Genomic DNA, 127,860 nt, shown 5'->3' with positions numbered 1-127,860 from the left:
TGCAAATAGCTATTCCAAATGTCAAGTAGTAGAGAATCAAGTCTGCCATCATAGCAAAATATGGTGTGGTCCATTATGTCTTGCACAATTCTCAACTGTTGCTTCAATCCACTGCTTACATCCTCCCTGGAATCAGAAAATACACCAAGTGCTCAGAGCAGGATTTGTCCCTTAGATTATTAACATATGCTGGAGTAGGCTCTCTCTGCAGGCATCTTTCTCATAATTCTATTTGCAACCAGTAATTAAAAATAAGAACACGTGATCAAATCAGATTCATCAGATGATTGGATAGAATAGACTGGATCCTCTGATGTACATTTTCTTTTTTGTATGATTTGCTTCTTAACATCTGGGAAATTTGGGTTGGGTGGGGGAAGGGTTTTATTCCCTGTTTTCTTGCTCAGCTCAAAGCACTGGGTACTATTCTCAGACACACGCATGAAGCCTGTACTCAAAGACAGCTTTGAAGGCAGTACCATCTATGCACTTGTGCCTTTCAGTGACTTTTTATGCCTGGGACTTCTTCTAGGTGACCTCATGAATGCACACACACTTTTCTGTTGACTGCCTGACAGGTCAGTGACGTCGCATTTGACTTAATTGCAAAGATACTTATTGATGGGTAAGTTTATGTCTCTTGATCATCCAGGCCCTGATTAGTGCACACTATAAAACAGTGCTGGCAGTTCCTGCCAGAGCACCACATGGTCAGTGCAGCTTTGAGGGAAAAAGCTGTGTGCATTTTGATTCAGCAGGCTGGAATTGATACAAGCTCGTATGGCATCACTGCTATCTGACAAATCAATATCAGGTAGGTTTTAGTTTGCTAAACAAGAAATCTTTGGTTTTTGAAATGATTCAAAATGTTTTCTGTCCTTATCTTTAGTTAGAGAGCTATTGTTCTTGCAGTGGTATAACCTTAATTTGTTTGACAAGAAAACCACTTTTATGCTAGTATTTTTTGGAGAGTGTTTATGAGAGGAAACCAGAGAAATACAAGAAACAACTTGGGCCAGAAGCTAGAGAACATGAGGTAATTGGTCCTCTAGTCTTTGCCTAGATGTTGCAGGAGTTAAATGACTACTCTATAACTGTTATTGCTGTGTATTCATTACAGATGCTGTAATGGTACACAAGTAGTGTACTTGTGCATAAGTACATTCTGAAGTACATAAAAAATTGCTTTGTCTTAAATGACAATCAAGAGAGCAATTTGTCTAACTACAAATACTTGGAGTGAAAGTAATGACAAACATCATACTCCTGCATTGGCAGGTCTGACTCTATTTTCTCATTAATAATGAGAAAATTAATAAACTTCAGAACTTCTGAGTAGCTTCTTGCAGTAACACAAAGCCCTCCAAAGCTGAAAATTGCTGTATAACTGCTAAAAACCCTATTTTTGCAGAGCTTCTGTTACTGCTTTTTTTCTTTTTTGTACATATATCTTCAGGTCAGGTGGTTGATTACTAAATTATTCCAGAGTGGGATGTATGTCACAGAAAGATCTTGTAGTAGCTGCAAGTCAGTAAAATGTTAAAATGAACTTCAGGGTGTTTTATAGTCAAGGGTTTCAAGTCCATGGCATCATTTGTTACACTGGCTTCACCTCAAATGCTGTTCTTGGGCACAGGGTACAGCAGTCTGGGTCTACCCAGCCTGATAGGAGTTTTTTTACTGAACAACAGATTCTCACCTGGAAATTGGTGTCTGACACATTTGGTTTTGGCACACTTGGCAGATGGCACAGAAGCAGTCCCTTGGCCAAGGAGGAATGGGGGGTTTTTTGTAGTTCTACCTATTCTCAAAACACCAAACTTGGCAGGGGGTATTGGAACATTTTCTGCTGATAGTGTGAGGTACAGAGTTTGAAGAAAATGTGTCCCTGGATTCAGTACTTGTAGAGAGCCTAGCATGCTTTTCAGTTCTTAGTTGCTTGACATAAACCAAATATGCTGGAAATGCTCCAATTAAATAGGAAAAAACCCCACCACATTCTTAGGATTTACTCAGAAAATGATATTTTAGGTAGTAGCTAGTTTTTTACTGGAAAATTCCCCTCTTTGGCCTCTTCAATCACTATGCATGCCTTTCTGCTCTGCTAGAGTGGCTCCTTGGATGAAGACTGGGATGTGTGTTCAGGGAACAGTTTACTGCTGTGATTTGTCACGGGGGCATGTGGAGTGGCTTTTCTTGCAGTCTGAAATGCCAAATAGCAGCCGCAGAGTCTGATCAGGTTGAGTTGTAACAACATTTTTCATTTAATGATCTCAAAACTGGGTCTTATGGATACAATAAACTAGAAGAAGGAATAGCTTTTATTAAATTTCATCTTCCTGCTTAACAAATACGGGGCTACAAAGGCAAACTCCAGTTTTGTATTCTATGATATGAAGGCACACTGTACATTCATAACCAGAGTTTTTGGTTGTGAGAGACAGAGAGTTTACTAGTGTGCTATAAAATCACTTTGTTAGAGATTTTATACTGAGTTCTTCTGTGATGAAAATTTAATAAAACCCACATTTTTATATAAATTTGTCTTTCAGGTATTCTTATTTTAAAGTCAGGTAACTTTTCTTGCACAGCTAAAATCCCTCATTGTGACTTCTGATGCTTTTTTGTATTCTCTAGGTGAAGTTTCACTTACTTCAGTGAGAATTGTCACTAAGGACAGTCCATGATGCTAACAGAATTTATATAAGTTTACTTACCATCTAGACCTCACATTGCACACTAAGAAATTTGGAGGATAATAGAAAAATAAGGACCATAAACTTTATTTTTTTTTCTATTTAGTTTTTTTTGAAGACTTCACAATGAAGGTATAATTACTTCAGTAAAATACTAGAATTGGCAATGTATTTTGAACTTACACGATGTTGGCTGTGGCAGAGTTCTTACTGAGAAAACCCTGCTTTGTGCTGCAGACCAGTGCATGGGCGATTTTTTTTCTTGCTTTATGGCACTTTATTAAATCTGCTTTTGATAAGGGATGAGATACAAGACTTGTATATGCAATGCTTGTAACTCCAACTCTCCTTAATGCCTCTGATTGCACCAGCACTATGGAATACACCTGTAGTACCATCTTGATATGCAGTTGGCATAAGTTGCCTGTCTCACAGGTCTATAAAATCTCTTGGCTCCAGAAGGTGTTGTCTGAAGCCTGTTGAAATCTACAGAGGTATTGATTTACTAAAATCCTTGAGCTGAACCATTAGAACAACAGTTTCAGTTCCTATTTAAGCAAGCCTGTTATTTTATTCATACTCAGACTCACAGGGTGCCTTTCAAAATATGTTCCAGCACATTTTTGGCAGTGAGCCAATGTCTCGTTCTTTCAACACCTTGAGTCTGACTTTGCCAGCCTCTGGTCCAGCCACTGGTACCAGGGAACAGCACTAGGCTCTCTGCAATTCATGGCAAGTATTAGAAGATGGCTGTTCAGCTCAGTAGGAGATGCACTAATCAGAAGGAATCCTTTTACTTTGTAATATGTTTTGTTAGGAATTTAAACTGACTGGGGAATAAGTGGGTATTTTAATCTGACCAAAATATTCTTGATATTTTCTTCACATTATCTCTTAATTTATGTTTTCATGGGAAGTAGGAACATGTGTAGGAACAAAGAGATGCACAAAGCATTAGTGGTTTGCTTGCTTTTGCATTGCAAGGATGCTCAAAATAACATGATGTTTTAGCCAGACAAAGTATTTAAGACTCTGTTCTCAATTTAATTTTTGGTGTAGCAATTTTGGCAGCATGACAACTTGAGGCAATGTAATTCTTTGTTTGTTAGAACAGCAGCAGAATGCTGTGCAGTGTCTCCTTCACTGAGCAAATTTCCCATTATAAGCATAATGCCAGACACCAAGATTAGTTCTCAACATCATTGTGACCTGGTGAGCAGTGCATTCTGTATCTAAATTACAAATTTAAAAGAATTCCATAATCTGACACAAAATCAATATAGTCAACAGCTTTTATTTTCAGCGCTGTGACTAGGCGAGGATATAGAGATTATTAGCTGCAAAAGCTATGTTTAAGAACTAGGAATTCATTAAAAAAAAACAAAAAAACAAAAAAAACAAACAAACAGGTTGTTTGGGTTCTATTTCTTGTGTAAATATGTTTAAAAAGTCATTGCATTCAATACAACTTTGTCATCTCTTTCTTCAGCTTTGAGGAATAAGGTAAAGAAAAATCCCTGAACTGTGCTCATTGAGGTTATTACTCACTGTTCTTTTTGTGCCCTCTGCTATTTCAGTAGCTAAAGCAATCAAATTAAGAAATGCCTGCATTTTTGCTTATTAATATTATTTATTTTAAGAAAATCAGTCTCGGGTTTTAAATCCCCAGCTGGAGCCTGTTTCTCTTTGTTACTTAGATAAAATAGCCATTTCAATTGTGAAGAATGCTTTAGAGAAGAGACTGATGATACACTCAATCAGAGGTGTATAACTGTATTTCTTGATTTCTTTTTTTCAGCTGTTATAATGCAATCTGAATTTTATGCCAGAATTTCAGGTCTTGAAACTGGAAATTCAGGAGCCAAAGGAGCATTTTATGTTAGCAAGGAGGAATTCATCCACACCCAGCGGGATGGCCTTGCTGCCCCATGAAAGTTGAAAGAATAAGAAATCATAGCAATACTTGGCCCTGACCCACTTTTAAAATGACAGCATGCTCATCACTGGTCAGTCCTATTTCTTGGAACTGGTTTACCTTTGAAGACTTAGGGGATTGACTGAGCTGCAATTTAAATATGTAAATAAATAAAAATAACAGACATTGAGTATCTGTTGCAGGTGATTTAGGGGGGAAAGTGAAAATTCCCATAGCTGGAAATTGCGTCCACTTGCAAAACATTTTCTAGGTGGCACTTGAATTTAGCAGGTTAGCACAACCTGCAAGCTGTTGCCAGATTGCAGGATGAAGGGATGGATACAGGTGAGTGGTGGTGAAGGCACAGACAGCTGGATGATGCATTACATTACAGTGTTTCTTTGGGAAAACTTGGAGCCCTTCCTAACTGCTGATGTTTTCTAAGAGCTAAATAACCTGGCATCAATAGGAAGGGCGTTTCTGCAGCTCCACCTCCGTGGCTTTAGAACTTTAACTGATGGGCAATCTTAAAATGGCTTTTCTGGCGTCTACCTACCACAAAATCAAAAGCTGCTCTTTCCAGAGCTCTTCAACGCTGGTAAAAGACCACTCTCAGTTCTTTAGCTTTGGGATATTTCTTACCTTACCAGGGAAAGTTGACCAAAAGAAGACTTATAGTTTACCTGGAATGGCTACTGTGCAAACTGTGAGAGTTTTGTATGTTTTCCAGTGGTTTACAGGCAAGGATGAGAGGACTAAACAAGTTTTGAGCAGACACCCTTTCTGCAGTGTGGTGTCATGCCTTAACAATAGTGTTATCCCTCCTGGCAGGGCTATAAAGTAAGGAGATTATTAATTCAACAGTAAAAAGCAGAGTAGGTAATTTGTGTTAGTCCTAGCTCTTTGTTAATATTTTTTTTCTGCGGGGAAAAAAAAAAAAGACATTTACAAACTGGTTGGAATACTTGGTAAACAACCAGAAACAAGACTTGCAAGGACTTGGGTAAGGATGACTCTCTCCTTTGATCCTGTTCCTTCTGCAGCGTGGCAGGCTAATACAGGGCTGGCGTTGCATCTGCAAGCTAAGTGCAGGATTTGTCACACTGAGGGGCTGGAAATGAGGTCCCGCAGCCACTGCTGCCTCCTGGGACATGGTGGTGTGGAGAAACACCGAGAACTGGCAGAGCTTTTGCTCTCCTGCCCACCCCCAGAGCACCCTGAATCTTCTCGAGCAATGAATATGCCGCAACGCGTGATTTGTACCGTCACGGCTTTTGCAGTTTCTGCTCTGGGATAAGAGACTGAATTAGTTTGCACAGCATTAAACAGGAATTGTGCTGAATGCTGAAATCAAATGCCAAATCCCAGTATCTTATTCATTAATAAGGTCTTTCTTAATTTGGGATGTAAGTAGCTTACACCATAAAAAAATTCTAAATAAGCATTTTCTAACAAACAGCTGAAAAGCAGTCACATGGAAATATTCCTAATTACAGGAAATAGAGCTAAAACCATTTTGCTTTAAAAGCTTCTAGCACAACAGTAGTTGTGTTAGCCAGAAAATTGGAAAGTGTTTATTTTTGCTATGTATGTCTAGATATACACATATGGACACCCATCTCCCCAGTCATGGTGCTGCACTTTTTACTTTTTCTACAGCTCTTGCAAAGTAAATTGTAAAATCTCCAGCATCTTTCTGGTGTTATGCATGAGCATTCCCAGTTTAGCTGCCTGTATGCAAGCCCTAAAGCCTTTGTCAGCTGCACAACAGCTCTTCCTTAGCTTTGACTGTCTCTGAGCCACAGAAGAGAGATTTTTATAACATCACAGAACTCCTCTGTCCTGAAACTCCAGAGCACATGGAGTAGTACAGTGCCAGTGATCAGCTGGTTTTATGAGGTGTTTATGTAAGTATTTTATCACCCTCTAATGAAGATTAATGAGGTAACTGTACCACAGCCAGCAACAAAAAATACTACATATAGAAGTGTTTTGAAAAGCCAGCAACAGCTCAGGGATAAGACTGGTGGCTCCCGCCAAAAAGGCTCATCACCACGTGGGGCCCAACCCCTCCACCTTGTCCAGAGGATGAGTGTCCCTACAGGGCTGGCAGTCACCTCTCCACTCCACCCATTCTCTGTGTTTCCTCATTCCCAGCCTAATCCTCAGTTCATGCCCATCACTTATGGAAAGGATCGACCCATCTGGCTCCTGCCGCAGAAGCGCTGGCTCAGGCAGGAAAACGTGCCAAAAACCTCACCAAGCAACAGGGAAACATGAGCAGGTTTGGTCTTGGTGTCGCCCAGGCCGCCTCTGAAGAGCACTGGCTGTGCAAGGCAGGCCTGCCCCTCGCCTGCTGACAGCCCTGTGTTATCTCCCCTGCCATCCTTCCCATCAGCTCATTCTGCTTGGCTCTACCGGTGACTCAGTCTATTAAATGGGCGTCATATTTTATTGCAAACCTGAGCTGATTAATTACATGCTGTTAGGCAAAAAAAATGCAGGGCAGCTGTAGAGGGGAGTGGTGATGTAATGGAGGTGCAAACAGAAAAGTTGTCACTTCTGGAAAGGGAGGGAAGAGGATTAAAGAGCTAAACGTAACCAGAAGAGCTGCTTTCCTAAGTGGACCAGTCACTGGAGGCATTGGGAAAGCGTGGCCTCACAGGTCTGCTGCCATGGGAAGCACTGCCACCCATCATGCCAGTGCCTTGCAGCTTCACTTGCAGGCCTGGAGAGATGGGGAGCACCTTGTGTCTTTTCAAAAGTAGTCATTGCCATCTGTGCTACTTAAAACAAAAAATGGTGATGCATTTTAGAACAGATTTTGAAAGTTCTTTAAATGGGGAGCATCTGAGCTGATATGGCAGGATTCAAAAGAAGGAGAGTTTGGAAACTTCCCTCCTCTGCCCAGCAGTAAAGCAGGGGGAGGAAGTGCCCACTCATCCTGGCTTTCTGTTTGGGTCAGCATCATTAACTATGCCATCTAATCAGGAAAGGGCAAGGCACCTCTTCCCGGGAAGAGATGGAGAGTTCCTGGCAGCTCTGTGTCTCAGCTGGTGCCTGTGGGAAGGGAGGACACACTCCACCCCTTCAAGGGGAAAAGCAAGCATGAGTGAGATGAGTAAGGCCAGGGAGGATGATGACTTTCCAGTGCCAGATCTGTCTCTTGGGGCACAGGCTGGGATTGCCTGTCTTTCAAAAGAAGGCTCACACATGCACACACACACACATAAAAGCACCCTTTAAAAACAATTTGGAAATTTTGGGTCCAAGGCAAAGGGTTAGTGGTGTGGTTTAAGAAGCCAGGAACATCAGTAGATGAGAGCATGAATCATTCAAGAGGCCTTTTGCAAAGGGGAAGTCGGCAGGTTTCACACTGAAATTACCATGGGTAGCAGCTCACACCCTTCAAAGCGCTGGCTAAGCCAATTTATTTTTTGCTATACATGTTTGTTGCTCACGCTTGAAATCACAGGGGATAAAACCACTTCTGCTTGCTCTGTAAAACAGCCTGTCTGCTTAGTGCTTGAGCTGGCACATCCCTGGGTGGTGGGTTCACCCTGGCTGGATGCATGGTGCCCACTCTCTTCCTAAGCTGGGACAAGGGAGAACAAATACAACAAACAGCTCATGGGCCAAGATAAGGGCAGGGAGAGGTCACTCACCAATTACTGTCATGGGCAAAGCAGACTCAGCTTGGGGAAATTAGTTTAATTTATTGCCAATTAACACCAGAGTAGGGTAATGCAAAATAAAAACAAATCTTAAAACACCTCTCCCCACCCCTCCCTTCTTCCCAGGTTGAACTTCACTCCCGATTTCCCTACCTCCTCCCTCCCAGTGGCACAGGGACACAGGAAATGAGGGCTGCAGTCAATTTATCACATGGTTTCTGTCTCTCCTTCCTCCTCAAAAGGGGGACTCCTTGCACTCTTCCCCTGCTCCAGAGGTCTTCCAGGGCTGCAGGTGGATATTGCTCCAGCCATGGCCCTCCATGAGCAGCAGGGACACAGCTGCCTCACCATGGTCTGCACCACAGGCTGCAGGGGAATCTCTGCTCTGGCACCTGGAGCACCTCCTCCCCTCTTTCTTCACTGCCTTTGGTGTCTTCAGAGTTGTTCCTCTCCCATATTCTCACTCTTCTCTGGCCAAAATTTGCTCCTGGGCAGTAAGTGTTCCCCCTTCTTAAATCTGTTATCCCAGCAGAGCTACCACCATCACCAATGGTCTCAGTTTGGCCAGTGGCAAGTCCATCTTGGAGCTGGCTGGCATTGGCTCTCTTGGGCATGGGGACGGTTTCTAGCAACTTCTCACAGAAGCCACCTCTGTAGACCCCTGCCACCAAAACCTTGCAGTGCAAACACAATACACCCTGTTTTCCAATGCCATATAAAAGTGGAGTAAATGAGAGGGAAAAACATCCTCCCTTACGCACCACAACACTCTCAAAGCCAAAGCCAAGGACTCGCTGACTCTGGAGAGGCAGCACAAGCCTCCTGTGTGGTAGATGTGTATTTGCAGAGCTCTCTGACAAGCCAGGGCTACGTGCACCTTGGGTCCAGTTCCTTAGAAAACCACCTTTCTCATTTGCTGATGCTGAATAACTTCCTCCTGTGGCCCCACCCTGTCTGGTAGGTGTCTCAGAGACCCGGCTAAAACACAGCCGGAAATGGCACAGATTTTGAATGTGTTATTGGCAAACACAGCTGACTCACTGCTTTCAAAAATGCCACACTATCTCTGTCTTTTACCAGAGAGCACAGGTTCTGTGTAACAAAGGAGCCCACAAAGAAATGTACACCATCGTGTGCTGGGTGCATCCCTGGGCACTAGCACTGTGGCCTGGCATCACTGGAAAACCTTCAAAGCCATTGAAAGTATCATTGGATTAGGGAATATAACATTTTTAAAATGGTTACACACTTCTTGTAAAGTTTTTACTTCAGGAAATAAAATTTAAAAGAAAAAAGCTTTTTCAGCAATGCCATTCTGTCATGTGTCTCATCCTGTACCCTGCCTTTGCCTCTTTAATACTTTCACCCAGTTTATTAAGTGATATACCATATGTTTGCATAGAATTATAGAACAATGTAGCCTAGGAGGTCTCTCTGGTGACCTTCTGACCCAATTTCCTGCTCAGGCTAGGACCAATTTCTAATGACCAAGAAGCTCCTCAGATAACCCCTTCCCATTACTGAAAACTTGCCTTACCAAACATTCACTCTTTGGACGCCTTGACTAACGCAGGGACAGGGCAGAAGGGGTCAGAGGTGTCCCAGGTGTTAGTAGAGAGGGTGAACCATGGCAAATCTGAAATAAGAGGTTAGGGAGAAGGTTTGAGGCTCAACTGGCCCATCTTTTACCTACCTGTACATAGAGACAGTCTGGTTTTCTTTTAGGTCATGACAAACAGAGAGCCGGCTACTTGCTGGAAATAATAGTGATACCCAGCAAAAAAAGCAAAACTTCACCCACCAGGATGGTTCAGAAATTGAAAATTCAGAATTTGGCATAAGAACAGGCCATATGAGGCCCAACTCCAGGAGCCATGGCAAAAAGCTCCACAAAAAAAGATGTTAAAAAAGAGATGAAGTTACAACATAGCAACAGGAGAGGCCTTTTAAGCTGTATATACAGAGGCCTGTATTTGTTATGAAATATCCAACAGACCAGCATAGAACTTGTGCTCCCGAAGAGAAATAGGACACACAAAGGTGAAAGCCTCATAGAAACCTGAGAAACAGCAGGCAGCAGCGACATCCTACTAAGGAGAAGGGTGAGAAGAGGTAGACAGATAAATAGAGATTTCTGTCATGCATTTAGAAAGAAGCAGGATGGTATTTTCAAGCATAATGAGAGAAGTGATATTTCTTGAGCTGCTAAGTTATAAGTGAGGACATAAAAAATCTGTATTAGACATAAACAGGTTTAAGTCTTGCTACATACTCAGAAGGCCTGGAAAATCTGCCAAGGATATAATTGACCTACCCATCTGCATTTTGAGAATATCCTGATGTACCAAGGAAATTCCTGAAGTCTTACAGAGCATTAGCATTAAGCCACTGATAAAAGGCATAAAGATGAGCAGGTTAATGGTACAACATTTAGTCTGACATCAGGTCAAGACAAACTGACAAGATTGATGACAGAGGGATTGGACTGACAGATGACGGGAACAGAAGCTAATACTGCTCAACACTTCAATGAAAATGTTACTGGGAAGTTGTATCAGAAAGAGCAGACAACTCTGGACGAGCAGGGCAGGAGGGAAAAAGTGAGAAACAGCAGAGGGGACACCAAGGGCAGAGGAGGAGAAGGACGTGGGCAGGGGAGGAGGTACTCCAGGAGCTGAAGCAGATACCCACCCCACTACTGATGATCCACACCAGAGCAGGTTCATCCTGAAGAACTGCAGCCCAGGGAAGACCCTGCTGGAGCAGGGGGAAAGCATGAGAAGGAAAGAGAAGCACTTATGGACTGACGCCAGCTTCCAATCCCACATCTCCCTGTGCAGCCTGGGGTAAAAGGAAGTAGAAGAGCTGGAGAAGAAGTGGGAAAAGAAAGGTATTATTTTAATGTTTATCTTTGTTTCTCACTACCTGAATCTATTTTAATTGGCAACAACTTAAAATATTTCCCCCCACGTCCATCAAGTGTAGTCTGCCTATGATGCTACCTGGCAAGTTACCAAGCTCCCTGTCCTTCCTGTGACATAAGACCTTTCTCACACATTTTCTGAGGGCTGGGGGGGTGTGAGTGAGTGAGCAGCTGGGAGGGATTTTGGCTCTTTGGGAAAGCTAACTCACCACATACAGATCATGGGAAGCAAAAAGCAAATGCATTAACTAATTTAGAAAAAAACCCCAGATGATTAATAAAGCTAATAAATAAAGGGTAAGGAGGCCAAGCATGGGGGAATATTCTTGCTTCTCCCAGGAGCCTGTCCTTGGATGCCGTAGGTCAGGGGCCCATTGCCATCTCAGGCTATTCCAAAAACTGAAACTGAATGTCATTGGCAGATTGATTTTCCTTACAGGTATTTTTGGCCTTGTACACATCTACTAGGTTAAAAAAAAATCAAGCCGTTTGTCTTGAAGTATTGATTTTTAATCTTGTTTGCCCTTTGTGTTTGATTTAACTAACGCGAAGGAGCTCTTTAGGGGTTTGCAACCGTTTGCATGCGCCGTGCTTACCGTAATCCATCCCCTGCGTACCTTAACTATAAACACCAGGCTTTCCAGAGAGCTGCCGCCAAGGCTCCAGGGGCCAATAAAGAGCTGAGATATGTTTTCCAAAATATCCACTAGAGGGTACTCAATGACCTCCTAGTGGAGACCGGTTTGCGGTCTAGCGGCTGGGAGAGGGAAGCCAAAAGAAAATGTCCCTGATCGATGCATTAACAATAGCAGAGCACAGTGCCGCGCCGGAAAGCACACTAAGTAGGATTTTCGGACCATCAGGACCGCATTTGTACCACAGCTCCAGTGGCCCCAAACTGCCAGATGGAAATGGGGCAATGGGAAACGGCGGTTTGTTGCCCTTTCCTGGGAAGTGTGAGCCTGTACTCAGTCCCACTGTTCGACTGGATGCGGGGCTGGCTGGAGCCCAATTCACATACCCGTGACAGCACAATGCTAGGATTCTTCCTTTCTTTCCTTCTTTTGCTGTCTGACCTGCATTTGGGGTGACCTCTGTGCAAGCTGTTTTGACATGGCTGAGGCTTCCTGGGAAAAATATGTGCATTTTTTCATACTGCTGGCCATTGAGAGAGTTGATGTGGGATACTGTGATATAACCACCCATCTCATAAAACAGCAGTGACTGTTTTTCAACAGCTATCTTTTTTTTTTTTTAATCAGTTGTGATCAGTTTAAATGGGTAGCCGATGACCAGGGTTTTTGCTAGAAAATGAGAAAATTTTACCATGCAAGTAAGACAAAACCAGAGGCTTTATAAACCCACCAAATCCCCTGGTCACACATTTCTGCTTGTTTTATTTCAGGCTTTTATTTCCCCATTAAATGCTACAAAGGATATGTAAAATGCTAGACATGGCCTCAGAATGCTGGCCCTGCAAGGATATGCCATTCATCTTTTGCCTTCTGCTTCCAACGAATCAATAATAAGCATCTTATTTCAGTGTTGAAAGAAGATTTTTACTATCCAGCAGGACATCTGAGTTATTGACCTTGAACACTAATCAGTATGTTTGAATGTTCTCACCAGGTTTAGAGCTGAGGCTAAAAAAAAAATCTAATTAAATCAGCAGGGGGCACGATTTCTTCAAAATATCACAGGATTATCCAGCCATGTGCTGGGTATTCTTTCTGTTTCACAGAGCAGAGCTGCCCACCAATGCTATTTCTAAAGATCTAACATGTTTTTTCTGAGTTAACCTGTTGGGGCCCTGAACTTTCCCACATGGAAACCTCAGTCCTTACTGACATAGTTTGTGCCTGCAAAGGGATCCTCTGCCCTAGCAATGGGTCAGTCCTCCAGGGCATTGCTTAAATCATCCTGGAGTCCTTTTTCTTCTTTTCCAGAATGTCCAGATTTCCTGGGGACCACCCAAGCCTTGGGTGCTTTACCATTAGCCTGCAGAATGCTGAGGAAGTGCTGATTCACTACCATGGGTCAAGTGGACCAAGCCCAAAGGTCCTGGTAGGATGCAGGAGTCTTGCCTGCACCCCTGAAATCCTTCTTAGCAATAAGCAAAGAGGAAACCCTTCCCCCCGATATTTAGCTTGCTCTGCAGTATGTCCCATTGCAAATACTTTATTGAAATACACCTTCAGACCGGATTCAAAACTCAGGGATAAAGCAAAGGTATGGTCAAAGGTAACTGTAGGTGAATAGATTTTATCTACTTTTAGTTCAGGACAATGAAATTTCCCCAATTCTCTAGCACGCTGGCTGTGTGTACTTGCCATTTCTTTACCAGTTACACTGCTGGATGATTTTCACCTGCAGAACAGGCAGGGAAAAAAAAGTGAACCTGCAGAAGGTGGTCAGCAGGATGGTGCTCTAAGGTGGAACACCGTCAGGTCTGATGCCCACAGCAGTATGGACAGATGACAAAAGAAGCTGTCTAATAAGGACGTATCCTAATTTTCTGTATGTCACCTTGGATACTTGATCCAAAGGCTCATGACATTTTCACTGAAAATTCTCATTCAGACTCTGTCTCAAGTTCTTGGAAATTCAAGTTCACCTTCAGTCTTTGATCAATAGAGAAGAGGATTTTCTCCTTGGCATCAATAATTGTACATATATTTGGAGGCTCAGATTGACTGAATTTGCTTTGTCTTGCTATAAAAACTGGCAATAAAGACACAACTATGGGAGTCAATCAAAGTTCAGAATACAGAATAACTCTAAATGAGTGGCTTGTCATGGTTTATAAAGCAACATATTAGTTATTTTAATAATTACATGGCGTCTTTTTGTTTCATGCAGATTCCCTGCCTTCACTCTAATCAGGTCCCTTTGCTACAGCATTGGTCGCCTTTCATGTGCATCTCCCCCCTTCCGGCTTTTCTACACCTCAGAAAATGAAATGGAGTTGGTAAGAGGTCTGTTTGGGCTTTGTTGCACAAGTTGGAATGACAATACAATGTTTTGGTTTCTGCTAAGGGGCTGTCAGGAGGAAATCTGCACACTCAAGCAGACTTCCCAAAAGACAAAGTACTTCATCTTTGCTGCTTCCCCAGTGAATACACAGGTGTGGATTAAGGGACACCCACCCTCTTGTGATCTCAGGCATAAATCAGGCACTCTGAAGTCGACACGTCTTATTGCCAGTTGCTAAAAAACCCTTAGTGATGCAATTTTAAAGAGCTATTAAATGCTGAGGAAAAAAAAAATATACAAACAACTATTTTCCACTTGGGAAATGTTTTCCAACCATGTTTAATAAAAAGGCAGAAGGGATAGAAGGCGGGCTGCAAAAATTTCTTTTTATTTTGTCCCCAGTGCCCTCAAAAAATGTACATGTACCTCCCCTCCTACACACATATGTGTCGACAACTTCCTTGGGACATGCATGTCTCTATCTCCTGATCAGGCAGAGGGATGCTTACGCCTGCCCACAGCCCCTCTGGCACTTCATCGTAGACATTTGTTCTAAATGGGTTGACTGGGCTGGATTGCTCAGTAATGTGGTGTGAGCCAACTGGAGAAGTAATGGCCACAGGAAGAGTCAATTGTTCCAACATTGGCAACTTACTGTCTGGGTATTCCCAAGAGGGGAATAAATTAAGACAACACACACAAACAAGAACCTAATTTTTTTAGCTTCAGGGTTAAGGAGAGGAACAGATATTTGGTATTTGCCCACCATAAAATCCCTGCATCTCAAGTAATGGATATAACATAAGGGCAGACACTGATGTCTTCTGTCTAGTGATCAGTGACAGGACCCAAGGGAATGGCCTGAAGCTGTGTCAGGGGAGGTTTAGGTTGGATATCAGGAAAAGGTTCTTCACTCAGAGGGTGGTTGGGAACAGGCTCCCCAGGGGAGTGGTCACAGCACCAGCCTGACAGAGTTCAAGAAGTATTGGGACAATACTCTTGGGCACATGGTGTGACTCCTGGGGGTGGTGCAGGGCCAGGGGCTGGACTCAGTGATCCTTGTAGGTCCGTTCCAGCTCAGCACATTCCATGATTCTGTGAATATTTAGGTGTTCTTGGCAGCTTTTGGATATTTCCTTATATGCAGAGCATTGCAGTTTCTTCTCTGAGATGGTTTCTACCAGTGCACAATCTTACCAAAGGCTGCACAAGTGTTTAAACCCCTTTTTGTCCCTGGCTGTGGCAGCTGGCTGGTCTGTGTTGGTGTCTCTCTTGGGAGGCTGCTCAGGGGAGGACATACTTCTGCAACGGCGGCTGAAAAGTCAATTTGTGCTCTGCAGTCTCCATGACATAGAACAAGTGTTGAAAGTTGGACTGTTCTTTCAAGATGAATGGAAAGCCTTCAGCTACTTCTATCTTGAGGTAGAAGTAAGAAGAGATTTTCCCTGTGTTCATTTTTTTGCTACCCTTCTCTGAAGACCACCAGTTTCAACCTCCTGTTTAAAGATTAGGTGACCAAAACTGTATAAAGCACTTGAATACAGGAGGACTACTGAATCATGAAGTGACATTTTCTCATTTCTCTATCCCAGTCCTTTCTGTGTTTTGCTGAAGATGCCTAGATCAGAGCCTGCTGTTGGATAATAGTCCCTAAGGTTTTCCACATTTTCTCAAAAAAGGGCAGATTCACAAAGAGATGAAAAAGGGGATAGGACAGCTCAACATATTTCTGTGAAGGCTCATTATCTCATACTGACAACAGCCAATTTTCTCTGTTATCTTGTTTCATAAGTGCCTTTCTTTTGCCAGTTTTTCCTGGCGTTTCCCTAGTTCAGGAAAGACAGATTTACCTAAAAAAAATGCTGTCCTCTGCAAATTTTTAACTCTGCGCTCTGTACTTTGGAGGTCTCTAAATGTGTTTTAAAATGGTTGACAGGTTTGCATTTTTCCAGTCTCTTACTTCAGTTTCTGCTTTTACCAGTATGTGTTTCACCTTTTTTTGTTTGCTTCAGTTTTGTTTTCCCCCTGTAAAAAGCTGAAGAAATCTCTTCTACATAGGCCCTGATCCTTAGCCAAAAATCATAGCTAGTATATGATGTATCGGTAGATATACAAACTCTTGAAAGTCTCTAACTTATATCATGTGAACCACTTCCCATTTTACTCTTTATTTAGCAAAATTTAATGGCATTGCTCGTTTTTCAGTGTTTCAATATGTTTCTCAGTAAATGTTATGTACAAGATGATCATCACATAAAATACTTAAGTCCAGATCTGTGCTTGAAACCTGTGTGGAAACCAGTCTTTGGCATAAATATTTACATGCATATTTACACACACAAACACACACACACTGTATATATACACACTCGTATGTCTCATGTATCTTCCAAAAGAGAGCCACTGCATCCAAGCTGTCCATGGGAGCAATGCCATTGGGAGCAGCAGACACTAGCCAAGATATTTCCTGGCGATGTCCTTACTTTTGGGGGAGAACAAGCATGTTGAGAAGGAGCAAACCCCAGACTTTACACCATGGTGCTCACACCTTTTTCACATCACTCTTAGGTGTCATCCACACCTGGGATTGCTACATCTTAGCCACTAATTTGGCAGTTCAGGGCAAGAGCTCCAGGATCTGGAAACCAAAAGGAGAAACAGAACAGTGGGGAGCGGAGTTGGGCAGGCTGAATCTCATGGGGACTCCTCTTGGTTTTGGAACCCTGCAGCAGAACTGCATTGCCTTAGATATATTTTTTCCCCAGTTTTGAAGCCTGAGGCTGTTAAGATGGCACTCATCATACGCAGCCGTTGCGCTAAATTTTTGAAGCAAAACGAGTGATATTACAGCAGAGATGGGTTTCTTGCTCTACTGGATTATGTCATCATATTGATGTATGGACACCCAGGAACGCATCTGTCTTGATTTACTCATTCCTAGTGGGCAATGCGCTCTCTGTTTTCCAACTTCTCAGCAATGCAGGCCATTAATTAAAATGTATGGCTCTCTCAAGTGCTATTTTAATTGCATTTCAAGTCCAACTTAAAGGGCTGGTAAATAATAAAACTGGGTATTATGTCCATTTTGAAATGCTGAGAGATATAGGGGGAACAGACAACTCCTGCAATTAATCTGTAGCCCCACACCGCTCAATTCCTGAGTGTGCCGTTTGTTTGATTAATGGATTCTTTTACTGTAAAAATCAACAATTTTAATATTGTTTTCCATCAGAAACTATTTGTGCCTTGCTTGCAGATTAAAGAGAAATTTCTTTAGCATGTCTCCCCCTTGCTGGTGAAATCATTAATCAGAGCAGCCTCTCCTGACCTGGAAGGACAAGTGCTGTTCCGGGCACATTGGATGCATGTGGCTCGGTTGCCTCCTCGTTTGTGACTGTATTACTCCTCTGCCTGCCCTGCACTTCCTCCACAAGGAATCTCTCCTGGTCCTTTCTTCTCATCTTCCTTCTCCCTTTCCTTTTCCTCCTCCCGCCCATTTTGATTGGATGGGCTGTGTGGAAAGCCCATGTGCCCCCCCAGGACAGCCTGCAGGGGAGCTCCGACAGACAGCAGATGGCAAAGGCTCACTGCCCCATTAGCCACAGTAACACGGCACAGGTTCACACCTCAAGCTCCCAAACCTGGTAGGAATATTAGTACCTTCACTTTCATATTCTGTGATCAAACTCCACATTTCCAATGGTCCTCCTGCCACCTCCTCCTGCCCAACAGATGCCAGGACCCACTGCAGAGGGGACATCTCTGCAGGGAGATAAGAAGCCCTCAGAGGTGTGTGGCAAGACCTGGATGTCACTGTCATCTGATGTGGCTTCTCCCATAGGGATCTCCAAGCACCTTGTCTCATTCCCTCTCAGCATTCGTCAGCAGAGCTCTAAACTTTCCCTCCTCGGTCAGTATTGTCTTATCAGGGTTTTCTCTTGATAGAGAGATTAAGTAATTATGTTCTGGTTGAGCAGCTGCATCCTACTTCTGATCAATACTGACTCCATGAGAAACACCTCCTATCCATATGTCACTTTTCTCTCATGGCAGGAAAATCAGAGGAAAGTTGTGGGATTGAAAGCTCTTCTTAGACCTCACAATACCTTTTCATACTACAGGTACCAAATATATACGTATACATTTAAAATAAGAGCTTTCCAACAAGAAACTCTACTTCTTGCTCTTTGTACCACTTACTTCTCTAGCCTCACTTCTTTTGGCTTGGCTGGTGCAAAGCAGTTGGAACCCACCCTCAGACTCAGCCCATCCATGCAGAGTTTTCCAGGACTGGGGCAAAGCTGTACAATCTGCTTGCAAATGCAGCAGAGGAAGGCTTGCCAAATAGTTTACTTTCTGCCAAGGAGGTGCTTCTGGCTTCAGGAAGTTCCTGATTTTTTCTGTAACCTGGGCATGACATGGGTGCTGCTGGCATGATCAGCAGTTGTGTTTCAGCTCCAGCTTGCCTCTGTGAACTCAGAAACCAGCCTTCCTCTTACCCATTTCCAAAAGGTCACTGACAGCATTTTTCAGTTTCACAAAGGGATGGTGATTTGCAAAGAGTTTCAAGTGGCTGAAGGTTGTAGAAGATGAAGAGGCACATCCTTTTATTTTAAAGTCAGCATATTGATATGTGTTTGTGGGAGCTGTAGATTCAACAGAAGTCACTGTATTCATTCCTTCCCTGCTTACATGTCCTGAGCATAGCAGACATACCTACCTATTGATTTCATATTAGTATATATAAATATTAGGGTTCCTAAATCATGGTTGTAGAGGAAATGTTTTTCTTTATTAACTATTAGCCTGAGAGTGGCCCATTTGGATGCAGATCACTCTACACCCGCATGAATTTTATAACACTCCTAGGAATAAATAGATTAGCCCTGTGTTTAGGAGTGCAGCTGGTATCAAAAAATGATGAGCAGATGAAGAGAGACCACTGATTTTGTCAAGAAGAATCTGTGTGATACACATACGAGCAGCTGAAATGGGGAGCGCCTGATGCCTGCCATGACATCCCACTACCAAGTGTCTGCCATGCTTATCACACACAAACAAGGTGGGATTAACAGGTTTCATGTCAAACCCTAGAATTCTCATACTGGGTCATCCCATTTTTCTTTTGAATCACAGACCTTTAGACCATTTTGGCAGACAAAATTACTAATTTTTTCTTTTAAAGTCCTGTTGCAACAGATACTTCTTTGGCTTACACTGTATAATAGCTTTGCTGCCAATTTCATTGCTTGTTACCTAACATTTGCTCTGACCTGACACCTACCTGTTACCTGGTAAAGCTTGACCCCTTCACTGGAGAAGAGCATTTCTGACTTAGACAGCAGAAGACTCCTGATTTATTGAGATTTCCTCACCATCTTTTATCAAGGTGAACAAGAGTCAGCTAATACAGAGAAGAGCATGACCAGTACTTAATAGAGAGTTTGAATTTGTCTAGTATTCCTTTAAATATTTTAATCAGATGAGTGCAAGGGGGAAGCTTGGTCTCATTAATCGGTACACTGAAAATGTTCATGTATAAGCTCCTGAGGGAAGAATTGCAGGATGTGGGTTATTTTAAGCAGCATTTGCCTGCCTATGCATAACTGAAAATGCTTGTGATCTACAACACTTGACAAATAAAAATTTGAGCAATTACATGAAGACAAGAAAACCTGTATATTCTGCGCTGAATTATAAATCACGTTGCATGGACAGCTGCAAGGGAGCAATTGCACTGGCTAACAAAAGGCCAAACAAGTCTAATGACATAACAATGGCCTCAAATCCAACTTTTAATCTCCTCTCAGACCCCTCATCACTATGAGGAAGGGAAAATCTTTGAATTTTTAATTCACCATCAAGCATTTAAAATGTATTAAATAAATTAAACACCCGGGAGCCTTAAGAACTTAAAACCTGTGCTATTTTGGACAAATTAAAGTTGGCTCTGAATAAATGTTAGTTTCCTTTTCATATATTGCCTCTTAATTTGGTAACACGTAATCCCAAATCCTTTCCTAGTGCAATGCACCTTGGCAGTTTTGGTTGCACCAGTCAGATGCTGATGTGGGGTACGGTCAACTTGCTTGAGCTTATACTAGATAGATGTGTAGGGTTACTGAAACTACATTTTAGGTCAATGATTATCCATAACTTATCAGCTGATTTACCTACTGACAACACCAGCTGCATTGCCTGCCAGGCTGCCATTTGACAAAAAGCTCTCTTTGATGGCTCCTGTTCTGCCCTGTCACTCAGCAATCCCAGCCCCATGTTCCTCCTCATTGCTGCCTCCCAGCTTTTGTGGGACCATAAAATAATGCTGATATAGATCTTAAGTGAACCTTCTTTAATGGATTCTCTTAGGCAGATCGATTCCTCAGTGTGGCTCACTGTATGGCCCCAGATGCAGAAGTACTGCTGTGATTTTCTCACTAGCTGTAAGATTTGGGCTGGACCTCACCACTTCAGCCTCCCCCACGTTGCCTGAGTGATACTGGACATTGGTTACAACCCACAAGAGTCCATGTTAGAGGTTTTCTCAGCTATAATTTCCAGCCCAATTCAGAGGCACTTGAAAGAGGCTCTTTGGGATGTGTCTATAGAAAGGAGCAGCTTTGGGACAGCTTCTTCTGACCAAAACCAGGACACCCTCCAATAATGAACTGGACAGTACCATGGGTCCCAGCTGGGACCCTGTAGCCTTCATCCCACAGAGCCAATGATAGGATGGGCTGACAGAGAAGAGCCACTGGATCTGGGAGTCCCTGGAAAATGCTCGCAATTTCCCACAAGAGTGGTGTGGGAACATACACACCTGCTCACTTACACCTGCATTTCCACAATGACAGCAGCAAGCCCGCATCAACTTCAAAGCCAAGGGAGGGAGACTGGGAGATCCTTTTTTAATGCTGTGGTGGTGATTTTACCTGTTTATTTCTTTTGAACACCCCCACACCTTCACTGCAGGCTGAAGAAAGGAACTTCTCCAGGAGAAATCTGGAATTAGTGTCAAGGAATGGCACTATTTCAGTTGATTGGCTCTTATGACAAGAGCTAGTATTACCTTTCTCTAAAGTCTTGAAGAACCTTAATTTTTAAGCTTCTAAAATTTGCTGTACATGCTGGGCAGTGATAAAATGCGCAACAAAACCACTGCTGAAATATTTGGACAGATGAGCCTCTATGATGTACAGCTTTAATGACAAATTATGGAGGTTGGCAATATGGTTAAAATTAACGGATTTAAGTAAAGTACTAGATTTCTATTTAAATACCAAGGATTTGTTATAAATAAATATTTGAAACCTCCAGTAGCCTCTTCAAAAATCTTTCATAGCCTGACTGCTTATGCATGGGTATTTTATTCACAACGGTGCAGGTACCTTAGTGTTTAGATTTGTGAGAGACATTGTACATATTACAGAAAAATTCATTCCCAGAGATTTTATATGAACTGTGAGCACAGAGGGAATGAAGGTAATTGTGAGACAGGGTAAAGTGGCACAAAAGCAAAAGCCATGTTCTGCAGCTGCAAAAAACATTTTAATTGTTGCTTTGGAGACATCTTGACACTGCAGTTGTGACCGTGAAATCAGCTGAGGTTTAGAACAGAATAACATAGTAGAAGGATAAGAGGATTTTGTGGGCTGCAATTTATTTATTTGAACATTTCATTGCTCAGAACTTACCCCCAGAGCAATCTAATATTGCCTGGAATAACGGTCCACATAGACTCAGCTCAGCTCCATTGTATACCATGATTTAAAGAACAAAGACAACATCTTAAAGGGTATTTGTTACTGCTGCTCTAACACAGCTAAAAAAATAACATTAGAGAGGTTAGAGATGCTGCTTGATAAAATGGTTTTAGGCTCAAAGAGGGCAGATTTAGATTTGATATACTGAAGAAATCCTTTACTGTGAGGGTGGTGAGGGCACTGGAACAGGTTGCACAAACCTTGTGGATTCCCCATTCCTAGAAGTGTTCAAGGTCAGGTCGGACAGAAATTTAAACAACCTGGTCTAGTGAAAGGCATCCCTGCCCACAGTAGGGGAGGTAGAACTAGGTGATCTTTAAGGTTCCTTATCAATCCAAATCATCAGGGTTGTTGTTTTCCATTTGCAGTGTCCTTCCCATTATTCCCCACATAAATTGCCTTTACAGAGAGATGGTGGTTCACACCATGTCTCTGATAATATGCCATAGTCAAGCCATCTGCTATGCCACAAAGGTCAAGTTTTCATATCTCCCACACCAGAAAGCACTGAGTTGATCAGACCTGCAAAAACCCAGGGGGAACACACCTTGATCTCTGCAGTTCAGGGACAAAGGGAACATGTCACACAGCTCTTGCCTGGGTGTCTAACCCAACTTGCCCTGCTCTCTCTGTAGGGTAGAATATGGCAACAGAGAGTCTACATCACCCATTGCTACGTTCTTCTATGGTCTGAACAGGCCCTTTTTTGACTACTGACTGCTTCATGTTTATTTCTCTACTAATTAATAAGGATAGATACTTGAAAAAAGAAAGTTAGGATCTTGGCTCTCTGTAGTTTTGCTTTTGCTCTTGTTGTTTGGGGGTCTCATTCCAGATGATGGAGATGCCTTCTCCTGCCATCAAAAATCTAGTTCATCGTGTTCATGCTTGTGAGCAGGCTGCAGGAGTCACAGGAGGATGGAGATGGCCCCTTTTGTTTCACTGGGATACTGAACCCGAAGTACCAGAAACCATGGTCCCAGTCCTGTGCATTCGATGCCAGAAAGGACAGGGAATAATATCCAGCTAGAGCATCTCCTTCTGACTTCAGGTAAGGCAGGACTTTGTCACTTCCTGAGGGGTTCAGGGGGGGCTCTTAAATACACACATGCTTGAGCAAGATTCCTCCTCTCTCTTGCCCTTGCAGCAAGCTCGCCCTCAGGCCAGCCCTCTGTAAGATGCTCAAACTCTCTGTGCCTCAGAAAGGCTGGAAGCAAGACCATCGGTGCCTCTCTGCTGCTGCAGGCATGTTGTGAAGATAAGTTAATTAATGTTTGTGAAGCAGGCACATTATGGGGTAATGAGTGCCACAGGAAAAAATGTATTAGGAAATTAGCATTTGAGAACAGGGCTTGGCTAGCATGCAGTAAATAAGTCCTGGAGCCACACATTCAACAGCAAGGAAAAACAAAATACTGAGCAGCTTGGTCCCAAAGCAGGGCTGGTACTTCCTCAGTTGAGAACCAGGCTGCAGCCCAGTGGGAAAACCAAGCAGGAGCATCGAGGGCCTGGCACAGGCAGCAGCACTGCCCAAGAGGGGCCACTGCTTCTCCTCGGAGTGCTTTTAATGCAGCTCCACCTGCATGTGGCTCTGCATGAGTGTGTGTGTGATGGTATTACCCAAGGAGAAGTAAAGCAAAGCACGCTGAGATGAAGCTGCAACCTCCTACTCCCCACGAGCCAGGGGACAGTGCCAGATGGTGCTGGAGGTCCACAGCAAGATCTGGCACTGGCATTCTCTGTGTTCCCATTCACATCAGGGCTGTCACACAGCCTTAAGCACTGTTGGAAACTTATACAAGAGAGGGTAATTTCAGCCTTCATCCTATAACTAGTGTTTTATTTGCTGAAGGGGCTGAGTGGGGAAATGAATTCCAGCATAGAAATGTATTTCTGTGATGACAAGAGCTCACGGTGAGTTAATCATGCCAGCAGCATACTTTGCACTATTACCCAGCAGCCTTTGTCTAACTACCACAGCATTTTATTAGACTTGGAGCTTTCCCTTGGAAATACTGTTTGTATGAAGAAGGGGGGCAAAGAAAAGTGTTGTTACTGCAGTGAGCCAGATGTCCTGATTTACCTCTCATGGAAATCTGGATATCTAAAATGGTCAAGGAAATACCATACAGGTGCCTCTGAGATTTATTTAGACGTTTAATGTGAAAACCACATTTAAAATCAGAGAGCTGAGGAAGGGAGAAATACTCTAATTTAAGTCATAAAAGAACACGGATTTGTTTCTGTGTCAATCTCACATGCAGGGGGACACACAGCTTCCCACTGGCACCTCAGTGCCAGCATGGAGTGGATGTTAAAGGCACACAAATACCTTCTCAGCAAAAGCTCCAGCTGGATTTAAATCCAATGAAGCCAGCTTTTGGGAGGAGTGCTGAGAGGGCAATAACAAATTATTCTATTAGCATTAATGCAGTCAGCTTGTGCTACTTATAATGTAAATATCATCTGACTATAAAAGTTGCCTTACTGGCAAAACAGAGGTAAAATTCCCATTCATCATGCTTTAAAATAGCCTAATCACACAATATATATTTGTGATTAGGCTATTTTAAAGCATGATGAATGGGAACGATGTTCTTAACATAAAGATGATTAACATTGGGCAGGTATCTGTTATGTGTTTTTCTGCTGATGGAAAACATAAATATTTTGGCCCAAACATAAAACCTCTGAGTGTATAAGGAGGTGTAATCCACCAAATAATTTCTTCTATTCCGGCAGGGATTAGAACCTTTAAAAGCACATAAAGGAAATATGATTTTATCTTATTTACTTGAAGATTGAAACATACTACAAAAGCCATACACACACTTATGTTTTCACACTGTTGCAACAAACAGCCTCAGGGGCTTGAACTACACCAGTCCAAGAATAAAGCCTGACCACTATCTCCAGTCCTCAAATACTGGCATTGTTTTGATTTGGGATACTCAGATGCTTTTATTATTCAGATTATATTCTTCCAATGTAGTCAGTGGAAGAGCAGCCAGAAGGTGAAGGAAAGAACTTTTTCTGGAGCAATTCCGGGAAATAATAAAAATATCTCCTTCCCAAAGGCTATTTGAATGTAGGACTGTGCAGCAGATGTAACCTCCAAAGAACAGCTGCCCAACCTCCTGTGCCTGTCCCCAGCACATGTGGCACAGGCACTGTCCCAGTCACCACTATCCCACCCTCCCCACAGTCAGTGCGTTTCCTCTGGGGACCTCATGTCCCATCTCATCAATGGGAGGATTTTCAAATCAGCTATTTCCTCACCTGCCTTGTCTTCAAGATTCTACTAACCCAAGAAACTGCCTCAGAACCTCTCTGCTGAGCCAAACAGAAGATACATGTGCTCACTGAACATACAGAAGCATGGTTTTAAAACCCTGGCTTCCCCAGCTCAACCTGAAACACTCATCCTTAAAAAAATACCTTATTCCCTGCTTATTGATGAGGGTGAACCTCCCCATCAGAGCACATGCTGCTCTGCCTTAGGGATCGCTGACACAGAACGTGTCTTCCAGGAAACTGTGTGATGTGTTCTTTGCATCATGACTCAGACTATTGCATGAAAAATCAATTCCAACACATTATGTCATTGCAAGTAGGGCAGATTATGTATCTACTTAGCTCATCTCATCCCATCCCTATATTTTTTAATTCCTCTTTGAAAGCAGCGGGCTTTCTGCATTCAGCTGGAAGTTATGCCAGAATTTATATCACACGTGGGTAGAAAGCAGTGTAAGTTTGTTCATGGCCAGTTTGCATCACTTGTCCTTGTGCCCATGTAGTCTGTACTGGAATAACTCCATTCAGGGAGTCCCAGGAGGGATGAGAGTCCCATCAGGGATTCTTTCTCTCCCATTTTAACTCATTATTCTCATAAGTAGGGAACAAAGTTTGACAGATACCATGAGTATCACACAAAACCAGATCATTCACACAAATCACTTGGAATTATTTAGATTTCAAATAATGCTCGGGAATAGTGGACTATTGTTCTGAAATTCATGTCAGAATAAAACAGCCCTTAACACCACTGTACTGCTCTAGACAGTGACACTTAGAGGCACTTGCTCTACAAACTACCATGCCTTGTAACTCTGCCTTCTGTGCCACTGAGTCTCCCCCTAACTCAAAGGACTCAGCACAACTCAGCAGGATAAGCAAGGCCAGCTGGTAATGATGTAAGTAAAAATAGCAGTGAGTGATGCCACTTCTCCATTTTGAGCACACCCTTATTCCCCTGCTCAGTTCACAGAAGAGGTTGAAAACCACCCACTACCAGGCCCCACACCTGCTTTTTAAAAATGCAGCATGTCACATTCCCCTTGAACCAACAGGGTTGGGCAGAGCCCAGACCCAGTGTCCCCTTCAGACAGCACACAGATGTGCCTGGTGAGGCTACCACATACCTGAAGAGAGGACAGGACCCCAGAGGCACCTGAGCCTCCCTTTGCTGCATCAGCCCCCCAGAGATCTTCCAGGGAACCATTGCCAGTACTGAAGTGGAGTTTGTTACGGATCTCCTGCAATTCCCAACCCAAAGATTTTCAAAATCTTCTTTATCATGTGGCTCACCATTATGGAAACAAAATGTTGTTTCAGACTAGTTGTTTTTTTCATGCAGCCATGTCATCCAGCACTTCAGATTTTCTGAAGGAAGGTTGGCTGTGCTTTCTTTGTTTTCATTCTCAGTTTACATCATATTTATTGTGTCAAAAATGTTCTTAATTAAGAGCTTTATATATAATGTCCATATGCAAAGGACTCTACCTCACCATGTTTGACAAAGCTGCTGACAGTAGGCAATAAAAGGAGATTACAGTGTTACAGAGGACAGAACTGTCACTGCTACCACTTTTCAGGAGTATGAGAATACATAGCCAAAGCCTTACTCTTCAATAATCTCTCTGAAACAGATTGTTCCCTCTAACCTATTACGTAGCCTAGAAAAAATTAACTACGTCGTTGATGTGGAGACACTAGAAGGATCACCCTCTGCTGCCCAGGGATTCCTCTGCACTTTACAGACATTTGTGCCAGTAATGCCTACTGCAGGGATGGAGAGGAAAAAGAAGGGTTTGAATATTAGGAGGCTCAGATAAACATATTCCTGGAGAGGCTTTTCTTATCACTATAGTCTGATAGAATAATTTTTTCAAATGAGAGAGAGAAGGGAGGGAGAAAGTCAGACCATGATCTCTACCACCGACACCCCTGCAACTACAGATATAACTGATACAATTTTCAAAAGAGCATTAATAAGTATGGTACAAAAAAATATATCTTTCAGTTTGGCTAAATTTGTTCTGTACAAGGGCTCTCATAAACACTGCCTAGCTTCCAATAGATACAGCCTTACTGTAAATTTTTTTGCTCCTAAGACACTTGTGCACATGCCTCTGCCACCTGATTTGAGACAGACACTCTGATGTCTGTACCTTTGATGATAACTCTCAGCAACACTTCAGGTGTTTTCCTGGCTGAGGCTGGAGAAGATCCTAAACACCCACTGCCTTGGCAGATGGGGAATTCATTTGCTATTTCATGTGCTAGGCCTGGCCCAGAGGCATTCTGGAGAACACCAGCTGCTTTGAGCCTCTGCGAAACCCCACCGCAGAAGTGTTGCAGAGGAGACCATCTTTCCCATGCTTGGTTCCCCTTATGAATGAAAAGGACCTGAAAACCTGTAGGTATATGCTTAGGTAAATGCTTGAACCAGGACATGTCCCAAATTATCTCCCTGGGTCAAAATTGTGTGGTGGCACACATATTACCTCCCATGGTTATTTAAGGGGTGAAACACACACATCCTCATTGCCTCAGCTCCATGCCTAAGGTATCATACCTTCTGTCTCCTCCTTAGCTAGATGGATAGCTGTCACTAGCAGACTTCCTACTCTTCACATAAGCAGCAAAGAAGCTAATATTTATCATGCAAACAAAATTGTATGTGCCACTGCCCTGCTTTCCAAAGGTGCTCCTGTATGTGCTATGATTAATTCCATTTATCTGTAATCTGAAAAATTAGAGTTGAGTAGTGAAATTTCTCCAAAAGAAAGAGAAAAAACTCTGGGCTTTGCACTGAGGCTATTGTATTATTGTAACTGAAGATGAAAAACTTATTGTAGTTGGGTTGGTAAGGATAGCCAGATACAGCTACAAGTCTTCCAGGCAAAAGAAGGCCAATGCTCCTCTAAAATTCTTGAATCTTTCCTTTGCTTCTTTCACTAGGAAAGCAAAAGAAAACTTGAGAATTCAAAAAGTGCATCTAAAGTCACAGTGAAATGAAATCCAGAATTGCCACACTTTATAGCTGATCACTGGAAAATAAGCTAAAATAACAGTATTTGGAATAAAAATAACTATTGAAATAGGCAGTATGGAGTAAACTTTCCCTTTTTTCTTACTATCTCAGAAATAAGATACTTTACAAGGTGGTTGTTGCCTTTCAAGGAAAATCAGGTTCCAGCATTGCCATTTCTTTGTGACTTACCAGAAAAAACCCTCACAGGAACATCCAGCAAAGCAATCTGACTGTTTTCCAGCAGAGATAACACATCTTAATGGGGCAGTGCTCTCAGAAATGCTGAGAGCAGGTTGTATGCCCTGCTTTTATGAAAGATACCTTTCAATCACACAGCTTCCTTTTATGCTGCTTTGGCCATGGCAGTCAACTGAAAATCGTGCCAAATGGATTAGAAGAATAGAGTGACATAGATCCAACCTGAGAAGTGACTTTTTGAGCTATTTGGCAAGAAATGGAAGGTAGGACTGCAAAGATAACTGAATTTAATATTTCAAAGTTGTAATTATAAATGATGAATGCACTCAGAAAATGGAAAATACTTTGAGGGAATCATCTGTCAGAGGAGGAAGAGAAGAGTGACCCAGCAAGAGCACAGGTGTCAGTGAGTTACCCAAAAATGAAAACAAGGGCAGGAGGATACAAAAACAAATATCTAAAAGACACTGACAAAGAGAAAGGGAATTACTCTTTCTCATTTGTCCTTGTTCCTTCCATCTAATTGCCTTTTTACACTGGCTTGCTTGCTGGGCTGTCTCCTTTCCTGGGCAATGTGCCCAGGTGGCCAAGAAGGCCAATGGCATCCTGGCCTGTATCAGCAATAGTGTGGGCAGCAGGACCAGGACAGTGATTGTCCCCCTTGGCACTGGTGAGGCCACACCTCGAGTCCTGCGTCCAGTTCTGGGCCCCTCAATTCAGAAAGGACATTGAGGGGCTGAAGTGTGTCCAGAGAAGGGCAACAGAGCTGGAGAAGAGTCTGGGGCACATGTCCTGTGAGGAGCAGTTGAGGGAGATGGGGTTGTTCAGCCTGGAGAAGAGGGATCTCAGGGATGACCTTATCACTCCCTACAACTTCCTGAAAGGAGGCTGTAGCCAGCTGGGGGTCAGTCTCTTCCCCATGTAACAAAGAACAGGACAAGAGGAAATGGACTCAAGTTGTGCCAGTGGAGGTTTAGATTGGATATTAGGAAAAAATTATTTGAAAGGGTTGTCAAGCACTGGAACATTGGCTGTCCAGGGAAGTGTTGGAGTCACCATCCCAGAAGGTATTTAGAAGCTGTGTATCTGTGGCAGCTGGGAACATGGTTTAGTAGTGGACTTGGCAGTGCTGGCTAAATGGTTGGACTGGATGATTATATAGGTATTTTCTAAACTAAATGACTGTATGATTCTAACTATCTGATTTTTTTTTTTTTTACTGTTGCTTTTCCTCTTGATGCCAGGAAAGTGAAACATAGAAATACAAGATACTAAAATCATGCCAGAAATACAAATCTGGTAAACAGTCTCATGGAATCTAGAAGAGAAGTGAAAACACAAACATATAAATAATGTTGTATATAATATAGATAACATTATGTAAATAATAGAAATTATATACAGTGTAAAAAATAGATATATATGTGTAATTTTGGTCTTTAAATTATAGATTAGAAATAGAAAATTATTGAAATGAAGCTATTATCAGAATTCAAATGAACCAGACTCACAGATGTATAAAGCTTTCTTTCCAATGGACATTTAAGAAGAATATCACTAAATAAATTAGAACTGTGAGGTGCCTGCAAGAAAAGGCCCATTTCTAAGTCCTGCCATGATAACCTCTGGAGACAGTTCAAAATAAATGAATAAATAGAACTAATCCATATGCTTTTGTTCAAATATGAATCTTGCATTGCTAAATAGCTCAGGGTCAGTAAAAATCAGTGGCTCCCATCTCAGTGTGTCTTCAGGGGAAATCTGTGCGAGGGGACCCTCAGGCGATTGGGGGAATACATGACAGCATGGCTTGGTCCATCATGCACACTGCTGAAGTGCTGGCAAGGGAGGAACAGTGACCCCTGAGGAAAAGACGTTGGAGGGGAGTAGGGATGGCATTGGGGACAAAATACTGGAAGGGCCAGAGGTCTGCTTAAGTATCAGAACTCGTATCAGACAGCTACTTGTGCCTACTGAGAAGGGGTGAACTGCCCTGGTAGATTGTGTACGGGTTTTCCCCAGGGGGATCTCTCAGCAGCTGTGCTCTGCAGTGATGCCTGGGTGAGTTGGCAGACAGGGAAGGGATGAAGTTTGCTACCAGCACAAACAATTCAGTCTCTTTATGAAGGTGAACAGGGTAAGACATGGTGGTACTTTTAAATTAGGAAAGGAGTTTTAACAGTAAAACTGTTACTCAATCTTTCACTAATCTTTACCAGATCCACCTTAAAAACAAACTCGGGCATTCCTCGGTTCCAACATAGGGAAATCTGTCCTTGTTCTCCACTACCCACACATGCTGGTTTCTCATTTCAGTGTAAAATGAGAAATAGAGTATGATTTCATTTCACAACAGCATTATTTTTTCTTAGGAAAAACCAAGAGATATCAGAAAAACCAAATAGGATAAAACCAACCAGGGACAATACCACTTCAAAGCCAGGAAAAAAAGTCACAGCACAGGTGGAAAGAGAGGTGGACAGTTAAAACTCTCCAAAGCTGAATCCAGTGAGAGACATTATGCAAGGGGCTTTTTCAACTGTATCATCAATAAAAGAAAAGCAGGATAAATATGGGCCTGCTGAGGAATTGTACAGGAGACCTGGTGACAGAGGAAATGGGAAAAGCCAAGCTTGATGCCTTCTTTCCTTGGTCTTTATGGGTAAAACCAGTCTTCAGGAATCCCAGGTTCCCAGGAGCAGTGGGAAGGTCTAGAGCAAGGAAGACTTACCCTCTGTGAAGGAGGACCAGGTCAGGTATCATTTCAAGGAATTGGACACACACAGGTCCATGGGACCTGATCTGATGCATCCATCAGCGCTGAGGGCATTGACCAATATCATTGTAAGGTCAAGCCTGACCACCTTTGGAAGGTCATGGCAACTGGGAGAGGATCCTGAGGACTAGAAGAAAACAAATGTGAGTCCTGTCTTCAAGCAGGGGAAGAAGGAGGATTCAGAAAATTACGGGCTGGGCAGACACATCTTCATCTCTGGGAAGGTGAAGAAAAGGACAGTGTCCTTAATATCTTCTTTGCCTTGATCTTTTCCAGTAAAACCAGACCTTAGAAATACCTGGGATTGGATGTGGCTTCCTCCTCAAAGGGAAGAGGAACTATAAAAGACCTAATATTACACCAAGTAAATGGTCATTATAGTGTCCATGTCTCAAGTATAAATAAATATTTAAATTGAGGAAACAAAAGGTTGTATAATGAATGTTTTTAAAGATAACTTGAACAAGTATGAAAATGCATCATATCACACTGACTTTTCAAGATAGAGGCATAATTCTATTCCACTCCACCCAGTCAGTCCCTTAGAATTTACACTCATATATATATTTCTTTTTTTAAAAATCTAAATAAAATATAATGTATAGGAAAATTTGTGCTTCAGGGCATTCAATGAGCACCATGGAAAAGAAATCCCTGGCCTTTACCTGAATTTAGTGTTATTAGTTCTGCTGAAAAATGCACATTTGTTTCCTCCTGCAACCACTATTTGCCTTTTGTCAATTTTGTCAAACTCTCCAAATTACAGCGGATTATCATCACTATTACACCCATATTTCTTCTAAATGCTCACACAGACAAGGCAACCACACAACTATGATGCAGTAACAATAATTTTGAGCAGGGCCAGCATGCTGCCTTTGCAGTCTGAGACCTCTGAAATTTGTGTGGTCTGAGATGACCCCTTGGGCAAGGTCAGCAGAATCTCAGCCACTTGCTTCCCAACCAGCTTAGCCAGTAAGCAGATTATGGATGCACTTGGAGAGTTTCTGAGTGCTTAACCCAATGAGAGCCCTGCCGTGTTTTGCACTGCCTGGCCCATGAAGATGTGCAAGGCTGCAGAGGCTATGCCATTTTTGATGACAGTGCTCAGTGCTGAACTATTATCTGCCAGAACAGCTGGTTAATAGGGAACCATCCAATAGTATTTGCTTATAAGCCAGCTCATAAATGATGAACACTACTCAGTCACTTTCTAAATCCATACATGTTTCGTCATCATTCATCATAAAGAGGAAAAGCCAAGTTAACTATGTATCTGTCAACAAATGTTTCACCTTACCTGCCCCTGCATTAAGAAACACCTATTGAATGCAAAGATGTTTTTTTCACAAACAAAAAGAATGTTCAAAGCCTCATGCAATACTTATTTTCTTTATTTTTAGCGTAGGCAATATGAATTTTATTATATTTATATTTAGGATGGATGATAACACTATGATTTTTTCCATTGAATGACTGCAGTTTTATCTACCTGTTTATAAAGCTGAAAAATGTAATGGGAAACTCTAACAGATTGACAGATTACACCTGGGTAATTTCCAAGGTGTTCCAGTTCTGCCACTCCTCCCTGTGCCCTCCCACTCTATGTGTCCCTGTAGTATGCTTCCACTCTGCTCTTCCCTCCCACACAAATCCTTTTGACTGATGGGAAGTCCAGTGGGTTATCCAAGGTGTTTCCTTCAGCATCCCGGTGGGCTTTGGATGTGCCCATCATCTTCAGCACTACCTGTAGGTGTCCATGCTCCTGCCAGTGAATTTCCCACCTCCTGATGTTCACAGAATGGTTTGTTGCTGCCTTTTCCTTGGTTTTTTTCCCCCCATTTCTGCTCTTCTTTTCACCACCCTTGCCTCCCTTTCTCCACCCAGTCTCCTCCCAAACAAATTACCTGGTTATCCCTGTTTTGCTACATTTATTTCCAAATGCCTGACACCACTACATGTGCAATCTCAGCATTAAATGTCATTAATGATATGGTTTCCTAGGCACAGCTGCCCTTACAAGGCTCAATTCCCCAGAAGATCTTGAATTCCCCTTGAATTGCCTGGTTCATACTAGTTTCAGTTGGCTTGTCTTGGATGCTTTCTGAGACATAGTATCTTGCCTGTGTCTCAATTCCCCCATTCTGCTTCAGGTAAGCTCAAGCACTGTCTTGTCCCATATAAAGTTTCTCCTGTAACATGTTTTTCTCACCTTGTTTTGTGTTCACGACACATCCTGCTCTCCCTTCCCTTCCCAGTCACAAGTCATTAGCTTGAACATGTCCTTGAGACACCATCCTGCTTCCTGCAGAGGCACCATCTCAACACCATCCTTGTCCTCTGCAACCCACAATGCTTTCCTGGTGTTGGAGGGACACCCAGTCTGAGCACTGTGCCAGTCCAGGCAGTGAGGCAGGGGCAGGGCACCGGGGCAGATACAACCTCCTATTGACTGGAGGCTACACAGAATGTCCCTGGGACTCAGGTCTGTCCAGATCTGTCACTGCTGGAGGTGGGTTTATCTGCATCAAGGTTTGTCCTTGAACAGATGTGCATGCTGCTGCTTTGTTTCAGGGAGGAAACAAATTTTCTGGGTGATAGAGCTTTATGGAATGAGGGCATTGGTGGACCAATGCCGCATTTTTTCCCCAGGGTCCCCCATGGAGGCACTTAGGCGGCACTCCAATAGCACCTATGCAGGCACTCGATCTCACCCTCGCAGGCAGTCGTGAACAGCCCCTCACACACACAGGCTGTGCACAAACCGGAGACAGAGGCGAGAGGGATTCTCTGCATGTAGTTCCAAGGCCTTTAATGCAACCAACACACTCGAAAGGGAACAGAGGCAAAGAACCAATAACAAACCCCACGTGTGTTTTTATCCCAAAGGGTCCCAGGGGCAGGCAGAGCATCAGAAGCCAATGGTCTGAGGGCCAGGGGGCAGAGGCAAGGGTGAGTGACATAACAGGGGCCAATGGGAGAAGGGATGGGAGGGGGGAGAGAGCCAGTGACCAGTGGAATCTCAGTAAAGGGAGAACTTTCTAGCACAGTAGTGTGGGGGGAGACCACTTTGAAGTAACATGGGGGTTATAAAGTGGACTTAGCCAGTGCAATACAGCTTTACTGAGAATTGACCAAACGTGGGTTGGCTAAAAAGGGGAGTAAGAAAAGCAAAGCATTGTGCCGCATTACTTGACACCTGATGGGGAAAATGCAGTTTTCCTTTGTAAGTATCTGGGAAAAGTATTTTCTATTGGCAGATATCTTGCTCAGAGGTGATAAATAATTTATTGTAGTAATTTTAGTAGGAACACAAGTTTTGGGAGACCTCTCTTATCCCTGCAGCTGGTCAATTCCCCTCTTAGGCACCTGCTGCAAATTCAAGACAAGCAATTTTGTAAACACGAAAATAGGATGTTATGATTGGGACACCTGATGGAAGGGTAGAGGAAAACACAGAAGAAACCTGGACTTCCTTAAGTGCAACAATTAAAAACAGGTGGTGATGTTTCACTACAAAAGCACAGGTGAACAGGACTTCATTTTTATTCCTATAATTTATAAAACATTTTATGAAGACAGCTGGCCACTGTGAAACAAATGACTTGCTCCATTGATTGATCTTCCTTCCTAACAGCTAAACTAGATGAAATGCCAGTTGAGCAGAAAAGCCTGAGTAAGCATTTTCCGTGTAAGAGGTTTCATTGTATTATCTGGTATCAAAAAAGACCTGATTATGTTCTTACCTAATATCAGTAAAGATCTGATTATATTCTTTCCTGATCTCTACTTCATAGGAAACATTTTTAAAGGTTATCATTGCTCGTGTCAGTGATATTTCTGCTAAGCTCCGTGCCTCTCCTGCTCCCTCCTTTGGTGCCATGGCTGCATTCCCTGTAATCTCATCTAAAAGGTCCTTCTGTGTTGTTTCTAGTTCCTTAATCTACTGTGGTAACAAACCATGGACAGTGGTAATATTTATAGAGGTAGTTGGAAGAAGGAGATTAATTAAAAGCCATTTTGAAAGGAAGATGGTCCCATTGCTTTAAAGACAAAGATATCAAGACCTTGGAGCTGTAACTGCTTTGGAAGGTTTACTTTCACTTTTAAAGCAGATGTCTCTGTTGTTATTTAATTAGGAATAAACTGGAATAGCTGGATGCTATGGGAAATCTGCTCAAAAGCAGATGTCATCCAAACTGTTTTAGTTCATGCAAAGCACTTGCAAACTCCGGAGGGTTATGGCCTCTTTTAGTTAAACCACAGAGCCTGTAACATGTAGTGCTTATTGTTTTATTTAATGCAATTCGTTAAAAACAATTTATCAGGGAACGTTGAGATTGTCCCATTCCCTGACTTGTCTTGTCCTTCCCTCAAGAACAATTCAAGGATGTTCTGCTCTTTTTTGATATGTAAAATCAGGCACAATCAGGTAGTACCTTATTAGCACTGAGCACATTTTCAGTCGAAAAGAAATGTAATGCAAATGCACAGGTTTGGAGAAAATCTTAAGCACAGCTGAGACCTTCAAAGTTCTTGTAATACCAAATTGCTTTGACTGGCCTTTCATTCTATGCTGAAATGAATTTTTTTCACTGACAGATGGAACTTCTAAAATTACTCTAAGCAGACTTTTTCTAATTTCCCTCCATCCCCAAACTCTTGCCTCACAATGACTACAGCAAAGTTTTGGGCCATTTTAGTAGAGTAGTGAATTGAAGCAGGAAGAAAGCGTGTCACTGGAGGTCTGGGAGCTGTGACACTGGTGCATTGGAGATGGACATGGAATAAAATATGAAGAACTGTTATCTTTTCTAGAGAATACAGGATTTGGGTCCAGGATTAGATAGCCTGCATTCAAGTAGCCTTCCCTAGATGTCCATTTGCAATAATGAGATGCCTTGTTCACATAAGAACATTCATTTACTTATCTTAAATTGAGCTAAGCTACATCCCACCATTAGTATATTTTCTAAATTGAATAAAAGGCTAAAGGATGAATTCAGGTTTTGGACTGTAATTAATGTCCACAGAATGATGACACATTTATTCAGTAGTAATGCGAACTGATGAGGTGGAGGCATCTATAGAGTTGCTATGATCATGATGGAATTGTTAATGTTGAAGGGTTGTAACCAATATTTAAACAATTGAGAACAGTGCTGTTTATGCCTTGTGGCTGCTCTGACCATGGTTTGCTTTAACAGAGCTTGTGCTTCAGCTGGTTTGGGTTGTGAGAAAGCACACTGCTATTTTCAAGATGTGCCTGTACATCTATTGGTCCCTCTGCCTACACGGCCAAGCAAGCTTGCAGGGGCACCATTTATGGAAAGCTTCTGCTTCCTGCAAGTGCATCTTTGAACCCAGCAATAAGGAGGGCTAACTTTACTCCAGGAATTTTGGTGAACTTGTGTCTTTCTACATAACTTCAGTCTGGCTGTTCAGTAATGTGTGTAGGGGAAGCAACAGAGATTCAGAGAGGCCTGTCTAATTGCAGCCTAATTTTCTGTCTTGACAGCAGCAGCACTGAAATTCTCTGAGGGGTTTTTCCCATTTCTGTGTGCCTGTGCAAGGAGAAGCATTTCACTCTGCCTCTCCCCCAGCAGCACAGAGCTCCTGTCAGCCTCAGCAAAACAGCTGCTTCCCTGGAGAAACCACTCCTAGACAAGCACATACTGCTGTGGAGCAATAAGGCAACTGGCTTAAAATTGCATTTTTTTACTTGAAAAATGTTTGGGGTAAATACTTCACTCTGCATATAATTATTAATCTGTATTTCAGCTTTTCTTTAATCTATTTCTAGGCAAAGTAGGGATGAAAACAGGACTTTATATAACCCTGATGAAAACATCTGTCAAGTAACAGGAAAGAAATAAGTACAAAAGATTTGTTAATAAAACAGTAAAACTATCTAGAGACATAGCATTACAACAAGGGAGCTTAGTGCTCTAATTAAACCATCTGCTTTTAGAATTGATTTCCTTTAGCAACTGGCTTGATTGCTGGGGCATCCCTGCCTAGCACTGAGCTGAGCCCCCAGACTTGCCTCAATCAGTCTTCCCTGGCTGTGCAGGCACTGTCCTTCACACCAGCTGGCTCAGATGGTGCAAAACGGCCCCCAGAGCCACCGTTCTCATGCAGGAACACTCCAACGAGGTGCCTCCTGTCCCAGGGGGTTGATGTCCCCTAAGCTGGGGCCATTTCTACCTTGTCCATATGCCTCCTTCACTAGGGTCTATGCTGAAACAGTAAATGACAGCCCCATCGTTTGGGAGAACAGGGAGGAGGAATAAAGTAACCTTCCTCCATCCACTGAAGAAATTTCCTTGGTTTAAAGATAGTGGCTACTGACTGGTTTATGACATGGAACAATAAATATTTTGGAGTTTTCATCCAGAGCTTAACTGGAAGAACTTTGCAATTTTAAAGCTTTGTGAAGAAGTCAATCCCTGTGCCATTCAGCTCTGCTGAAACATCATCAGGCGTCCACTGCCCAATTTCTTTTCCAAACATAACATGCTTTCACTGCAGATGAGCAGGTTTTCCTGCTTTCTTTTTTGTTGTGTTTGTCTGCTTTTCCTGGCATGGTGGGCAGGAGAAGCAGAAATGCCATTTCTATTACCACAGGCATGAGGATCATGCTCATAGTTGACTTCTTTTTACTGAAGATCTTTCACCATCTAATGAAATAAAGTAAGTCCCTGCAAATGTCAACCACTGGGATCCAATGCTTGCAAAACAAATGTGCAGGAGCCTCCCCAGCAGGAAAGTAGGCAGCAGTGGGGGTGGCTGGCCAGAGCCAGTATGCAGAGCTGCTGGGAAGCAGTGGCACAGGTTACACATACTGCCTTACCTGCACTCACTGAACTCAGCCTTGTAAATCCAGAGAGCAAAGCTGAAAGCATGGGAAAAGCTAATTAAATGCAGCACTCAATTAAAATCCCTCTAAAAATTTTTATTAGTTTTGTGCAAAACAGTTTACTCATCCTTTTACTATTCTTCTCAGTTTCTTTATGAGGACAGACTGTTTAGGTGAGCTGAAAAACCAATGTGTAGGGTAATCCCTGAGCCTGGGCAGTTAACCCTTTATGTGCCAATTTGATGTGGTCTAAGCAGAGTGCTGAGCTCTGCATGCATGCTCAGCTACCCAGAGAGGAATCATAGAACCATAGAATACCGGGTTGGAAGGGACCTCATGGACAGTCTGGTTTAACCTTTCTTGACAAAAACATCATCTAGGCGAGATGGCCAAGGACACTGTCCAGCCAAATCTTTAAAGTGTCTAATGCTGAGCAATCCACTATTTCCCTGGGGAGATTCTTCCAATGGCTGATTGTTCTGATTGTAAAAAACTTTCCTCATGTCTCTGGTCAGAATGTCCCCAGGAGTAACTTTTACTCCTTACCCTCAGTATTTTCAATGTGACTCCTTGTAAAAAGGGAGTCTCCATCCACTTTGTAGTCACCCTTTAAATACTGGAGCATGGAGCTTCTCAAGGTTGAACAAGCGCTCTCGGCTTTTCCTCATGTGGAGTCTTCCCAGTCCTTAAATTATCTTTGTGGCCTTTCTCTGGACCTTCTCCAGCCTGTCCACATCTCTTTTTGCCTAATGGGGACCAAAACTGAACACAGCATTCCAGGTGTGGTCTCACAAAGTGCTGAGTAGGATAATGACTCCTTTACTGCTGCTGGTGATGCCCTTGTTGATGCAGAAGCTTCTTGGCTTGAAGTGATTCCTGACCACTTCCTGGGGTGAAAGAATCCAGCCTAGCCCAAAGAGCTGCAAGCAGTTTAAAATAATCCCTCTAAAGCTTCCTGGAAAAGGGTATGAATTGCTGTTTGAGCCCTTTCTGTTGTTTTCTACACAGTGTTGGCAGAAAGACACACAGAAGGTGGTATGTCTGTAATAACTTTTATTTTCTTCCCCTTCAGCTGTGCCAAGAAGAGGAGCCTAGTGTGAAAATATGTCTCTAAAATTAAAGCTAATTTATCAGGAGCACCCCTAGTTATTTTCTTTAATTTTAAAAGCTGCCTTATGTTGCATTAACAGAGGCTTGAACAACATGTTCTTTATAGGCAGGCATAAAGTGCTTGTAACACAGATGGATGACAACAGGATCACACAATGCTCCTGGATGCTCCTCCAACCAGAGGGATCCCATCCAGCCCCCAGCCAGAGTCCAGTGGGGCAGGGGACACACCTTGTGGTGGGGCTTTTACCCTACAGCACCCAGCAGCACCCCACAGCCTCCTATCCACACTGCAGTAGCACAGGGTGCCAAGCAGTGCCCATGGACCCTGGCATTAGAGACAGAGGGCTCTGCTAACCCCTGACCTATCTCAACTGACTGAGTAAAGCCCATGGGCTTCACAGCCATAGTGGGTGATGGCTCTGCCAGCATGTTGCCCGTGAGGAAACTTCTGTTGCTGCGAGTTGGTTTGGTCAATCTCAAATTTTGTGTTTGCTGAGGAGAAGACGATAAGGCACGCACAGAAGACAGCAGTGCTGATGCCTCACAGACTACAAAAGATGCCATGTCAGTGTTCACACTGGGTAAAATGCTTAAAGGTGGCATGAGTTTGGAAAACCAGCAAGTTCCAGGTGCAAGTATCTCTGTGCCTGTGAGTGGTGCTGGGCCAGGGGAGGCTCACCATACTCAGGGTTTGGTTACCTCATGTTTCACAATGTACAGACTGTCTGTGCTGTCCTCTAGATGTCAGTGACAGCACATCCCAGCTCCCTGCTTCCATCCACACCCCATCATGGCTGGGCCAGGCTCTTCCCTCCTTCCCTTTCCCTAGCTTCATTGTCTCTGATACAGGACTGACACTCTGTGGCAGCACCAAAGGAGATCATCCTCCAAAGCACACCGAGATGGAAATCTGTGACTTCCATTTTTTGAAAAAGCTGGTTTCCAGTTTTCCTGTGGGTTGCCACTCCTTGGTAACACAGTGTCTCACTATGCACCAGTGGACCATCCAGATGTCCATGATAAGATGGCTGTGCTTTCCCAAAGCAGGTATGCTCTCCTCAGAGGTGATCAGGTGATCCCTGACCAAGATGGGGAATGCCACACCAGTGTGTGCTGATGGTGTTACAGCAGGACCTTCCAACAACGGATAGCTAAGGAGGTGCAGGAGAAACAGAAGGCTATTGAACAACTTCCTGTGCTAATTTATATGAGGCAAACTTATTATTAATGGAACTGCTGGTAAAATAATTTTCCATCAAAGCCTTTCTCAATGAAAAATGAGGTGAGTGAAAGTACACATAACCAAAGTCTCTCTTTGGGGCTTCTATCTTTCAAGAAAAATGTGAAAAATAATGATTGCATTGGCTTGTTTTCCATCTCTTTATTCTACAAGGAAAGTGGGTGATGTTTTTCTAAACATCTCTAATGTGAAGATCTTCAGTCAGCACAGCGTGAAGACCATATTCACTAGAGATCTCATTCTCTAACTTCAGCCTTTCTTCAGCCCTCCACCTCCCTTTTTATTCCCCAGGATGTGAAAAAGGTCTTCAGAAAGGTACAACAATTACATAGTTTGCCTTTATTGATCCCCTATAGTGCTAAGTCTCTAAGAGCATCTTTTATAAGGACTGCTGCTGATTGGTTGAAGATATTGCTAAGATACTGGAATGCAGTTGGGTGGGATAGAGGAAGCTAAGAAAACCTGAAATGTTTTTCTAGTTTCAACTATCACCATCCCTAGAGATGTATAAATTTTAGGTCATCCTAACCCTGAGAGGATGTTGAGCAAGTCTTCATGGTAAAGTAGATCCTGTAAAGTTACAATGATCAAAACTCTCCCCAGTCTTTATCTGGGAAAAGCTGCTGAAGCAGTCACCATTTCATATTTTATTTAGGACATATGCAACAACGTTTTTCTTCCTATTATTATTGTTAAACATAAGAGCACACATCCCATTGGGGTTTGGAGAGCATGAACTCCACAGCACCCCTTGGAGCAGTGATGCATCTACTCTGGGGGCTTTTGGCTGCCACAGTGAGAGGTGTTTTCTCATGAGCAGTGCATTGCAATGGCAATTGATTACCCTGGGAAGAAGATCATCAGTATGTTTGTTACATTTCCCTTATAAAATATCCCAAAACTTCTCATTCATCTTCATAACCTCTCAGCTGGTGACACAAGGCAGGGAGACTGATGTGAAGCTGGGGGTGGTGGCAAAGAGAAGACACAACAGCACAGAGATTGCATTTAAAGGTACAAAAAGGTGTAAAGCAAGGAGAAAAGACAGGAAAATACTCTGATGAATGTGTTGGAATTCCAGGTAGGACAGTACAACAAGGGGTGGGGGATTGAGCTGTGGGAGCCTGCTGAGAGATGCATGCAGGGAGCAGGTCAGAGCAAACACCACAAGAGTGATTTTGCTGGGACAAACCCAGTGATTTTGTGTTGACATTAGGAAATCTAGGCAGCAGCACTGTGCTGGGGATGAATGAGAAGCAGCAGCAAAATCTGCCAGAGAAGGGGAAAAGGGGAGAGCCTGAGCCCTGTGCAGAAACAGAAGGCAGCATTCGGCTGCTGAAAGGAAGGAGACAGACTGTGTATGTGCTTGGGGAAAAGTGGCCATTGCCCTTGTCTTGCTCACCACAGCCCACAAAGAGAGCCATGACCACAACAGATCCCAGGCCCCTCACATACAGGGTTTTATGTTGGAGTAGCTGCTGTCTGCCAAGGGTAGTCATGTTCCTTGTTCAAACTAGTGGGGAATAGGGATTTGCCTTTACAAACATTTTTTAATATATATGTCTATTAAACTGAAATAAAATTTTTAAAGTTTTTTAAAAGCTAGCTGGCTAGCCATGGTCTTTCCAGATCTGTATTTCACTCCTGCGGCTGTTGTAAGTTCAAGGAGCGCATCCCTGGCTATCGATTTTTCTGACACCTTTGAATTAACTGAAGGTTAAAGTCTGTCAAGAGAATGTTTAATTCATGTATTTAGCAGGCACAGTTCTTTCATCTGCCAACACAATATGCCAGGAAATATGCTAAATTGGAGCAATAGCTCAATCAGGGCTAAAACAAGAAACTGTTAAACAGCAATGCTTCTGCCAAGACACTGAGAGCTAGTATCAGGATCATCTCTAATTATGAATTCTGCTAGCTGCAGTAATTAAAGTGCTCATTCTGGACTTGCTTCATGGAGCTTCTCCATGCTATTGACTAGTGGGAATCTCCTCATCCTGGCAATCTCAACTGGCCCTGGATGTCAGTGGTGCCATCAGGAGAACTGGACTCTGCACCAACTCAGCCACTTCTTCTACCTGACAAAAGCACAGCTAAGGCAGAAGAAACCAGCTCATATGATAGGTAATTCCTGCAAGGGAGACTTATTCAAATGAAAGAACAACCAGGACAATGAAGACAAGCTGGCCACGAATAAAGTTCAGCTGGAATTTGGAAGAAAGTTTATTTTTTGCTGCAAGAGAAGCAGGATTTTGAGACAACCTTCCAACTAGCACAGCAGAGCCAAAAAAAACACAGGAAAAAATATCAACCCAGACCCAATGTTGTGCTTTTAGCTGGAGTTGGGTAGTTTTATGAAATAGACTCTGTGGCAACATAGGAAACAGCATAGGTCTTGTCTCTGTAACCCAAGAATCTCCTCTAGGCTGATTATTTAATGCAGACCATGAAAATTGTTGCACTAAAATGCCATCCCCTGTGTAGGTTTCAGTAGGTTTCAGTGGGTGTGATGGATAACCACACTTTGCTCAGAGCAAGAATGTTCCAAAGGACATGAAATGGCCACTTAGGGCTTAAGTATTATAGTCCAGCTGGAGCAGCACTGATGCTACAGCAATTTACCTTAATGATTCAAGAGCATATTTCACAGCAATGCTGTATAGCTCTTTCAACCTAAAAGCCCTTTCATGGCTTAAACTCAAATTTATGCCACTCACAGAATACATCTAAAAGAAAAAAAAAAAAAAAAAAAAAGCATATCCACCAAAACCAGGAAGAAAAACAGAGGATTTAGAGCTGTGAAAACCCAGAGGTTAAAATGTGCTGAAGGAAAATTATACAAAGAGTGCCAATGATTATAGAAGTCTCATAGTAGGAAGACGATTACCTCAGGGGTCAGCAGTGAAAGCCATTAAACAGACATTACGGGGTACAGTGTGGTAGGGCAGCAGCAGGATGCCCAGACTCTGCAGCACCAGTCAGAGGCAGTGCTTGTGGGACTTCAGCCAGCTCAGCAAGCAGCTTTGCTGTCCTTTGGAGACGGCACATGGCTGTGTCACTGCTGCAGGCAGGTGATATCACCAAAGGACTCTTCGAGGGCCATTCCCAGCAGACAGCCATTAGGCAATAGCTGAAAGAGGACAATATGGGTGGGTGGGCAAAGGAAGCTGAAGCAGAAAAACTAGAGCTCTGTCCAGATACAGCTTTAATTAGAAAATCTACCATTAAATGATAAAAGTTATGTATCTGAACACATTAGTACGCTGTTTGTATCATCCTCAAGACTGATTCAGCTTTCTTAGTTCTCACACCTGAAAGGCTGACCTCTTCACAGCCACATTCTTCCCACCTCCCTCCATGAAGCATATAAAACTGAAATTCAGAGAATCTAAAGAAAAAAGAAGGGAAGAGCTGTTAGCCTTAATATCAGGTTTCATGGGACGGATTTTGCAAGTGAGGGATGGACTGGTGCTTATGTGCTGCAGACTGGAGCCCGATGGTGGCAGCACCCATGCCATATCCAGCACTGTGTGTGCTTTCCTTGCAGCTTTGCCCTGTGAAAGAGAAGTTGACACACAAATTTGCAGGAAAGAAAGAAAATTGGCTGAGGCTATCTTGGAAAAGCATGCAGAAACCATCAAATCCGATAATTAGCCTTTTCCTATTGGGAAGGTGTGAACTGGAAGGATTTAATGGAGAGGAGTAATGGGGTAGTAGCAGGTGGAGGAGCAGAATGGGACAAACCTGAGCCATTATCTTCAGCAAACCTCACCTGCTACAGCTCCATGTTATTTGTCTGGCCTTGCCCCTGGGCTCCTGATCACCTTCTGCAGGTTTGTCTCCATGCCAGCACTGATCTGCTCCTCACTCCTCCACTGGTGAAACAAATCCCTCGTGCCTAGGTGCAGGCAGTGGTGGTCTGGTCCCTTTGGGAGTCAAAAAAGTAGTCATGGCTTTTGCTTGGCATCTGGGGCTGGAAGTCCTCTTACACCCTCAGCTCTGGCACTTCACAGTGATGTGATTGCAAAATCTTGCTGATACTTAAAGTCACCCAAAGAAACCAGGCAAAAAAAGAAGCTACTAACTTTTTTTTCCTTTGGGTTCCCAGCAAAGTAACTCCATCTGCCAGGTTTATTTGTGGAAGATGCTGTAACACAGAGAGACGTTGTCTCAGCTCTTATTTTACCCATCTTGATATTCATTGATTTCAGTGGAATTGGTCTTGATCCCCAAAGAGTTACAAAAGAATGATAAACACTGGTTGCTGTGCGGGATGGTTGAAGGGGATAGAACCCGGACCTGGAAGTGTGTGCTTTCCCTGGAGAGTGAGGTTCCTCTCCTGAACTAGATGTGTGTACTGTGCACAGCTAAACTGGATGGGGCAACCAAGCAGCTAGAGATTGGCACACATTTCTCAAGGTCTCTGCTTCTCAACTCCCTGTTTCCAAATCAGAATGTAACAATTTCTTTCTTGTCTTCTGAACACAATTTTTCAAGGCTCCAGATGACCTTTTCTTTACAGTACTAATTCCTTAAACCTATAATTTTCTGTTTCCCAAATTCACCAGGGGATTGAATCATACGCAGTGGGAACCTGTGAGGAAATCATATAGAGGACTTGCACCCAAAATGTTTGCTTGTGCTGCACCATGCAGCCTGAGGAGGCTACTTCGTATGAGACCATCAAGGCACCTTCAGTTACAGCTTGGTTGAAGTCTATGGAATGAACAAGGCAAGTCCTTCTGGCACCTAAAAAGCAAATCAAGCAAATGAAAGTTCAGGAGGACCTTGTCACAGCCCAGACTGACTGCTCTGGGGTAGGAATGAGATGCAGACAGACTGGCACACACACACGCTTGCATGTGTACAAACACAGCCAGGACTTTCAAGCACTTTTTTCCACTGATGCTCCCCTGGCACAGGGAGCAGACGCAGAGCTGGGATGCACGGAAGGATGACAGCCAGTGGCAAAGCATCCTGCACCGTGTGACCTTTGCCTGCTTTCTGCTCTCAGTGCGGTCTGTGGCAGCCAGGTGGGAGGAATGGCAGTGCCACTGGTTTTCACAGAGTGCAGGCTGTGATGCTACATGAGCAAAGTGACCCAGAACACCACTTCCTCTGCAAATCTAGAAGCTCCTGCCCCCCCGTGCAGCAATATCTGCTTCTACCCACCATGACATAAGAGCTGAGCTACTACAGCTCCACTCACTTCAGAGCAGTGCTACTGATCCTACATCAGCTGAGGACCGCACTGCAGGCATTTCAGGTTTGCCTGTTCCATCTGTACCTCTTTTATGCATCCTGCCTAAAGCAGGTGGCACAGAACCTCGCTCCAGGGTGCAGCAGAAGTCACAAATGGAGTTTTCGCAGCAGCACTCACAATAGACAGTGGGCAAGTTTTAGACAGGAACAATAAGGTATTAAAAAATATTTACTAGACTGACAATCAAGGAAAGACTGTAATGATAAAACCTGTACCTTTGGTTAGCCACTTAACTGGTAAAATGTATTTAATTACCTTCTATGGATTGGCAAAGTGGATAGGCAAACCAGGAACTCACATTCCTTTCAGACAATAAAAAGCAGTGAAGGTTTTAGCCCTAGGAACAAAACTTCATTGTGTGAAAACTTCCTGGCTCCCAAGTCCAAGCCACCCCAAAGGATCTGCCCTTTATTTCTGTGGTATTTATCAGCTAACCCAAATATAAAAGCTGGAAGACAATAAATCATCCCTTTTTTCTTTTTTTTCTTTACTGCTCTTTACCTGGGGAGACTCCAAAGCAGCAGGTATTCTGGACACATTGCAATTCCCATGCAGCCCCCGGGGTTCAAAGCCAATTAACATCTTACAGAATCAGGCTCACCCATCCCAGGTGAAAAGTTCTGCAGTGCTTCCACCTGCAGAGGCTGCCCAAACCAAAGCACCAGGCTGTCACCAGAGTGAAGTGCAGCAAGAATAAAGACTCACATTTTTTCATTGTTTCTTTTAGCACATACAACACAGTGCAAAAGTCTTTTCTGAATTACAATTTTTTATTAGATGAACACAGTTTAATACATAATGTGTACATGACCTAGGATGCAACATGCTCCCTCCCCTACCGAGTTACAGAACATTGATGCTGTGAGGGGGAACAGCAGCTCTGCATTTGTGACCTCCCAGGGGTGTTACAGGTGGCCGGGAGTGGAAGCTGTGCACACAGGCAGGTCTACACAGGACAGGATGACACACATGAGGAGGAGAGAAAGATTAGGAAGAAGGGAGTAAGCTGGATCTGCCCTGGCTGAAGGACTGCTCTCAAGATGATGTTCTCTGTTCTCCCTCCCAAATTCCTTAGGGAGCAGGAGGGTGAAGCATAGGCCATGATGCAGCTGGAGTCCTGGAAAGCAGTGCTGGGTGGTGTCACACATGGCACTGCCAGCCAAGGGCCCCTGTGAGAGCCACTGCTCAGGGTGCCAGAACAAGCCGTGGGCCATTCTGCACTGGGTCTTCCACTCCTGCTCTCTGTGCAGGGTGAACATATGGGGTTCCATCCTCCTCCCATTCATGCCAAGACCTAGTGAAATCAGTGAATAAGTCACCGAAGATTAATGAGACTTGGCATTTTCTTGGTGATCACTCCACTCTTGCACTCCTGTGAAGGGCCACAAGGCCATTTCAGGGTCCTGCTTCTGAACCATGGTATTGCTTGAATAGGACACCTCAAATAAATGGCCTGATGATGGAAAAGGACAGGGAGGGACAACCAAGAAATCCACTGAAAGCTTGGCAGCTACTCTTCACTTCAGTTGAGTTGGGCTGCTCAACATTAGAATCAGATACTTATCTTATCTTAAAGTAAGTGTAAACTTATGGGCTTTAGTCCAGGTTCACGTCCCTTGGAAGGTTTGGTTCTAAATAGTCAACAAAAAGGAAAAAAAAAGAAAGTCACCTAGGAAAAACCAAGAGTTCAGAAGACTCATCAAAAACTGTTTCAGTCTTACAAAGCACGTGCCTTTTGACTCAGGCCTCAAAATAAATTTACTGTGTTATTAAAAAAATAGCAATATAGAAACTACCCCTTTCTCAGTTCAAAGTTTAAGCACATCTAAGAAGACCCTACAGAAACAGTCCTTTTTCTGGCAAGGCACTATCCAGTAGTGTGTGGCACAAACAAAAATACCTCTATCAAAGCCACTGATACAGTGAATGTGCATGTGCATGTCAGCCCACACAGCAACTTTAGCTAGGTACAAAGATTAACAGTTTCACTCACACTGCTCTCCATTTTAAAAAGTGGGGTAGTTAGCTAGACATTGGGATCATTTGGTTCTTAAGCATAACTTTGTATGTCAAAATTTTAAACAGAATTAAGGATTTCCTATTTCTTTCAATAAATGTCTCTAGTTTCCCCAGACCTTTTCAGTTACCTGATAGTTACATTTCTTTACTACAAAACTGATTTAAAAAATTCCAGACCATCTCACATAACAAACTAGAAGTCTACTTGCTTTAGTTACAAAAATAAGGCTGTTGTACAACAGATAAAATTCACATCCAAATATATATACTTCTTTTTTTTTTTTTTTTTTTTAAACTAGCCATTTATAATTCAAAAGCACATATTCTAAGGGACTTACACTGCCAATCCATACAAGCAAGCAGGATATCTTTGGAGCTAGTGTTGCCCTTCATACAACTGATTACACCCACACGTGTGCTCCAAAATAAGCCAGGTTTACTTAACAGCTGAAACAAGACTAACTCTCCACTAAATGAGAGCCTTCTATTCTACAATTATCAAAATTCCAAAGGAGGTTTGTGAAACTGATTTCACCCCTGGAGAAATCAGTGTGGTTTTTCCTTTCACATCAGTAAGCCTGGGATTTCACCCAGGATTACTCATGTGCATATGCTTACACACTTCAGTAAGTTTTTCAAACCTGGGACTTCAGGCAGTTCTCAAAGTTTACAATGTATCAAGTACATGATAAATCCAGGATGGCTTCTCTGTAATCAACTGCAAAATTACATAAATTTATATCTGTATTCATTTACAAAGTTAAATACTTTTTTTTTTAAGAATAGTTATATTGAACTTGGTGAAGTTAACAATGTATAATTACACCTCATGTCATATTCCCTTCCTATAGTTCAAGTCTCATGAAAATATGGGATTGGTTACAAGAATGTCACAGTACCTTAGCACAGACAACATAATTCTTAAAAATGCACGTACATATATCAATGCCCATTCAGGATTCCTTTAGAGAAGGTGCTCTGGCAAAGATTTGGACCAGTAAATACAACCATGGACTTCAAATCTGTGTGTGCTCTTGCTCCATCCAGCCCTTTAGATGAACTGAGGAGCCAGGTTTGTTCAGTCAGGTAAGAAGAAGGCTAAGAGGTGATCCAGTGGTAGCTTTCAACTATCTTGAGGCCATTAAAGAAAGAATGGTGCCAATCTGTTCTTGAGAGTGCCAGAAAAACACAAAGCAAAGGCAGCAGCCTCAAATTAAAGCCTAGGAGTCAAAGCTGGACTTCAAAAAATAAAGTTTTCACTAGGAAAGCACTGCAGCAATGTCACAGATTACCTAGAGAGTTATGAGATCTTCATCTCTGGATATTCTTAATGCTCTGCTAGACCAACCCATATCTGATCCAAGCTAGTGTGGTTCTTAAGCCTGATTTTGACAGTGCTGGACCAGATGACCTTCAGTTGTCCCTTCCAGCTGACATGTCTAGTATGCCATGGTTACTGATGTCAACAGAACAGGTGATTTTTTTTCACAGTGTTGCTTCTGTTGTGGTAGTGTTGCTTTCTGACATTTTTTACAAGTCTGGCTTCCTTCAAACCACATGGTCTGAGTGATGCTGTGATTGCAAAGAAGCTTTTCCACACAGGGTTGTCTTTCATTCACCCAAATACATAAGGACATTGACTGTGATGGCACTACCTTGCCAGTATGAAATCCCTTGAGTAAAAGCTACATTACAGGGTAGGTGTTATTTATGTAGCCAGACTTGATTCGAAATGCGTGATGCAATTTTACTTCTGTCTAGAATGCATCTTGTAATGGTTATTGGCAATTCATGGGCCTAAGTTCTGCTATGTGGATCAAAGCAGTCCCACTGGAATAATCTCTACCTCCTTTACTGGGCTCCTGTTGCTCAGCTGAGCAACCCCTGTGGCCTCACTCAGCAAAGCACACACTCACCTTTCTCACTGTCTTGGAGGCACCTCCACATGACCACATCTGGGGATACAACCGGGACAACAGATAGGCAGGTTAGGCATGCTCTTGAACCACAGTGGAGTGTTTAACCATCATGGGACTAAAACCTGGCTCTCAAAGCATCCCCCTGACTCTCATGTGGCTTGTGGTAGAGCTGTGTGCTATCGAAGGTAAACTGAAGGTTTTGGCAAAATTTCATTTTAAGACAGTCCAACTCTAGAGCTCCAACACTGGGTGTTAAGACTTTCTCAGTTAAGAGAGAACTTCATATTATCATTAGCTATGAGACCCCTTTAGTTCTTCAGAACTCCCCAGTACCACCAAGTATTTTACTGAACATTTCACCTGCATTTGGAAACATGTCAAAATATTTCACTTTGGCACCTCCTTCATGATAGCAACTTGTTTTAAACAGTCAGTTGCAATGTGCATCATTAGACAAATCAAGTCTTCATTAACAAGATTAGCAGCCCATGTCTCTTAAAATAACCATGATCTAGAATAAGCACCACAGTAAATAAATGTAGAGCAAAAATACAGCAGTTTTTGGCTTAGACTGAGATCTCAAGATTGATACTTTCTATCTTCTGGGTCATAGCCAGCCCAAACATCATAACAACCACCAGCACTTTAACTATCATGATGAGCTAATTTGAACTACAGTAGTGGGAAAAATTAAAAAAGGTAAGGAATATGACTATATAAGTATACCCATGAGTGATAGAAGCCCTACACTTCCACTCATTCTCAAACATACGTGTCTGTTAGAATATCAGGGCCAGTTGCAAAAGCAATCCAAAGACAGAAGTGAAACATCAACAGTGAGCATTTTTACAAAGGAAGATGAGTAGCCCAGCCTTAATCCTATTTCATATGAGTGTTTTTAGCTCCACATTATTGGAGAGCACCATCTCATGGCAAGCAGACTACTACTAATGATACATGTTTGCTCTATCACAGTGATCCATTAGGGAAGCTGTTATGTGCTGAAGAACGGAGTCATTCATTCAGGAATGTGCTTGTTGATACTTCATGTGGGCTTTCTAGGGTTCTGACTCCTATTGAAAAGAGAAAAAATAAAGAGTATTATTTATTATTCTTAACATAATATTAATGTTATGAATACATTTTCATCTCCTGTACCTGTGACCTTTGCATATAAGGTGACCCTAACCCTGGACCACAGAGGAGCTGAGGATGCATCTCTCTGAAGTACCACCAGACTGAACCAGGAAGTTTATAAAGACACCCCTCCAGGCCTCCAACATCATATTTTCTAGTAACAGAGCTGCATAGAAGCTGCTATTTCAGATTGCTTCAGAACATCATCTTTTTCCTAGGACAAGTTCTCCGAGCTATAAAGTGAGGCAGGCTGCCAAAATAACCTGCTTCTGTGGTTCTCTGCTGAGGCTCCTTCCTACTCCTGTCCCTCAAGGGGTCCAGAAATAAATGAATTCCTGGCAGAAAAAGAACTCTATAGATACCCAAGAGCTACCACCCAGGCCTGAAACAGTACTAGTACCAAATATATCTATACAGTATCCAAAGGCAGAAAAATCCTCCCCTATGTGTCTCATCTACTGAAAAAAGGTGCACCATGCAGCCTGTTTGAACAAGTGTCCAGACTTCCATATGGCAGTAAAATTTCCTCTATTATACTGCCCTCAACAGAAAGATGTTACCTGGCTTTGTGTTTTGACCTGTATATATGTGTTTGCTAAAACTGAATTCAAAAAAGTTAATATAACTTCTGACTGCTCCAGCATTTCAGCATTAAAAAAAAATTAATTAATGCCTAATGAATAAATGCTGAGCTATTATGCCAGGCTGCAGACAGTCCAGTGATCAAGATCCTAGTTTTGTCTCCTTTTATAATTAAGCCAGTTGCTTACAATTTAGATTGATCATGTGAAGGAGAATGTAGTCTTTAAACTTAATTTATCTACTGTCCCAAATTACTCCCACATATATGCTTGTTTTCATTTAAAATGCTTTACTCTCCTTACAACCATTTTGATTACTTCATTAGCATGAAGCTGATATGGACAAGGTATGGATCAGAGCAGCAGTGCTTCCAAACACACAGGGTTCCTTCCACTCAAAAACATTCAATCTCAACATTTCAAGAGTTCCATGAAAAATCTGCAATACTACACTGACCTTTGATGCCAAAGTTGGTTTCAGTCCAAGAAAGGAGAACACAGTGTTGCTCTCCTTTGATTCAAAAAAACCATCGTAATCCTAGAGAATTAAAAGAAGATGAGTCAACATTCATATTTGTATTTTCCTAATTGATATTACCACACCTTGTATTAGTCTAAAGGGTGACATGTAATAATGCTCAGAAAAATACTGATACAAACCTAAACTGCGATGATATCACAAACTACAGACTACAGTGGCAAAGAAAACCACATCAATTCTCTAACTTCAGCATCTCTCACTTTGACAGAAAAGTATAAGCATGTACTTGCATCAAAAGAAACTCTATTGTGGGTATATTTTAAAGGTATGTAAGTGCCTGGCAATGCAATAAGTTTCTGACCAAGTTTTTGTCTTTTAGCAAACAAAATACTTCCTAACATGGAAACCCCCAAGAAGTCTTAAGGCAGATGAATTCCTCATTCCTTCTGTGGTAGAACACAGACTTCATCATCACTGTATCTCTTGAAATCATCAATTATATCTCAGTCTTGAACAACATAGTTAAATATGTTACCATAAATAAACTCATTATATATAAAAATAAAGAACAGGCTTCATTATCAAGTTACTTTTAGGAGTTTTGATCTCAAAGTGTTACTAATACTTTTACTGTTTTGGTTATTACATTGGACACCTCCTACTCTTGTATCATCAGATGAGCTGACAATACTCAGTTTTCAAGGGGAAAAAATAGGGAAAATCAGAGCACAGTTTAGTGAATGGATTTGGCACATGGCAAGAAGCTTCATGTGCTCCTCATGGTTTGGCAGAGATTTCTTCTACAACCACTAGCAAACGATAAAGCATCCAGCTTAGACTCTTTTCCTCCACCACGTAATTGCAAAATGGAAATATCAATCCTTATTTAACCACTCCTGACATGTAAAATACTCTGTAAATGTTTGGAAATTTCAGGTATGTGCTTATCACTTCATAGCCATTATCTCTTAAATATTCAAGATTAGTAGTTATGCTTAACTTGAAAGTATTCAACAAGATATTGACTGTGCACGTACATGCTTTCAATATAGAACAAGAACAGGCAGTCTCAGTGCCTCCACATGATTCCCCCCATCTGTGCAACAGCCATTCCCAATGCACCTGACCCCCAAAGTTAGCACTTCTTTGGCTCCTAAGATCTATTCTCATTACTTTTTGAGAGCTCTTCTCTCAGTGTTAATTTGTCCTGGATTTGGCTGGGACATTAAGGTGCTTTCCCTGAAATTAGACCTCAATTTTCCCCCAGCAGCAGCTGCTTTGCCCACTTGTCTCCATCCACTCCTGCATTCTCTTTAACTTCTCAAAACAGCCTACAATTGCAAGAGACCATGGGCAATAAACAGAAGCTCTAACTGAAAAGAAAAAATCTTTCTCTGACCTGGTTAGTCTTGGAAGGAAATCACAGGATATGCAAAGATTAGGAACCTTCTTTTATCTTCCAAGCAGATTGCCTAACCAATATTCATTTGTGTTTACATTTTGGCTTCTCACATCCTAAGCAAGAAGCAAAAGTGGTCTGGGAAAGCTTTCTGCTTCCCAGAATTCCTTTGGATTTCCACAGTGTAGTGTGAATCCCCAACAGCTCTTCATTCCACCTGCCAGACCCAACTATAAGATACACCAAATTATGTCCTTGCAGAAGAGTGACAGGTATTTCATTAAATAACTTTTTAAGGAAAGAGTGTGCTTGTAGATAAAGAATTAACTTCTCTTCACTCTTTTTTTTTTTCCTCCACCAACATAAATTGATTGTTTGGACAGAAAATATATAGACACCAAGCAAGGATAATACACCTCCCATGAGATCCATAACTATTCTACAGGTGAGTGGAATTTCTCCTAAAACCTTTATGGTGCACTAGATGAAGATGCTTTTTCAGCATTTTAATAACGATGTACTGCTATATCAGTGTGAACTGGGATACTCTGCAGATGCATAATTATTCAAACAGCCTCAGCCCCCCCAAAAACACACCCCATAGCTGCATAGGGGCAATTTCCCAGCCGGACCCTCTATAATAAAAACATCTGTGAAATGCACACAGAGGCCAGCAGGAGTATATAATGGTCCTCAGATATATTAGCTAACATAAGTAGAAAGAGTAAACCTTCTTAAGATGACTTTTTGTTGTTTTCTTCTTAAAACATGGCATACGTTAACTTACGAATCAACAAAAATTTCCAATTAATTACCAGAAAGTAAATCCAAGTAAAATAGGCAAATCAACTAAGCCATGATGTAAAACGAAAGATTACTGAAAGGGATCCCAACAGTGCCATGGATTAAAAAGGGACAACATAATCACTGAATACCTAGAGGAGCAATAAGTAATACTGAAGCTCTGCAGAAGGATGTTTGATCAGCCCTTGACCCCTAAGAATGAGACTTCAAAAACTGCATGGACACTATTAAACCTAAAAAGGTCTGTTCTGACTCTTCTAAAGCAGATGAAAACCCATGAGGGACACAGGCTCTATGAGCAACACACGAGAAGACAGCGCATGATCTACCTGAGAAATAACCTTCATTTGCTCCACTGGGTTCATGGACAAGTGAGTCACACCGTCTCTGGAGCTGAAGGTAGGGCAGCAGTGGATGAGTACAACCCACAGGAAGAAGGACCCTTTCTTTAACATCAGGGCCGGTCTAAATTGCCTGAAGATGCCCATTACAGCCTTGTAAACTACCAGCAGCCAACCTGCAAGCATGCAGCTGTTGTGGCAGACACCTTTTTGGGTCCCTGCCAAAAGCACTCTCCCTCCTAAGCACACGGCCAGTCTTCACTAACCCCCAGACATTTCTTTCTCTCAACAGTTTGTCCAAGGAAGGTTCTGTGTTTGTTTGAGTGAATCATCATCTCCCAGCACCATTTTCAAGTTCTGGCATTCTCCTGAAGTCTCTTAATCCCAGTACTTCAATTAGCTCTAGAAGTATCACTACTCTAAGACCATGTTTTTTTCACTCTTTGTTAATAAACAGGTAAGCAAACAGAGCAGAAAAGGACTCAGAGACTGAAAATAATGTCATAAGGAAATAGGCTGCACCTGTGGCTCTGACAATGACTCTGACATTCAGCTAATCCACCAAAATCTGTGAACATCTGTTTAACCTAACCTCTGTAAAGCAACTTAATAATAAAAAGCTGTTTTCAAGTAATAGTTATTTTACTTTCAGAATTATCAAGTCCTGATTTAGTATTTAGTTTTTCCCACATTTTTACTGATTAACAAACCTGGATTCACTTACTGAAAAAATTGTGAAGGTTAAATGGTGAGCTAAACTGAGTAAGTCTGTGTTTGAAAGAGCACAAAACCCAGTGGATTGCTTCATTTTAGAAGAACCTGAATATTTAAGAACCTCAAGAGATTATCCACCAGAAGCAATCTCCCTGATGTTTTGAAATATCTGCATTGCAAAAACGTATTTAAATGCTATTGACGCTTACTTTCATGGGTGGTGGGGGAGAAGAAACATCAAGCTTTTAGATAAAGTAGAAGTAGATTTTAAATAGGAGAATTTTCCTAGTGATGTCTGCAATTAAAACATATGATCTCAAAATATTCAAATGTGAAACAAAAAATGTTATAAAAATGCATAATAGTCCTCTAAAAATTTTAAGAAATCACTTTAGCAAAGTAATTTCTTAAGAGTTTATTGAGAACTATGATCTCAATGACTCAATGGCTGTGCTTTGGCATGTGGTAGGAGTTCAAAGTGGGCATCCCTGGCTTTTCCTGTAACACAGGCGAGATAAAAGATGCTCCAAAAACACCCTGCCTTTGATCTTACCATCAGAAGGAGAGGAAGTCTGTGCAGATTTGGTCCACATGTAAAGACACTAAAACCATGGGTGAGGACATGAAAATTATGATCTCAATAAAGAACATCACACTGCTACCAGCAGTAGATGCAGAGGCTGAAGAAGGAAAATCGGGCAAGCTCAGTGAAAGCTGAGAATTTCATACCCAGGCAGGAGCCCAACTCCAATGGTGACCCAACGGGTTCCATTTGGGAAAACTCTGTGGGACATTCTCCCTCCCACAGAGGAAGGACGCCACCATTCACTGCTTTTGGCAAGGCAGTGGTTCCCTCTTTCTGCACCACGCTTCACCACCAGCAGCAAGTTACCACAATCCTCTTGTCACTGTCCCAAGCAGCTCTACCCAGGCAGTGCTGCGGCTTCGCTGGGATCAGTGGGGCAGCGCTGTCCTGCCCCTGTGCAAGGAAGTGGCTCCCACTGACAATGGAAGGCACTCAGAGAGCAGCTGTTAACCTAAAAATACACAAGTATGGTAAACTGCTACCCACTGCCCCACTTCAAAAGGCAACTATGTGTACAAATATAATTTTAACTGTAGCATTTTAAATTATGAAGCTTGGTGCTTTCCAGAGCTGCTAATCACACTTCACTAATGTATAAAATTCTGGCAACATCACTAGCTGATTAAAACTGACTAAAAACTGAGTACTAAAACTAGTAGGACATGGAGACAGTGGACGTGAATCATGAGCGATGCAGATGCTCAATCCCTCTGGAGAAGCTGAAAAGCCAAAAATACAGATGATAAATCCCATAACCGAGGGTATGAAATGTTACCAAAAAAGATGAATGTCAGGAGAAAAAAATATGTCTCAGGATGGTTTGAGGGGATAAAGAAGGGACAGGAGGATAAAGAAGGTAAGTAAAAAGCTATTTCAAGGTAGAAAGGGTTTTTTAACAGGATAACAACTAGCTGACTGCTTCAGGCATGGCTCCTCACCCTTAAAGTTGGTGGCAGGTCCTCCACCCACCATGTAACCTGAGCAGGATACAGCCTCTGTGTTTTAACACCAGAACAGTTACAGCTCAATATGCTCAATGAGCTGCTAGGAAGTGGATTAGCTGACCTAATAAGCTCTTGCTTTGTTGAAAATAAACTGAAGCCACTGTAGGTGAGCTACTTGTCTGTAGCTCACCTATAAACAAACAAAATCTTGTTGGCCTTGTGTGGCCTAAAGCTCTGCTTTGCTTTCCCAGCTTCTGCTGAGTGACTAAACTGGGATAGGGAGACTAGCTGTGGCTGCAAAGGTCTTCAGGACCAAAGTCACCCCAGAGGATAATGGGAGGAAGGCTAGGAAGGCTGTGAAGCTCACTGTGGTGGCAGGACGCTTGGTACTAGATGACATATGGAATCCATTTCCAGAAGATGCTAAATGTTTCCACCAGAAGGTTCAAGTTCATGAAAGAAAAATGTAGTAAGAATTACTAAATATGTTAAAGTGACATTTATTTCCGAAAAATAACTAGAGACAAGGAAAATACTCAAGCATTTTATATCTTGACTTGCTTGTGGTCTTTCCTAGGCTTATGGCCACAGCTGGGACAAAACTGGGCTTGATGGACCTTCAGTCTCACACATGTAAGGCCATTTATATTAATCTTAAGGGGTACCATACACAAAGTTTTAAAATTATCATAGAATCAGAGAATTACTTGGGTTGGAAGGGACCTCAAAGATCATCTAGTTTCAACCCCCAATAATCAGCAAAGCCAAGCGATGTTGTCCATTAAGTAGGATGATAAAGGGGAAAAAAAATAAACCAAAACTACCCAAGCTTCCAAGCCTCACACTTACACAGCTTTGTTTTTAAAATTTGAATCTTTGTAGTTTATCCTGAAACTAAGAGGTGCTGTGGCTGCTTTGCACTTCTTTAAAACCAGATTAATCAAAGACAGGTGAACTTTGTTAATGTCTACATTATGCAGAAATCCCAAAGATTATCCACTGCCCAAATGCTACAGAAAACTAGCCTCAGCTTAGTCTCTGAGACACTGGACAAGCATTCAGGAAATCTGACACAAATGTCTTAGGTCCTTCTGGCCTTCATGTGGGTTTTATGCTAATTTACTACAGCAGGAAAACCACTGGTCCTTGGGAATTCTCTCCTCTTTAGAAATCCCATTTCCAGGATAGGTTCCCTCAACAGCAACTGCCAAGTTCACAAAGCTCAAGCTGGCTACAGCACTAGCTGTATCCCAGCCATGATGATCACTAGAGTTTCAGTGTGCTGTATTCCTGGTGCTGGGAAACCAGATCGCTATAGTGATGTGATTACAGACACTGCCATGATTAATTTGGCTCAGGATTTTGTTAAGCAGGTACACTCAGGCTTGTTTAAATAAACACTGTCACTGCTGGGAGACCAAAGACTGCACACCAAAGTTAAAATTGGAAGTTCTACAGATCAGCATAACTTATTAGCTGGGTTTCAAGGAACACAACAGAAGCGGGAAGGCATTGGTTCAAAGTAAAACATTAACACAAAGTAGATTTCACTTACAATTAGCAATTATACCTTCATTACTGCACTGAAATCAGGACATTACATCTAATGAAGTTTCAAAGAGAGTAACTGTGAAGAAAATTATTTCCAGTAAGTTTCTTTAAACAAGCAAGTTGGTTTTGTTGCTGTTTGCTTTTAGTTGGCAACAAGAGTGAGCTTGTTAAACATCTCAGACAAATCTTTATTGCTTACCACACCAAGAAGCAGAAAAACAAGAAACCCACCCAAATGTAGCTTGCACGGCTATTCCTACAGATTGTTAAAGTGCAGTGATTATTGGACAACACTTACAGATTACTCCATTGGCATGCTGTTCAAATTCATTTCTCTTTGTCACTATTTTTAATATAAGATTATGATCTCTCTATTCTTATAAAAGGGGCAACATAATTGGTTCTTCAAGTAATAGCGAGGAACTCATAATTTAAACACATTGAATCAGCACTTGGCTACTGACTGAGTTAACACTGTATGCCATTGAGAATGAGCTGTTAACATCCCCCCTGAAAAGGGAGTTCAGTTCTCCAGAACAGATGACATTCATTTACTGATCAGATTAGGATTACAATGGAAAACTCTTACACAGCACAGCTCTCCTTGGAGAAGGTGTGTGCATGTGTGAGTCTCTTTTAATATTATATAAATATACAAATAAAAGAAGATCTTGTCTGCACAACACAGGACAAGCTAAACATGACTGTTTTCGTTACCTAACCTTCTGATAAGATCTCTGCACAGGATTTTTAAAGAGCTTATAGAATTGACTCTACAAAGCAACTTGTTACTCTTCTACTAAAGGCCAGATGTTTATTTCAATAATCTGTTTAGTTGTAGCCTTCCAGAGACAAAGGATTTAATAAAAGGGAGCAGATGTCAGCCACAGCTCTATTGTTTGGACAGGACATGACAAACTCAGGCTGATGTGATGTTTGCCATTCATGCAGCAATGGTGTCAGGGTACACAGACATCAACTATCTAAGAACTTATGTCCCTCACCTCCAAGGCAGGGAGTCCAAGTGCAGCAGGACTTCCCCTAGACAAGCACTGAAGGCCTCGAAACTAGTGCCCAATGCCTGCCTGGGGTAGGGGAATATTCAGGGGAGTTAGTGGCAGAATCCGTAAGTATTATGGATGGCAACAGCTGTCACCTCCACCTTTTGTGCCCTTTCCAGCTCATCATGTCATATTACAAATTGTTTGGATAAGAATATTATCAAATCAGACCCACAACAGGAATTTGAGAAAGATGGAAACATCAGGGAGTTAACTATGGTAGTTACATGAGGTAATGACTAAAAGACACAAAATGACCATGTTGCACAGAAGCTCTGCATGCACATGTTTTAACGTGGACACAAGTGGAACAGTAGTGGACTGAATTACTTATTTCATCCTGGTTGTTCTCTGACAACAGCCATGGCCTTTTCTAGACATTGTTCCAAAATACTGCTACGTCCATATTCTGTGCAATATTATGTGACTTCAAAGTATTACTGCCACTTATTAAGATTTCTTGGCCTTTCCTCATATATCATTGATCCTAAATTTTAGAACTAGCCTTTTAAAAAGGACTTTAATTAAAGTAGGCACAACATCTTCAATAATAAAACCTGTTTCTTCAAGAAAACATGGCACAATAGGAAGTTTCTGTTCCATGGAAAGGAGAGTTAGGATCCTAAACAAAAATTGTTAATAATTATGTCATACTTGCTAATAAGTTTTGCAGAATATCAGTGTAATGAATATAAAAATGAAAAAGAAATGTGCACTATTTTCTACTACATCCTGTAAAAGTAACAATTCTAGTTTTACACCAGTCCCTTTTAAGTGTTTTAAAATACATTAACACCCTACATTATTATATTTAGGAAATAAAAAAATCTGCAAACAGAGCAAGGTATTTCCAGAGATGTCTTTGACAGCTACCATCTTTATGTGAAGGGATGATTTACAAAATACCTGCTACTTCCTTTTGAAACAGCTATTAATGAAGTTTATTTAGTTCAAATAAAAACCATGGTGTTCAACAAGAATGTACTCTCTCTCCACTTCAGGGTAAACAGCAGCACTACAATACATTACTGAAATGAGTCCTGACCTCACTGAGGAAGATAAAATTCTCCGATTATTTTATTTTTACTTGCTGAGCTTCTACTTTTTAAACCTTGACACTGGGCAAGCTGGCTATTCTACACTTTGCCTCTGGTAGCACACTTCCCTCTATAAAGTACATATTACACAGAACTAAAGCTCTTTTCCTCAGGACACACAAAAGCAATGGAGCAGTGGATGGCAAAAGCATAGGCATAGCCTGAAAGTTATAACCAGACCTTGCAAATGGTCTGAACAGAATCTTCCTATCATAGAGAAGACTCTTGGGCAGGAGTTGCTTTCCAACACCAGGTCTGCCTTCTATATTCCTCATTTGAGACAAGGCCTTAATCAGGAAGATAAACAGTGCATGTCACTGGCCTCTAGTCACATTCAGCCTAGGGTTAGTGGATGCCTGTGAGCCCAAAACTGCTCCAATACAACTGCAAAAGGTAGTTAAGAACAATTTCACACACAGAGCTTAAATTTGCCACACAGGAAACTCTGCTTTTGATGGCAAAAATAATTAGTCAAGAAAGTTTTAGCACCATCAACCATTAACAACTGTTATATGATCTCTGAGCAATTCACATTAACTTTTATCTAGTGAGATCATCCCTCTTCTAAAAGCAGACCTGGACCAATAAGGTGCTAAGTGAATCAGATAAGACATCTCCAAGGGTGCAGAGAATCAAATGTAGACTTGCTGGATACCAAATTAGCCTCACAACTGCTCTAGCTCCTAAAGTGAACACACTACAGCAGGCATGCAAAGGTGAATTCTGCCACGTTGTTTGAAGATCTAGAGACAGAGTTCAAGCTCTCTGTACCTGTAGGCACATGATTAATAACAAACTCCCCAATGACAGGCCAGGGCAGAAAATCTGAGGTGGCCTCTAGCCAGTTTTGTTAAATTCTCTTCTTTCTTTTATCAGTGACCAGTTACTTATTTGTAATGTGACACCTATAAAAAAGGAAGAAAAAGAAACATGTATGCATCTTTTCATGATCTTAAAAAAAAAAAAAAAAACAAACAGAAGAGAATGATACATAACAATGCAAAGAAATGAGTGCCACAATAATTGTCTGTGCACTGAATAGTTTCCCAAGAACACTGCACCTCTTTCAGCAGCCTATCTTATTTCTTTGTTGTCTATACGCCTTTGCTGTTTTGTTGGAGCTGACACCCATATATTACATTTCAGGGAAGGACAATAAATACCACATATCTCTGTCTCTACTGTTGCCCACTAGGCACTCTACCAGGACTTACCATAACACTCTAAACCATAAGAACAGCTTCAAAGGAAAAAAAAAAAAAAAGAGTCAGCCTGCTATGTAAGTATTTTCCCTTAGGCTCAAATTCCCACCCGGAGACAGATTTCCTTTTAATTTTGGTTGGCCTAAATTTCAGGCAATCTCCCTTCAGTGGCAGATTTCTGCATATAAAACTGTCACTGGTCAAAGTGTTAACTTGCAGCTTCACAACAGTGCAGTTTCACTGGGAAGTGCGTATTTCCAGTCTTCTGAAAGATCCAGAAGTCACTTCTAGTCTAAGAAGAGTTGTATGCAGCTGTGGAGAATTCAAGAAGAGGGAGGTGTGAGGCACAGGCCTAATTTCAGACATTCAGTTTTCCAGCATTTCTGGCTTACTGCTTAAAGAGTTGGGCTGCTGCAGGGCACTGCTGCCTGGGTAGAGAACCTTGTAAAAGGATGTTATGTAGATACTCACATACCCAAGAGCCATGTCACTGAAGTTCACAAGCAGGTTCATGCATCCGATTTGTCTGAAATGTACACACTCCTCTCACACACAATTTTATAGCAATGCCACTAAGATGAAACAACAGACTGTAAAGTCACAAAAAGATGTAAATTATCATATTGCTGGTGCTCTAACATAGCACTTGTGTGTTAACACAATTATTTGTGTTCTCATGTGCTTGCAGCTCTTATCTTGTTCACAGGAAATAAAAATTGTTCTTGCCAAGTACTTTATTTCAAAATGTTTTAGCATAACTCGGTACTGAAAAATGGTCAGTACATCTCAGAAGACTGAGAAAAGGAGAAGGTAGATTAATGGTTAATGTATCTGCAATTACATCAATTCAGAAAAACCACAAGGTCTTGCTCGCACTTCGAAATGTGGAGTTTGTCCCTTGGTACCAGAAGAATCCCTCCTCCTGTGGTACAAGACACTCTGTGAACCACTAAACATTGATCATCTTTTTGTACCTTTCTCCCCTCTTACATGAGCTGTCAGATGTTCAAATGGTAGACACAAATCCATTTTGGATACTTACTGAAACCATTAAAGACAAAAACTTCTTCTAGCCTGAAGTTACATCCTGAAAAGTGATTATTTCAAATGGTGATGATCTACCCAGGAAAATCTCTTCTAAGATTGTACATTGCTGAGGTTTTCTACTAAGGAGAAAATGGGGAGAAAAGAAATCCCAAAACTCTTAATGCTAATACTAACACAGAAAAACCAGTATAGCTATGAACATAACATTGAGTCATGGACATCATATGCTTGTGAACTTCTATTGAAATAACATGACCAAAAGAAAAAGTGTACCTATTTTGCTTTGCACTGTCTAGCCCTCATACCTTTAGAGGAACAGCAATGGACCTGACCAGTTTGTATCCTAAGTGTGAATTGTCAGCAACAATGCATAAGCCAGAATAAGTACATAGAAAGTCTGTGGTAAGACTGTAGAATGCAGAAAAACAGAAAGAGTTTTTTAATAGAGAAAAGTGGATTAAAAATTGCCTAGACACAAATCAGAAATTATAAACTACAAATTTCAAACTCAACTAACAGAAAACTCAGTGGGTTTTTTTTTCAATTTAAATTACTTAATAGGGATTCTGCTTTAGTTATTTATGTCAAGATAAACACATGAAAACACTCACTGTGGAAATGACAAAGAGAGACCAGATGTGCAAGATTTGCTGACTTTATCTAATTGTAATATTTTACCCCCTTTCCAGCACTAACCTCCTTTGCCTTCTGCATAATGTTTCGCTCCACTCTATTACCTAAGAACTTCATTAATTAATGCAGCAGGTGAACTCATGAATGTTGGAGATCCCACACATACTTTCCCCTTCATCCTAGAAAATATAGTTTCTTTCAAAGCATGTTTACTCTTTATAGATGTTCATACAGACAGTGAAGTCTAGTAATAGGATTAACTCTGCTCAACCAAAATGGCTATCAGCTCAGCAGACAGATTAATGAAATCATCTCACATGTTGCATGACATCTTCTGCCTTGCTAATTCCAAACAGCGATTTCTAAGACTAGGTTAAAACATTCTATAAAGGCAATCTGAAAGGGTAAGAAACAACAGCTTAAAATGTTGCATTTCCTAGGCAAACTAAAATCACACAGAACAATATAAAGGTTGTTATTTGTAAGTGAGGGGCTGATCCATAAGGGAGGGTAAAATTCCCTTCCACGTCCCAGATACATTTCTTTGATTGACTTACCTTACCTGGAAGTAAGAAGATAAGAGTTATACTGTTGAGGTAAACAAGTAAGGCCAATACAAAGCACATGGGAAGGATGTTAAATACTTTGCTTCAAGAAGCCAGTTAGCTGCTGCATCATACCCAATCTGTTTGTTGCAGAGGATCCTAAATCATTTTTAATGTGCTTCCTGTACTAAGATAACAGTTGCATTGCAGTCAATAGGCTCTCATCAGATCTGAGCAGCACTGTTGAATCTGGCAGGGACTAAGCCAGAACCAGTTTGGATGTATATATCAAAGGCTACTGCTTCAGCTTGCACTGGTGGATGGAGAAGCTTACACCAAAAAAACAGCCCACCCATCAACCTGGTGTCAGATTTACAGCAAATAGTGCTCATTTATCCTAAACACTCTGACTGCATAAAGACGCTCTGAGCATAAATGAAATTTACACCATGACAGCAGCAGAGGAGCTTAATTACAATAACAATAAAACTCAGTCTAGCCAATGTTCTCATTTACTGCACCAAAGACTTCCTACTGAATTTTTGTGCTTAGACTAGACCCAAGCAGCAAGAATACCACAAATCCCCAGCTTACAGTGGTCTCAACAAGGCACTTTACCATCAACAGGCTGTACATGAAGCATGTGACATTACCAGTTTTTACATTCCTGGAGGGAATCCCCTAGACAGCTCTAGGACTGACAGAAGAATGAACTGAATTTTCCCTGTATGATCCTTACCTGATCCTATTGCCCCATTAATTCAGATTCTACTGGAGAAAGCTCAACAGCAAGTCCCATGTTCAAATGGCCAGCTGAGTGTACTAATATATTGTCCACTGAGAACCATAACAGCTACTTACCCCACAGTACCGATCATCACTGAATATCTGTGGTGGCAGTGGGTTGCCTTGCGCAGGCTGCCTGTCCTCAGGAATATTTTTATACATCCATTGTCTCTTCTCCTCTGACATGGTGATATCCACTTCTTCGAACTCTATGCGATTGGCTTCCAGAAACCTCACCACATCCTGCTGCCTCTTCTTTATCTAGATGAAAGAAGGAAAATTTAAAAAACCATAGTCAGAGCAAGTCCTCCATAACACAGATATGCTTACAAATCTGAGAACATTCCTCCTCTCCCATTCCACTTTCACAGGATCACAACTCAGAAAAACAAAGGAGAAAATATTTTTTTCAGTTTTAAGTTCATAAAAGTTAAGCACTTCTGTTTCTTTATGTGTTGGCAAAGATTATACTTCCTCATCTCACTTCTATAGGGCTGTATGTTTAATTCAGCTGTGGCAATTTCAGCCTTTACCCTCCAAAGATGTTTTTAAAAAGCAATCTGTAAGGGTCTCTTCAGAAGTAGAAGCTAAAAGAGGGTGTCAGTTTTCAAAGACATTAGGGGCTACGTTTTTAAAGTATACAGGCACCTAAAAATGCAAGCTAAACAACCTGGCAAGTCCCAGAAGAATTTACTCCTAAACATGTTCCTTGAGATGAACATGTCAGTACATCTGAAAAAAAAACCCCACCCCAGCTACACACATTTTTGTTTTCCTAGATACCTACACATTTTTTAAAATGCAGCTCAACAGTTTCCTGAGCAAGACTTGTTGAATATTTAGCTAAGAGTGTCTGTCTGCATAATACACATGCCTGAAAGTAAGCATGATGTCATCTCTTGAAAATGAACTTTATTGCAAAAAAAAAAAAAAAAGCATGAGATTTGTATTAAATGTAGGGGGTTTCATCTTTATACAAAAGCCTAACAAAGGCAGAGCACTGGCAGTTTTTAGCTCATTGTAGTTAAGATTGGTTGTACTCAATGATCTTAGAGGTCTTTGCCGACCTTAACAATTCTGTGATATTTAGATCAGCCCTTAAGAACTAGCTGGGCTTCAAGCAGATACACTCAGGTAAAGACAATGTCTGCCTCAAATAGAACTTTATATCAAGACAGCAACCTTTGAAATGAAAGTCTGTGGGGCCAAGGAAAGTCACCTGGGCTCATTCAGCTGAGTCTGCTCTGCACTCCTTTCAGTCCATACTGTACTTTTTGCATCAACCTAAGGAAATTAGTACCTTCAGAAAGGAACCATAGATTATGTGCTGTATTTTTTATAGCTATCATCACAGTGTTATTTGAAAAAAACAATCAGCTTTAATAATTTTTCAGTATTCCTGGAGTGTCATATCTATGCAGTTGCTGGCTGGCATAAAGCCCAGGTGGATGAATCATGCCTGTGGGTATCATATGACCTAGATACTATTTGGAAATCAGAGGATTTTCAAAATGCATGTGCTAGTTGCTCCTGTCACACAACAGAGTCTATCTATCTAAATGCATCACAAAAATACGTAATTTTGGAGGCAATACTGATGGAATCCTTATTTCCTTGAAGGCAATAAGAAGGCAGCCATCCCAAGAAACTACAAATACAAAGCTCTCACACAATTACTGTCTTTCTTAACAAGTCGACTGCACAGTAAATTTGTGTCATGGTATCTTATTCTTTTTCCCTTTTTTGCACACACTGGTACAGTTTTTTCGGCAGATGTGAAAGGATCACTTTCACAGAGAAGGCAGCTCCTCAACTTGCATGCAAATAACGCATTATCAACAACAGCAAAATCACTGCATCATCATCGCTGGTGGTACCAAAGGCAACACACCTTTTACTACATCCCTAAAAATTCCAAATGTAGAAGTGAAAGACGAAAACAATTTCCTCTGTTTTTCAACCAAAAAGAAGCTGCAAACGAACACAAAAGAGACAGAGACTGAGATATGCTTAACACGAATATTAAATATCTGGTTAATCAGAAAGGAGATGTCTAAAATGATGCATGGGAGAGGTCATTTCCTTAAAGTGAAGTGCTGTTAAAAGGCACATGAAATCCCTCCTGCACTGGTCAGAGCAATGAGCAAACTCCAGAGCGGCTGGGCCAGCCCTTTGGCCCAAGGCCAGTTGGCATCCTCCGGCCAAAGCTATTAAACCTGCAGCCTCTCAAAGCTGCTGCTTGCAAACTGTACACTGGGAATGATCCTTGGCATGCTGTAACATCTAAATCATGGCCACGGGCTGCTTGTGAGACTCTAAGTTAGCCTTGGCCAAAGCTGACTGTGCCAGCAACCATTCTTCAAACAGTTCCAGAGTACCAGAGCCCTCCATTCTCTGGGCCAGGACATGCACCAGTACAGATGTATCCACACAGGCCCATTTTCATCTGCTTTCTTTCAGCAGCCTGTAAACTGAGCAACTTAGATTTAGTCATATCCCTGTTATTTTACAGTTCACATCATGAGAATTCTCCCACAAACATGAATTTCCTAATGCCTCATTTTATTTTTATAAAACTAATTAAGATGTTGAAGTGAAGTAAATTGGGGTTGTCAGTTCTTTTAGCCATAAGCCTTACAATTCTCTACATGACATCTGTATGAGTTATCAGCTGTGGATGTACCAGCTGCATAAAACTAAACAAAACAGCTTGAAAATTTCAAGCCAAAAAAGTTGCATTTTCTCCTCCCCAATTTATTTGATTCAGGCCTATAAACTGAAACAAGAGCATTAGTTGTATTTAAAATCCTATTAAATTATGCCTTGTTGTTTAAGATGGATGCTCAGAGCATCTGTCACAACAGAAGCCAGCTGATTATTCCCCAAGAAAACCACAGGACCTTTGTCTCTGTCTGCAACTGGATCTGTGCCGCAGAAGTGCGTCAGCCTCACAATCCTGCCTGCAACTCTCATCTGTGCTTACTCGGAGCCCTAAAAGCTCCCAGCGTTCAGCCACAGGAAACACGAAGCAAAGGCAACACAGCACAAAGAGCAGTGTCAGTTCTCACTTCCTCACTAGTCTGTCCAGTCAAGAGCCCAGTGGCGAAAACTACATCCTCATTTGACAAACGACGGAGGTGGATGGTACTCTTTGTAAAGTATCTTGCTGCTACCAAGGCTTCCAGAGTCTGATGCAACTGAAAAGACCCTGGAAAAAATAATTCTATTGTCACAGGTACCATGTTCAGAAAAACTTGGTTTGTGGCTATTCCTATACCACTTTGGAAAAGCTTTTGTAGTCTTACATGACAGACTCCTCCAGCATCAAAATATTTTGGGTTTAATACCTTTCAGCACACCAGAAGACACTGTAAAATACATCTTCAGAACATATACCCACTGTGACATTTCAGAGGAAAGTTTTTATGTAATACGATCCTAATTGATCTTTAAATGCAGTGAGAAACCTCTGATGGAGTTAATAGTCTGCTATTATCGTCCAATATTGCCTCCCATATTTTTAGCAGGGTAATTCTTTTCTGAACATCATTTCTCTGGGTTTGGTTTTATTGTTAATCTATATTTCTATTCACAAAACTAAGACAGGAAAAAATCCACAGTGACATCTAAATTTTATCCTTTTATTCAGACCTGGTATCTTTATTAGGATTAAAAAGCAGCAAAAATAGGATGTCCATTGTGATATATAAAACTGCTAAAATGAGCTGATCACTTAATCAGTAACCCAATTTATAAAGAAAGTTGACTGTAGCTAAATTACTCTTTCTGTCATAGTTTTCATTTCTTTACACTGATTTGCAACAGGTAACAGAAGGATACATTTTCACACTGCTTTGTAGAAATATTTCAGACATACTCAGTCCTGTCCAGGTGGGACCAGTGCGATTATCTGTTCTGACTTTCAGCATCCCTGAATTAATTCCTCTTAGGAGTAAAGGGTTTCTTTGGACTGTTTTCCTCTCTAAGCTCCATTCCAGAACTGATAATAACAGAGTATCTGCTGGTCTTTGCAAATTGGTCCCACAATTAATTGACTGTCTTTACTTGAAATATTTGCTTGCTTCTGTTCAGAATCCACCTCACTTGAGCCACTTCACTTTTCATGTCTTTGCCCAGACTAAAAACTGTTCTAAGATTTCTGTTTCCTACACAACTAATATCAGATCTCCCAGCTAAGCTGAACAGTGATCTCCAGTAGCAAAGAAATCATATGGCTCATTTAGTAGTAGAATGAGAAAATGAGGATGTTACCATTATAAATCATGTCCAAAGTGGAGCAGAAGTTCAGAAAAATCAGATTACATCCTCTATCCAAAGATCCCTGGAAGCTTCTCATCCCTTCCAACTAGTGACAGTTTCCTTCTTTTTTTCCCTGTCTGTGCTTCCTGAACCTGTTTTCAGTTCTCCTGTCCTAGACAGGCTTGCCTACTGACAGCTGCTGAACCAGAGGAACATAGCATGTGGTCTCTTCATTACTAAATGTCAGCTGCATTTCATCATTCTATACTCTTTCAACCAAGATACTCAATACCCTGCAAACATCTTAGTAGTCCAGGATTTATCTAACTCAGGATAAATGACTATTACTTCTACTCTACTACATGCAAGATGACTCAAGTAGCAATATTACTAGGAACTGTGCCATGATTAAAGAGAACTTCTCTGCCTTTTTTCATTAGCCCAGTTAATATAAATGGGACCAAGCAGACACATTCTCAGTTTCAAATTTCTTCACAGTGTCAACAGGAGGAATGTTGCTCAGTGTCTGGTGCTCAAAAAGTGGATGTGGAAGGTTGGTCTTCTGTTGTAGACTCTGCCCCCCACCTTCTGGAGGTAAGGCATTCCTTGGGTTTCTGTGCTCCTGCCTGCAAATGGAGGGAATGACAGCAGGTACCACTCCCTGCATTGGCTAGTGACTGAGACGTGTAGCACTGACTGTTTTACAGCCTCATCCTCTTGGAACTGCAGGAACTGAAAGCCTAGCCGGAACTGTCCAGTCATTCCAGACAGATCCCAAGAACAAACAGCCATCTTTCTAACACAAAATCCCACCCCAAAAAAACATTCAGACCACACATGGTGAGAGAGAACAAAGCCTTATGAGATTATCTTCCAAGCTGGCTTGTCAGACCACAAGCACATTTGAGAAGCCTGACATTTAAAAAACAAAAACTGAACGCATGTCTAAGTTCACCTCAAATACTTGTTTCACAGCCTGGCACACCTGTGCCTCTAAAGATGGTGATGGTCCTGCTCATTTTCTTCCTTCTTTTTAATTTCGTTACTCTTTCCACACACCTACCCTCACTCCAGAACTGCATCAGCCACGTTATCCACCCACTGACTCAGCCAAAAACTGAATGTATTGCATTTGGCAGGGGCCAAATGCAAAATGGCAGTTTGACGATACAACTCAGCAGATCTCACCACTGGCTGTCACTGGAATGACACAATGTTCCTCCCTCCTGCCAAGCAGCTCCTGCAGCTTTCCTTGCACGAGCATAATGCAGGAACCAGGGGAACAAGGGAAGGAGCATCAATAATGTCAGCACCACAATCTCATCAGTTTATACCAGTAACAAAACTGCATCCTAGGAAAATGGCTCAGCAGTGGCTGAAGCATGACCAGTTACAGGTATTTGAAATATGAACTGCATAAGCAGCATTTGTGTTACATAAACACAAGCTCAACTCACTCCCACAACTGAAAATATTATATGTGAGCCTCTGTCTTTACAAGTCATGCAAACAGAACCAAAGGGACTTTTGCAGTGTAAAATGCAAATGTAATATAGCTACTGCAGAGGATTACTTATCTTCACTTCTCACACAGATGAGGCTTAACATACACTCCCAGGTAATGAGATACTACGCTCTAACAAACAGATATAAGCCCTAAACACAGTAAAGGAACAGAATCTTAAACGGTGTTAACACATCCTCTTCTTATGTGTCCTCTATCCTTCTGCTCTCATAAAGAAGCAATAAAAAACTATCCCATGGTTTCACAAGGTTGAAATGCAAATCCTCATGGTCCTGTTACATTTGAGACCTGTAGTGACAGAGATTTTCAGCCAAATTTCTCTTTTCTTTGCCTGACTTAGGAAAGGAGAGCACAACTGACCCCTGGCAATTTTTATTGCAGTGAAATGGCAGCACTGTGACAACTTTACAAAGGTTCATATGATTAATTCATTGTTTTTGGAACAGAAGACTACTACTCAGCTATGTACATATGAAAAAAGGATGAAAAGCTGTGATGAAGAGAAGAAGGTTAATAGTGAAGGAAATTTTAAAATAAAAATAAACAAAAATCAGCACTGCATAACTATTTCCAAAAGTAAAGTGAGTGGCTCTCTGCCATAGCAAACACTGCATTGCATCTGACAGAAGGAAAATACTGCCTTCTCATAACAGGCCTCCAAACAGCTAAAAGCACCTGAATACTTCATCCTCAAAAAAGAAAAACCAACTTGTTTCAATATCCTAAAAACTGACCACAGAACTTTGCAACCGGAAGAGAAACAGAATGGTGTGTGAACAGTGGCCACATGCAGCCAGCACTGCCCTGGTCTCCTGCTAGCAGCAACCTTCCGCTTGCACACAGAGATATAATTAAGGACACACAATATGAAGCACTCTGTTGAACTGGGAGGGCAATCTGTTCAGCTTTATGCAAAATCAGTCTGCAGGTCTCTGGGAGCTGCTGAGACACTGCTTAGCCAAGGACTCGGCATACCTTTGCCTCTGTGCAATGTATGTATGGTAACTTCGAAAAGAATCCAGTATTTAAGAAATGCCATTAAAATTTGAGACAGGTTTGGTTTTTCAGAGACTCTTAACCATGAGCAGTGAGCAAAGGAAAACATTTTCTATAAAGCTACAAAGATAGTTAACCTGATCCATGCCCAATGCCTGCTAGCCTCATATTTTCCTAGCCAGACGTTGCACTGTGATAAATGCATTTAAATCTATTTCTGTGTATGCACACAGGTCTATCACAAGGTGAAGGGGAAAGTTTATTATTTAAGGCAGGTTATCTGAAATCATTGTTCTCTCTGCAAGTAACAGAGTAACATTCTGAAACACAAGAGTCTTTAGCAAGTATAAATACAACTATCACTGCCAAAACCACGAGATGATGGGAGTTTGCTCAGGGGTTTACTAGGTATTGTTTCAGTAAGCATAAAGGGAAAGGGAGAGACAAAAATGGAAGAAATGGAAAAAGGGGAAAGACCAAGAAAGGAAAAAGAGAATGTTCTACAGAAAAATCACCTAGAGACAATGCCACACAGGGTGCCTTTGAGATGTGCGCAGCTGAAAAAGTCTCTGAAGTCATACCTGAGTCTACTTCTTTTGAATTCTTCTGTATTTTGGGAAACAAGACTTGCCACTGACGTACACAAATGAAGTAAGTGATTCCATCATTTTCTTATTGCAGTAGGAACAATGTGTTCTTACAGTGTTGAAAATCCACTTACACATGAGTCTCTGCTGGACTGCAGGAAAACAGATGCTATAAACCTCAAATTTTGGCTCATTGCTTCCTCATCAAAAGAATGCCATTGATGCCAGATCTACCTTCCAATTAATGGTGTGAATTTTTTTCTATGGCATCAATGTGGAACTAAAAAATACAGCATTGCGGTGGAAATAAAAAATGGCTAAAGCAAAGTGAAACTTGAAGATTTTGAAGCAGGAATTGAACCAGAACTTCAAAGTCTCACTGAGTGTACAGGCAGCTCCAAATTAGTGAGGCAGATTAAGAGCCAAAGGACTCCATGCAGACTGAGTAACACAGCCAGAAGATTCCCTGCCCAGCCTGGCAAGTAGCAGGTGACTGCCAGATTAAAGGTCTGGATGCAAAGCTGGTTGTTCTAGCAGGGGAGCTTGCAAAGCCTGCTGCCAGTTTAGACTATAACCTACAGGAAGAGCTCCGTTCTGTGGAATTACACTATCCTGAAAACATTTCTATTTGACAAAATGCATGCTTGAAATGGTATTCTTGCCACAGATACAGGATCTTTCCTAGTCATAGGTATTTTCTTGGGAGGACACTCGGAAAGCGTGCTGGTTCTTCTACGGTTCTTCACCTCTAACTAAAACAGATGGCACATTACCAGAGCTTGCTCATAACCTGATCTGATTTTAAAAATGTCTCAGCCAACAGTGAGCAAAAAGCCAAAATTATTAGAATTATGTATTAGGACCTTTTTTTTTCTTTTAAACAAAGTTGAGGATCTTAGTGGCTAGCACAAGAGACAAGAGAAACTTTGAGCAGCTTGAAAGATGTCAGGGATTCATACAACATCCTCAGCTATAAAGAACTCCTGATGGAACCATCCTGCAGGGGTAGATTATTGCTTCAAAAGGCTAACAATTCAAATCTTAGCTGGCAGCTAACTTCTTTCAATAGATAGATGTTTTTGTTTGCAATTTACCATATGTTTCAGTAGTTGAAGAGAGTAGTTAAAAAGAGTCATTTTCATGCATTTTTTCTGCAGAAACCTTTCAAAGATGCCAGAGAATAATTTAAATCTCCTGTTTAGCATTCTACATTTAACTCATCCTCATACTACTCCCTTTTGTCACAGTGGCATATTTATAGCAAGTATTTTGCATCACGAAAGAAACCCTTTCAACAAGCAACAACTATCTTCCTTTTCAAAATACAAACACATAAATACAAGTATGATAACTGCAACCCTTATTATTTCAACTACTTTTCAGTACCTACAAGCTAAATGCGAGTTTTTCTCTGATCTCCATGCTATATTACATTTATTCATGTTTATTTCTTCTGATTTCTCCAAGTTTTTTGATTCTGAGGAATATCCTTTGCTCCCCTGCAAAGCTCCAGTTCAGCAAGGTAGATGAGAACTGTCAAGTCTAAACTATTGGAAACTCAGCATGCACTGATGAACAGAAAGTCGATGTTTCAGTCTCACAGTTCTGCAGAGAAAGCAGAGTGGGGAATAGTTTGGTGTCTTGCACATGGGAGTCCAAAACGGCTACAGCTAAAAATCTTCAGGGATTTAGAGATGTCGCTTTGGTGTGTGCATCAGATTGCTCAGTAGAATTATGATTTCGTGAAGGGAAGTAAAACACGATTAATCCTTTTTGTTTCTTTATTTTCTTAAACTGTTAAATATTTGGTAATCGACTAAAGTTCACTGAAATAACATCAAAGAGAGCAGCTCTATAAGCAGGTTTTGGAAAGTAAGCAAATGCTCTAACACTCAGCAATGTGCCCTGGCAGCCAAGACAGAGATCCGCATCCTGAGGTTCACCAAGCACAGCATCACCAGCCAATCCAGAGGGGTGATTATCCCACTGCATTCAGCCTTGGTGCTGCCTCACCTCGAGTACTGCGAGCAGTTCTTGACCCCACAGTTCAAGAAGAATGTGAAGGTCCTTGAATGCTTCCAGAGGAAGGCAACAAAGCTGGTGGTGAGGCTGGAAGGAATGTCCTGTAAGGAGCACCTGAGGGCCCTGGGCTTGTCTGTTCTGGAGAAAGGGAGGCTGAGGGGCAACTTCATGACTCTACAGCTTGCTGAGGAGGGGAAGTGAAATGGGAGGTGCTGATCTTCTCTCTGGTATCCAGTGATGAGATGTGTGATACCTGTGTCAGGGGAGGTTCAGACTTGTCATTAGGAAGCCTTTCTTCACAGGTAGTCAAACACTGGAACAGGCTTCCTAGCTTAAGACACATTTGGACAATGCCATTAATAACATGCTTTAATTAACTTCTGGTGAGCCCTGATGTGGTCAAGCAGTTGGATTAGATGATCATTGTAAGTTACTTCCAACTGAAATATTCCATTCTACTCTAAATTCTGCAAAGAAAAATAAAAGTTTAAAACCAAAAAATCCCCCTAACAAGACATTCACAGACATTTTCTATTATGTAACATGTTTATCACCTGAACTCTGAAGATGAGTACAGAGAATTGACTTTTTTTTGTGACGAGGTGAGTCAGCAGAACACAGAAAGTGTTTGAACTAGTTCCGTGTATTTATCAGTCACATTGTTTTGTCACAATGAATAAAGCATTCCCAGCTGTATTTTCTGGATATATTGCAAATGAGATACAAAAGAAAATTTTCAGCACTAAAAAAAGTAGGTCATGTTTCTTCCTTCTCATTAGCTTTAAGCATCAAAACCCAGTGGCATAGGAATATTTATCTATCAGAATGGATAAAAACACCTAGCAGTCCAGGAGACAGAACAAATAATTACCCTTGTTTCGTCTGGGTGGGGTCTTAGTTCTGCCAGCTCAAGATACAAGTTCTTCTGGCCATCTCCTACCATAACCATGACCTGCACCCTCTATATTTTGTCACTTAGGACCCACAGCCCAAGACCCAGGTACATCCAACTGCAGCTCCAGCTACTTCTGGAACAAGAGCTGGTGGAGGCAGAGTGTGGGTCTGTAAGATGCCAGGTGCAGCAGTCTCCTGACAGCAAGGCAGAGGGGTTAAGGCACATCAAGGCAAGCTTGAGGACTGCAGTACTGTCTAGCCCTGCAGTGGCATGCTGTGTTTAATGGAGAATCCTTGTATTCCCACATGAACACAAGGTCACAGCCATATTTCTCCCATGCAGGTACTAATCCTGCTCCATGAATTTGGGGAAATGGCAAGTCCCGTTGACCACTTGGAAAAAACATCTAACCTTTCCTTAAAAAGGACTATGCTTGTATTCTCGTTCTCTCACCTTAAAGAAGTGGAGATACTACGATTCCAACATGTTCCCAAGAATTTCAGAAACAAGTTTATGAAATAAAGTTGTCGATGCTTTCGCTATTTTCTCCTGACAGTTACTATCCACACAGCACAGATGTGTCATTCTGCCAACTACAGATATACACACCCCTGACAATGCACTCTATAATAACAGCTGTAACAGCAGTGCAAGTCATTCAGAATTCATTGTGCTAAGTTTTTGTGGATATTTACCAGTTTTCTCAGCACTATATGAAACTGCAACAGAAAAATGCACTTGTGGCTCTAGATAAATGTCATATTTCAGATAAAACTGGACTATATTACTGCAACATTCTCTCATGTTTTTGTAAGACTAGGAGGATGGATTTTCTAAACCAGGGCTGACTGCCACTGCCATTATTCAGATCAGTAACAAAATTATCTTTGACTCAACTGAGCAGAACAAGGTTTCTAACCTTATTAATAAACATCAACATTAGTTCTCTTTCAACAAATGCAACTATATCTGTGCAGCTTGTGTGTTTTTGCAGCTCTGTATCTGTAAATTCTCTTTTCTTTTATACTTCTGCAGACGGGTTCTTAGTGACAAGGTGCATCCCCAAACACAGCAGCCATCTGATTGTTATTCCAGAAACTGCAGACACATCTCCTGTAAGGTCAAAAGGAATCACCTCCACATAGCCGAAGGTATTGCTGAATACCACACTGCATAAACCCACAGACTTTCAGAAGTCCCTGGGGCCTGGTGCTGGGAACCTTTACTAGAAAACAGACCTTGCTGCAGGCAGGCCAGTTTGACTGAGCAGGAAGGGACTGCTTGCACATCAGGGCCATCATAGCAGTTGTCTTCTTTGATCAAAGACTAGTTTTGTATCTCGTTTCTAACTAATTTTAGCTTCCTAGCTGGTTCCTACTGAAGAATGTGATGCTATCTACATCCTTCAAAGGCCACTCCTGTCTGTTTCTACATAAACCTATCAGATCACTCATTAGAGATGTTTCAGAAAGGCTGTCTGACCTTAGGAGATCCAGATCCAGATCAAAGGTTTAATGCATACTTCAATTGCATTTCTTTAGATTGGACAGGGATGATAATTTCACTAACCCTGCAGCAATTTAATGACAGGTTTCAGTTGCTGATGCGCTATTGTTCACCAGATCAAAGGAAGCTTCCTTTTAAATGAAGATAAACAAAAATTCACCTGATGTTCTCTGAAAAACACAGATTAAGAAACCAGTCTTTAATTGATTGTAATGTTACTATTAAATGGTTCCAAATAATCACTCATAAAGGTTTTAAGAGCACTGATAATACCCAGTATCATCCACTGCAGCATATGAAAGTGCCAGGAAACGAAACAAACTTGTGAAAGTTCTAATAGCATTTACACTGTTAAATTCTGATGAATTTTTGAGTCACTTTCTCTTGCTTCAAGTGGGACCTATCCAGTGGGTTCAGAGGACCTGTGCTACACAGACTGGTGAAAAGAATCACAGCAGGCCATAACTCCCAACATATGAAGGTAAACAATCTTCTACCTTTTTGTAACAGCACAAAAATCAAAAAGCCAAAGGGAAAGCATGTTAGCACATGTGACTGGAACATACACAATCATGTTTTGCTTTCCATTTAATATGAAGCACAAGTTCATGGTTTCAGGTCTCTTCTCACAAACAAAAGCTCTGAGGGTAACCCTGCTGGCAGAGTTTGCAACAGAACAATCCCATGACATGGGACATCCAGAAAGCCAGGAACTGCCTGGAGTTCTGCAGCAGGCAGAAGAGCAACTTTGAAGTTACCAGCACGGAGGTCTTCAACTGCCCCTTCCATCCCTGTCAGATAAAAATCTTTGTAACATTGTTTACACTGATGTTACCTTTTCCTAGGTAGGAAGGGAACTATTTTACTCCACTGTATGTCCCCATTAGCCAGCAGTCATATTAATGGGTATCTTATGTTGGTATAACTATTCTGATATTCTGCAAACAACTCATTAGCTGAAGTAAGGTACATAAACAAAGCTTTTAAGTACAGGCCAGACACATGGAACAACATAGAATAATAGAGATAGGTGAGCAAGCACCAAGATTTCAGCCCTCTAGCTTACACTGAAGATAGACATCCACAGCTGCGATAAAGGAGAAGGCATTTTTGACACAGCCCCAACAGGTGCTGACATATCTTGAGCATCCTAAAGGCACCAGGACTTTATTTCTCTTCTGGGAATGCTAAAATCAGTGGTTTATTTTTACTGAGGGATAATTAGCATTTATAGGTGGTGCAAAGGTTCAAGTATACATACATAAACATATATATAGCCATATCCACATATATACATATATGGATATTTGTATCTTTCTGTATATGTGTGTGTATGCGAAAGTACATATCTACATACGCACATTCAAACAAAATGCAAGTTGACACACACGCAAATGTCACTCCCAGGCATTAACTTCTGGAATTTTATTCCTTGCAATAAAGTAACAAACATCTTGTCTTTTCCCATACTGTCTTAGTAGGAATGATAGGGATTAGTTATCCAGGGATAGAACAGCAAAACCAACAATAACAAACCCTGGAACTCTTAACTGTGGAGACAAGGTCTGTCCTACCTCAGGGAGATGGGCAGCAGCAGAAGGGCATACTGTCACTGATGATTCACACGACTCTCCCAACAACCTGCATCTCCTATGAACTTCCCTTCAGAAACCAGCTAGCAAGACAGTTACTCCCTTTTCTTTGTACCAAATTAAATTACAGTGAAGTACAATATTAAATTTAGACTAAATAAGCTTGTTTACTGATGTAAAATCAAATTGATTTTCCCTTCCCCCACTAATGAGATAGAAATTAACTTGTTTTGAGAAGGTTCCTCATCGCTGTAGCTCTTACGACCACAAAAGGAGGATACACACATGCTTTAGACTCAGCCCCATCAGAATGGTGATAGATGTCTTACAGTAAAGTAGCACACCTGAATGGAAGGACTGCCTCAGCTTTGAACAGATTTAAAAGATTTCACCCCAAAATACTTCACAGATGGAGGTCTACAGCCCACATAAGATAAGAAGGGAAGTTTAGTGTCTGTGTTCTCTTGCAATAAGATAAACTACGTTAAATGAATTGCCTGTACAATGTTTGTGTTTCAGTCACTGCTTCTGCTCAGTCACCAACAACTTTGAGTCATTCCTTGAAAGATCAGGTCACACTTTGCTCATCTACATGAGACAATGAAATCTGATGTTTTCAGAAATGACAGGCAACAGTGACTTAGGTTTCTGAATTGAGTCCATCTGCCCATCCAACGGGTGCCAAACAACATACCAACCCCAGGAGAGAAGATTATGGAAACAATCTCTCAGCTACTGAGGAATTCGGAAGCTCTTCTGAGCTTTGGCAGCTATCTGCAGGCTGTTTTCATTGACAGTCACAGGTAAGAAACACTATCACCACCTCTACATTTACCCTCACCTCACCAAGGAGGAAATTTGCCAACTTAAGGGACTTGCAAAATGTTAACTGTCTTCTGTAAAACTTATTAAAATATTAAGCTGTTAAAAAACACTGACCTACTGGAACATGATCATGGTTTTTTGGATACAGGAGATTTCAACTAGGAGTAGATTCCAGGGAGTACTGTGTTTCTGTGTTCATTATTCTTCTCAGCAAGCTTCCACACTGAAAGGAAAACAAAGATTGCAGCATTTCCTTTTGGACAGACTCCCTGAGGGGGCCAACACTTGAGGCTGCAGGTGAGGAAGCTGTTCCCCTTGGTGTACCTGCTAGTAAAGAGATACAATCTGGGTTACCAGCTCAGTGACAATTCTCTATCTTCAAGCTGCGCTCAGATTGATAAACACAAAAGTGATACTGATTTTATACAGTGAAGAACTTCCTTAAATGCTATTTTTCCTCAGCTCCCAAATTCTGGACATTCCTGAGTAATTTGTACTAACAAATTGCATGCAAGTTAGCTTTTACTTCAACACTCTTTTTCATTTATTATAATCAAATTCAGTTATATGCAACATCCAGCAATCACTGGCACTACGATCAGAGTCAGGAAAAAGAATTTCTAGACTTTAACAATATGGATGGAAAATTAAGGAGAACATGTCACCATCAGTGAAGTATGCCCATCTGGGGACTTGCACATTGATACTGCTGTACTCCACAGAAAAACAAAGGGGAAAAGTCTTTATAACCTCAGTCAGAACAATACCTCCTTTGAAGTTTTATTACAGCTAATTGTAATCAAAGGTCAGTAACCATCCTACTGCACATGACTCTGTGTAGTCCAAAGCATGCTCTTTAAAGTAGCATTATTTCTGACATGATCTATCTGCCAAGAAGAAATGCAAATATTTGAAAAGCACTAGAGCATACAAGAATGGTGCAACAGTTAGGTACCAAAAACCATACACAAATTCAACTGGCATCCTTGTGACTAGAGTTCACACTCAGTTCCCTCCTGAACACATTCCTTAAGCGATCTGAACTGCTGTTCATAGGCTCACAGTTCTCTCCATCACAAGGCAGGAGAATGCATCTAGAGTTTAGACTTATTTGCAATACAGACCTGAAACCTAGATCCACAGATAGTCAGTCCTTAAGGTGAAAACCAGCAAAAGCCTTTAGCACTAACCTCCCTGCCTCACAGAATTCAGAGTCACGAGTGAGGCTCTCAGGCTCCCTATGCCACAACCCTGCAAAATAGGACTGACAGAAGCCAGCAAAGATGAATACAAGCCACCTGACCTGATAATAAGAAACTTGAGGAAGGATGAAGGAACTAATTTTGTTCATCAAAGGGACTAGATCCAGAAAGTCCCCAGATCTCTCCTATGGTCTTCATATAATTGCTAATGTCCAAGATGTGGATACACTTTGTGTCCAGTCACTGAGCAAAGATCCAGCTTTTTTCTTCCAGTATCACTCCTGTGGTCACAGCAGCGTTCTGTAGGTGCACAGCCAAAAGCACCACCACCTTGAACAAGTGAATTGACACGTGGGATTCATAAATCAGGCTTTGAGGATCCAATCCAACCAGTGTATCCTCAGCATGCTGCCAGATGTTAGACAATACTGTGGTTAAGCACTTAAAATACTGCTACTTCCCATGTAAATATTGCAGGATCACTTCTGAGTATAAAGATTATTGTCTCATTTCTGAAAAGCTAGCTTACCTGCTGCTCTGATCTGATTTTACAAAATTCAAATATTAAAAAATCATGATAATATTTATAATTTACAAAGCTTATTATTTTACATTATAGGTAGTTGAACTTTGGTAAATCACATGCAACAAGTTGTAAATCCTCCCAAATGACCACGATAACTGATACTGTGGTCTCAAAAGGTACTTGTATCACTCAACCAAATCACTTTCAGTTTTGACTGTTTATGCTTTTGGGGTGCAGAGAGGCAAAAAAAAAAAGTTCAGATGGTGGATATTCTAGAAGTGACATATTCTAAGTTAACTTATTCCACACCTCCAATAAGAAGCACAACCTTTCTGAGAAGTCCTGTAAGAAATGTTGAGTTACAATGACTTTTTGCAAACAAGGGCGGAGTTGAAGTTCATCATTGATCGGAAACCAGCTTATCCTTAAGAATGCTAGCACTGTATTTGTCTTCATTGCATTACCCAACAGCACATGAACCAAACAAACATGACTAGAATTATTTTCACATTCCAATGTTTTATAATGTGATTTAAAGGAAACAAAACAGGAAACAAAAAATCCAATTCATTTGACCTCCATAATACGCTTAATCAAAAGCAGAGCTTTAGTCTCATAAAACCAATATTTGCTATAGAAACAATTTAACTATAACTGCACCCATCTTATCAAGCTTCCTAGTAAAAAATCCATAATCCTCTTAAGTCGCAAGAGTCAAAGTCCAAGTTTTGGTCATTTTAAAAAGTCTATTCTTTTCAGGTTGTTGCTGTTCCTTCCCAAACTCTTGTGTCCTCCCAAACATGTTCTCCTGAATAATGTGGCTGAGCAAGACTTATCTTTGTGCACTAAAATGAATTCATTTCAGCGACGTGTTTTTCTCATCTTGTGAACATACAAAAATGTCAATGGGAAAGTGTTTCACATCTCTCACTAGTCAGAGCAGATTCTAGCTGCTGTGCCATTATTTCCCTAATTCCCCCATATTATCTGTTCAGCTCAACAGATGAAGCTTCAATTAATTAATACCACAAAGGAGAAAGTACAAATGAGGCCGTTGTTTGAACTTTCTCCATAATTTGATAGCTCTTCAGTGATATTCCCCTCACCTTATCTTCAGTCCTCTAACTGCAAAACTGAAGTCTTCTCTGGTTTGGCATTTCTAGGTAACTGTAGGAATTCCAGACTTAAAGTTATTTAGCTCATACTATCACCTTCCCGACAAAGGTAGAGCTGCTTTAACACTGAAAACCATTTAACTATGAGTCCATACATAGTACAGTAGCACAAGTGTAAATTTTTATTGATAGACTGGAGAAAGTGAAACACATAAAATTACAGTCACCTTGGAATGATTTGGTGAAAAACACAGGCATAAACTATTTCCTGAAAACAGTGAAGCACTGCTGAGGGAGAAAAGTAAAGGCTACTTTTAAAGTAACCTTTCTCTTAGGCACAAAAGAACATTGATTGTCCTTATCAGGGAGGAGTAGCAAAGCCTGCCTCCCCAGCCCTACAAAGAAGTGCATGGAATTCGAGACAGGGCTTACCAACACAAGTAGAAATTCAGGTCAGAAAGAGCAGGAGACAGTAAGGCTTGTAGAAACATGCCTGCCTGCCTATTCAGAGGCTTCGCATTGCCATTCAATTCAATCTGCCTAATTCATGCTTAAAACAACACGACGTGATTTAGAAATGTACTCACACGCACAAATGCCTCTCTCCTCCCTTCCCACAAGAAGGTCTCAGAAACTTCTCTACAGCGTCCCTACAGGCTAAACCCACAGTCCAGCTTCCCTAACACTGAAGATCAACGTTGCCACTCAAGCAACAACTGCATTTTGGGATTTGTGAGTTATTTTAAGCTCATGAAGCATTTCTAGTCACAAGTTTTATTAAACAAACAAAAAGCAGTTACTACCACTAACCTCCCAGGGGGTCTAAGAACTTTCAGGTGTTTGGAAGATGCTGCAGGGAGAACTCCAAAACCAAATGAAGGGAAAATTCACATTATTCTTGGCTCCTTCTCATTCCCTTCAATTACTTCCTTATCTCATTTTTTGGAATGACCCTCAAAATGTTTTATGCACTAGACTCTTAGAATTATGTGTGACAATTATATATTTTTATCTTCTTTAGCACAAAACAAATTACACCAAGTATCGGGATCAATAAATACTTTAGTAGCTTCCAGAGAAAGTTACATTTATGCAAACTAAAGCCTTTTCTGAGTAGACAACCAGTGTATTTCTCAGGAACATTTCAGCCAAATGCCTGTCATTTGACCAGGATATTCTGAAGATTTCAGAAGGAGTCATACACAAAGAGTTTAGCTCATTATATTTGCCAAAACAGAAGCTTACCCTAGAGACTACATGGACTTTTCATTTTAAAATAAAGAGTAATTTAACAAAGTATGTCTAGAGAGATTGGGAAAATTAATTATATCACAATGACACTGCTTGTTTTTGTCAGTCAGTATTACATATAAAAGTTTTTGGTCAATTACAGCAGGTCAGATACTAATCTGAGAAACATCCACTCTTACAAGCAGCTAGCCTACAATTTGACTCAAGCTAACCTAAAGGTAGAAATTAAACCATGGATTCTGACATTTTTAGCAGGAGAGAGAGTAGGATCTATATGGGGTACTCATTTTTCTTGACAGGGAAATAATCTTGTCTCGTGAATTGCACAGGATCCCAAAAAATAGCTGATGTAGTGCTGAAGGCTGGAGGAGATGACAACTGTTTGACTTAAACACTTTTTGCTTCCTCTCACTAATGTTTTGTTCTAGAAGGATAATAGTAAGTTTAAAACTTCCCTTAAAACTGTTTAGAGACATGAAATACAGTAACCACCTTCTTCTCCAGATGCAGATTTCCACGTAACTAGCTAATAATAGTGTTTTGTCATTTTCCTCCATCGCTTAGCCCAGATCTAAGGACATCCCCTGCAAGGCCCACAGAAAATAGAAAAGCCTCCATGATGCAACACTGAGAACAGCAGGAACCTAGCCCATAATTAAAGTTCTTAAATGCTGTGATAACACAGATGAAAGAAAAAAAAGATATGTCACAGCTCTGGCCCTTTATAACAGTACCTTCAATCACTGAATCATCTGTTCTGGTCTTTAGGCTGCACTCAGATGTACTGCTGTCTAGATGAAGAAAGTTTACTATCACCAGCACGCAAACTGTTACCCATATTCTGTCATCTTCTTGCTGTCCAACCCAGAAAAAAAGTCAGCAAGAGAACAGATGTGCAATTTAAACTGCTTGTCAAACTCAGATTTGGTTTGCTGGGTTAATAGATAGTTAAAAGGGTTATTTTGCTCTGCTAACTGCATATGTGCCTTGCAGGCAGACAGGGTAAGGAGAGAGAAGAATCAAAAACTCCTATCAGTAACCCCCTTGCAGACTGGAGATGTGGGTGAGCAAACTATTGTGGCGCTTTTCTGCCCCTCCAACAAAAACAAAACACAAAGCTATGTATATTGTTCAGCCCATGAGGCATGAAACAGAAACTAGAACTAGCCTACCACAGCATGAACCAACTGCCCATGCAGGGAAGAAGATGTTTCTCTTATGGATGCTTGATGGACATGGATTATAGAGTTCTGAAGATGCTGTGTTTACTCAGTTGGCTACTGAAATGGATAATTAGTTTTTATTAGCTGTAATACAGCCACTAAGCATTTTGAACACTTCATGCCAAAACATATCAGAACACATACCTGTCCTTGTGCCACTGAACTGAAAACTAGATCCACACAGTAAAAGGCTGAAGGAACTGAATACACAATAAACCTTCAGATAGGAAAGTGCTACGTCTTTCTGCAACACAAAAAATGCAGCTGTCTTCACTGCTGAAGCATAAAGAATATCAACTATATCTAAATCCTTCTGATGTTTCTTATTTAAGAACGAATTCAGTAGGATGCTTACACCCAGATTTCCTTAACAGAAAGCTGTCACTTTATATGAAAATATGGAAATTCATAGGTCACATGCATAATTAATTTAACAAGAGAATGATGTACGAGCTTCAATTAAACAGAGAATGCAGTGAAGCCCTTCAAAAGCGAGTTTGAGAAGAGCTGTACCTATTCCAGAGTATTTCTTAATGCAGAGAGGTGCTGGTAGCCTGAAGTCTGTCCCTAGGCTCTCCTTGTATTTATCTGTCCAGCCTGCCGTGGGTGGCAGGCACCGAGGCACCGCACCTGCCCGGCTCGGCTCGGCTCCCCTCGGGACGGTCTCCCCTGCACCGCGGCGCTGATCGCCTCCCAAGAGGGAAAGTTTAGCCCCGCTTAATGACCTCTAAGACCCTTTAAACACAGCCAAGATTAGTCCCCTACAAAGGTTTCGGGGTGCTTGGTTTGTCAAAGGCAATTTAGGAACTACTTAAGCTCCGGCAGCCTTGCGGAGGAGAGTTGTCTTTTCCGCCCCCATCGCACACGCAACCGCGGCAAATTCACCGCCGCGTTCCAGGGCAGCTCACGGACGGACTCTGGGGTCCGGGCCGGCGTGCGGGGACAAGCTCGGAGCCGAGGGCAGGCTGGGCAGCGCGGGGAGGACGAGCTGCCAGCCCCGCGCAGTCCCCGGCCCCGCAGGCTGAGCCCTGCCCGCGGCGGCCCCGCGCCTCTCCCTCCTCCCCGCCGCTCGTCCCTACTCACCGCCACCGAGCCCGAGGAGGAGGCGACGAAGACGCGGATCACCATCTTCACCTCATGAGCCGCGGAGACAGGAGCGGTCGGGACGGCGGCAGCGAGGCTGCGAGGAGCCGCTCCCCCGCACGGGACGGGGCCGGGGCCGCCCGGCTCCACCCCGCCGCCGCCCCCGAGGATGGCCGCCGCCCTCCCGCAGCACCCCTGCCCTGCCCTGCCCTGCCCGGCCCGGCCCGGCCCTGCCCGGCGAGCGCAGCCCCTCTCGCCGAGCCGGGTCCGGCTACCGGCTGGCAGGAGGCAGCGATAGGGGTGAGAGGCGAGAGTGTGTGGGCGGCGCGCAGGGACCGATGGGCGCTGTAGTCCTCCCCGGGCGGGGACAGCCGTAGGACGGAGCCAGGAGGGAGCCTGTCCGCCCCCGGCTGCTGGGGAAATGGAGGCATGCGGTAGCCTGCCCGCCCCAGCTGCCGTGCCCCAGCGCCCGGGACTGCCCGGTGCCATCGTGCGTCTTGGAGAGGCTGAGAGGGGCTTGTGCCGCCCTCCAGGTGCGCTGTCCACGGGCCGAAGTGAACAACGCCTGAAATTGCTCCCCACCCCCGCCACTTCCTCGCTCCCAGTTCAGGCTGCTCCTGGTCCTCCCACCCCATGCGGAGCCGCCAGATCTGATCCGCTCGGTCCGGGTCTGGCCCCTTGGTCGCTGCTTACTGCGGCAAAGGGTTGGAAAATGAAGCCGTTCTGGACCGGCATTCCTTTCAAGGCAAGCAACAGGGACAACGCAGGAGAGGTAGGACACTGGGCGAGAGTGCCGTATGTCCCAAAGGAGTTAAACAGCACTGCCCATTTTCACTCCCTGGTATGGATGTACAGTTCCCAGTATTATCAGCTGTGGAACAGATGCTATTAATCATCAGGATAAGGAGATAACCCCAAATAACCCTTCATCACTCAGATCATCTGCAAGTGACCGAGGGGAACTCAGTCCTCATCAGCTTTTGGGTCCGAGAGGATGCAGCCTGCCTTTAAATAAAGTCAAGAACCACATAGCTGATATGTTACTACAGTCATAACCCTCATCCTCTTACTTCCCTGCGCGCAGCCAGATGGTTACTCATTCCCTTTAACTTCCCCTTCCCACCGTTTCACCCACTGATGAAGTGTGCTGTGTCATCCTCCTTCGCACCTTTGCATTGCCACTGCCCTCAGTGAATTTCCACTGTTCAGACAGTGCACAGACCTCGACTTGCTGCTAAATATGTCCTTAAAGCTTGTTGTACATTTTAATATTATTTATTTTGAAATCCTGAATTCCTTGGGGAAGGTACCTAGCAAGAGCCATAAAATACTCAGTGTTCTCTTAGAGCTTGATTTATCTTGTGGAAGTCATTGGAAAGATTTCCACTGATTTCACTGTCCTGTAGACTGAAGCTTAATATCAGGAATATAAAGTCCTAAAATGGGAATTCAAGTAGCAATCTTGGAAAGATTTATGCATTACTTTGCTTTTGTGAGAGTGCTTGTTGAAAGAAAAGGAGAGTAAACTTTATTGGAGTACACTTAGGTACAAAGGTTAAGATTTTCTGGCTTCAGTGCTCCTGTCTTCACTTGAGCATAACACTGGGAACCACAAACCAGTGAACGACCCGTGTTTATTGTTTAATTGCTGCTGAATGACCAGGGAAAGCAGCAAAGAAGACAAACTTGTTTTTATGTTGGTTTATAAGGCAACACCAAGCAACTTGTTAAAATTCTGTGATAGGTGAGTAATTACAGGAATTTGCTGGAAAAATCCCATTACCTTACTCAGTGAATTTCCTTCATGCTGCAGGATTATTTCTGACAACAAATTTTCCTGTATTTCTTGAAGTTTCCTTTAAAAGGTGGAGGTTCTTACTTCCTACTTATTTCTCTGTTTACTCACTACTAGAAAATATTTGGTTTAATATTCTGTTTTGGCCGTACTCCCATTTTATGAAACAGATAAAATCAGGGCAACTCACTGCAGCTGGTTGTACATGATTCGCTCACAGCACTAATATGTAGCTTTAACTATAATATTAATAACTCCTGCTTGCTAATAATATATTTCATAAATACAGCAAAGCAGAAAAAAAGAGCAAGACTGATTCTGAAGGGTGCTGGACATCTTTAACTCTCATTAAAAAGAAGAAAAGAATGTTCCTACATCTCAGAGATCTTGACACGTAACCAATAACCTAGAGAAAGCATGTGGCAATGGCATTATATGGAAAAAGCATGAGCTGTAAATAAGAAAATTAAGAATTCTAATGGGAATGTGAAAACTGTAACTTAAGATTGTTTCCTCTTCCTATAAGAATCCTCTATTTTCTTAGCTCCAAAAGCTACAGATTTAGTCTCCTTTCCCATGTGGAAAACAGACAACTTTCATTTCAGTTCACTTGAAAGTGTTTATAAGCTGCATAAATTCTCAAAAGCTAGGGGAAAAAAATGGCAGACAAGACAATGCACATTTTTCTTTTTTATTGTTTTTAGAGTCTCCCTCCTGTTCCTGCAGCCCTTGGGTTGATAGGTTCCTACAGTTTGAATGTCAAAACAGAGTCTGAGCAGCTAAACTCATGGCCAGAGCTGATAGACTCAAATTGAGCTAAAGTACCAGAGCTCATGAAGATCTTCCCTCTATCACACTTGAAACAGCTTTAGCCAAAGCTTCAGCATCTTTATTCCACACGTATTTAGAGAAATCATCAAAGAACTGGGGGCTGCCTGCCCACATTCAACTTGAAAACAAATGCAACAACTTAATTAAAGCATCCTTTCAAACAGTCTTTGGAACTGATTTTGAACAATCTCAGCCTGTATTTCAAAGAATTTTCTTGTAATTCTCAATTTTTAAAGTATATTTATAATATTTTGGGCTAAAAATTTTGCACCTATGACTTTTCAGTATCAACTTTGATGCAATGTGGGCATTGAAAATCCAGACAGCTTTCTCATGTCTCTCTTTTGCCAGTCTTTCCATACACATAAAGAAGCTAGTTCGTTGTGGAAGTAAACCAGAAAGTTAGGAAAAATAAACATTACACTGAGAACCTTGTAGAGCAGCCTCTTACTTTATGTGGCTCCTAAGCAGAGAACTATTCCTCTGTGGAGTGTAAAACCTACTGGACAACACCATGTGATGTTTTGCATTCCCAGGTGGTGTACAGGTTAAGACTGGACATCCCCTTTGTCCTGCAGCTGCTGCTGATAAATGTCCTGAGGCCATGCTTCTAACTCCATTTCTATTGTACAGTTCTGGACACTTGAAGACAAAATGGTATGAGCTTTTAGTTAAGTAGAAGAAATGTAATAAATTAAAAACATTGCTAAAATGATTTATGAGCAGTTTCCCATGTTTACAGGAGGTACAGGAAGGCTGGAGTTGACAATGTGAATTTATGGGGGGCAGGGGTAGTTTCTAAAGATTTTGTGGTAAGAATGATTCATTGTTATGCCAGATCTTCATGGAAGATTAAACAGAACTTTACTGCTGCTAAGGTAACAAAGTACACACAAAACCAAGGCTTACGAGTATATGGAAACAGAAGTATAAAAGTACAACTTTGAATAAAGAACATTGTAGTTAGGATAAAAGATGATTGTAGCAAGATGCAACAGGCATAGGATAAAAATATGGGAGAAACAGAATGTTATGTTCAGGACTGAAAAAATGGTTAAGATGGCTTTATTTCCACCTGAAAGAAGCAGTCTGTCTGAGGGATTTTAGAAGTTTTCTGGTTTGTGGGTTGCTGGTACCAATCAATTATTTCTCTGGGTTCTGTGAAATATTGCTAAGAAACAGTGAAGTCTCATAGACTCTGCAACAGTCCAGATACTTTAAATTTCTAAAGAGGTCTTTATCACTTTTTAAAAATTCCAAGTATCAAAACATGTTGAAAATTACAGATTTAGAATGCCATTAAAAGCTCTGAAAGTTCAGATCAATCTTTTTTGGTAGAAATGTGTCATGGTACAGAGCAGAAAATGTAGTTAAAGGGTAGAGAAAACACAATGCTCCAGCTTCAACAGAGCTACAGAGTATCATCACCTGCTCTTGCACTGCAGAACAGCAGAGAAAGATAACTTAAAGGCTCTAAACCATACCAAATGGCCAAAGTAACGTGATGTAAGTACAGGACTGTTTCTCTTGTTGTGTAATGGCACTCGGCATGGTGGCTGATAGCCCATAAACATTTTGTCCAGACACAGTTTGAAAGCATATGAAACAATGCTGCTTGGAGCCTGATTCTCTGCATACATCCTAGAAGCCACTGCAGTTTTAAGGTATTGTTTTATTCACAGAAGTAACCTCCAGGGTACATTTTCTCAGTTGTGCTTAAATGCCTGCAGCTGTGGGCTGTGCATACTCTTATGAATCCTCCTCTACATGCACAACAGGTCAAGCAGCTCCCAGTCAAGATCCCTCTATCCTTCGCAAATTTTTTTTGGATGTTTTATTAATCATTGATGTTTCTCAACAACAAACTCCGTTTCATGCAAGACTTTGTTCTTTCCAGAACCTTCACTGTGGCCGGAGGTTAATACTCAGAGCACTTCTCAGCTTTCCCCACAGTCAGATTTTAGAGATAACATCCCAAGATAAAGCTCCTTCTCTTTTGACTTGAATTACTCTGAAACTACTACAAAGCCCACGTGTTAAAGCGGGTTCTTGGCAAGAGACAGAGCTGGAACAATTTTGAGAAAGGTTTTGATTCTTACATTTATAAATTTGTGGCATGTTGAGGAGAGCAGAGAGGTACAGCTGTTCTTCATTTCAGAATTATTTCTGTACCATCTCTATAACAGACAGAAGAAAATAAACCCAAACAAATAAAAAAAATAAAGATTCCAGGGATCATGAGTAAACCTTCCTTTGTGTCATTTAAATCTGAATGTACCTGGATAATTACAAAGCTGTATGAGTCCATTCTTCTCAGCTGCTGCCCTTTAGCTGAAGTCACAATCTGCTGCTCTTTAGTTGAAACATGACTAGTTTTAGTATCTGTGGCTGCTTTGATTCTCTCCATGAATTCCTAATACTAAGGACCTTTGGAAAGAAAAATATTTTCCTGTGAAATTCCACATCTGATATAGGTCAGTCATCTGACTTGCTCAGTCAACTGAACCCAGAGATTTAAACATCTTTTGTGTTCCCTATTAAATCATTCATCATTCCTTAAACTTACAGCTATGTTGTATAAGAAGTTCTAGAGTTCATTTTCTACTTGTGTCTTTAAAGATCCACTGTTACTGAAGTCGGTGGCTCCAACTGAGGAGCAGGAATCCAGGCAGGTTTCGGTCAGTGTCAAGCCTTCTACGCTGTCTACACTTTCAGAACAAGATACTGCAAATAAATCAGGCCCAACAATGTCAAGTTCAGCAGGTTTGTATCTGTATTTCTGCTAATTTGAACAACCTTTAGTAATCTACATTATTGCACAAGGATGAGGGATGAAAGCCCCCACAAATCTCATTTCCCCATCTGCAGTTCCAATGAAACCTAAATTAGCAAGCACTCAAGATGTGAAGTGCACTCAAAGAGCAGCCATAGAGCATTACATTCCTGCCAGCCCTTTCCAGGAGGAACCTTCTGCCAAGCCCTTGGAAAAACAATCTACCACCACATTCATTTCGGCTTTTTTTCAGCTCTTTTCCCATATCTGTTCAGTTCCACTCTGACAAGGCACTTTAGAAGACTCATTTCTTGCAGGATGCAGAAGTGGGTCAGCAATAATATTTACATATACCAGGACAAAAAGCGAGTAATCTCGTGGAGAATAAGGAGCAGTTGAGTACATGATTTTTGGCAACTTTCCTAAAGTGTATGCACTAAATGAACTAAGAATAGTTACTATCTTTATAGTATTTAGGAGTTTTTCAGATGTTTCACAGAACAGAGTGTTGGGGAAACATCTCAAACGTGGAAAGCTGATGTAAATTTGAAGATAAAGATTATGTGTGCACTGCATTTCAAGCATGGGTTCAAGCCTACAGATGGAGGCCACTCTCCCACTGAGGGGACACAAGACTGTACTCGGTCACAGGTTTGAGATGATCTTTAGGAGCCATCAGAAAAAAATCTTTTGCCCACCGGTAATCCTTATCTCAGAGGCCAAAGGCGTCCACATGTGCAACGTGGGTCGCCCAGGAGTCTGCTGGCCTCTACCCTGTCTCAGGTGTAGCCCATCTCTCTGCAGAAGATGACACAGAGCTGACAGAGCCCTTCCCCACAGACAGGAGGCATAACAGCAAGAATTTAACTCCATAAAAGCAGTGCAGACAGCTGCAGCCAACCTGCTGGAATTCTTCTAGACCAGGGGAGTGATGCCCTGATATTGGGCATTGCTGGCTTCTTGGGCAGGGCCCAAGGAGAATGAAAGAGTGGAGAAGGCACATGGGTCCTGTTTATTGAACTGGAGAGAGGATGAGCCAATTTGGAGAGGGAACTAGCAAGTGGGAGCTAAAGCTGGTCGAGGAAGAAGGCAGAAAAGGAAAGAGTGGCAGCAGTGTTTAGGGATGTGCTGCAGACAGGCTATATTGACCTACATGGGAAGTGATTGCAATGTCATAGGCTGTTTGGACCAAGATGACCCTTTCCTGCCTGAACAGAAGCTGAAGAGATGTGGATTCAGAGCAGGAGCACACAGAATGGAAACCAGGTGCCTGGCCTGGCACCATCAGGTCGGTGTAGATACAACCTGTGCAACCAATACACAGAACAAAGGAACATGTAGGAGGCAGTGTAAGCCAAACTAAAAGACAGCCAAATAAATGAGAAACCATATAGTGTGTCAGGTGATGGGTAGCGAAACCACTGTCCTTCCATGCATTGCCTTACAAGTCTCAACCCAAACTGTTTTAAACACAGACCTGCCTGCCAAAGTAGATAGACATTTTGTATTCTTTGGTAGTGTAACCCTGGAAAATTTGCTTGTATGTGTTTATTCCTTTTAGATTTGTAGACCAAAGTTTGTTACATTTTGCATTTCCATGTCCTGTTTTCTGCACACTGTTTTCCCTGATCAGATTTTTGGTGCAGCTGCTATGCTCAGAGCTAGCTGAGATTTATTTTCCCCTGCTATAAAGGTACTGGGGAGGTAGCAGTTGGAAAGTAGTATTTTCCATAGAGGACTAATTAACCTGCAACTGTTGTTCAGTTGTAAAATGTAAAGTTGTGAAAATGCTAAGTGGAATTTTTAGCACTTCCCAAAAGTTAGCTACAAAACTCAGTACTGTTATCTCTGGCCACATTTGATCTTACCATCTCTTCTTTGCAGAAAAAAAAAATGACATTCTTTACATCCATGTTTTTCTGCTGGGAGAACTGCTGGTTGACACAGTAAGTTTCTATGACTTTTGTCAGTGAAGGCTCGGCTTAGGCCAGCTTCCAGACTATTCAGAGCACAACTTGGATGCTAAGAACAAAAAGCTAGTACTTCCCTGTTTGTTTGGGGTTTTTTAATTAATTAGAAAAGGATGATGAAAGACACACAACTGGTCTTCACAGGAAATCTGTAAAACAAGCATGGCAAGCCAAATGAGAAGCTATGAGAGGTTAGCAAAATTAATCTTGCTGCAAGAAATATTATTTCCTTGATTCATCAAAACCGTCTTCTCAAGATACATACTTTCTATTTCACTAAGCAACAGACATCATGCAGCCAGCAGGGTCAAGTCTGATGCTCTGCTAATGGCATGGCAAGGGCAAGCATGTCAAATCTGCCATTGATTTTTTCTAAATGCAGCTAGACTGAACTAAAATTACTTTCAGAATAGCAGATATAAAATAAATAATGAAGGTATAGCCAAGCAACTATGCTGCTAAACCTGTTTTAGAGAGCATACCTGTCCAATCACAACCTGTTTTAGCCATAGTCAGCATAGGCTACTTTTAGAAAACTCCTGAAAAAGAAGCTACAGTATTTTAAAAGCCTTTATTGTAAAAATTTCCTTATTTGTATACAGAAAGCTGTCTTTCAACCATAATTTGTTCACAAATGGACAAATATGATATAATAGCTATATCAGGCTCTAAGTGGGTAAATATTTGTGATGCCTGGTCTACTTTCAACATGTAAACCCCCTCCCCACCACAACAGTTCTATTTAAAACAACAGGAGATAACTTTGATTCAATACTAACTTTTTAGTGATGATAACTAAAGTTTAGGAAAGTCTGAGGAATATTAAACTCGACACAATAATGTTGTAACTGGATGCAATATTTCTCAATGGAATCCAGATAATAGGACATACGACAGACCCATTCTCAGAGTTTTTGAACTACATCATAGGCTGCACTGGAGGCCAGTGTGAGGGGTTCCTCCTGAGATCCCTCACATCATCAGGGTTCAAAGACAAGCAAGGGTCCAGCAAAGACCTCATGGAAGACTTCACGGAAGAGAAAAATATTGCTTCATATACTCACAGAGCCGGTTCAAATCTTTCATTTCAAATCCCCATTGAGTCACTATAGCCTCTAGCTGCAGTCCTTATTCCCATTGAGTAGACCTCACTCAGACAAGTAGCATTCAGTGAAATAAATAGGATTTTTTTGTGTGAAAGACAGATACTCCACAAGATGGGTTGCAGATTCAGGCTGGGAAACAACTGTGAATTATCATGAATGCAAAGAGCAGACTTCTATTTAGAATATGACTGGCAACGGCCTTACAAACCTTCTATTGCATGACCCAGTGGTGAGACACTGGCCTAGAGAAACCTGGCTTGGTTCTGACCTTCGCAGACAACCTAGCTGCAGCAGGCAGAAAATCAGACAATCATATATACCTTCCATATCTTCTTGAAAGCAACTTCTGAGAGACAGTCTCTCTTGCAATATTTCTTTTAGGATCTTTCCATTTTGTCACTTTCTGTGATGTAGCCATTAAGCATGACAAGCAGTAAATAAATGTTAGACATGGTCTTCATACCTACAGACATCTCCATCTTACTCAGATTCAGCTTTACCTGTGGTAATTTCTTGCTGTCTCCACATTGCTGGCACTTCCAAGGCTGGGCTGTGTCACGTGTTAGTCTGGAATTGCATCCGATTCAACATAGATGTTGAACCAATGAGAATGATTTTTATGGGACTAGGATATAATACAGATCATGGCTGATGATACAGTTTCTCTCACAGGGTGGAATTCATGTTTTAAGAATAAACCCTTTAAGTATTCAGGGCAAATTTCTCATCAGACTGATCAAAAACAGTGCTGTGAGCTTCCCCAGGAACCAAGGCTATTTATATTTCTTGGTACAAGTTACACTAACAAATAAAACCAAGTAAACTGGGTTATAATATTTCTCCTATGTCTGGAACTTGCTGAATTCCAGTAGAGATGGGACCCTTTGTCAGTGAAGCAAATCTTTTTTTGTCTGTCATATGGAAATTCATGTCTTGTTTTAATATGGGAAATGAAAGACTGTTCCCAAATGGGTTTAATGCCATAGAGCGGGTTCTTGCACAGAAGCATCTCTCTTATCTACTTAGAATATTAGTATGGACTTACTAAATTCAAGTTACATCTGCCTACATAATATATTTTATGATATTTATATTCTTCAGGAATTTAGGAGACCAGAGGAGAAAAAAAACAACAAAAAAAAAGCAACCCTGCATACAGCCTTAATCTCAGCTCCCCACTCTGTTTCCTTCTGTGACCTTGGAGTTCCTTGCAGTATTGATTTGTAGCATTTTCTAAAATATTAGTTCTTTTCTAAAGGTTTTGCCGTCCTTTTGCTATTTTTTTTGAAAGGAAAAAAAAAGGTTGTTTTAGTAATAATGAATGATTCATAGCTCCTGCAGATCATTCAGGGACGCCTTTCATAGTTAATAATTAAAATGCAGTAATGAAATGTTTGAAAGTCAACAGTGATGCCTCTGAAGGTAGATCTTTGACAGAAATTGCTGACAGCATCAGAAAATCTCCCTCTATAAATATATATCCAAATGTAATAGTTTTTCTTTCTATTTTTTAAATTTTGCCTTCTCTTCCTTGCAGGTACCTTTTGTATGTGCAGTTTCAGGTCAATATTCTAGCAAGATGGCAGTTTGTCTATAATTTAATCAGTATTTTTCTCTCTCCATTTAAATTTTTACTCATTTTTAGCCTGCAGTGATTATTTGCATAGAAAGAAATTGTCTTCAAAGTCTATATTTAGCCTGATATATCGGATTAGAAATGTAAGCCAATCATCCAATGAGGTTAATTTTAAATCCTGAGGAAATTGTACCACTCTATTCAGTTTTCTCAGCACTGGCACCCATCTTGTGTGAGGTCATATGACCTTTAACTCCAATGTTGAATGTAATTTCCCACCAAAAGGAGTATATGCAATACCCTTAAAATAGTCATTTTAGAATTTATAAGAAGAAGCCTGAGCAGCAGCCTTTTTTTTTAAGCTGATGAACTGAGGGCTGTGATTGTGTTTTAAAATATGCAAAGAATGAACAGAAATGTCAAGGTAAAAAAGCAGAAACTTGTGCTCATTCTACTTTTCCTACCACAAGCAGTATTCACCAATTCTTAATTCAGGGTCACCCACCAATACTGGTACACCTGCATTTTAGCCAGAGCTGTATTTATTCTATTTAGTCAACATTAATATAAGTTAATACTATTTTTAAGTTCCACATCTGCTTTAACTGCTGCCTTCCACCTCAGTTTGTCCCCATTCTGCCCCTCCAAAAATGCCAAACATTTAGGATAATTTTTTTTTTTTATAATATTGCAGTTTTCTTGGCAGTGACTGTCTAGGGATGACTATCACATTCATCATCTCCATCGAATCTATTTATATCTATTGGTTAAAATCCAGCTTGTGATCATTGAGCTGCAGATGGAGCTCCCTGAACAGCAAAGGAGTCCGTGCATCCGTGCCAGGAACACATGGAGTCACTGTGGAGAAGGGGCTGAGAGGATCTGTCATTACACAGTCTTTATCCCATCGACCTCAGAGAGGTGTCAGAAAAAGGCAAAGACTGCTACCTTACCTATGTATTAGTGTCAGGACTTTCAGCAGGCTTCAGGGTTTTTTCAAGGTGACATGAATTTTACAAGTAATTAAAGACAATATAGGGAGTAGATGTGATGTCAAACTTCCAATGAACTATTAACAAAATATTAAATAGCTGTAGTTTTAAAGTATGGAAAATGCTGAGTAGTTCTTTTTAAAATATATTTTTCTAGCAGAGCTTGTTAAACAAGATCAAGGCAGTTCTAACCTATAAACTTCTAGATGATCTGCGACAGGGATATTTTTGTTTTCTAGGGCATGGGCTCACTTGAATATTTCATTTCTCAAAATGCATGAACAGAAACTGAAGAAAGCATTTTAGAAAAGAAGGAAGACAGTCAGAATATTCTCCTCTGAGGCCTTGAGCCAGGAAGGAGGGTCCCCATCCCTGTGCAGGGCTGCACTGGCTTCAAAAGGGCTCCACTCCAGGTGGACATCAGGGTGTCTCCTGATGGAGCGCTGCAGAATTAGGCTAAACTGAACATATTTAATATGATCTCAGAGAGCTAAGCTGCTTATCACTGTGTGACAGATAATGCATTATACAGCTGAGTGGCTAATAGATTAAACAGAGAAAGGCTGATGGCAAGGTATTTTCAGTTCCTTTGGCTTACATTCTTCCCCTAGGAACAACACTGTCAACTTGGAAGGTGCAGGAAAGATTCTTAGCTTCCTCAGTTTCCCCAGAAAACCTGCTTAAAAATATGTCTAAAGTAAATACTGTCTTCTGTATGTGAAAAACTGAGCAATCATTAAAGTCATCATGTTTCATAAATCTTGATATGAGTGAATCTTAACCAGGAATAAGGAATTAGTAATTAGCTAAATGTATTATTACAGGAAATCAGTCAAATGTTAAAAACTCTTTAGTTTGGTTCTGAAATTTCAGTTTCAAAAAGAGGTTTCAATCTAATAAAAGTACAAAGTAATTAGCTCTGATAATGAAAAGATATTTGTATTTAGTTGTACTGGTGTGCACAAGCCACTGATGATCCCTGTCCAGAACACACCCCCAGAAGGATCAGGATTTCACATTTGTAACTATTGTCATAAATCAGATGAATGGAATGAATGAGCTAACAGCACTTGCATGAAAATAAAGAGGTGTTTTTATTTTCTGAATTTCTATTTTAGGAAACTCTGTTTATTTACTTAAACTATTTCAGAACTGGAACTCTGTCTCCTTCCCTGTGAGAATGTGACCACAGCCAGTGCCATGGCTTTCATGGTTCAGCTAGCACTCTCCACAACGATCCCTGTGCATGCTTTGGGAGGCAGCACAGGGCAGGGCACACTGCCGGCTTGGAAACAGCAACACAACTTCAGAATCACTGCATTACGGACTAACAATTTGGAAGGGACTTCTGGAGGCCATCAGTCAGACAAGCTGCTCAAAGTAGGGGCAACTAGGTTGGGTTGCGTGGAGCTGTGTCCAGTTAAGGTTTCAATATCTCCAAGGTTGAAGACTCCAAAACTTTTCTGGGCATCCTGCTTCAGTGTTTGACCACCCTCGTGGTGAATTTTTTTTTCCTATGATCTGGTCAGAATTCCCCATGTTGCAATGTGTGTTCAGCTGCCTCTCATCCTTCCCCAGGGCACCTCGGGAAGAGTGTGGCTAAATCTTCCCCACATCCTCCCGCCAGGTAACAGTAGACAGCACCAAGTTGTCCCTGAAGCATCTCTTCTGCAGGCTGAGCAAACCCAGCAGCCTCAGCCTGCCCTTGAATATCCTGTGTTCCAGCTCCCCACTGGCTTGGTGGTCCTTTACAGGACTCAATCCACGTTTTAAATGTTTTTCTTGTACTGGAGATCCCAAGGCACCTTGCTGAGTCATGTTCAGCCTGCTGCCCGCTAGGATCCCAGGGCTTTTTCTGGAGAACTGCATCCTGGCCCATGCTTGCCTCATGGGGTTACTCTGTCCCGAAGGGTGACAGTGGGGACTGCAGAGTCCCACTGACTGAGGCCAGCGCTGCAGTGCCTGCAGAGCCAGCAGAGCCGGGCTGGGGTGGTGATGGGGTCAGCCCAAACGCCGCGGTCACCAGGCTGCTCCACAGTCACGGTGCTGCCTGTGCAGGAGCTGAGAGGCCCCATCTGCAGGGCGGTGCCCTCGGCACAAGACACGCAGCTGAAAGCAGCTGCCGATGGCCAAGAGTTGGCCCCGGCTGCACCCCCTCCACAGCACATTGGAGAGCTCCCCCAGTCCCCAGAGGCCGCTCTTGGCTGCACAGGCACGGAACTAGCCCCCTGCCCAAGAGCCAAACCTCAGGAGTGGGAATATATACCCAAAGCCCCAACAAACTCCATCCCTTGGCCAGCTCAATAATAAAGACATTAAACAATATTGGCTCCAGCCTCCGTCCTTGAGGGATGCCTCTAGTTACCAGCAACCCCTTGTGAAAAAAGGCAATTGGATGAAAGGAAGAAGGACGAATTTAAAGGTGGGACGAGGCTGTTACCAACCCCTCCATCGCCTTTAAGGGCTGGTTTTATTCGCTACCTCTGCCGGTGCTGAAGCCCCATCTAGAGCATCGCCGCGCTACTGCGCCCGCCGCCCCGCCGGGACCGGGCACCGGCAGCTCCGAGGCGGGGAGCCAGGGCGAGGGACAAAAACCTTCCGTCGCCTTTAAGGAAGTGGAGAAGGGTTAACAAACCGAAGACAAAATGGCCTGCTCGGCAATCCTGTGCTTCTGCTGTCAGGGCCCTTGGCAATGGCACCGCGGTAATTTGAATTTCAGACCTTGTATAGGAAAAGTTAATGTTGGACCAGCCTTCTCAGGCAATAAATATAATCGCTTGGGTAACTACAGGCAGCTTTAGCTAGCAAGTGTCATCAAGCAAACTAATAGAAATGCTGATATGGGATACTAATGAAGGAATTAACGGATTACAGGTTTATTAACGTCAGTCGACACAGTTTCCCAGGAAGCCAGACTGTCAAACAAATTTGATACTGTTTTAATGAGATTAAGCATTAGACTGATAATGAAGATTGTGGCTGAAATACTGTCTTTGCCAAATATTTGACATAATCTTGCATTAAAAAACAACTGTAAACAAAATCAATGTAGCATATTACATGTTAATTTTTAAAACTGGTTAACAACTAGGTCATAAAAATGTACTATAGCTGAAGTGTTTTCAGGTCAAGGGATTGCATATTTTTCAAATTTATGGAAGAATCTTTTGGGTACGAATTTTTTCAATACATTTATCAATGCCCTTGATGAGACCAGCATCACTGTATATAAAATTTGCAATATGACACACAAATTGCTGCTAATGTGAAAAACAATAAAGGTAACAGTTCTATTATACAGACTGACTGATCAATTGTTGAGATTTTAAAAAATTGTCCAGTGTTGTTAATTCAGATGTGGTCACAAATGCAAGCTCATGCACCTAAAAACCAAAACCAGAACCAAATATCTAGATCTGAGGCTGACTCCTAAAATGCAATAGAAAATCACCAAAGAAGCCCATAAGAAGTAAAGGGGTTAATCAAGAGCAGTTGACTGCTGATGCCACACCAGAAGTCCTAATCAAAACATTCATACATGAGATATGCATATATGAGAATTTAAATGACACGATGTCTTAGTAGGACCAGTGCCATCAGCTCCAGCATTCCTTGTCCATAGTATGCATTCTGGTATCACAGAATCACAGAGTGTCTGAGGTCCCAGGGGACCTCTCGATATCATCTGGGCCAACACTCACCTGCTCAAGCAAGGTCAGCTAGGGTAGGTTGTTCAGGACTGTCAAATCACATTTTAGAGTACCTCCAAGGATGGAGATTCCTCAGCCTCCCTGGGAAAACTTCTTGTCTTTGATCACCTGCACAGTAACAAGTGTTTTCTTATGTTTAAATGGAATTTCCTGTATTTCAAAGTGTGGCCATTGCTTCTTGTCCTGCCACTCAGCATAACTGAGAAGCACCTGATTTCTCTGCTTTTACTCCCCTCATCGGGTATTTACAGCCTCTCGTACCTGAGATGCCTCAATCCCTTCATGGTCCTTCACTGGACCCACTCCAGTATATCCATGCCTCCCTTCTATTGGGGTGTCCAGAACTGGTCCCAGTACTCCCAAACTGTGCCACCAGTGCTGAACAGAGGGGAGGGTCTCTCCCCTCACCAGCTGACAGCACTTCCCCTTGCAGCCCCAAGTGGCATTGGTTGCAAGGGTGCATTGCTGGCTTGTGTTAACGTTCTTACATCATGCATGATGTATCCTAGCACAACCTTACCTGTATTTTATGTTCAACCGATCTGTACCTTATTATCTCCCTGGCACAGGTACCCACATTTTCTTGTCATATAGAGGCTGGTCCAGATTGGAAGTGACCTTGGAGCTGGGAGCAGTTAAAACCATGAGGTTAGCTAATTTCAACATCCTGCCTTTGAGAACGCCTCCAGCCTGCTTTGTCACAATTATTTCACCAAGTGACAGGTAATCAGTGTCAACCAGGTCTTACAGGTTGTACTTTCAGAGCATTGAGGACACAACCCACCAGCTCTGACAAACACTGTTAAGGTAATTTATCATTATAAAATTCCTACTTCCCTGGAAAGGCAGCTGTACTCACCAGTGAAGATGAGTTTGACTCAAAAAACCAGATTTACTCCAGAATACCTGAGATACAGCCACTCTGCTCCTTCTGTAGGCTCTCATAGAAGCAGTCACCAGCAGCAGCAGAGCAGAGCAGGCAGCTGGGGCCTTAAAACTTAACTTAAACTTAAAACTCCCACATCTCTCCCGTTCAGTTCATCTGGGTAGAAGCACTTCCTTCCGCTATTAAAAAATGTGCATTTTCTTCTTCGAACCAGTTCCAGCTTCTCACCACTAAGGTTTATTACACCTTTTTACCTCTGGACTAAAAGTCCTCTACCAAGAAGAACAACAGAACTCACCATCAAACAATCTTGCAACCTTTATTGGTATTGAATCTTCTCTTGGGTGTCTCTCCCTGTAACACTGAGTCTTATGGACCCCTGGTGATTCTTGAAGTGTGTTTGTGAAGCCTTTTCAGTTTTTCAACACCTTTCTCCAAGTGTGGACACCACAACTGCCTACCTTATTTCAGTTGACAGGTTTGACTTGTGGCACAGAAGGATGTGATGCCACTTTTCTCTCCAAACTGTTATCTCCTGGCAGTATCCAGGGAATGAATTGGACTAGATCTCTGACGATCAATACTTCTTATAGTTTTTTTATTACTTTAACCACATGGGGACCAGAAAAAGATAAGGCAAGTGAGAGTAAAGCCTATCTTACCCACTTTGTTTGGATGGACATATCTCCTTTTTTATTGATGACATGAGCTGTCAGAGGACTAGGCCCTCAAACCCAGCACTAGCTTTTGTAAACATCCATTGTGCAGTCCTTCAATCTGTCTGAGCAGACCCAGGATTTTTCTTTGACTACATGAAACATCCCTCCCCTGCAGTCCAGGTTAGTTCGATCACTGTCCTTGCTTTTCTGACAACTACACAGTGACTGATCTCATTATTTACTAGGTCTGAGAAGAGGATTGACAATTTTGGTTATAAAACAGAAGGTGAAAAAAACATCCAGAAAGCAGTCTTCATCAATCAAAGCATCCTTGAAGCACAGTACGGAACAGTATAGAGGCACAACGTGAGTAGTATCATATTCTAGCATGGGCAGGGGGGGAGAGCGGTGTGTGGAAGTTAAACTACTTCAAATCCTGAGAAGACAAAAATGATATTCATAAAATCATAGAATATCTCGAGTTGGAAGGGACCCACAAGGATGAGTGAAGCCAATGTTATTTAATGCTAATAAGGAGAATTCCAGTAAGTTGATTAATTTCAAGAGTTTATGCACTACAAGCTGTAAAGGCTCAAATGCACCCTCTATAGGATTTTAACAAATCAAGGTCATGAAGTCAAAAATGCTGTCATCAAGCTGCTGACCTACTCAGTGGTGCCCAAAGTGCCCAAGGCACATGTTCTGCTCAGAGGCCTCTAAGCCTTCACAGTGATGGGCAGCTCTGGACATATCTCACGGATAATTTCAGTCAGCCTACACTCCCTTAACAAGTTTGACGTGGGAGGCACATCCAGAAATCCAAGGACCCAAGTTTCAACTCCCTCCTATGAAGGGGTACAAATCCCTACCTCCTGCTTGCCCGAAGTCTGTGATACACAAGACTGTGGGCTGATATGCTGGCACTTCTTCTTCATGGGAAGCATTCCATTTTGCATTAAAGAAAAAAAAAATTGATGAGATGATCAGGTGTCTAGAAGTAGCATGAGTTGTTCAGATCTCTTTCTGAGTTTAACACTAATAATCAAGATGTGTCAACATTCTGAATAAAGATGTTTTTAAGGGGACAATTTTTCTGTGTAACTGAAGCAATAAAACTGTTTTCACAGCAGTTCACACTGAACATTGAGAACACTAAGCCAAATTTATTTTGATATAACATCCATTCTTTTTGCTGGTATGAAAGATACACTTGACATTAGTCCTCTACAACATAATGTATATCACAAAACTGTACAGAGACAGAAGAAATTTAATTTGTTATCCTAGCAATAAAAATTAATTTTAAAGCCAAGAGAAGTATATTCAGAAGCAACACACACTGCATATGATTAAAGAATTTTTCAAAATTATTTGGTCACTGCTTTTATTTTTTTTTTGTCAAAGACTAATATACACATTGTGAATATGAAATTGCAGATTGTGCAAAAGCAGCCGAAACAAGTCCAGAGATGTCACATTTGTCCTTCAAATAGTGGTTTTCTGGAAAAATGTTACTAAAACCTTCCAAGAACAAACACAGCATTTAACATAACACTGCCAGATCCCGAATATTATGTGTGAAATTTTCCTCCCCATAGCACATGTCTTCTGGAAATGTCTTTATGGAAATGTCCCCCTCAAATAATATTTTTTTTCTGATCAAGTATTCAATACTTGTTTGCTCAGCATCTTCTCTACCTTCCCAGGCTTTGCTGGGCTTTTTTTAAATTTAAATAGCTTATAAAACACTTGTTGCTAGACCATTGGCAATAATTACCTTGTTTTAATTTGTGTCCCTGCTAAAACACACTTCTATTCACAACAAGAGCAGTTAAAGCTTCGTATTATAGTAACGGAGCACCTTACTTTATTATGTGGAAGTGTTAACTCATCACATTGTAAGTTGTATTCCTGTGACTCACCCTCAATCACTTTATGTTATTCACCTAGTATTTCTCCACAAGGCAGTTGTGAGCTCAAAATCCAAGCAGGTACACTAACACAAAGAATTCTAATAAATTTGTAAAACCTCTGAAATCAACTAGTGCTGTGAAGTATACATAAATGTTTCTTTCATTGCACTATATCTGCCTTTTAATATTTCAATATTTCACAGCCTTGGAAAATTGTATTGTTAAAAACAAATCCCCATGAACAATGCCCAATGTGCTTCTTTTATACATCCTCAAGTTCAGCTGAGTTCACGGAAGGCCTTTCTCCAGTGCCGGTCAGAGACACAAAAGGGGTGTCAGGAGTGCTGAAGCAGCTCCAGTGTCATCACGGTCAGAGAATGCTCAAGAAAAACCTCTCGAGTGGGTTGAAACCAGTCATAGTATGAAAAGTGACACCAAAAGAGAGTCTTTCAAAGAATTATAACACTAAGTTGTCAAAGGTGAGCGGTCGCTTCTCAGCTGATGACTAAGGAGCACTTGTGAATAGAGACAGTGGAGATGTTTTGGGTCACTTCAGAGCCCAGGACATGGGAGGCAAGCTGTGAAAGTGATCTTGGGCTTTTGATTTCTCAAGGTAGCTGAGCATTCAGTAAAAAAAGCAACTGGCCTCCAACAAAACCACAGCCTATTTTGACACGTGCATTAAAAAGTATAAGGAGACCACAAATATTTATAATGTCAAAACAGACTGACATTTAATTTTATTTGCATTACAATTTGAAATATTTTGATTATATGATTCCAGATAGCTGAGAGCAAAGGGAAGTACATGCTCATACACAATGTATCTTGTATTCAGGACAATATTCCAACATATATTAAGGAAAAAAACCTTCAGCTGGATCCTTCAGCTACGTCCATATTCATGCTCTAATGCAGAGATCTTAGTCACATTGTAGGCCACCTTTATAGCAGTGGAAAGAGGGAATAAATTATGGGTGGACTCAATGATCTTAAAGGTCTTTTCCAGCCTAAATGATTCTATGGTTCTATTCCATAAATATCTCCCTTGTTACTAGAAACAGCAGCCTGAACTAGCATGCCTGGCTACCCAAACCTGCGAAACATCTTTGAGCCAAAACCTCTATAGTACAAACCCCTCAATTCTGAACAAAGACTTTTTGCAAGCATGTATGCAAGGTACTATATGCAGGGAGATGTATATAAAGGTTTATGCATGTACAAGGCAGTATCATATGGCCTATTCTGAGAGAAAACATCAGGAAATGTGAAGGCTGAAGGACCCAAAGGGGTCATCTTTGGTACTTCATATCTAGTCTGATAGTTTTAACCAGCCTTTGATCTTTTGCAGAAACTGAATATCTAAGTCTGAATCTCACAGTGAATTTTCACATCATGTACTCTGGTTAAAGCAAGCAGCACATCACTTTGGCTCCCTCATTTATATGACCATACGTTCTTTAAGTCCCCACTTCTTACAGAAGTTGTGGTATTGAAAGCAATACTAGAAAGATACTCCCTTTTCAAATTTGAACATCATCTTTGTTCTGTCAATTCAGGGAATCTGTTTTATCTGTTACATGAGGTGCAGTTATTGTAACAGTTCCCACCCTGTTTGCCACAGCTGTTTCTATGGTGCAGTGGAAATCAATAGCATTTTTTCTATGCATCAGGGATTTCCCATCAATATTTATGTACAACAATTAAATGAGCACAGGTTCCACTCATCTGAATAAGCCCAGTGGCTTTATCCCTTTTGGAACCTCTGGAAGTATCAAACTGTGTGACTTTATGACCTGATTTAGTGTTCGAAGGTTTCCACCCCGCTTTCTAGAGCATCCCTCCCCTCAGTTAAGCTCCAAGGCTAGGGCTGTTCCTTCTGAGCCTTCTACTTCCCCCTCCAGCTTTTGAATTAAATACTCTGTTTAAATGACCTTCCCAACCAAGCAAGCAGTTAAGACATCAGACTTGCTTTACACAGACAGAAAAAGACTGCAAAACTGTATTTCTTGCTCAGGTGATTCATCTATTTGTCCTGTCCAAGGGAATGTGAAATACAGCACCATCAATTATCTGCTGTGTATCAACTGTTAGGTTGTTAGGACAATATGTAAAATACATCATTTGTAGTTTTTAGACTAACAAATTTCTATTGATTAATCCCTATGCCAACATTTCACAATATCTGAATTTATTCCAGATCAGCAGCTGATTCAAGTCTGTTGACATTATTCTGGATGGAGCATTTGATGGAGAAATCTGATGCTATTTGCTGTGAACAAGAGGCCTGTTTGCATTATATATACCTGTATTCAATACCTGTATTACACATACACACTGCCTAAATTCAGTACCTGTGTTACCCATATTCAATAACTAATGATTAGTTAGTCACTAACCAAGCCTCAAATGGTTAGCCATGGGAATTAGTTTATAAATTATCAACACAAAAAAAATGGTCTCTCCCATGTATTTTAATGCTTTCTTATGTTGGTTTGTTTGTTTGTTTAATTGCTTTTTCTGCTTACAATTTTCCTAGCTACGGTGGGCATGGAGATGGATTATGAATCCCTTTCATCCTATTTACAGCCGCAATAGCATTTCAGATTCTGGCCTGGCTTACTGCCAGATACAAGCAATACATTTCCTCCAGTTGCAAGCAATAAAATTATTCCGTCTTTGTCATTCCCTGGATCTTTCTGAAGGACATCAATGATTCTCTGCCAGCGTTGCTGTGATGAATTATATGCTTTCGCTGTTTAGCACAAGGGTGAGCTACACAAAGCCATGGAGGATGAATTTAAAAAAGATCCACATGAGTTTTTATTGTTTATTGAAACCAATTTCATAACAGCAATGCAAGTATAGCAAAAATATTAGCAATTATGGAGACAATCAAAATTAGGAAATTCACAGACTGATTGTTGGGGTTTTTTGCATGCTTCATGCCTGGTTTCTTGGATATTAGGATCAAAAAAAGGAAAAGCTCCATTCAGCCTGGGAGACTCCATGTCAGGTTTATACTGCACAGCTACTTCTGTGCTTTTGAAATCCCAATATACATCTCCTTTTATAGGAGCTTATGCTGACGTGTTTCTGATAGCATTCTAGCCTACTCACTAAATTACATTTTCCAGTAATTTAATTAAGCATATTCAGAGTTCTTGTGCACAATACACATCAGTTTTGAGAATCTCTCAAGTCTTTCATAATTTTTTCTTTTTCCTTCTATAATTTATAGTCAGGGAGGAGTGGATGGAAATATTTTAATTTCAAGTGCATTAAAACTGTATTTTCCTCACATATTTCCTTATTTATATTTCAGAAGAAACTGACAGGTTGTGCCTGAAAATATTGCCTTGGTAAACAAAAACTGGTAAACAAAACCAAAAATTTGTCCTGTTTCCTCCATTTTTATTATTTTCATTTAATGGTCACTGAGCATTCATTTTGAACATTCAGAATTGTGGAGCCACCATTCTGCCAAGGGCAAATATGTCTCCCTCTCAGGAATGTCCCATTTATGCTTTCCCATACAGGCAGGTTATAATCTTCATCTGAAATGTTCTACTTTATCCTACTCCACCCAAATTCTTGTGTCACTTTCATCACTGTGCTATCATAACATATTCCATCAGCAAGTGAAGCAAGCAAGATCTCCTGTTTCCTTTTCCCTTCCTCTCTCCAGAAAGAAATTTGCTTAACCACATTTGTTAATGAAGATTATCATTAGGGAAAAATAATAGCAAGAACTTGGAGTAATAAAAGCCAAGGCTTAGAAACCCTCTTACTTCTTTGTGGAATAAACCACAACAGCCTCATTACATTGGCCCTGCCTTTGAATTCAAGCCTATCTGCTGGCTTTAGGCAATACTTTAATCCTTTTGTCAGTACAATCCATTTTGCTTCAAGTTCTGGGGTGTTTTATAATTAGACACCATTCGCCCCTTTTGCTCTCATCCCTGGCCCCTCATAATCCCCAGATGCTGCCCTGACACAAAGCCTTGTGTTCAAACTGGCAATGCCAGAAGGTGCCCAAGGCTCCCCAAAGGCTTCCTTGGTCCCACTGCCCGGAGGGCTTGTGAGGGAACGTGATGGGTCCCGGCACGGCGGCGGGCTGCTCCTCTACCCTTGTGCTCCCAGGAAGCTCTCTGAACACAATCGTAGAAATAATTAGGTTGGAAAAGACCTCTGAGATCATCAAGTCCAACCTATGACCGAACATCACCATGTCAATTAGACCATGGCACTGAGTGCCACATCCAATCCGTCCTTAAACACTCCAGGCATGGTGACTCCACTACCTCCCTGGGCAGCCCATTCCAATATCTAATCACCCTTTCTGTGAAGAAATTCCTCCTAATGTCCAACCTAAACCTTCCCTGGAGCAGCTTGAAGCTATGTCATCTTGTCCTGTCATTAGCTGCCTGGAAGAAAAGGCTGGCCCCCACCTGGCTACAGGGAGCTGGACAGAGCCAAAAAGTTTCCCCTGAGACCCCTCTTCTCCAGGCTAAAATCCTTCATCTCCCTCAGCTGCTCCCCACAGGACTTGAGCTCCATCCCTTCCTCGGGCGGGAGCTCGACGGGGCTCACCCGCACCGGGCCCGGCCCGCAGCGCCCCCTGCAGGCGCCACCGGGGCACCGCGTCGCGGAGAGGCAGCGCCGCAGGGCTCAGCCCCATGACACAGCCCCCTGTAAGCCGCGCCTCAGCCAATCAGCAGCTGGGACTCAGCCTCCCGCCAATGGGAAGAGCGGCTGTCGCCGAGCTGGCAGGGCGGGTAGCCAATGGCTGACGACGAGAGCCCGCCTCCTCCCCGCCGCCCGTTGCCGGGCAGCCGCTGTCAATGGCCGCCGCGCGGCCCCTTTAAGCGTAGCGCGGCAACCGTCGGCGCGTTCTCCGGGCGGGCCGAGGGGCCGGGCAGGTACCGCCGGGACGGGCCGGGGGCGGCGGGGACAGCGGGGACATGGCGGGGCGGAGGGAGCGGCCCGGGGGTGGGGCAGGACCGCCGCGGGACCGTGTTTCTTTGGGGGCTGTGGGAGCTGGGAACGGGCCCGGGCCTAGGCCTGGGATTGGCCTCCGAAAGGTCTCGGGCCAGCGGTGTTCAGTTCCTTTCCTCCGAAGTAATGTAGTGTGTGTAGGTTTCGGTGATCGCGTTTAAAGTGTGCCGTAGCGAAGTGCTGGTTGAAAATAACGTTCGATATGTTTTTTAAGAACGTCTCCGCTGAGTGAAGGAAAGCTGCCTGCTTGCACTTCGGGAACCGGAGGGTTGCTCTCGGGGGTGGCTGAGCTGAACTAGGTAAGTCCGCACACACCGGGGTACGGGTGGGAATGAGCGACGGCGTGGGTCTCCGTGATGGAGTCTGATTTAGAAACATAATCTCTTCTCGCCGTTGTAGGACTGGCCTGCATGTGCTCTGTTTGAAGTGCCATTTCCTCATTTCTGACCTGGGACTTAGAGCAGCTTCTTCATTTTGAGATCTGACACAAGTAACGTTGAGGTTTACTGTGACAGGTAAACGTAACACTGGCTTTTAAAACCATACAGCGTTTTAATTCACCAAAATGCAGGGCAAGACAACAGTCTTAAGCTGTGCCAGGGGAGGTTTAGGTTGGAGATTAGGAGGAATTTCTTCACAGAAAAGGTGATTAAACATAGGAATGGGCTGTTCAGGCTGGTGGAGTCATCATCCCTGGAGGTTTTAAGGCAAGACTGGACGTGGCACTTTGTGCCATGATTTAGTTGATGTGCTGATGGTCGATCATAGGTTGGACTTGATGATCTCAGAGGTCTTTTCCAACCTAATTGATTCTGTGATTTTGTGAAAAGCTAGTAAACCTAGAAGAAATGCATACAGTTAAGTCAGCAGCTGCAGTACCTAATGAAGTTATACTTAATCCTCACTAAGGCTCATCACTCAGTATGTTTGGATGTCATAAAAGTAAATTATTTTGCTCAGCTCTCTTCTGGAAAAACTACAGTATTTGGATATGGAAAAGATGGATGCAGGGAGAAGAAGGAGATTCATTTCTTTTGAAATTATTCTTTGCTCTTAGGTTCAGCACTTCAATAATTTGGGTTGACGCTTTTTGTACTTGTCTGAAGCTGGCTTTCTTGCACTGTCCCTCTCAGAATAGGTGGAAGAACTGAGCAGGCCGTTAGAGGTCAGTGTTTGTACGGGGGAAGTGCCATTCGGTGACCAGCAAAAGCACTGAGCTTCCCCTGGTCTTGGAAGGGTGTTAATACTGAAAAGGACATAAAAAGTTTTATGAGTCTTGCACTACAGAACTGAGCTCTGGGTGCACTGCATGAGAAGGATTGCTAAGTAATTTTCGTTTCTGTCTATTGCATAATACCTGTAATCCAGTGGTTCAATTTCTCTTTCTGTGATTTTTTTAGGAGTAATAGGGAATCTTCTGTAACTGTTGCAGTTGTTTTCTGTTCTCACTTTTGTCTGTCATGTCCTTTGCAGTGACCCAGTATTTGACTGGTTTTTGTAATGATAAACATGTTTTTAATATAATATATGTAAATAATAGCAATAGATAGAAGTGAAGAAGTGTGAAATTCTGGGGGAAAAAACCTCTTTGTAAAGTTTGTGCAAGTCCCAGATTTACTTCAGCCACTCTGTATTGATGTGATCTTGGTTCATTAGGCTTCTAAAAGCATGCCTGCTTTTGAGGGGAGAGGATTGGGATTGTGGTGATGGTGCAGCTTACTAGACCCACTGCTAACGCACAATTTTTCACTCCTCACAACTTATTAAATATACAAGGGGAAAATAGATATCTTTGTGGATCTTATTCACATAAGTTAAACTTGCTTTATAATCAACTCAAACTAGTTTGTAACAATTGAGACGTCAGGGAACCAAAACATTTCTTAATTAAACAGTCCTTAGGCTCACTGAAGTAAAACTCGAATATCCTAGTGATTCTTTTGTTCTCAGGATAAACTTTGCATTCTTTTGTTAATCAAATTGCATTATAAACTGGTGGAAAAATTAATTTGGCAAGACTTCACAGACTAAGATTTCTTTTTTTGTATGGAAAATATTATAATATTACCAGTTTATAAAACTGAAAACCATTTGAAGATCCAAAAGATGTTTTTGGTGAGTCCTCAAGGGAGCTTTCTTTGTTTTACCTTTTTCAATTTGTTTTCATTCCATTGCTTTTCAAGTACTTCCAGAATACATCGACAATTTCTGTTCATTTATGTTGCTGTATGTCAAAACGATACTTAGCAAAATATTCTCAAAAGTGGGGAATATGCAGCACAGGAGTGATGGATAATTCTAATCCTCCAGTTCTTACAATTTGTTTGTTTTAAACACACTGAGTTATGAAAAGCATTCTTCAAAAAGATTATTGCCTCTTCAGTGAACTCTTGTGGGGCTATAAAATAACTGATGAGCTTTAAGTTGGTACATGAAAGTGAGTGCTCTTGTTTTATATATATAATTAGACATGAACTGTAGGCATTTATGCTTTCCCTGAGTGCAAGAATATGAGATCTGTGCCTCCAGAGTACTATTTTTATATGTCATATTATTTTAGTACTTTAGTATAAATATATTAGTTTCTATTTTTTTGCATTCCCTGAAATTCTGTCTTGTGGAGACAGACCTGGTGCAGTCTTGTCTGTGCATCCTCTAGAGAACAGATTGTCCCCAAAACTCTGCCTGTTTGGGCTTGGTTTGCTCTTCAAGGAGCAAAATAACATCCATTCTGCACAGGTGTTTGTGGGGCCAGGAGTTAGGAAAGGAACTGTTTGGGAGTAGGGAAGCACCCTGATATGTTCTAGTATTCTTACATGATCTTAGTTACAGTTATGATTAGGTATATCTTTTGAAATAATTTTAATAACTCCATTATCTTGTAAGGAAAGAACAATCATTCCTGATCATTTGAACGTTCACAGTAATGATACCTTCCAGCATGTGTTTAGCAATCTCTAGGACAGGTGATCTCAGGTAATAGCTTATTTACTTTCTAGGCTTTGCAGTGAAATTTTAGTTTTCATCAGAATCCTTTGACATAAGTTTTAGGCATCTAATTTTTTGGACCACTTTGAAAATATTTAGGTGTTTAAAAACCATTATTTTGGAAAGTTTCTTCCTAAGTAATGAAAAAATACTCTGTTCCAGGTACTTCAGTATTAATTTCCAAGCATCTTCCCAGTTTAGAAACCTGATAGGATGTTTATTCCTCTAATTTCTTCTGTATAGATTATGAGGCCAAATGGATTCCAGTCACTGGAGGCAGAGTTGTGCTAACAGTGAACTGAGCCAGAAAGCTTGAATTTGTAATGAAAACTATCTTGGCAGCTGACATTTCTGTTCTGCTTGGCTATGCAATAAGGCATGTATAGGCAGTGAAGGCTGAGAAGCAGGCCAAGTTTATTTTATTGGGAAATAATATAGTGAAAAATTTACAGGTATGTTGAATGTCCTGCAGCATAGAGCAGTTTTGACTGAAAGCAGCTGAATTTTTTTGTGTGTAATTTGCTTTGCCATTTAGAAATCAGCTAGGAAGTTATGTCATTCAACAGGTAGAACTGATGGTGCAAGTCCTATTTATTCACCCATTAGAGGCCTGATATCTCAAAGTTGGATTGAAAAGAGAGAGATGGTGAAATTAAGCTTGAAAGCTGCCAAGAGTGGTGAGAGAGGCAAAAGACAAGGGAGGCTGAGTGTAGTCAGTAAAACTGCAGAGAAAATTGTTTTGACTGAGAAGGTGAAGAAAATTTTGAATTTATTTGCTCCATTACATTCTCAGGAAGTGTCTCCAAATACACAATGGGGTGATTTCACCTTGAGACGATGGGATTTTTCAGTTTGCATCAAAAGATAGGCTGCAGGAGCAGTCCTCATTTTATACCTGCTTCAGGTGTAATGTTTATCATGTACTGGTGGTGTGGTCTCTCTTATCAGATATAAAAGGGTGTATATATATGTAGATATAGATACATAAATACATGACACAAATGTGTGTGCTCTGGCCAGTCCTTAAAGCTATGAAGCACCAGATGTTGTAGAGTATGAGAGTACTTCACAGGATGAAGATTGTGAGAGACAGGTACAGTCTCATTAGGGTTTAGGGACTTGGTATTTTCCAGGCAAATGGGACAATTTATTTTCAAGCACATTATTTAACATCATTGGAATGTCAGAAATTGAGAAATGGGAGATTTAGTCCAATTCTACAAATATCTTAATTCTAGTCACACAAATAAGTTGTTAATTCATTTGGTTAAAAAGTTTTAAAACATGTCTAAATTAGTTTCCTGAGTATCAACAAGCTTTCTTTTTTTTTTCTGTTTTGTTTTCCAAATTCTTCTTTTCCCTTCTCTAACTTGAGAGTAGTGTCTTATTCTAGATTTAGCTGTGTTAATATTCTGATTCCTTTTTTGGGATTGAAGTACCTCAGACTATGAATGTAATATTAGTAACATTCCTAGAGTGATGTCTGTCATGTTCAATATAAATAATTAATATAAATATAATTACTAATATAAACAATAGGTAGCACAGCATGTGGCATAAGGTTATAGGAATCATGAATTATTTTACAGGTTTTTTACCTTTGTTTCTTAAGCAACTTTCTTTTCATTCTCATTTTTTCTCTCTCTCTAAATTGTTACAGAAAAATGCATTCTGAATGATGACTGCTGCTTGCTGAACTGAACTGCAGAGATCTCATGCTTGGAGATGAAGATGATAAACCAGAGGAAATAATCCAACTGCTGCCATTGCAACAACTGAAAGATCCTTTGTGCCAAAATGAGCAGTCTTTGAGAAAAATCTGGAAAGCCATTAAATCTGAAAAAATGGGAGAAAGAGTAAGGAGCCCAGATTCTGAACAGGAGAGGAAATCAGATGAGGATAAAAATAGTGACTCTTACTATTCAGATGAAGGTAATGCATCTCATTCATCCAGCCAGTCGCCAGCACTAAGCTCTCCATCTACAAGCCAAGAAAAAAGACATCACAAAACACAGACTTCAAGCAGCCTGTTGCACTACCAAGGTAGGTAGGTAGCAGAAATTGCTGTTTTGTAACTGCTCCAAAGAGTTAATTATCTTTGAAAACTCAAAAGTGAGAAACTAGCATGACGAGCATCTACAAATACAGTTCATGTGAATTATGTTACAGATGGCAGGTAGACAGTAGCTGCTCCATTGAAAACTGAAATTAACCCACTCCTGCATAAGGATGAGTTTTGGTGATTTTCAGAATTCTTCATAATTTTCTTAACAAGTGAATATGGCTTTTGTACCAGCATTCTGTTGAATCATGCTGATGCTTGGTTTTTGTCATTGACAAAAAACTCAAGGCCAAGAACCCAAGGCAAGTCCTTACTATGCAATCTGTAAAAGAGAGACAGTTGTTAAAATTTCCCTGATCAAATAACCTGCAGATACCTGTCTTGTGGAAGTCTAGTTGACTACATTTTACAGGATGGTACTGTGACTTCTAACAAAGAAACAAAAGACCACTAATGTGGCAAAAAAAGAGAAAGTGTTTTTGATGAAAGTTGGGTTTAGATGGGGATTCAAAAGAAAGTTTTTCCTGCTTCTTCCCTGAGGGTAAAATATTTCCAATTTGAGATGACATAACTCCACCTTGAGCTCTCTCATAGATACAGGCTGCTTTCTTGATACAGTTTGTGGGGAGGTGAACATCTCTGCAAAAAAAGAGAGAATAGTTGTGCGAGCCCTGGGCTGAAGTAGGGCTGTGAAGGCTTTCTGCCGCACTTTGACAGCTTGTTCTAAATAATTGTATACCGTTTTTGGTGAAGTCTTAGCATGTCCTTCCTTTCTTGGGCAGGTGTTCTAGTTCATTCATAAGTGCTTGATATTGTGTGAATCACTTGGTCAATGTTACAGTCTAGGCTGTGCCAGGAGGTCTGACCTTAAGTTTTTAATTTGAACAGCGAATGTATCTCTTTAGTTTCTTGACAGTATGGGAGTCCTGGTGCAACTGTTTTTTTGCTGAGCTTCTCTGTGTTCAGAAGTGGCATCTCCTCCATGGTAGTCATGGGTTAGCTGTCTGGGAACCAGAAACTGCAGTTCCACCATGCTGTTTAATTTGGAGGGGGCCAATGTGTGACCAGTTCTTTGATTACATAGCCAGAATTGAAGATAATAATTACATGAAGGTATTGTGAATGTCATATTACATTGTCTTGGAATACACTATTCCCCAGTTTAACTATATGATCAAAAGTACAAACTTGGTAGTGGAATTTCATGTTTCCCCTAAATAAGGAGAAATTCTTATAGGGGCTGGAAGTCTAGGGTTAATGGGAACTCCCTTAGTTGGTGATAGGAGTGGCATCATTCCTGCAGTGCATGTATTAGATAATCTTTTCACACCTGAATGTGACATTAGTGATCTTTGTACAGGAAAAAAACACACCTTCTTTTGTTTGCTCAAGCTGTGGAAAAAATGAGCACCGAGCAGAAAATGAATGAGTATTTTTGCAAAATGTTTATAGGAAATGATAAGAAGGTATTTTTAAGCTGTTATTTTTGCTGATAAGTATTCTCAGTAGAATAGAAACATGGTGAGTAGCAAAGGAGAGGAAGACTTTGCTGTCACACACACTCACTGTCTGTGTGTAGGTAACTGCACTATTGCTGTATCCCAGCTTTCAAGCCAGAATTACAAACTGCTGCTCAGTGTACTTCTTTTGAACACTGATGTACCTTAAAGAATTATGCACCCTCTATTAATTCAGTTGTTTTAAGAGATATTTTTAGTGGATTATATGATTCATTCTTTGAGCGTGGCATGAGAGGCACATAAGATAGAAACAAAATGTTCAGCTTTTATGTGTGGGAATGACAATAAAATAATAATAATAGTAATAAATAGGAATGCGAGTGCTGCGTACAAGTAATCAAAGGAGAATACTGTGTGGAAAATAACTTGTGATACAAGAATAAATTATTCAGGGAGAACTGAATTTTCATGGGATTTATAATTTTGCTTTGGAGGCTTTTTGCATTGAGCCTTTGAAATCTGCTGTTTTGTCTGTAAGCATGGCAGCTGGATTTGAAAATACTACTGCATTTGTCTGGGAGAATTACATCTTGCATAATACATAACTAGCTAATGCTCAGCTAATTGTTGCCATTTTAAAAGCATGTGATATTTTGTATGCATTATAGTATTTCTAAACCATTTTAATAAACAATATCAAATATTAACAAAACATGACTCTTATTTCTGATACGATTTGCAGATGATTACTCTACAAGGGTCCTATATTAATGGTTGCAGTTACTACCTCCCGCAGTAGATCACAGACATAAATCTCCATTTTTCAGCTATCAAAAGGAGCATAACTCTATCATATATATGCCTTTTATTGTCTGGTTTGAAAGCTACCATCTCTGCTTAGTATTGTATGATTGTTTCAGGCAGAACTTGGTTCCAAGAACGATGTCTGAATAGACAAACTGCATTGTCTAATAGTAAACATGCTTTTTATTTTTCCTCTCTCAGCAACAAAGAAATTGGATTCCAAATATGCACCAAGCAAACGAGGGACACGGTGGGGCTTCCGTTCTCAGAGCCTCACTAGGGATTCTCCTGCAAAAGATATAGATCTTGTTACAAAAAGAGTTCTTTCTGCTAGACTGCTGAAAATCAATGAGCTCCGAAATGAACTGACTGAACTCCACATCAAACTGGATGAGCTGCAAAAGGAAAACAGGGCACTGAAGAGGCTTCAGCACAGGCAGGAGAAAGCCTTGAATAAGTTTGAAGATACGGAAAACGAAATCTCTCAGCTCCTTGCTCGGCACAACAATGAGATTAGAATATTAAGGGAGCGCCTACGAAAATCTCAGGAGAGAGAACGTGCAACTGAGAGACGGCTGAAAGATACAGAAGATGAACTGTACAGGAAAAAAACTGTCTTGCAGAAACTGAAAAAGCTGTCTGCAGATAAGCACCTTGCTGAAAGAGATGACCTGGCAAAGAAACTAGCCTTAGCAGAGAGCAAGCTGGAGGACAGGGAAAAAAGAATTAAGGTGGGATGACTTTCTTTTTGTAAGAAATTCTGGTACAGATATTTCTTACCACAATTAATTGTAATTTTACACAGCTGTGGAGCAAATAGAAAACCAGTATTTTTTGGTTTTACCCATAAGTAGAATCAAGTAAATTATTTCCAAGGTGATTGTATAGTTCCACTTGAGGTGGTTGTGCATTCAAATTTCTGTTTCCAAATTAAGCATGTTTTGGCAGAATATATCCTGTGGATTTGTGCTTTTAAGTGTTTTTATACCAGCAATAACGTTTCCGAAGTGCATGCAGCTGTAATACAGCTTTATGCAATCCAGTTTCTCCTTTTGGAGGGAAACAAGTTGTGAAATTTTCTGGGTATTTAGGGAATTTTACACTAAACTTCTAAAAAAAAATAATACAGTCATTCTTTTTCAATTTTTGAACAGCATTCATACAGTGTTTGATTGTCCACTATTCTGCACTAAGAGCTCAGCTGGACAAAATTACAGCATGTTTTTTAAATACTGAAATAATCTTTAGACCTTTTTATGGGTATCCATTATAAGAAATTTGTCCAATGTATTTTAATTTAGTCCAGCAAAAATGTTTATGTTTTTGTAAATATGTCTAAGCATGTCTACACTGTAAATATGTCTATAAATTCATTTTACTTAAAAATTATGTTAACAGTATTAAATCTCTTGGTAGTTGTACAATTTTGATAATAGATATGTTTTATATATAATATATAAATTTTATACTAAGCTAAAATTATGTCATTAAGATGGATTTAAGGTTTGGTCTCTATATTAGTAATTAAATCTAAATTACATTACAGAGATAATAGATCTGGAAATCCAAGGATTAAGCTGGAAACTAAGCTTTCATAAAAATAAATCCCAAAGTACCAAGATATAAATGGCTGAGTTAGCTAAACTACCTCATCCTGTAGTGTCACCATCTGTCATCTGTACTTTTATGATTAGGTATTTCAGCATTTGTAGTACTGGATCATGTTAAAATGAATCATGCTTTAAAAAGTAAGGGATTTTCTTCTAGCTTTTTTCCTTCTTTCATCAACACAGCTTCACTTAAAACAGCTATTACAAGACAAGGGCATGTAACTGAAATCATAATCACAAGCTAGTTTCTACTAGAAAGGTTAAAAATTCTTTCTTGTTTTCTTCTTTATAATCCTGCACTTTCAGGGAAGGATTCTCTCCCTTACCCATCAGTAGGAGATATGTCTTAGAGATCCAGAGGTCCACTGTGGCAAGAGCCTTGCAGAAAGTAGAGTGAGTTTCTATTATGTCCTCGAATCCTCTCAATACTCAAAAGGATGAGCGGCAGCATCTGCAGGTGCTTTGCCCCCTCAAAATTAGGATTAAAGGTTTAAGTGTATTCAGTGTTACAGCAATGGTCGAGCCCACATCTAAACCCAAGACACTGGTTTACTGTAATTTTATTTAAGTAACTTGACTATAAAAATTACTTCTGTTATTAAAAAATACTATTTTGTTTTAATTGAAGGATCTGGAAAGAAATCTTGAATTAAGTGGTAGCAGTTTTCAACGAGAGTTACATTCAAAGAAAAAAAAGTTGTACGAGGCTCAAGAGGAAAACAGAGTTCTCCAAGAAGAGCTTAATCATCTAAATCAGAAGCTGAAGGTAAAATGTGAAAGGAATAGAATTTGCTAACCATGTACTGGGATTTTATCTTTAAAAGTATCTGTAATCAGGTTTGAATAGTTTACCAGTGACTGCACTCTCTGATGTGTACTTAATTATATACCACGTGTGAATTCTTTTCCTGCATTAAATTGAAATGTTCTGTGCTCTGACCCTACAGTGTTTATAACAGGAATGTCTCTGTGTAAATCATTATTGTTAGCACTAGTTAAGAAAAGCAAGATCAAATACATAGCCAAGCATTGAGAATAAACTGCAAAATCTACTGGACAATTAGGTTTTGAAGTCTTGAATTTAAAATTAAATCTGCAGGTGTAAATAGTACTTCATTACTAATATACTTGCATTACAGTAGGTTTGCATGAAGATTAATGTAATGTATTTGTGATATCCACATGTGTTGCTAAATTTGTGCAAATGTTTATTTGCACCCCACACCACCATCATTGTTGCCTAAACTCTCAATAAAAGTACTTAAAATATTGTTATGTTCTACTTAGTTTATCTTTAGGAAAAAAAGTAAGTGAGACTCAAGCTAAAGTACTTCGTTTCTGGGAGAATTTTTCTTGAATTTGAGACTTCCAAGTCTCAAATCTAGTTATATGTTGGAGATGCACCAGTTCACCACGTTCCCAGCTATCCAGCCAGTAGCAGTAGTGTTAGTACCTCTAAAATGTACTTGTTTAGAGGATGTGTTTTAAGCCTGATTTGTTAGTGGAGAGTTTACAGTTTGAAAACCTTTCCATTATCAGATCAATTCTGATAACTCACTGTTCATTTCTGTATTTTATTCAGTAAATGTGCTAAAAGAAAAGTATGCCTCTACGATGCAGTGGGCCTCTGCTCCCCAATACTGACATGCCCTGTGGCAAGTATCATTGCTTGCATTGAAATGTTTAACTCTTCACAACACTTAAAATTCAGTTGTGCAATCTATACACATGGTGTAAGTCTTGTTCATGTTTATGGAAGCACTGGCATTTAGTTTTATTTTCACTGCGGAGAGCTGCTTTTTTTTCCCCCATAATATTTTACTAAGGAGTTTTTGGTGGGGAGAAAGTTGTCGGCTTTCTCACAGCATAAGCAGAGTTAGGAATGTGATTGTTTTCCTTAAAACATTGGATTAAACAATTGTTTATTCTGTTTCTATTTACCATATCTAATTTAATTTACAGCTTTGCTAGTGACTAGTAAATTAAATACTAGTAACTCAATTTTATATTTACCTCTTTCATTTACAGGAAAAAGAAAGAGAACTTGAAGCAAAAAATATATATGCTAATCGTATGTTGAAGTCATCACCTAGGAAAGACACGGATATTGTACAAAGAAAAAGAGGTAACTTGTATAAAGCAATAAAAGCAGAAAAATTAGTAGCATCACTTTGAAATGTCTCAGCTGGGTTATACCTTTCATGCCACTCAGTGCTCAACCCTGCTGCTGCTTGTTCAAGCACACATCTTTTTGCACTTCTTTCAACACAGCACTGGTTACAAAGAAGGGCACAGTGGTTTTTTGACTCTTCTGTAACTGCAGCAGAGCCAAAACACAGAACTGCACCAAACAGCAGTTTTAACTCCTTTCATACCAGAAGTTCCTGGGTAAAGGAGGAGAGGAAGATTGTTAGTAAAATCTCCAATAGATGATAGATGTCTACTTGACAATAAATTACAGAGGCTTTAAAAATATGTATCTTCACTGCTAAGAATATTTTGGTGACCTGTTTTATTTATTTTTTACTAACTCAAACGTATTGTCTGTCAGATGAGCTGCACTCATTTTTTCCTCAGAGTATATGTGTCCCAGAACATAATCTTCTAAAAGTATCAGTACAGTGATTTCTTCTGGTGTGACAAGACAGTCTCAAACCTTATCCTACCCACATAAACATGTGTGTGTCTGTGTGTGTACTTAGACTATTTTCACTGGATCAGTAGAATCTACTTGTCAGAAGAAGCAGAAATTTATGGGACTGTTTGAAATATTTAATGCCAGTATTTCAAACAGTTTGTCTGCTGCTCATTTTATTATAGATGCTCTACTATTATTCCATTTTAGGTTCAGATTTTTTTTTAATGTCATTCCATAGAGATAAATGTATGTGTTTCAAAGATTCAAGTAAGTGAATTTTAATTTTATGAGTTTGATTCTGTGGCAGGCAGTAAGATGAATGAGATATTTTGTGGGGCTTTTTAACTAATACTCAGTACACTGTAATGACCCTATAAGTAGCATTAAAGTGGAGTTTAAATTACTTTTTCAGTAGAATTTTTGCATGTATATTTTTTTATGATTAGGTTTTACAGATGCTGAAAACAACTGTGTGAAACTCATCGATACTTTCCACTTCCATTGACTTCAATACAGTCTTGTTCGCTGCAAATCATGAGAAATGAGAGACAGGTATATAGCGGGATATTTTCCAGAGAAAACACAATTTAATTAGTTTGTATTTTCTACAGCCAACAACCAAAATATTAAAAAGGGACCACAGCTCACAAAAAGTATACAAACCAGTGGATACTTCTCACCAGCAGAACTTCTTCCAGAATCAGAACTTGTCTGTGGTGACACAGTAAACAAGAAAGAAGGAATTCTTCCTAAAATAGTAAGTTCCATAAAAATTTGAGATCCAGTCCAGATAATTCACCTATCAGATTGTATAATGCAGAGCTTATATTTTAGAAAATGTGTAAATATACAAGTGTAAATATATAGAAAATACATATATATACAAAATAGATATATTTCAAAAACATTCTGTTCTTTAAGACAAGATCTACCTTTCTAGAAATAAACTCAATTTTTTTGAGTTTATCATATTCTCTTGTCTTAGTGAGAGCCATTAGCTCAATTTTTTTTTCCTGCCACTGTTACTTCTTTGAAGTTTTTAAGACTTCATTTTGGTTTTCACCCTTTTTCTTTGTTTCTAATGCTTATTTAAGCAATCTGTTGAACAGTGATGGCTGCCTTCTCTCGGTTTTCTCTTTGGTCTTAATTATGGTTTCTTTTACTTTCCAGAATTATTTCACAATGCATAAATCTAACGCTTCCTCTTATTGTCACAATGCTGGTATTTATTCTGGTTTTCCAGCTGTGTCAATATGCTTGGGTTTATTTGTTTTTCCATTTTCCTTTTTTAGTAGACAATAGTACCATTAGAAGTATTACTTATACTTTGTCACCCCAGGCTAAAAACAGAGATTTGTAAGGTATTACAAATCAGAATAATACAGATTCTGGTACAAATTGTACAAATTCTGATTACATGAGGCTAGGACTTTTTTTCAGAAATAATGCTCTGAGGATGGTCTTGGCTGGCTTCCTGTTAGGGCTGAAGCTTTTTCATGGCAGTTTCATTTGTGTGTTCCCTCTTCCCGAACCCTTTCTGTGACTACGGATGTCATTTAATGTATTCTTCCAGTCTATGCTTGGGGGTGTGAATTACAGAACCAGACAGCTGGTACAAGTGCAGCTCATGGAGCCCAACTGTGTATTCTCTATGTGGCTATTGCTTTAAATAATGTAAATTAGATTTGGGTAGTCTATACTTTCGTCAGTTTTTAAAGTCAAGCATTTTAAATACCTGGCCACCATCTCCTTACATATTTAATATTTTTTAATATAAAAATGATAACCTTGTACATGAAGGGAAAATACTTGAAGGTTTTTTGGCTAATAGTCATCTTTTCTTTGTTCATTAAGTAGTAGCTATTTCTCTTAGAAGGGTATTTTTAGTCTAGAAGTTTATTTTGTTCTAAAATAAGCACAACCTACAAAGTTAACTCCCATGTGTTGGTCTAGGCTGACTTTCTCTTCACTTCATTGCCACTACTTTTCTGTGTTGGTGATTTTTGCTGCTGCTATTAATATATTTTCTGCAGGTTCTTGTTCTTGCCTTTTACATATGTCTGTATAGTCACTAGCTGAAATTGTCATCTGAGATTAAACCTTTCTCTTTGATTGTTTGTTACTTAATACTCTATAAATTTAAGTACCAAAATGAACTTGAATCTACAGCCCACTCGTTTGAGTAAAAAGGTCAGATTGTGCAAGTGGGGGGCAACTAATTGCTTGCTTGTTAAAAGAGTAAGGTGATGAAATGTGGCCTTCTATTAAACTCCTTGAAGAAGAAAACTTCTGGTTTCTAAAGAGGACTACCCTGAGAGTGATAATTTTGCTTTATGGCACTGGAGCTGCAACTTCCCTGAAATGTGTAATACAAGATAGAGTTGATTGTCTATTCATTTTGTTTCAAGTGTATAAAAGTATACTAGAGGTGATAATATTTTGGGGGCAAACCCCTGGGTTGTCAGAGCTGGTTTGGTTTAAGGTGACTTATTCATTTTATGTTTATCAGTAAGAATGTGATTTCAGAATGACATGGAAGTTCTTATGATTTTGTTAGGTTGGTTGGTTGTTTTTCCCCATCAGCTTCAATTTTCTATTAATTTATTTCAGGAAAAAGAAGCTCAAGAAAAAGGATGGAAAGAACAAACAGAACTCCTAAGACAAGACCAAGACAGGGAAGAGGAACTGAAACATTTTCAAGAAATACAGTCTTTAGAGGAGAGGGCTCCAAAACTTCCTGACGGTAAGAAAATGGGCAGCTGAAGGCTGAAAAATGCACTGTAGAATACTAATCAAGTGAGGCTGCTGGTTTCGGGTGAGAAGAGCAAAATGATTTTGCAGAGATCACTACAGTGGAAAATTATTTTCAGTTACATTATGCAAAGAAGAATCAGAAAGAAATACAGGATATAGAATAATCTGTGCCCTGTACTTAGCAGTGATTAAGTATGCAGCAGCAAAATATGCTGTCCACAAAAAAGCATTGGAGTCTGAGAGATTGTGCTTTACAAAACAAGAATGACATAGAAGGTAAATGCTGATGTTATCTCTGACTTGCTAAATGTTATTGAGGTAGGAAGTAGATTTTTACTATTGTAGAACAAATCTGTTTTCCTTTATGTAGCCTTTTTTTTCAGTACTTTCTACTGCCTTACATAATTTGAAATTTCAGTTTCTCTTTTCAGGTCCAATTATCTGAATCATTTGGTGTGGATGTTTGGAAATGTCAGTTTCTGTCATTATATTTTAATACTGCTTTTTTATTCATTTGGTTTTCACAGCATCTTAACGTCTTACATGCACAAGTCAATATCAAGTATTTTAGGTGGACCACACCCTGTCATGTTAAAGAACTCTTTCAGTGATTATAGTTAATGAACAGTAGTACTTGTTCTATATGACAAGAATTCTAACAATCTATAGCTGCTTTCAGAGGTAAAATCTGTGAAAAATCTTCTATCACAACTTACATAAGCCAAGAATCTGATTTTATGTCTCTGATTAAGATGATTTAACCACTTACCCATCATATGGTATAAGCTGGTATTTTCCCTACCTTACAAAGAGAAGCATGGCTCTTTACTTAACTTGTATAATGATCTGCTATTGAAAAAGTATTTATGTTAAATATATTAACTGAAATATTGCAGTTGTTTCTGAAAGCCTGAGCCGAAGTACAGTAGGTAACATGGAACTCTGTGAAAACCTAAGTCAGAAATTTGAGTAAAGTGTTCAAAGGCAAATGCCAGTAGGTTGGAGAGGCCATCTTCAACTTTTGGCCAAATACACATCTATTATCTTGGGGAAAAAGTATTTTGAAGAGAGAAATATTTGAGAAGCTTCCTCTTTGTTCTACACATAAGCATTTCTAGGTTCTGTCTATAAGTTGCTGGTTTGCTGCTGCCTTTGGTGTTCCTTCGTAGCTGTGCACAGTCACTCTGAGTCCATGCAGTGATGCACAGAACACTCATGTAAATGTCTTTTCTATATGCAGCTGATGCAGTGTATTTTAAATCATTTACTGCTTGAAATAGGTGATGACTCCTATGACTTTGAGTCCTGATAGCTTCACAGAAATAGTTCCCTTTATGAAAAAAAAAGAACCCACACATATATTCCAGGACTGTCCTAATGTCAGTGGTAATGACAAATAAAAATAAAGTACTGTGCAAGTCAGAACTGTTAAAATCAGTAATGTTGGATTCATTTTGATTCATACTCAGGAAATGGGAAGGCAATTGGCAGAAATCAAATTGCTTTGAAAATTCTAAAACGTGGGTAATGTCCTAATGCCTTTGGAAGATGACAATAAACTTTTATATCTCATCAGAGAATTGGGACTGGATTTAGTTGTAATTTTTGAAGAATTTATTTTTGCAGCTGGAAAATGACATTATGCATGGAAGAGCATGTTAAAGGCTCAATGGCTTTTGCTTGCATTGTTTTCAAAATCTTATAAGGATATTTTAAAATTAAAACATTTTAAATATTGTTCAAACATTTTTGCAGAGTGGCAAAGGAAAGAATATGACAAAATTAAAAAAGAAAGCAACTTTTTATTGGATAAAGAAGAGAAGATAAAGATGGAGACAGAAATCCACAAACCTGAAGTAGAGAGAGAAAGCACCGAAACATTGGAGGAACGGCGAAAAAGACAGTTCCTCCTTGCTAAAATGCAAGAAATTGATAGAGAAATCCAAAATACAACAAACATGAGACCAACTTCCCAAGCACCACTCATAAATACAGCAAGAAAATCTGATTCCCTGGAGAAAAAAGAGAAAACTAATCCATTCTTTGAGATTCCTGGGAAGGTTACTAATGGATTTCCTGTAAAGGAGAGCCAGGATGATGGCACAAGAGCACAAGGGCAGAAGCAACGAAATGTAAGGACTGTAGATTTAAGCAGTGAGTTAACATTTGGTAGTTATGTACCTTCGTTTGGGAAAGGATCAGGGAGACCAAGTTGGCTCACTCAAAAAAGTGACAAATTAGAAGAAAATGTTAAGGAAAATGCAGGTTTCGATAGTAAGAAAGAAAAGAAGTCCAATTTAATGGAGCAACTCTTTGGAAGCAGTGCCAGTACCATTGTTCTTTCTAAAAATAATGATACTCCACCTTTGGACATAGATTGGGACTCTAGTAATAAGCCTTTTGTTGATAAAAACAATAAAGTCAAAGTAAAAGAAGACAATGGGCTTTTTGGTGAAGGAAGAAGCCTAAACAGACACCGTTTGCAGTATACTACAAACAAGCCAGGAGTTAATACCCTTGGTTCTTTAGAAGATGAAATTGAAGAAGTAGTCTTACAGTGATCGTGTTTTTATATGTTTCATATGTAAATACTGAAAAACTATTTTCATGTAATATTTATTAGATATAGATTTGAAAGATTTCAGATTTATTGTAAAGCCTTATGAAGGAATAATTTACATAAATGGGTATGTGTATAGAGGAGAGATGCAGAGGAGAGATGCTTGGGGTTTTTTTACCTGTAGGCTGCTCACAGTACACTGCTTTTCATTTGGAGTATTTCTTTTAGGCCTCAGATACTTTCTTTCTTGGGCATTTGGAGAACCTCTTAACTGTGCCAGGAGAAGGCATGTGTAATATCAGTCATGAAATGAGCAGAAGAGACATTTCTAGCACTAATTCTCTTAGAAAGAGAATATTTTACACTGCTGTCATGTTATCTCAGAAGAATATCAACAGAAGCACAATTAACTCAGGAACAGCTGCTCTCTCCTTTTGCATAGGTTTTTTGTGGACCTTACTACCAAATGTGTCTAACTCTTCTCATATATTCAGATTATATTTGTTATACAATGCCATCTTTTGTAATTTCTGAATTTTCTATGTAAAATTCCAATCATTACTAAGTAATTTTTTAACAAAATGGTTTTATTAAATGAGTTGAGTACATTTCTTGTGTGTAGGTCATCTTTAACTCAAAGTTCTGACTTCTTATATCATATTATTGATACTGGGGGGGAGTTGGTTGCAACTTTGCTCATGATGTTATTTACTGGTTGGTGCTGTGTACACAAATTAAAAAGATAGGCAAGGAAGAATTTAGCAGAAGCATTCCAGAAAATAAGAGGAAGGTCATTCCTTAAGCTGAAGGTCATTCCTTGCTAGAACAAGAGATTTTGAAATGCTTCTCTGATATGCTCCCTCTGAGCCTGATTCAAAACACACTAAAATACAGAGAATTCTTACAATTTAAAGATGCATTGAGTCAAGATTTTGCTCAACACAGTGGCTCTTCTGAAGAGAAAGGTTGGTGTCCTGCATCATGCAGTAACTCTCTTTGTTCCCCCCACTCAGAAAGAAAATTAGTCACAGATCCAGATCCAGATGGATGGGACAGTTCTCACCAGGTGCTCGGTAGTGAAGAACAGCTCGTGTTCACCTGCTTGCTTACAGTCCCAGTTACATTCATTGTAATACCACAGAATTTATCTGGTTCATTTTGCCTGCAGATGGTCAGAATATCAGAAAAAATTTAACCAGCAACAGTGTATTTAACTCTGTGTTACTTTCCTGCAATGACTTCCTGGGGTGATTACTGTCGTGTAAGAGGTAGGAGAGGGCTGTGGGTAAACACTGCAGGTGTTTGTGACTGGGTGGTTACTTGTCCTACTTGTGGGTGGTTCTGCCCTTCTGGAAGCAGGTGCTTTGCTCCTGAAGATGACATTGGGGTGGGTTGTTTATTTTTATTTCCTGTGCTTGAGGACTCTAAGCATAAAACAGTAACATATCTGCTGCAGTTATTAAGGATCATGTAGTGTATGGAGGGGATGGTTGGTTTTGTTTCTTTGCAAGTCAACTCATTAACATCTGGCAAATTCCAACTGTCATGCTGAACTGATGTGCCCTGCTGTTTCATTACACATGTATAGTTTCTAAGCTGTTTTTTATTATCAGCCCCTTCTTAAGTTCACAAATATTCACATCCTGTTACTAGCCTCTTCCTGAAGCAAATACTGTGGTGACTCACACCAAAAATAAAAGGTGTCTCTGCATTAGGAAGGTGAAAATAAATTGATCTGCTGGGAACAGTGTCACAGATATAATTTACCTTTTCCTCTCATGGCTGCCCATCTTTACAGTTTATTCTTTTCTCTTGCTGCACTTTCTAGTTTTAGAGTTACTGACACAAATACCATTACAGATAAGATGTGTAAAAGCAGAGGTAATCTTCTGATTGTGGGAGAAAATGTTTGTGTCCTAACATCTGTAAGCAGCATTTCTGCTGTGGAGTAACAGTTTTCTACTCACTGGAAGAAACTTTTGCAAGGTCTTAAAAGGCTCTGTAGACCTTACAAATGGGCACATTGATCCCCTGTAGTCCTCTGGACCCCTGGTCTCAGCTACTGTAGCTGAACAGTCTGCATGTTGCTTTTAGTGGTGGCAGTGTCTTAACTGCACTTGATTGACTGCAAAAAAATCCAGCTTTTGCAGTAAAAAGTAGATCACAACAGTTTTGGTGATCATTTATGTCCAATTGTAGGTTCTGTTTGATGTTTAGATAGTATGGCTATTACATCTGTTCTTGCCTTTCCTTCTGAACCACCAAAGATGATGGAAGAAATCCCTCCATTCCAACAAGAAAGGATTGTTAAAGTTTGATTAACAGTTTTAGTGAAATATTTATAGGGATATTACTACTGCTGTGGGAACAATGGTGTTCCAGTTCTGATCCCCAAGAGAGTGGTCATCAAACAAAAGTATCTGAGGAGCATCTCATGAGGGTGGTCAGGTGTCAGGGCTCACCTGACAGAGAAAACAGGAAGTTTTAAGAAGGAATATTTTTTCTCTTTGAAAGAGAAGATGAACTGTTGAGAGTGTCAGGGAGAGTATAATAGATGTTCTGTAATCCAGAAGAAACGTAAACCACTGGAGGGGAACTTGGGAGACCCTTC

General features: G+C 40.9%; 2 protein-coding genes and 1 long non-coding RNA gene across 5 annotated transcripts; 1 reads left to right on the top strand and 2 right to left on the bottom strand.

The window, feature by feature from the left end:
- Nucleotides 1-46,460: 46,460 nt before the first annotated feature.
- Nucleotides 46,461-85,914, bottom strand: SH3BGRL2 (SH3 domain binding glutamate rich protein like 2). The gene is made up of 4 exons (XM_048297615.1): nt 85,165-85,914; nt 64,632-64,817; nt 51,823-51,903; nt 46,461-50,720 (listed from the first exon to the last, which is right to left on the bottom strand). Exons 1-4 carry the CDS (start codon nt 85,651-85,653, stop codon nt 50,706-50,708), a joined length of 771 nt encoding a protein of 256 aa, XP_048153572.1. The 5' UTR covers nt 85,654-85,914; the 3' UTR covers nt 46,461-50,705.
- On the bottom strand, nt 51,953-64,625 carry LOC125323059. Of its 2 annotated transcripts, XR_007202347.1 has the most exons (3): nt 61,115-64,625; nt 58,190-58,261; nt 51,953-57,057 (listed from the first exon to the last, which is right to left on the bottom strand). It is a non-coding gene; the product is annotated as an uncharacterized LOC125323059 (long non-coding RNA). The 2 variants fall into 2 exon arrangements; XR_007202346.1 differs by having other exon boundaries at nt 51,953-58,261.
- Nucleotides 85,915-108,202: 22,288 nt separating the features above from the next.
- Nucleotides 108,203-125,857, top strand: LCA5 (lebercilin LCA5). 2 transcript variants are annotated; one of them, XM_048299057.1, is made up of 10 exons: nt 108,203-108,297; nt 108,588-108,672; nt 108,773-108,888; nt 113,022-113,404; nt 115,889-116,418; nt 117,926-118,063; nt 119,326-119,422; nt 120,547-120,692; nt 122,546-122,678; nt 124,445-125,857. In XM_048299057.1, the coding sequence occupies exons 4-10, from the start codon at nt 113,077-113,079 to the stop codon at nt 125,248-125,250; spliced, it is 2,178 nt and encodes a 725-aa protein (XP_048155014.1). In that variant the 5' UTR covers nt 108,203-108,297; nt 108,588-108,672; nt 108,773-108,888; nt 113,022-113,076; the 3' UTR covers nt 125,251-125,857. The 2 variants fall into 2 exon arrangements, with proteins under 2 accessions (XP_048155014.1, XP_048155015.1); XM_048299058.1 differs by lacking the exon at nt 108,773-108,888.
- Nucleotides 125,858-127,860: the final 2,003 nt, after the last annotated feature.

This window comes from Corvus hawaiiensis, chromosome 3, assembly GCF_020740725.1.
Source record: "Corvus hawaiiensis isolate bCorHaw1 chromosome 3, bCorHaw1.pri.cur, whole genome shotgun sequence".
NCBI lineage: Eukaryota > Metazoa > Chordata > Aves > Passeriformes > Corvidae > Corvus > Corvus hawaiiensis.
This window is presented reverse-complemented; position numbering and strand designations above follow the sequence as displayed.

What these genes read in the sequence shown, in the direction of transcription:
- SH3BGRL2 (XM_048297615.1), bottom strand. Translation starts at nt 85,653, where the DNA reads ATGGCACCGGGCAGTCCCGGGCGCTGGGGCACGGCAGCTGGGGCGGGC. An exon ending in CCTCCTCGGGCTCGGTGGCG is followed by an intron (nt 64,818 to 85,164) that starts GTGAGTAGGGAC and finishes TCTTTCATCTAG; the next exon opens with ATAAAGAAGAGGCAGCAGGA. An exon ending in GTGATGATCGGTACTGTGGG is followed by an intron (nt 51,904 to 64,631) that starts GTAAGTAGCTGT and finishes TTAATTCTCTAG; the next exon opens with GATTACGATGGTTTTTTTGA.
- LCA5 (XM_048299058.1), top strand. Translation starts at nt 113,077, where the DNA reads ATGCTTGGAGATGAAGATGATAAACCAGAGGAAATAATCCAACTGCTG. An exon ending in AAGGAATTCTTCCTAAAATA is followed by an intron (nt 120,693 to 122,545) that starts GTAAGTTCCATA and finishes AATTTATTTCAG; the next exon opens with GAAAAAGAAGCTCAAGAAAA. An exon ending in GGCTCCAAAACTTCCTGACG is followed by an intron (nt 122,679 to 124,444) that starts GTAAGAAAATGG and finishes ACATTTTTGCAG; the next exon opens with AGTGGCAAAGGAAAGAATAT.